The sequence below is a fragment of the Palaemon carinicauda genome, chromosome 7 (genome assembly GCF_036898095.1).
Source record: "Palaemon carinicauda isolate YSFRI2023 chromosome 7, ASM3689809v2, whole genome shotgun sequence".
NCBI lineage: Eukaryota > Metazoa > Arthropoda > Malacostraca > Decapoda > Palaemonidae > Palaemon > Palaemon carinicauda.
In genome coordinates, this window is record NC_090731.1 from 154,001,367 (window position 1) to 154,126,187 (window position 124,821).

The following is a 124,821-nucleotide window of genomic DNA, read 5'->3' on the forward strand; positions in this document are numbered from 1 at the left end:
ATGTACAGGCCTCCACAGACCCCGACGACCCGGAACAACAGAGTCTCCTGTCGGACATTATCACTTCCGGGGGGAAAGCGCTCAAATTTATGGCATACCAGGCACTCTCCCTGACGGCCAACTGGGTCCTCCGGAAGAGGGACACAGTGCTTTCCAGAGTGGCAAGGAAAATCCCAGACAGACAGGCGCGAGTGATTCGCACCCTACCCCTAGGAGGAGAGTCCCTGTTTCCTTTGAAGGAATTGGAAGAACTGATGGAGAAGGTGTCCAAGAGGAGAGAAGTCAACGTCCCTAAGCAATCATCCTCCAGGAGGCCTCCGTATAAGAGGTCAGTCTCGGATAGGACCGTGACCCCTCAAGCTGTTCCCAGCTCTTCAAGGAGGGACGCCCACTCCTCTTCCTGGTCATCATCTCCTCAGCCCTCCCGCAGGGGAACTACAGCTTCTGCCAACTCCTTCAGGTCGGGTTACTCCGCCTCGAAGAGGGGCAGATCAGGCCGCCCCCTAGGAGAAGGTAGAGCGAGAGGCCCCCTACTCCCGCCCAAGCCTCGGGTTGGGGGATGCCTCAGACCCCATTGGCAAGCATGGAAAACGTATGGGGCGGATGCTTGGACGGTGTCCGTCCTGAAAGAAGGCTACAGGATCCCCTTCATAGCGGACTCACCCCCTCTGATTCCAGCCACCCAAACAGAATGGTTACCTCCCAGGGACCCGTTGAAAAGGGCTACCCTGCAAAAAGAAGTTTCCTCCATGTTGGAAAAGGGAGCCATGGAAGAAGTCCTTCTCCCAGGGCCAGGCTTCTACAGCCGCCTGTTCCTGGTGGAGAAAGCAACAGGGGGGTGGAGACCGGTGATAGACCTGTCGGCCCTCAACAGGTTCGTCAAGAAGACGGACTTCAAGATGGACACCCCAAAATCCGTTCCTGATGTCCTTGAGGGAGAAAGATTTTATGATGACGGTCGACCTCAAGGATGCGTACTTCCAAATTCCAGTCCACCCGTCGAGTCGGAAGTTCCTCCGGGTAAAATGGGGCTCCCAGATCCTGCAGTTCCGGACCCTCTGCTTCGGACTGTCGACGGCCCCTCAGGTGTTCACGAGGGTCTTCGCGACAGTCTCAGTATGGGCTCACGAACGAGGTATCCGCCTCATCAGGTACCTGGACGACTGGTTGCTCCTTTCCAGTTCAAAGGCCCTCTTGGAAGAACAAGGAAAGGACCTCCTCCGTTTCTGCAGGAGTCTGGGAGTCATTATCAACCTGGAGAAATCGAACCTAACGCCGTCCAACAAAATGGGGTACTTGGGGATGACGTTGGACACCGTGCAGGGGAAAGCCTTCCCCTCGGAAGACAGGATACAGAACCTCGTCAAGATCATTCAGCCGTTCCTGTCGGGGCTTCCCAGGAAAGCGAAAGACTGGCAGAGGCTGATAGGCCATCTGGTCTCATTAGAGAAGCTAGTCCCCCAAGGGAAGTTACGACTCAGACCCGTACAATGGAACCTCAAGGCTCTATGGTCCCAGACAGGCTCTCAGAAAACATCGATCCCAGTCCTCCCGCACACGAAAACAGCCTTGAAGTGGTGGAGATGCCGGTCGAACTCCCTCAAGGGGATGCCCCTCGGGTCCTGTCCTCCCGAGTTTCTCCTGTTCACGGACGCCTCCAGCCTAGGGTGGGGAGCCCACCTGCGGGAGGAAACAGCAAGCGGGACCTGGTCAGAGACCGAAAAGCATCACCACATCAACGTCCTAGAGCTAAAAGCAGTACAAAAGGCATGTCTGCGCTTTGCAAGTCGGTTGAAGGGAAACACCGTGGCCCTAATGTGCGACAACGCCACGGTGGTAGCCTACATCAAGAAACAAGGGGGCATGAAGTCGAAGAAACTGTGCGACCTCACTGTAGACATCTTGCACTGGGCGGACGAACACCAGGTAACACTGCTAGCAAGGTTCATCCCCGGGAAAAAGAACGTGCTAGCCGACGGCCTCAGCAGGGTAGGTCAGATAGTAGGGACGGAATGGTCCCTACAACCAGCGGTAGCCAGACTCATCCTTCAACGCTGGGGCTCCCCGGTGATAGACCTATTCGCAACAAAGCTCAACGTCAAGTTACCGGTTTATTGCTCCCCGGTACCAGACGAAGGAGCAGCCCTAGAAGACGCCTTCCAGCACAGGTGGGACAACCTGGACGTTTATGCCTTTCCCCCCTTCACGCTGCTAAGACAAGTGCTCAACAGAGTAAGAACCTCCCAAAACCTAAAGATGACTTTGGTAGCGCCCTGGTGGCCGGAGAGAGAGTGGTTCGCGGATCTGAAAGACCTGGCAAGCCATCCGCCATGGCCTCTGCCCCCCAGGTCAGATCTACTGAGTCAACCGCACTTCCTCAGGTTCCACGACAACCCTCTCTCTCTTCGCCTTCACGCCTGGAGACTATCGAGCGACTCCTGAGGAAGGAGGGGTTCTCCACCTCCACAGCAAAGAGGATGTCCCTATATCTAAGAAAATCCTCTACCGTAGTCTACCAGGCGAAGTGGGCCGCCTTTACGAAATGGTGCGCGACAAAACAAATAAGACCTCTCGAAGCCTCGGTCCCTGACATAGCTGATTTTCTAGTGTATCTTAGGGATAAAATAGGAATGTCAATCCCAGCTATTAAAGGAGTGCGAGCAGCCTTAGGCCAAGTCTTTCTTCTGAAAGGCATCGACCTAGGGACCTCAAGACACATAGGGATGCTGATTAGAAGTTTCGAACAATCCTGCCCTCCCCAAGCCAGGAGAGTGCCTAGATGGGACCTGGCCAAGGTCCTGAAAATGTTGTGTCTTCCTCCCTTTGAACCGCTCAGAGATATCGGGGACAAAGATCTCACCCTCAAGACAGTCTTCTTGCTAGCCTTAGCTTCGGCTAAGAGGGTAGGTGAGATCCACGGTCTCTCCTACGACGTGGCACACTCCAAAGGGTGGAAGGAGGTATCTTTCAAGTTCGTACCCTCCTTTGTAGCTAAAACTCAGAACCCAGCAGTCTGGGACCCGAGGTTCGAAGGTTTCTCTGTTCCGGCCATTCCCAAGACAGGTAATACGGACGACCTGAAGTTATGCCCGGTCAGGACGATCAGGAAGTACCTGGAAAGGACGGCCCATCTCCGTCCAGGTGCCAAGAACCTCTTCGTCTCTTCAGGCGTTAATAAGAAGCAAGTGTCCAAGAACACTATTTCCTTCTGGCTGAGACAAGTCATCACTAGGGCTTATGAAGAAGACAAGGTGGCGGTACCAGGCACTCCCCGTCCCCATGACATCAGAGGCCTGAGCACGTCCTTGGCCTTTGAGAGAAATATGGCAGTGGGCCAGATCCTGCAGGCCGGCACTTGGTCACACCAGTCGACCTTCACGGCCCACTACCTCAAAGACTACTCAAGAAAGTCTTTGGATGGATTCTCCATTGGGACAGTCATCGCCGCCCTCCAAGCTGTGTAGTGGCAGGCTGGAAGACGTCCCCAACAAGTGAATAGACTCATCCCTACTTCTTCAGGAGAAGATTCAGTAGAGAACATGTCAAGAGGTAAGCCTTAAATTATAAGCGTAAGTTTTCCACTGCTACCCCCTATCCGCTCTCTGTACCCCCGCATTACGTAGCCCTCCAGGCACCATGTGCCTAACCAAGTGGCAGAATGGCTCTCCCGCCTCCTAAAGTGTAAGTCTCCGAAGAGGTAATTCGAGGTAAAGTATTCGTGTCGGAACAAATGAAAAATTTTAAGTAATTTTTATTTTTCCTAACATACTTACCGAGAATTACCTCTGAGTAATGGCCCTCCCTTCCGTCCCCGAGTGCCATTCTTCCATTGCCGAGTCGGGCTTAACGGAGGACTTAATGATGTCCTGACCCGGGAAAAGCAGTGACCTGCCCTAATCCGGGCCGAAGGAATTATCCTGGCGGCGGGGGTAGAAACTATCGGGAGCGAGATAGGGGGGGTAGCGCGGGAAATCTTGGTCGAGTTTGAGAGAGGATCAAGGACCCTCCGAAGAGGTAATTCTCGGTAAGTATGTTAGGAAAAATAAAAATTACTTAAAATTTTTCATATATATATATATATATATATATATATATATATATATATATATATATATATATATATATATATATATATATATATATATATATATATATATATACCTGTTTATGCTAAAATCTAATAACAGTACAGTATTTCTTTATTTACCAGGCCTACTTATAACAATGAAAGACTAGGGTTGATAACTTTTTATTACTGAAATTACAGAAATAAATTTAGGAATAAAATCTATTGAGCTGAATTATACTGCCTGATGGAGAAAATATAGGATAAAGTAATGTGATAAAAATAACTGTTATTCCACAGAACATGATATTTGTTGCTTAAAATCCATAAACATTTAATTTAATTAAAAAATTAAATGCTAAAGTAGACAAGAGTGAAAGTACTGTACTTACAAATGGGTTAAGGTGAATATATCATGTTTAGAATTTCAACAGGAATTTTTTAAATTGGTCAGTTAATCTAATACTATTTTTTATTACAGGCATTAGAAAAAGATCACAGGATTGCATTATCAGCTTTACAAGCTCAGCATGATGAGGAAGTTTCAAGATTAAGAGAACAAGCTCGCCACGAACCACCAACACGCGATAGCGACGATGAACTGACAGAACTTAAGAGAAGATTATGTCTATTAGAAGAGGGTTATGAAGCCCAGATTACCTCTCTGAAACAGCAATATGAGGATGCCCTTGGAAGTCAACCTGATATGTGTGAAGAGAAAGTTCGTCAAAGATATCAGAAAGAAATAGAACATTTGAGAGTAAGTTTGTTTCTTTAGTCATTTGTTCTTTTAAATGCCCTGTTTATTACTTTGTCTCATTACATTAGCGTGTATTCTTGTTGGTGCAAAATTTCATATCAATCTGCATTATTTATTGATACATTGTTACCTCGCAGAATCTGCAATTTCATTACTTATTCATTGTGTAACAGTTTTTGATGTCTGTGGATTAAAACTTGGAAAATGTCAGAAATTTTATTTACATTTCTGAAACTTCATATACTATAATTGCTATCAACTGCCCTACTGTAAACTGTTCTATTATCTAGCATTATATTTGAGCAACAGTACCATATGTGACATATTATATTCTACGGTAGATGCCCGTATTAGGTTTTGAGGATTAAAGAAACTCTTTAATATTGCTTCCATCAGGGTCTTTGCGAAAAAGGATTAGGTGCTATGGAAAACTCTCACAAGCGTATGCTAGCAGAATTAGAAGAAAAGCATAGGCGAGAATTAGCTGCTCTTCAAGCTGAAAAAGAACAAGCTTTAGCTGAAGAAACCCAAGCAACCCTAGCTGCTCTTGATGCTATGAGAAAAGCTCATGAGGCTGAAGTCCAAAGAGAAATTGGTAAATTTAAAGAAGAGTTCATTAGAAAAATGCAGTCTGGTCACGACATTGGTGCAATTCACAAGGAACATGAGGCAGAGATGGAGGATATAAGGCATGAAATCCTATCTCTTTCTCAGAAGTATTCAATAAAGTGTCTGGAATCTGCTGCATTAGAAGAAAAAGTTGAGGCCCTGAATAAACAACTTACTGATGCCAGTAAGCAGGTGTTTGATTTGGAAGCCCGTAACAAGCAACTTAAAGCCCACTTGTCTGCTCAGGTTTCTCAGTTGCAGGTAATGTCAAAGTTATGTTTCCTAGGTCAGTCAATTGTAAATTCTTATAAAGCTGAAGATGGAGATTTTTCTGGTAAATTTTATTATTAAGCAATTCGGTTTATGGGTAGGCAAAAATGTTACTCTTTTATTGTACCAAATAATTTAATGAAATTCATATTTAATCGAGATAAAAATGTCAGTCATACCTTTGGTATTCAATGAAAAGGTGTACTGTCATTATAATTAGCATCTTACAACTATTTTCCTAACATCTATGTCTTTGTTTTGATATTGACAAAGGGTATTTGATTTCAATGTTCTTAGTTGTGAAAATAGTGTAGATTATTTTAGTTTGTCTTTAATACTTACATGAAATGTTACATGGTACCCTTTTTTCAGTGGTTACAGTATTTTGTACGAGATGCCTTCTTGAATTTATTTGCAATCATATATAGTACTGCACTTGTCTTAGATAACTTCATATTGAAATTTATAGTCTTTTAAGGATAGTTTACAGTCTTCAGTTTTGGGTTCTATTTACTCTGAAGATGAAAAAGACCATGTAAATCAACTTGCTGTATAACACTGATTTTACTCAATTTTTGTGTTGTAAGAGAGAACAAATATTTTCAAAATAAACTTTTAAGTGAAATTTCTTTGAAATAAAATAATTTACTAATTTTATCATTCATATTTAAAAGGATGACTCTGGAAAGGATTCTACAACCCAGTTTCGCTTGCTTGAAAGCGAGTTAGTCCTACGCAATGAAGAAATTGCTAGACTTAGTCAGCAGTTGCAACAGGCTCAGTCGGTAAGCATGAAATCTTGTTATTCTGTGTGGCCAGCAAATGTGGCAATGCCTATTCCAAAATCACATAAAGAGATTTTAAAATGTTTATGCTCACAGCATTCGGTTTAGCTTTGGTTGATAAAATAGTTGGTGTATGACTGTACATGTAGTTACCGATTATTACTGCTGATTTAAAGGCAGGGAAAATCTAATTTTCTCATAACATAAAGGTAATATTCAATACGAATATCTGTTCAGTGAAAGCCAAAATAGCCAACTTATCTCAATGTACTATTGGTGGAAGATACTCTATATTTTGTATTTCATGTCACAGTCTACTTTGTCATGTGTGGGCTGCATATCAATCTTTATGCCTCATACTAGCAATAATCAGCATTGGTAATGCCCCGGTCAAAAGATTGAATGTGGTCGATACTTTATCATTTTATCTCTTTATTTCAAAAGAATTGTCATTGCCATCTTTTTGCTGTCTTTATGAGGTATTAATGTTTCATTTGTAATAGAAATGTAGTGGAGTACAGTGACATATGTCTCAACCTGTCCCTAGATCATTGTTTTCATGTCTAATTACTAGTATTTGTCTGTGCTTTATAATGCACTTACTAGAAGCCCTTAGGAACCTTCTAAAAAGATATTTTTTGTTATGCAGATTAATGGAATGACATGCAGTCTTGTAGTTTGCCAGTCACTAGCATAGACATGTATCATTTCTGTGCTTTCATTCTATTTATAATTTTCATACCAATTTTATTAGCTTATAAAATTTCATTAGTCCATGTTTGCATGCTTTTCTAAACACTAAAGTCACTTTGAGAGTATGTGTATGCATGTGTGCATATTCATTCATTCCTCAACTGTGGCAACTCTTGCCATAAGTAAGATAGAAGTAGGGTGGTTTAGATCTAGTGAGTTGACCCATGTTGCTACAGCACGAGGCTGACCTGGGTGAGCTGTGTCGCCAGTTGGGTCACTTCCTGAAAGCTGAGAGACAATTGAGGACCGACGAGGTATCTTCCCTTAGGGAAAAACTTGAGCGCATCATTCTCACCGCTGCCAATATGCAAGGTAACAACTACACTTTGACATCCTCCCTCACTATCCACGCATGCTTCAACAATGTGCAGGCCAGCATGCAACAGCCACATTTTCTCATCAGCACAATAAAGGATTATTTTTTTAATTTGGTTTGCATGCAAAGTAGGTCTGGAGCACACAACACTCAAGCAAATGGAAACTATTTTTCATGCATCATGTATATTACAAACAAGAATAGAAATGGCAACAAGCTTACCTGGCACTTCTGAAATATGTAAGGTGTTTTAAAGGTGAAGGTATCCTTTTCTTTACAGAAGCTTATAATTTCAAAATGCTTATTGCTTTTGATATGTAGTACTTTTGTATAATTCAGAGTTTAACCACACTTTTTATTTTGACTTGCTCTTTATACTGTTTTGTTTACAGAGTGAAATAGATTCAAGATCATTATACATGTATGTATGTATGTATGTATGTATACCAACAGTAATCTCTTGCTATGTTGCAGTTCATCTATTACTCCCTCAGTACATCATGAAGTCATAAATATACTGTATTACATATGTAAATATAATCTATTTTATATATTTTAGTAATCTTCAAATTAAGTAATTTTTGGTTCTAAAAGCTTAAGTTTGTAGAGATAAAAAAAATGAAAAATTATAAATATAATAAAAAAGAATGAAAAATTATAAATATAATGATAAAAAAAATGAGATTTCAGTTTCTAAGCAGTTTTTCAGCTGGGGGGGGGGGTTGGAGTGAACCACATGTGTTAGCCAAGGAATTACTGTATACAGTATATACATATACAGTATATAAGTATACATACATACATATACTGTATATACAGTTGGCCCTCCTTATTAGCAGGTTGTTTTTCATTTGAGCCCTTTCCCACGTGTAAGGATTTCCCTGAATAATGAGAGACCCTAAAGTGGCTCCTTACTTATCCTTCCCCTTAGTGGATTAGATTGGTTAAGGTCTGTTTGGGGTGCAGATATCTATGGTTATCTTAGGATACGTCCCTGATTATACAGGATATCTTCGGATAGTCGTTTCCGGGGATTGGAACCCCTTGATACCTGACGATAATTCTCTTCTAATATCAATCCCAGAAATATTATACTGTATTAGTTGCCAGAAGGAACTTCCATCAGGACAACATGGCTATCTCACCCAAAAATAGATTTTTCCTATGTCAAAATCCCTTTTTTTTATTTTACATCACTTATAAATATACTGTTAAGTACTGTAACTACACTTCAGATGTAGTTTTTAATACACTACAATAGTTAATGTATAGTACGAAACTAACAATAATATAGTACAATCCCGGCAAAATTGCCGTCAGGCTTATGACTCTCATACTTTTTTTTACGGCGAAAAGCGACATCATGTCAATCTACTTATTTGGTGTTTCAAGGCATAACTAACAAAGAGTAAAGATGAAAATAAAATAAAAATTTCCTAAGCAAAATTAATTTTCTATATAGCTACATGAATGGATGATTCACCAGGTGCGTGATCAGATCCTCAGAGGTTAAATTCCCAATCTATCTCACTCCCATATACAGTGTGTATACTGTATGCCTTTTAATGTGCTGTACTATGCTGAACTGCTCAATTGAAAAATAGTTGTACAGTCTGTGCATTGTATATTGCTTTAGTAATAACATAATACTGTCTAGTGGAATTACTGTATAATAATAATAATAGTAAAACAGTATTTTTACTATTATTGCTAGCTGAGCTACAACGCCAGTTGGAAAAGCAGTGCTACAAGCCCAAAGGCTCGAAGAGGAATAGTAATCCAGTTAGGAAAGAAAATAAGGGTATGTCAAATAAACTATAAATATGTGCAGTGATGAATAAAGAGATATTAAATATATTTAGATCAGTAACAACATAGTAGATCATTCATGTATAAACTATAAAACAATACATGCCAACCTGTTCAGCAGAAAAGAAATTTCATCGATTTAACCACTAGATTAAGAAAATCATTCCACAATTGGGCCACAACTGGAATAAAACTTCAAGAATACTGTGTAGTATTATGCTTTATGATGGAGAAGGCATAACTGTTAGAATTAACTACATACCAAAGACTATGTACAGGATGGTATAGTCTGAGATCTGAATGCAATGGATGACCTAAATTAAACTTGGTTTGGAACGGTAGAATCGGCTATGGTTATCTTTAATTTTATGTAAAGAAATGGCAAACAATTATACTAACTACCTAATAAGTCCCATTGATTGGCCTACATCTTATTTAGTAGCAAAATGCATGATGTGTTGAAACAAATGTTGTGTTTTATGTGTTCTTCTCACCCTTTTATTAGTTTGCACAATTCTTATATTACAAGTTATATTTTATTCTTACTTGAATGGTATTCGGGTAGTTTATTGTAGGACTTTGTGACCCCTGTAACCAGATTTATTTGTTAATTTACAATTTTTGTTATTAATTTCATATGCATGTATATTTATACCATTAAATATTGTGTCCAGATAAGTAGAAGCCCAGTTGCTTCAAATTACCTTATTGCTGGTCTCTGCAGAGAAAATAATCATACTACTTGAAAATAAACCTAAACTGAAATATTGCAGGTAAGACTTTTTTGGTAGGATAAGCTTGATCTCTCATTTAAATCACCATATGCTTGCTTGATTTCCTGTGCATATATCCCACTATGAAATACCAGCCAATTTTTTTTTTTTAGCCATCCTGTATTTCACCATTTGGGGGGCGGGTAATTTTTGTCTATACAGTATATGAATTACTGTAATTATTTTGTGTATTTAAAATATGTATATGTAATTCATGCTTCATGCTTCTTTTGTAGTTCTGTACCTAAGCATTAATTACAGCTGTGGGCTTTACTCACTCGTGTGTTCATATTAAGCAAACCAATGCCTTAGACAGCTTTGCACACGGATTCAAATTTGGAATTTATTACACAGGTAGCATAAAAGGAATGGTCTTCATTATGCAAGTACAGTACCCTAATGATAGTTACTCCTTTAAGTTTGGTATGTCTGTCTACACCTTTCCCCATTGAAACATGTCAGTAACGATGAATTTTGACAAAGAAGAATACGGTAATCAGAAATAAATCGAGACAGAGAAGCAAATAGGGATATTTTACGAGTAAAAGGGTAAATCTAAGCAAGTACCTGATGCCAATGAAAAGAGTATTTTGGAGGGGAATAAAATTCGGAGAAAAGGAGTGGTGAATAAATTTTTATATATGAAAAATGTAAATGGAGAGATACTTTCTGAAGAGAAGGCAGTTTTGTGTCAATGCAGTGTTTTGAAGATATGTCAAATGGGGAGAACAAAAGAGAGGTAGATCTCAAGGAGGGAAATTAATTAGAGGAAATTAGAATATATTTGTGGTGTAACTGTATTAAACGTAAGGACAATTAAGAATTTGAAGACTAGGAGTACATGAGGAATAGAAGTTATAAGAGAGATACAGTACAGCGGTACAATGATAAAAGTATGGTCAAAAGATTGACCAGAGTTTCACCGTTGTCTAAGTAAGGATAAGGTTCCACAAGAATATTTTCTTTTCATAGGAATAATTTTTTTTGTCAAAGGAGTTGAAAGGAATTTATTTTTTGGTCATAAGGGAAACTATGATGATAACTTTTTGGGTACAACGAGCATCTTGATGTTAAGATTTGCCGAGAATCTAAAAGGCTGCACTCTTCTGGCACTAGTCCCTCCAAAGGGTATAAAGGCTACTAGTGAATAACAATATATTTATTTACACATATACATACATTATATATACATGTATACATTATATTATTTGTATTTGATAATCTATAAATACCTCATAGTTTATAAGACTTATTAGAAATAAAAAAATTACTAAAAATCAACACTTGAATAAGCAGCACATTTCACCTCACATATTTTACAGAACAATGCGGGAGCACAGACCCTACCAATGTTACAGAGGATAAAGCTCAATTTCGGCGAGGGTCAAGTTTAAGTGCAACAAGAGGTAAAGGTAATAATTCTGGTTTTGTTTACCTTAAGATAATTTTTTTTTTTTTTTTTTTTTAATTAAATTCATAAAGTACAAATATTTTGAACCATAGTTTATTGTTTATAGTCACTTTTTCTCAGATGATTAAGAATGATTAAATCAATTCTAAGAAAATTATTGCATGCGAAAATTTGATTTTATATGCACATATTTCATGATAAAATCATGACTGTTTTGAACATTAATGTTCTCCCTTGCCTGCACTGAGAAAAGAGAAACCCTTTTCTTTGTCTTAGGAGTAGTTTGTCATTTTAAGAGAATCCACACAGTTCTTTGAGTGTCAGTTTTAGAATTTGGTATAGGAAATTAGTGATGTTTATTAAAGGTATTATGAAATCTGAAAACTAGCCATCTCTCGCATTATATTTTGAGGTGTTGAATTTCGTAAGTCGTGATTTTTAAATTCAAGGTGATGTGAACATCACTCAATCATTTGACCTATCAGTTTCAAAGCTCTGCAGTATCATTTTGCTTGAAATGGGAACACCTTTTCACGACAGCTTCAGGCTTAATACTTTCAGTAATCATATATTAGCACTGCTGTATTTTGAAAATGCAAGGCTGGTAATATAGAAAGTAAGAACTTATTTCTGGAATTGGAATATAAAAGGTGCATCTTGTGGCCTGTTATATACGCAGACTCCTAGGTACTTTAGTAATGAAACTTTTATATAAAAATTAGGTACGTGTGATTAATTTTCCTTTATAGTAATTACTCTTAAGAGCAATTTTCTTGAAGGTATGCCTCTACTGTCGTGGTTTTGACACAGATATTCCAGACATCAACACAGCTCATCAGCTCTATAAATGTTTATATATAGTTTTTTTCATGTGTGATTAGACATGAACTTCTACTCTTCTCTATCCTTATCACTTTCTGTCTGAGTGAGAACTTGGTCCAGGTTTTTATGTAAGTCCTTTCCCCATCATTTCCTAAACCTTTCTAGTGGTCTTTACTGTGTTATAGATATTAATTTCCATATTAACGTCTCCCCTTCTTTTCACACCCAAACCCTCTCATCAGTTCTCCAGCTTTGGGGCACTATACAGCACCTCTCATCAATTTTCTCATCTGTAATGCAAGTTTTTTTTAATGTGCTCCAGCTATGAATATTAGCAATTTAATCTCACTTTTTAAAAACAAAAAACAAAATCTCCATTTCCTTTATAATTACCAATCTTTGCTACAATGAGAAGCATGGAACTAACACACTATTTACTAATGTGGTGCTTACTAATATGGTACTTGATTTACTGGGTAAAATGACAAATTTAGAAATAATTTTTATCTTTAACTATACAAACCTGAAGTTCTCTTTACGTAGGAGATAAATTCAGCCCAAGCTGGTGTTCAGGCCTTAAAAACTTTGACCGAGGTGGCAGCCAAACTCCCAACAGAATATGTAGGGTGGGTGTTAGCGAGGGATACTCCCGCAATGCCCCCCCCCCCCCCCCCACACACACACACACACCTGGCTACGCTTCCTCCTATAGCGCTCTTGTCAGATCATCTTAGAGCGCTACTAGGAGGATCGCCTCCAGGGGTTGGACAACTTTCCCTTCCGAGGGAGAGTTTTCCTCCCCAGGTGTGAGGTTGTACTTCCTGCATCTTCATCACTTCATCGACTCCGACTGCTGTTGCTGTCTTCAACTAGACTACGCTCCCCCCTTGCTGAGTCTCTCTTCCTTTGGGGGCAGAGCATAGTCTTAGACAAGTCTCTCCTGCGAAGTGATCACCTCTCGTTCGCAAGAGGGGCCACTCATAGAGACTCCTCTTTGGAGGATTGCTACTGCTGAAGGTCAACTTGCTGATCCACCGGCCCTCATGGGCGTCATCTGTTCCTGGACCTTCTCCTGACGACGCTGCAGCTATTCCTCGGACTTCGGTCCTTGACTCTTCTGTGGATCGTTCGTGATCTCCATCGGTGGATGTTTGCCCTACAAAGGGCACATCCCAGTTCCTGATCGTCCTAGCAGCTGAGCTGCCGAACTACCAGCACAACCTCGCCACAGAGAGCAATGTTTGCCAGCTCACCAGAGAACCTACGATCGCCGGCGCAACAGAGCTCACCGAACCTCAGTACGCACCCACGCAACTTCGGTCTCCTGCTCGCCCAACGATCTGCTGCACGCCAGCACTCTCCTACGCGCCAATGCTCTCCTGCGCGCCAGCGTTCTCCTGCGCGCCAGCGTTCTCCTGTGCTCCATCACACTCCTGCACGCTTGCACCAACAATCTCTGCGCACCAGCTCTCTCCTGCGCGCCAGCACTCTTCCGCGTGCTCACAACATCGTTATCCTACGCGCCTGCCCTCTTCCGCGTGCTCGCGACATCGTTGTCCTACGCGCCTGCCCTCTTCCGCGTGCATGCAACATCGTTGTCCTACGCGCCTGCCCTCTTCCACGTGCATGCAACATCGTTGTCCTACATGCCAGCCTTCCTCCACGCGCGCCAGCGCTCTCCTACACGCGAGTTCTCGCCCGCAATCGCGTCCTCAAGTACCCACACTTGCGCTACCTGTCACGCGTGCTTCTGAGCATTCTAGGGAGACTGCACAAAACTCTACACAGTGCCTTACTGCGCGCCGACGCTCTCAGATCCAGCACTCTCCTGCTTACTTGCGCTCTCAGATCCAGCGCTTGCCTGCTCGGCAGCACTCTTCTGTGCTCTCAGATCCACCGCTCTCCTGCGCAGTTGCGTTCTCAGATCCAATGCGCCAGCTTTTGCCAAAGAGCCAGCGCTCACCTGCGCACCAGCGCTCTCAGATCCAATGCTCACCAATGCGCCAGCTCTTGCCAAAGAGCCAGCGCTCACCTGCACACCAGTGCTTGCCTACTCTCCAGCGCTCTTTTGCGCATTCATCGAAAACTGCGCTGCAGCAGAAACCAAGCACCAGCATCATCCTGTGTGCTGACGCTCCAGTACTCTCCCACACACTCGCGCAATAGGCGAAAAGAATGAAAACTTTTTGACAGGTCACCATTGCCCCATTCCTCTCCCCGCAAACGCATAACAGCATGGCCGCCGGGAAAAGAGGGAAGAGGCTTCACAGAGGGGTTCAAGATCCCGAAGATTCCATCTACCATCGGTCAAGACTCCTCACAGGGAACCCTTGGTCCCTTTCTCTTCAAGAGTTTATCTTGACAGTACCACCGTCTGCAAACACGATCTGAACGTTGCAAACGGCCTATCATTAGCTCGCAGATCTCTAATTACTAATGAGAAATCATCAACCGACTGATCGCCAGATCACTGTTTGCTGATCGCTAGCTCGCCGATCACCAGATCGCCAATTTCTAGCTCATCTCTCTCTGATCATTGACCTCTAGTTTCTCCAATTTCTAACGATCTTCGATTGTTAGCGTGCCGATCGCTGATTGCTAGTCAATAACCAGTCATCAGCTTGCTGATCACTAGATCGCCGATGGGCAGCTCATCTTTCTTCGATCATCGACCTTAGCTCGCTGATCTCTGACCAGCCAATCGTCGGCTTGCTGATCTTTAGCTCACCGATCCGCGATCAATTGCTGATCATCAATGGCTCACCATCACCAATTGACTATCATTAAACCATTCTGTTGTGTCTCAGTGGTCTCCAAGCAGATTACCAACTCATTAATCGCCAACCTTCCTTGGCTGACTGACCAGACATCCTTCATCTGCCTGTCACTTACCATCTTCGGCTCACAGATCGCTGATTTACCGATCATCGGCAATTTACCGTTCACCAGCAGTTCGTGACTCGGACTTACTAGTCAACCTCTGCCCGTGGTTCCCTAGAACAGAAGGCATACAACACACTTCTCGCTACTCGCCGTTCGCCATCAAACCAATCCACTAAAGTGATCGGCAAACGATCGACAACCCTCATCAGCGGCTTGTCGACAGGTTACTACTTGCGAGCACTTTCCAACTGCACGGTAACCATGATACCCAGCCGTTAACCATTGATTAACATTCGCCAGACTGATGCTGCTCTAAGGAATAGCATCAATCCCATCAGGGCACATGGAAAGGTTAAGCATTGCCTTACTTCTATCAGTTGAAGGAGTTCTCTCCCAGGGAAGAATCCTTACACAGGGTATCGCGTCCCATCCTTTATGCCACAAGTCAAGACCCCAGCGTCAACGATCTCCAATGCGAAAGGATCCGCAAGGAGCTGTCCCATTGGGTCGATGTCCACACCATGTTGGAGTTCGGATAAGGGCTAAGACCACAAGTCTTCATTTGCACGCTGGACCTAAAGGACGTATGCTTCCAGGCCCGAACCATCCATCATCTATTATTATTATTATTATTATTATTATTATTATTATTATTACTAGCCAAGCTACAACCCTAGTTGGAAAAGCAAGATGCTATAAGCCCAAGGGCTCCAACAGGGAAAAATAGCCCAGTGAGGAAAGGAAATAAGGAAATAAATGAATTATGAGAATAAATTAACAATATATCATTCTAAAAACAGTAACAGCGTCAAAACAGATATGTCCTATATAAACTATTAACGTCAAAAGCATATGTTATATATAAACAATAAAAAGACTCATGTCAGCCTGGTCAACATAAAAACATTTGCTCCAACTTTGAACTTTTGAAGTTCTACTGATTCAACTACCCGATTAGGAAGATCATTCCACAACTTGGTAACAGCTGGAATAAAACTTCTAGAATACTGTGTAGTATTGAGCCTCATGATGGAGAAGGCCTGGCTATTAGAATTAACTGCCTGCCTAGTATTACGGACAGGATAGAATTGTCCAGGGAGATCTGAATGTAAAAGATGGTCAGAGTTATGAAAAATCTTATGCAACATGCATAATGAACTAATTGAACGACAGTGCCAAAGATGAATATCTAGATCAGGAATAAGAAATTTAATAGACCGTACGTTTCTATCCAACAAATGAAGATGAGAATCAGCAGCTGAACACCAGACAGGAGAACAATACTCAAAACAAGGTAGAATGAAAGAATTAAAATTCTTCTCCAGAATAGATTGATCACCGAAAATCTAGTAAGACTTTCTCAATAAGCCAATTTTTTGTGCAATTGAAGAAGACAGACCTAATGTGTTTCTCAAAAGTAAATTTGCTGTCGAGAATCACACCTAAAATTTTAAAAGAGTCGTACAAATTTAAGGAAACATTATCAATACTGAGATCCGGATGTTGAGGACCCACCGTCCCCGACCTACTTACAATCATACTTTGAGTTTTGTTAGGATTCAACTTCATACCCCATAATTTGCACCATGCACTAATTTTAGCTAAATCTATATTAAGGGATTCACTAACCTCAGATCTACATTCAGGGGATGGAATTTATGCTAAGAGAGTAGCATCATCTGCATATGCAACAAGCTTGTTTTCTAGGCCAAACCACATGTCATGTGTATATAGTATGAAAAGTAATGGGCCAAGAACACTACCCTGTGGAACACCGGATATCACATTCCTATACTCACTATGGTGCCCATCACCAACAACTCTTTGAGATCTTTTACTTAAAAAATCAATAATAATGCTAAGAAACAACCCACCCACTCACAACTGTTTCAATTTGAAAACAAGGGCCTCAAGATTAACAGTCAAAGGCTGCACTAAAATCAAGGCCAATCATACGAACTTCCTGACCACAATCAAGGGATTTCTGTTCAGCATTGGAGATTGTAAGAAGGGCATCACATGCTCCAAGGCCTGTATGAAAACCAAATTGCAAATTAGGGAGTGGATGATTACCTTCAGCAAACCTATTAAGACGTTTTGCCAGAAGACATTCAAAAACTTTAGATAATATGGGAGTTATGGAAATTGGGCGGTAATCAGTGGGACTTGAGCTACCACAAACACATTCACATAGAGGAGTAACATTACCAATTCTCCAACAAGTGCTAAAAGCTCCTCTTCTTGCTAACTTGTGCAAAATAACAGATAACTTTGGAGCTAAGAAATCTGCTGGCTTTATAAAAAATAAAGGAAAAATTACCATTTGGGTCTACAACTCCATAAGCATCAAGGTCCATCAACAGAGCTTTAATCTCACGAGATCAAAAAGCTAAATTAGTTAGTTTAGCCTCAGGAAAATAGGAATGAGGACGTTCAAGTTTTTCATTACTCTGTTTACTGTCAAAAACATCAGCCAAAAGGGTTACCTTTTCCTTTTGACATTGAGTGACTGAGCCATCTGGTTTAAGTAAAGGAGGAACTGTTGCATCTACTCCAAAGAGTGCAGATTTAAGGGTAGACCACCATTTATGTTCCTAAGTTGTACCAGAAAGGGTTTCTTTTATGGTTAAATTGTACTCCTTTTCAGTTGAGGCATAAACTCTCTGAGCAAACGCTCAAAGCTGAGTATAGTTGTTCCAGGTCAAGTCTGATCTGTTACCCTTCCAAAGGTGATAGGCCTCCTGCTTCTCCAAATAAGCACGTCTACAATCATCATTGAACTACGGTTTGTCCTTCACTCGGTACCTTAGCACATGAGAAGGGATACGCCTATCAAATATGTTGATTGGATTCTCATTCAAAGGGACAACAGGATCTACACTACTATATAATTGTGACCAATTCAAGCACAAAAGATCATGCAAAATCCCATTCCAGTCTGCTTGGGATTTCATATAAATTTTACAAGAGTATGATATATCAGGGACAGGCTGCTCAGTCTTCATTACTAATGAAATCAAGGCATGATCAGATGTCCCGACTGGAGAACCAACCTTACTAGTTATAACGCCAGGGGAGTCGGTGTATGTGAGGTCCAAGCAATTACCAGACCTGTGAGTAGCTTCATGTACGATTTGCTCACAGCCTGATTCAGAGGCAAAGTCTAAAGCTCTTAAGCCATGGCAATCGGTAGGAGAGATAGAACTTAACCACTCCCTATGGTGAGCATTAAAATCACCAACAAAGACAAAAGAAGCCTTTCTATCATCTTGTATCTTAGCCATAATGGTAAGAAGACAATCGAAGATAGAATCATCCATATCTGGATTCCGGTAGATCGAACACAAATAAAAGTAGTCATGCCTGCCACAAACTTTCATTACCTGAATCTCATGACATCCACATTGATAGCAGGACTTATGAGAAGCAGGGTACTCGGTCCTAAAATACACCGCCATTCCTCTGGCCCTAAGGATGGCATCACGTTTCAACATTATTGGCTTCTTAAAACCAGTTATAAGGAGCTCAGATGAGTGCCTCATATTAGAAACCAAAGTTTCTGAGCACAAAAGAATATCATACTGTCTGGACGCAACTGTAAGGTCTTGGATATTTGCATGAAGACCACGAATATTGCAATACAGTAGACGACATTTACGAAATCTAGGACGTACTGGTCCCGGATTTCGCTCAATGTCTCCAGACAGCATAAGAATTAATAGAAATAATAAAAGAGACATCATACTTAAAAACTAGATTAACAAGAATTATAACAAAAACAATATTTACAGAATTATAAATAAAGTGATTGATGATACCCTTAGACTATAGTAAAAAGTTGGAAAAACTGGTCAACATGGAGGAGCCAATACACCATACAAGGCTAAATACCATCCAGGATAGCCACTTCAACTGAAGGGAGGACAGTAAGGATGGTTTTGAGAAGAAAAAGAATCAGAAAAAGGAAAAGACAACCTCTTGATAAACCACCAGGCATCCATGGCCCTTTTATTAAGCCTGCCCAACACACCATTTCAAAAAAACAAGAGGAAGAAAAAAAATAATAAGATAGAATAGTGTGCCCGAGTGTACCCTCAAGCAAGAGAACTCTAACCCAAGACAGTGTTAGACCATGGTACAGAGGCTATGGCACTACCCAAGACTAGAGAACAATGGTTTAATTTTGGAGTTTCCTTCTAGAAGAGCTGCTTACCATAGCTAAAGTGTCTCTTCTACCCTTACCAAGAGTAAAGTACACTGAACAAATTACAGTACAGTAATTAACCTCTTGGTTGAAGAAGTGTTAAGTATCTCATTGTTGTCAGGTGTATGAGGAAAGACGAGAATATGTAAAGAATAGGCCTTACTATTCTGTGCAAGTATAGGCAAAGAAAAAATAAGCCGTGACCAGAGAGAGGGATCCAATGCATTACTGTCTGGCCAGTCAAAGGATCCAATACCTCTCTAGTGGTAGTATCTCAATGGGCGGCTGGTGCCCTGGCCAACCTACTAGGAAGGATTGAAGATTCAGTCTAGACAAACAAGAAACACCAGCACAGGTCACTGTGCTTCAGTCTTTCCACAGCACCCATCTTGGTCTCACAGGATCGGCTTCCGCCTCCTCCGTTTCTGGACGACTGACTGACCTTAGTAGACTCGGTGGCAACTTTGCATTAGCACTGGAACTTCTGAAGTCTTTTTACCAAGATCCGGTGATCAAGGTAAACCTGTGGAAGTCTTCCCTACTTCCCTCTCAGAAGACTGGTGTAACTGGGAATGATTCTAGACACCAATCTCCACAAAACCTTCTCATCAAAGACAGGAGTAGAAAAGCCACAAGACCCTTTCTCAAAACGAGAAGAACTCCCAGCCCAGAGTGACTTGAGTCCGATTGGAATCAGGCCTTCGATTCCCCAGACATTCTGACCCCCATGGGACCAGAAGTTTGGACGAACCTCCAGGGATGGGTGTCGGTTGAGAATCTACGGAGTGATATAACCTTCTCATCCTTCCCCACCCCTCGTACTTGAAGCTGTGCTTAGACACATCAAAAGAAGGGAGGGACCATAGTGCTGCACCACACGGCCTCAGGCCTCTGGACAGAGAACTAAAGTACCTTCACTTAAATCTCTTAAGAGATGAAGACCAACTTTCCGGTCCTTCAGCAGCCTCATCAGTTCCTAACAGGCCACTCAGCTCAGTGATGTGATTAGTAACAAGACCTCAAACCACTGCAGGTAAACCATGCTCCCTTGTGTACCTAATATTAAGCTAATATTGTTGCGTCCCCATACCCTGGCGAGGTGGTATTGGGAAAGTCTTGGTTACAACAGTTTTTCCTACAAAAAGACTCTGAAACTTCACCTAGACAGTCACAGTTCTAAATATCTCAACATACAGCTTGCGTAGGCCACGGACCTTGCGTAACAAGGTTTTAGCGATTAGCAGGGACTTCTTATTTTGAGTATTAACATACTCAGATAAGGAGCCCCCGGGTAAAGCCAAAATGGTATGGATGTCCACCCTTCCTAATCGGTGAGTCACCCCTAAATAAATAGCGTAGGTTTGTATTCCAGTTACGGAACAAGTGACAAATTCGTAGATAATTTGTATTTTTCCTAACGATACAAACCTTAGCTATTTATACAAACTTGCCTGCCAGCCCTATCCCCCTTGAAGTCCTACCTCCAAGCAAAGTGAGCTAAATCACCAGTGTGTGAGTGGGAGTGGTAGCAAGCTACTCCCCCTACTCCCTACCCCCCCCCCCCCCCCAACTAGCGGTGTGGGTAGTTGACCCTCGATTAAATTTAATGGCTCGTCATTTCAGCATCGCAGAAAGTAATACCCATAAATAAATAGCTAAGGTTTGTATCGTTAGGAAAAATACAAATTATCTACAAATGTCATATTTCATTTTTCAACTACTAATACAAACCCTTGTTCTCTATGTAGGAGACTCGCCTATAGCTGGATGGAAGTCCATTCAACTGGCATAAAATTTGCTCCAAGATTACCATACCCAAGATTATGGAAGCATAGGAATGGGGATCCTGACACCTTGTGAACCAGTTGTTATTATTACAATCTAAGCTATAACCCTAGTTGGATAAGCATGCTATAATCCCAAGGGCTCCAATAGGGAAAAAAAGCCCAGTGAGGAAGTGAAACAAGGAAATGAATAAACTAAATAGAAGTACAGTAATGATCAACCAAAATAAATGATTTTAAGAACACTAGCAACATTGAATTAGATCTTTCTTACATAAACTATAGAAACTTAAAAATAATAAACAAGAGGAATAGAAACAAGATAGAATAGTGTGCCCAAGAACCTAAAGCCAGATGTTTGATAATACAGTACCAGAGAGATAAGACGGCCTAGTAATTGTCAGCGAGTGAGGAACTACTCTGCGACTATATTTAGGTTTCTGTATAACCTCAGGTTTGATATTATACACACCGAAACCTATGCCACCCAACTTCCCCTCACCAAGAGAAGGGGGAATTGATGGAACATGTATTTGTGTGAGAACCAAGAAATATCAGGCACGTTGCAAATTGGGACTTGCCTGCAGGGCCTCGGATCCTGTACCCCCAATAGAGGGTAAGATGAAGAAAAGAAAAAGCCAGTCATTCCTTTCACATTCGCCCCAGATAAACTGTAACCTCTGCCTTCGACAGACTGCTAATTTTCCTGCAAGGAGCTAAAGAAGCTAAACCACTTGCTGAGTGGTGACCACAGGGCCTAGATAAAACATGTCTAGGGACATGTGTGTCATGTCTTGCAGGTAGTGGGTGGTGAAAGTCATCTGACGCTTCCACATGCCTGCTTGTAACACCTGCAACACAGAGAAGTTCATTTTGAAAACCAGGAACGTGCTTATGCACAACATCATGAGCTCTGCATCTTGTTGAGGAGGGGCAAGAGTGAGGGCAGAAGCACGGTCAATAACTTGCCTGATCCATGATGAAATAGTGTTTCTCATAACCTTCCTTTTGACCCTGACAATCAGCTGATTGTTGTATAGGTGAGCTCTTCTTGTACACTTGAGATAATGCCTTAGTGCCCTCACAGTACATAGTAACAGTTAGTTGATCCATGTCTACTCGCAATCGGAAAGGGTCTGAATCCAGAGTCTGCTACAGCTAGAGTTTGAGTCTTAGCAATAAAATCAGGGTCTTAGCTGAGAGTAATCTGCCCCCATGTCCCTGAATTGGCAATGTATTAGAGACAATGCAACTCTTGCAGAGGCTAGGGTGAGAAGGAAACCCATTTTGAGGATCAAGTCATGATTTGACGCTCGACTCAACAGTTCACATGGAACTCCTTTCAGGGAACGGAGGACTTTGACCACGTTCCAAGAAGGGGATCTCACTTCTGACTGAGGGCAAGATAACTCAGAGCTCCATATGAGCATAGATAATTCTGCTAAAAAGGAAATAAAGACTCCTTTCAGTCTAAAGATCTAGCTGAAAGCTGAGTGATAGCCTTTTACTTTTGAGACTGAGGAGAGTTTACAAAAACTCAGCAATCAGGGGTATAGTGGCTCTGAGTGGAGAGAGAACTCTTGTACAACATCAACCTCAGAAGATTGCCCACTTTGCTTGATAGACTACAATAGAGGACCTCTTGAAGTATCTAAGCATCCTTTTCTCCAATAATCGTGAAAATCTTATCTTGAGTTAGGAGGAACTGGATACCCTCCAGGCGTGAAGTTAAAGGGATGAGACTAGCCTGTGGTATACAGTATATTCACGTGTGGTTGATGTAGGTCGTGTAAGGGGGGATTAACTCCTTCAGTAGCAGCAGAAAGTCTGGGTACCAATTTTTGTGTTGCCATAGCTAAGCTATCAACGTCATCGATAGGTTGGACGACAATCTCCCCTTGGTGAGGAGTCTCTGGATTAGGCAAAATCTCAACAGCTGGATGGCTGAGCTGTTGCAAGAAGGTACCACTCTCTTTATTTAATTATGACACTAAAGTCATGTTGTCACTCATCAACTACTGAGTGACCTGAAAGGAGATGTTATTAGTGTTGAATGGCTAGAAAGGCTGCCTTCAACTCCAGGAGGTTTATGTGGCATTGCCGATCAGGATGGACCGTAGCCAGGAGGCCATGTGTTGTTGCAGGTGAGCCCCCACCCTTCTTTCGATGAGTCTGTGAAGAGCATCAAATCCAGGTGAGGAGAAAGAAGATCTACATCGCATCCATCAGCCCAAGTCTTTCTTGTGCTCTGATCCTAGTGGAACACATGTTTCCGGAAGATCCCTACACTGAAACTATAGGGTTTTCAGTTGCCACTAGTGACTGAATGTTGAGGTGACAGTTGGGGTTTAAGCATTCTAAGGACCCTAGGTCTCCGAACAGTTGTTGCCACTGATGGGGCTGGCAGCAAACTCTACAGGAGAAAGGGTTAGGCTACTTTCTTGAACCTTTCAATTCTGGTCTGAGATGGAAAGATCTTTCCTAGTTAGGTATCGATATGCATTCCCAGATATACCAGATCTTGTTTGGGCTGCATTGATAACCTCTCAAGATTTAACCCCAGATTGTTACAGTACTTGAGAAGTATGACGATGTAAGAGAAGGGTCTCCGCCAAGTCTGCCAAAATCAGCCAGTCATCCAGATAACAGAGGAAACGGATGCCTTTGGTGTGGCCCTAGGTTGAAACTAGATTGAACACACTTGTGGTGCTGTCGACAGGCAGAAGCACAGCACTTGAAGCTAATACATCTTGTTGTGCAGACAAAATCTTAGGTACTTCTTTGACACAGGATGGATCGTTATCTGGAAATACTCATCTATCAAGTCCACTGTGATCATGAAGTTCCCCGGTCTGATCGCCTGACTGACCATGGTTGTGGTCTCCATCTTCAACAGCATTTGAAGGACAAACTCTTTCAGGGCTAAGAGGTCTATGACTAGTCCCCAGCCTCTAGATGCCTTCTCTACAAGAACAGTCGACTGAGGAAACCTGGGAAAGGGTAATGGCCTTCCCTAATCCATGGGAAAAGAACGATGGACTTGATGGATGATGAAGCAGGAGAGGGGGAGGGTTGATGAACGGGACAACGTACCTTGTCCAAAGGACACTTGCTCTCCAGGGTTTGGCCCTGTGGCACTCTTAACACTACTACCTGCAAATCAGGCATACCCCACCAGTAGTATCACAGGGATGCTCCGTAGCAGGGCCACTGTTCACGTCTGGCAGCTCTACCTTCCCTCCCTACTGCCCTTTTCCCTGAAAGGTTGTCTGGAAGGGTTGTTCTTCGTGGTCGTGGTCTGCCTGGAAGGCTCATGGAAATTCCTATGTGCCATTCTCTGCATACAGAAGCTTTTGTCACAACTGGTGCCAAAGAGGAAGGTGGGAATGTTACAGCCCTAAGCATCAGAGAGTCTTGGCTTGCTTTCCTCCATTTCTCCATAACAGCCTCAATGTCATCCACTGAGAACAAGGACAGGGTGGATAGAGAAGTGTTGCAGAGTAAGGAGGACTTCCCTCTTTGCCACTTGCTCTCAAGAATTTGGAGATGACAGAATCCTGTCTCTTCAAGACCCAGTTGGCCCACTGGTTAGCAGCGTTAAGGGCCAATAACTACCGCCCTGTCACCGGACAGGATGATGTTTTTGAAGACTTGCTTCTCGTCAGGGCTCGAGATCTTCAGTGTCGGCCAGGAACCCGACAGTACCAGACCAGTGGTCCACCTAAGTAGAGGCTTGAAAGGTTGCCTTTGGGAGTCTTTCCATTCCTGAGGTGTATCTGGTGGAAAACACCACAGGTTGTGCCACCAACTTCTCCGCCGACAAGCCCTGGATTAAGGCTAACACTACCGGATATAAAGGCAGGGAGAAGGGTGATCATCCAGGATATCGTAATACTTTCTTTGCCTCACAGAAGGAGAAGGAAGTAATCTGGATGAGTTTCCCACCGTGAGAGTGTCTTCCCTTGCCAAACCAGTTACCAGCTTAGACCAAGGGAGCTCTAGTCTAGGTCTTTTGGGCCTAGGGGCGTGATAGAGCAGATCTAAGGTCGTGTCTCGCCCTTCTGGGGTGGAATAGGAAGGTTTGTCGAGGCCATTGACCATTCAAATGCAGGGCGACCTGTAGGAAGACTGATTCCAACTCACCCTGCTCAGTGGATGGACTTTAGGGCTGGCAGTCCACCTTCTGAATAGTCAGAATTGTCATGTTGTACATCCACCTCCTGGATGAGTTATAGTCATCATAGAATGCTCAGTTAAGAGAATGAGGCCCGAGATGAGCTTCCCAGCAAACAGGAGCCAAAGCAGCAGCAACAGCCTGCTGAATCCTTTGCTGATCCACTTTTTGATGCCCAATTGTTCGGGAGGGAGGTCATATCCTTCTGCCCCCGGGACTTGCCTATGAAGACGACGATGCTATGTTTCTCCTCCTGGGGAGTTCCTCAAACCTTATGAACACCGTGAGGTTGGGAAGATTCTGGAGACTGTGAGATCCGAGAGACCTCCAGGGAGGTGGAATAGTCCCAGGGGGATAACGGAAGAGGTGAGTAGTCTGCCGCAACTGGCGATAGCCTGTAAAACTCCACAAACGATATCTATCGGAGATCTCATTCTCCTACTGGTCTTAAGGGGGAAAGTTATCTCCTGGAGCAGAGTGACCTGCCTCAACTTCTGAAGCCTCGGTTGAGGTTTAACTGGGACTAAGCCAAGCGTTTCCTATATGGGGTCAGGATCAGAGGCCTTGTCCTGGCAGCTCCTATTTCCAGGTATTTCTGGTGCTAGAAACATGTGCAGATGGGGTGTGCTCTAGGCCTAGGTGCAGGCACCGAAGGGGCAGGGGGAGTACAGAATGATGATGATGTGCTCTGTCACCTGTGATCAAAGGGGTTTCCTGGAGATAGTCTTGTCTTTAAAGAGATGGAAACCGGCTTATCGGACTGAACTGATGAAACTGAAGTCACAACCAGAGCAGCTTGGGCAGCTAAGGCTGCTTTGACAATAGCCCAGATCCACACAGACTTGGGTTCCCAAGGGGTAGCAGTCTGGACTCATGCGCGTACTCCTACACGGGGCTCATGCGAGAGGTGTTATTCTTGCTCGCGAGTGTTCACTACATGTGGGCAAGACTTGTCGCGTGTACAAGGAAGAGTTTGGGAATTTGTTTATTCGCATAAGATGGATTCACGAACATACACTGCTACACCGACCCTAAAGGGACGGGGAGCGCTTTGGTGGACGTGCCTGAGGCCTAGGCTGAAAGGGGTGGGGGGGCTGGGAGAATCCCCTGTAGGAGTGGGCACCTTAGATCCGCACTCGGTCCATTAGCGAGCATGTGTCACTGGGATCTTCATATATGCCGTAGTGGTGTGATTAGGAGCCCAATGGGCAACAAGGGGAGGGTCTGCTTACTTAGAAAAGCATGCTTACGAGCAGTTTCTGAGGTGTTCTCTCGAATAAGGACAACCACTTACCCCCGAGGGTGTCCTAAGGGGAAGGAAGGCTTAGCACGCAAGCTCATCCCGCAGGGGATGCAAGTGAGGTTGTTACCCTTGAGAAGGACAACCTGCAGAACCTTAAGGACTGGAAGAGCAGCACAGCAAGAAAATGCTTGGGGCACAGGACCAAAGAGAAGGGACTCCTCTCTCTGTGCATAGGAAGGGTTGAAGCCAACCCCAGCAGTATTAGAAGGGGGCTCCCCCTGTGCACCACACCTCAACATCTTCAGAAGCCGATCCTTCGAGGGAGAACCCAAAAGTCCTAAGGATGGCCACAGCTCACAAAGAGCATCAAGAGAGGACTTATCATAAGATGAAGGCTCTACTGCTCTGTCAGGAGAAGCAACGGGATCTTCCAGATCCGAAAGTCATCCGGAGGTCAAAGGCACATCCCTCATACGTGCTTGTCTTCCAAAGGAGACTGAAGGGGCAGAAGCAGGAGTGGGAGTTAAGTGGAAAAAGAAGAAAGTCTGGGTTTCTTGGCCTTCGAGGCAGAGCTCGAGTCTTCTTCTTCGTTCGGTGGAACCACTCTCACTGGAAGGATGGCAACTTCCAACACTAGCTGTAGGGAGACTCCTCCAGTGCCCTCTACATGAAGAGTAAGCTGGCGAGTCTCAATCTCCTAAGAGAACCAAGACATGCCACAATTACGGCCGGTTGTGCCCGGACAAATCCGCATGCTATGTCTAAGGAAAACAGCGCAGTCACACCTGACATTAGAAAAAGAAAGTCAGTACAGTCACTGAACAGAAAATAGAGGCAGCGGAGTAAGTCTGCTCTCTACGAAGGCCAAATCAAAAGTGACTGAGGTAGTGAGTGTGAAGAGGGAGCTAGATTATGTAAGACACCGTGAACATGCAGAACCCTTACTGAAGGAACATTATGTAAATATAACCAATTAACCAGACTATGGAAGTTAGGTTAGTGTAAGCAACCGGGCAGGCAAGCCAGACTACTGAGTTTGAATATTATGAAACCCATAAAGGATCATAACTAACTTCAATGGTAAGCGAGTACTGTATTGGCGTGTCATCATTTTCAACTCTAGGGAAAAAAAAAAAAAATCTCTCTTTGACGTGTCACAGTGTTATCAAATCCGCTAAAAACTTTTCTTCTCTAATTCCCCTTTAACTAAAGATATTTTCCTAGGATGTTATGAGACAAACGGCAGTTATTTTGTTTGCTATGTAGAAGTTTTACCCTTCCAATGGTTATTTAAAACCTAGTGCTTTCCCTGTGCAGAAATGCTAACTAATTGAGCAGCCATAAAACTTAACACAATCTGGAAGGGGGACATCTTTATGAAGCCATTGTGACTGAGAAACTGAAGAATGGGAAACTCTTAGTGTGTTACTTAGTGCTAATCGCTAGACTGTTAATCGCTAGATTGTCTCATTACTTTACTGGGGGCACATACAGAATCTTCTGAAAGGAAACACAACGGGGAATCTTTTTATATAACTTTTGTGATAAACAACCATAAAACGAGCTTCGGGAGAATAAGCAATATGAACATCAGGCAAGCATAGAAATAAAAAAAATTATTAAACAATATGAACATCAGGTGAGTACAGTATAGAAATAAAAAAAAATAAAATAAAATTTCTGCTTAATGTAAAGATAGTTCTTTCTGCTAAGAAATTTTTGTATTTTTCAGTATTTTTTTTTTTTTTAAATTAAATAAAACTTCTCACTAATGCAGTCAATATACAGTATGTACATAAGTTGTAACATCAGATCATAAGATACATTTTTACTGTTTAATACTGAATCACTTGCAATATGAATGAATAGCAGTACAGTAAGGAATTATAACACTCTATTATAATTGAGTAATGAAAGATGTTATTGATTGATGATGGAATTTACTTCATTTACAGCCAAATCAGTTCTAATACTGTACTCGTTTATTTGCATTTCCAAAAAAATATTTGTGTCTCTAAAACATTAAATACATACCTTCTTTTTTATTTACAGAGCTGATGCGTTCCCCTAGTTGCCCACGTCTCTCTGGATTCTCGTCTTTTTTATCGGTTGGCCCCTCTCTGGGGGGAACGGGGCCACCAGTACAAATGACAACAGACCTCCCCTCCCCCCTAGCAGGGATGGTTGCATCACGGAAGAAAGTTTTCGAAACACCAACTCCTTACATAGAGAATGTTTAAATAAAGAGATGGAGAGATCATGTCCAGATGAAGACCAATATGAAGATAGTCCAAGTTTAGAAGCAGTATGGGAAGAAGCCCAGGAAGAGAGTGAATGTGCGTTAGAAACAGGAGACTTTGGGGCCGACAAAAGTCAAGGTTCAGGTGTTGTACAGAAGATGGTTCGTAGATTTAGTCGGCGTGATTCAAAGGTAATTCCCACTTTTGTGCGACGAAACACAGTTGCTCGTTGCACAGATGTTGTTCATGATATGCAAAAAGGGAAACATAATCGTTTAAATCAGCATGTAATTTGGGATGACAATGTGTCAGGAGCAGATGCTGCTACTGATTGTGAATTTTCATCCTTAATGGATAGAGTTGGTGATTTATATCAAAATGATCTTAACACATACGAAGGTTCTCCATTGGCTAGAGGCTCTTCTTCACGAAAATCTCTTCCTGCCGGGGCGTTGAAGTCATACATGCGAGGAACTAAGGCCTCCATTTTAAAAACAAGAGAGGGAAGTCCTCCTCATTCTGTGGAGGTCTCTTCCACTAAAGGGGCTTCTTCTCCTAAAGCATCTCCTACTCCTGTTGGGAAAGGGAGAGCAACTTCCTGTGTAAATAGCCAAGGAAAAGCAAGCAGTTTTGATAAGACTGACAAACCAAAAAGTCATGGATCTGCTGGAAACACTGTTACTTTGCGCCGAAAAAAAGTAGTCACAGTTAAGCCTAGTATACCTCCAGTGTTACTTAAAGGTGCTAATAAAACTCCTAACCAAGCTGTGGTGCAGAGTATAGAGGAAAATACTAAATCTGAGCATAGAGAAACTACCAATGTAGAGAGGCCATTAAGTGTTCCTGGGAATTCTGAAAACCAAAGCAATAATTTTGAAATTTCCCAACACAGCCAACTCTTTAGCATGCAGTGTCATGATAAATGTAATAGTTGTTCCCTTGTTGATTTATGGTTTACAATTTGGCATGTTGAATTTAACAAAAAGTGAGTCTATATCTGCTTTAATGATAATCAAATCCATATGACTTAAATGGCTTGAAATACCCATCTTTGTTCTGTTTTAATGTAAAATCATAACCTTTTTACTTTCTGTTCATTACTCACAGTTTAATTGTATACATTAATGTATATCAGTTATGTATGTTATTGGTACATATCCAAAAGATATTTACATTACACTGACAGACGATAATTGATTTTAAGCTAATACATAATGTCATGTTAACGTTTTTTTTTTTTGCATTATCGCCATAATATTTTTTAATAAACATTTCCATTTAATATTTTACGTCTGTTATAAAATAAAATAATTTTACATACAAATATATGATCATACAATGTTGAATTAAATCAATTTGTAACTGAAGAAACTTTGGTCTCGCCAGACAGGGGCAAATAATATACCGTATATTCTGAAATGTGAATTTGTTATAAAACTTAAGATTTTGTGCCCAAGTTTGTTATATGGTCTGTAAAACGTCTGCCCTAAGTAAAAATTATTTATTAAATTATTTATATGGGTAGATGCTATGATTTTTTTGAGGGATTGAAATGTTAAGACATTTTTGGTATCATTGTACTGTATGTTGTTGTATAAGACTAATGGGGATGTGTATATTGTTTAAAAAGTATATTGCTTACTAATAACTAGTAATCCAGCATTTTGTACATGTTTTGTACAGCTATCTGGTAGTTATTTAAAAAAGGTTTATGAATGAACAAAATGTTTATATATATATATTTTAAATAAAATAACTGAAGAGATATTACTTTGTTCTGTTGTAATACCCTTTTATGAGAAACGACTTATCGATGAGCATAACACTTACGTGTTATACACGGCACATTGTCTAAGATAGGCAATTGTTGTCTTATCATTAAAATTCAATATTTTCTATTTTCCCTTACATCAATAACCTCCCTCCTAGTATCCTATTTCGCCTTTATAGTGAGGTATGGTGATGATCAAGGCTTGGGTACGGTATTTTCAGTACAGGTAGTTCTCGACTTACGACATATGCCACTTATGACGATTCGACTTTACAACGATTTTTTCAGGGTATTGACTTCACAAGTCTATCGGAAATACTACACATATAGGACAAATATTTACTTGGAAATAATGTATTTTCTTGTATTAAAATAAACTGATTTATCATGGTAAATTATTTTACTTTATTGATAATATACAGTCCATTTTCGGTAAAAGTATATTAAGAAAATTTGTAATATCTGTCAAGTTCATATCGTATGTTTGGTGACGTCATATTACCGGCGGAAAGCAATACAGTGATTTCCTTTCAATAGGCTAACAATTTATATTAGTATTCCCATTATCGAAATATTAAGTAACAATACAAAGTATTTTGTGGGTCTGCATCGGTTGTCATGAGTGCTACGTAACGTAAATTTGAATATACGCTAGTTTCATTTTAAATTTGAATCTACGCTAGTTTTATTTAGCATAATCTCTAATAATAGATCAATACTTATCTAAAGAAAGTACGCTAATAAACTGATTTATCATAGTAAATTATTTTATTTTATTGATAATATACAGTCCATTTTCGGTAAAAGTACATTAAGAAAATTTTTAATATCTGTCAAGTTCATATCATATGGTTGGTGACGTCATATTACCGGCGGAAAGCAATACAGTGATTTCCTTCCAATAGGCTAACAATTTATATTAGTATTCCCATTATCGAAATATTAAGTAACGATACAAAGTATTTTGTGGGTCTGCATCGGTTGTCATGAGTGCTACGTAACGTAAATTTGAATCTACGCTAGTTTTATTTTAAATTTGAATCTACGCTAGTTTTATTTTAAATTTGAATCTACGCTAGTTTTATTTAGCATAATCTCTAATAATAGATCAATACTTATCTAAAGAAAGTACGCTAATAGGACAAATATTTTATTAAAAATAATATATTTCTTTTTACATAATGAAAATGAAATACTTTTTCTTGCACAAAAAACAAAAAATGGATCTTCATATTTTGCAAGTCATTCTTAGTAGAGTTTATGTCACGTGTCTTGTGACGTCCTATTTCTGGCAGAAGCGCGCTGGCGAACAGAATGATTTCCTTTCGGCTTGTTACCGAGTAATCTTATTACAGTATTCCCATCATTGAAACACTGAGTAACGATATCAAGTTTTTAATGGTCTGTATTAGTAGTTATGAGAAAAGTACAACTTATCGTAAATTTAAAAAAGAAAATCTGATGACGTAATTTTTCTGGGGGAAGGCAAGTGGCAAATCAAATGATTTCCTTCCGATACATTACCATTCCCATAATGGAAACATCGAGTAATGATACAAAGAATTTATAATAATGTCCAAAGAAATATGAAGATTTAACAATTAAAAATCAAAATACAGAGAGAGAGAGAGAGGAGTCGTATTCCTTTTATAACTAAAAAATAAGGTCTATAAATGAACTGTATGGAAAATGTGATACCCTGTAATATGTTGGCGCTGATGTAATATTCATTCTGAAGAGATTTTGAATGTTGAAAAAAAAATTATACAACTCCGTGTTATTCGTACTATATGAGAGTATAATCACAATACAGTAACTTGACCTTGAGATCAGCTGATGCCTACCGAAAGTAATTGCTGATTATTGAAATGCTCAAGAAATTGAAAAATAGAATACACACATGCTTTAATAAACCACAATAATGACTAATAAAATATGAAGGCTTAATAATAAATAAAAGATTAAATACTGTATGAAGCTTTTAAAATGAACTACCCGTAACCAGTGCGGGCCCGCACACACAGACAAACACACTCGCTCGCTCGCACAGAGAAATTGGGTGCTATGACCTATTGTCTAAAGCCATCCGCACACGCACGCACGCACGCACAGAGAAAGAGTGACATCGTATTCGCATGAAACATACATACATATACCAAGGCACTTCCCCCAGTTTTGGGGGGTAGCCGACATCAACAAATGAAACTAAACAAAAAAGGGGACCTCTACTCTCTACGTTCCTCCAGCCTAACAAGGGACTCCACAGAGTTCAGCTGGTACTGCTAGAGTGCCACAGCCCACCATCCCACATTATCCACCACAGATGAAGCTTCATAATGCTGAATCCCCTACTGCTGCTACCTCCGCGGTGATCTAAGGCATCGGAAGCAGCAGCAGGGCCTACCGGAACTGCGTCACAATCGCTCGCCGTTCATTCCTATTTCTAGCACGCTCTCTTGCCTCTCTCACATCTATCCTCCTATCACCCAGAGCTTTCTTCACTCCATCCAACCACCCAAACCTTGGCCTTCCTCTTGTACTTCTCCCATCAACTCTTGCATTCATCACCTTCTTTAACAGACAGCCATTTTCCATTCTCTCAACATGGCCAAACCACCTCAACACATTCATATCCACTCTAGCTGCTAACTCATTTTTTACACCCGTTCTCACTCTCACCACTTCGTTCCTAACCCTATCTACTCGAGATACACAAGCCATACTCCTTAGACACTTCATCTCAAACACATTCAATTTCTGTCTCTCCGTCACTTTCATTCCCCACAACTACGATCCATACATCACAGTTGGTACAATCCCTTTCTCATATAGAACTCTTTTTACATTCATGCCCAACCCTCTATTTTTCACTACTCCCTTAACTGCCCCCAACACTTAGCAACCTTCATTCACTCTCTGACGTACATCTGCTTCCACTCCACCATTTGCTGCAACAACAGACCCCAAGTACTTAAACTGATCCACTTCCTCAAGTAACTCTCCATTCAACATGACATTCAACCTTGCACCACCTTCCCTTCTCGTACATCTCATAACCTTACTCTTACCCACATTAACTCTCAACTTCCTTCTCTCACACACTCTTCCAAATTCTGTCAATAATCGGCCAGAGAAAACTAATAATATCTATAAACGAACTGTGTGAAAACTGTGATATCCTGTAACATATTGGTGCTATTCATCATGAGGATATTTCGAATAAATTAAGAAATTATATAAAAAATACACCACTCGAAGTGCAAAATCTTTCGATACGGTAGCTGGACCTTCAGATCAGCTGATCATAACCAAAGGTAAACAAAATATAAAATAATTCTTGATGTTTAAAATTCTTCTGAAATTGAAAAATAAATACAAAAATACTAAAATAGAGCATATGATATCCTACTGAAAAGAAAATGAAATAATGATATACAGTATGAAAATATTGATAAAATTTGATTTAGATGATTGCGGAATCATGACGCATCTTATAATCTATGGAAACTTCACTTTTTGAGTTCGACATACGTCGAAATCTCCCGGTCCCTATCCCTGCTGTAAGTCGAACACTACCTGGATAAAGAGTTGAAACTCACTGAAAAATCTCTTTATTATGGTTATCTTAGGATATGTCCCTGATTATACAGTACACGATATCTTCGGATAGTCGTTTCCAGGGGTTGGAACCCCGTGATACCTGACGGTAATTTTCTTGTAATAACAATCCCAGAAATATTATACTGTAGAAAGTTGCCAGAAGGAACTTCCATCTGGACGACATGGCTCGAGCCCAAAAAAATCACCTTATATCACTATATTACTAATCAGCGGGAGGAATGATATGGACCTCATGCGAGTGTAAAAAATAAATTTTTATGAATCTGAACTGAAGTTCATATGGTCGACTTTCACATTCTCAATAAGGCTAAGTTAAGAAACGAGACTAATGAAACTCTATACTGTACCTTAACCTAAATGCTTACACAAACCACTGCCTGAGACTCCCCCAATCACAAGAAGATTAACATACCACTGAAAGATTAAAAAAAAAAAAATTAACCTATACAGCACACATCCAGATTGAAAAATTCAAAACAAATATCCATGTGGGCATATAAATCAATACAAATTTGAAAAGCATTTTAATAAATATGAATTAACTTGAAATACAATTTACACTACGGAATCACCTGCAGCTACCACAAAACTCAACACAGTAATTCTAATATGATATTTTGATTATAAAATAAATTTTTGAATATACTTACCCGGTGAATATATAATAGCTGACGTCTCCGACGGCTCGAAAGATTCCAAAAAACTCGCGAGCGATCGCCGTGAAGGTTGCGGGTGTGCCCACCAGCGCCGACTATCGGCCAGATACCGCATATACTTGTCAAATTCTCCAGTTCTTCTCAGTCCGCTGGGTCTCTATCGGGGAGGAAGGGAGGGCCTTTAATTTATATATTCACCGGGTAAGTATATTCAAAAATTTATTTTATAATCAAAATATCATTTTTAAATATTAAACTTAGCCGGTGAATAAATAATAGCTGATTCACACCCATGGTGGTGGGTAGAGACCAGTATTAATACAATAAAGGCGTATATGCTCAAGAGTTTTTGACAACTATTCAAAAAACAGACTTAAGTATAGGTACCTGGTAAGGAAGCTGACTCTGATAATTACTCTGCCTCATTAGTCCGCTATCCTCACGAAGCCCAGCGATCCTCTTAGGATCCTGAAAGACTCCCAGGAGCTGCTATATCCAGGGTGAACACCCCTATAACAGGACCTCATCAATACCCTTAATCTGGGCGCTCTCAAGAAACAATATTTTGACCACCCGCCAAATCAAAAAGATTGCGAAAGACTTCTTAGTCTCCCGTACAACCCAAAATAAGATTAAAAATTTCAAGAGTAGATTAAAAGGATATTAGGATTAAGGGAATGTAGTGGTAGAGCCTTCACCCACTACTGCACTCGCTGCTACGAATGGTCCCAGTGTGTAGCAGTCCTCATAAAGAGTCTGGACATCTTTCAAGTAATATGAAGCGAAAACCGACTTGCCTCTCCAAAAGGTCGCGTCCATAATACTTTTAATGGATCTATTTTGCTTAAACGCTACAGAAGTTGCTATCGCTCTAACTTCATGAGCCTTGACTTTAAGTAAATTATGATCCTTCTCACTTAATTGAGAGTGTGCCTCCCGAATCAAAAGTCTAATAAAATAAGACCACGCATTCTTAGACATGGGCAAAGAGGGCTTTTTAACGGAGCACCATAAAGCCTCTGAACAACCTCATCGCGGTTTAGTTCTGGATAAATAAAATTTAAGAGCTCTAACGGGGCACAGCACTCTTTCAACTTCATTCCCCACAATCTCAGAAAGACTGGGGATTTCAAATGATTTAGGCCAAGGACGAGACGGAAGTTCATTCTTGGCCAAAAAACCAAGTTGAAGAGCGCATACTGCTTTATTAGCGGAGAAGCCGATGTTCTTGCTAAAAGCATGTATCTCACTAACCCTTTTAGCCGAAGCCAAGCTCACCAAAAAAAGTGTCTTGAGGGTAAGATCCTTCAGGGAGGCTGAATCTAATGGTTCAAACCTGTCTGACATAAGGAACAGTAGGACCACGTCCAAGTTCCAAGCAGGAGTCGAAATATGACGCTCCTTGGAAGTCTCGAAAGACTTAAGCAGGTCTTGGAGATCTTTGTTATTAGAAAGATCCAAACCCTTATGCCTGAAAACAGAAGCTAACATGCTTCTGTAGCCTTTTATGGTGGATGCAGAGAGGGAGCGACCGTTTCTCAGATAAGGCAGAAAATCCGCAAACTGCGCTACAGAGGCACTTGGAAGAGGAAATAGAGGAGGACTTGCACCAGTCTCTAAATACCTCCCATTTTGACTGATAGATCCTGATGGTAGAGGATCTTCTAGCCCTCGCGATCGCTCTAGCTGCCTCCTTCGAAAACCCTCGAGCTCAAGAGTGTCTTTCGATAGTCTGAAGGCAGTTAGATGAAGCGTGGGGAGGCTTTGATGAAATCTCTTTACGTGAGGCTGTCGCAAGAGATCCATCCGTAAACGGCAGACTTCTTGGAACGTCTACCAGCCATAGAAGTACCTCTGTGAACCACTCTCTCGCGGGCCAGAGTGGAGCAACCAATGTCAACCTGGTCCCTTCGTGAGAGGTGAACTTCTGCAGCACCTTGTTTAGGATCTTGAAAGGTGGAAAGGCATAAACGTCCAGGTGAGACCAGTCCAGCAGGAAAGCGTCTATGTGGGCTGCCTCTGGATCTGGAACTGGAAAGCAGTAAGTCGAGAGCCTCTTTGTCAGTGAAGTCGCAAAAAGATCTATGGTGGGTTGACCCCATGTCATCCATAGCTTCTCGCACACAGTCTTATGCAACGTCCACTCCATGGAGATGACTTGTCCTCTTCTGCTGAGGCAGTCCGCCAAGACATTCATTTTTCCTTGCACAAATCTCGCCAAAGGAGAGATGTTACTTGCCTTAAATGGAGTTCCTTCTGATCCGTGGATCAAAGACCCGAGCATTCCAGACTGTCCAGTGGAGCTCCCTAACCCAAATCCGATGCATCTGAATACAACACATGGTTTGGGTTCTTGATCGCAAGAGAAAGACCTTCTCGAAGTCTGATGTTGCTGTCCCACCAAGTCAGACATGTCTAGACTGAGTTGGAGATTGGGAAAGAGATACTCTCTAAGCCCTTCTCCTTGTTCCAATGGTTTAGGTGAAATTGGAGAGGGCAAAGGTTGAGTCTCCCCAGAGAGATAAACTACTCCAGCGATGAAAGTTCCCACGAGGCTCGTTCAAACTCTTACAAAACAACTGTTTTTCTCTTGCAAGTGAAGGACTTTTAACAGAGCTTGTTCCATTCTTGTGGGAGACAAAAAGGCCTGAAAAAAATCCGACACTGTATCTCCATTCCCAAATAAAGAATAGTCTGGGATGGAGTACTGTAAGTTACGACTTCTCTACGTTCACTATGAGACCTAGCTCCTTGGTTAGGTCTAATGTCCATTAGAGGCCTTCCAGACAGCGATATAATGACGACGCCCTGATTAGCCAGTCGTCAAAATAAAGGGAGGCTCTGAATCCTCCAAAAAAAAAATGTAGAAAGCTTGCTACATTTTGCAGGGGCCTTGTAAAAACAAGAGGAGCAGGAATGAGGCCGAAGCACAGTGCTCGAAATTGGTACATTACTTTCCCGTCCACAAACCTCAGATGTTGTTGAAAGTTTGGATGAATCGGGATGTAGAAGTATGCATCCTGAAGGTCGAGAGAGACCATCCAGTCGCCTTCCCTTACTGCTGCCAAGACAGATTTGGTAGTCTTCATCGTGAACTTTGTCTTGACAACGAACGTATTGAGCGCACTTACATCTTAAGTACTCCTGCAGTGAACGTGGCTGCCAGATCATAGGAGCTGCCAGATCATTGGAGCCATCCCTGATAGCCTTGTTCATGCATGACATAATTGTATAGCAATACATTGACAACTGGAGAGACCTTCTTACTTAAGGCTCCCAGTGACCAATCCAACAAATAAAAAACTTCAAACGCTCGAAAAAAACTCCTAACAGGAGATGGTCTAGCTCTGAAGCAGACCATAAAATCTTGGAGCGTCTCATGGCTTGGAAGAACAAGAGAGAACTGACTTCGTAAATGTAGGAGTCGAAGAAAGTCATGCCAAGAGTAAACTCAGACGGCGGAGCAGCCGTTACAAAACGAGTAGGACAAAATTTCACTAAAGAAATTCATAATTAAAAAACAAGGGATTGTTGGACCACCCTAGGTTACTCCTCTTCTGAATGACTCCCCAAAGGTACATTAGTTGAAAGGGGGTCATCTACTTCTTCAGAAGGCACATCATCTGATAAATCTAAAGTCTTGCGAGAAGGAGATTTATATTCAGAATGACGTGAAGGAAAAGCCTGAAAGGCTACATAAACTTGTATATGAACAAAAGTTAAAGTTGGAGGGTCGATGTCACGTTGTGACTGCAGAGAATGTTATTCTACTACACGTCGTGACAGAAGTAACTGACGTTCAAACGTCCCGTAGTAACAGCGGTGACTGCTGTTCGATGCTATATCGTGACTACGATGACTGACCCTTGACGTCACGTCATGTCTACGGTGTCTACCGCTCAACGTCACGTCGTGTCTGCGGTGTCTGCATGTCAACGTCACGCTGTGACTGCGGTGGCTGACGTTCAAAGCGATCAAAGTTACATCGAGATTTATGCTCCGCATCTCGCTTAACAGCAAAGCTGTCACTAGAGATAACGTCAGCGTGGCGTAACAAAGCTCGTCTAGAAGGTTGAAGACCCGAATCACGTATCCCAGAACCGTGACGTACAAAAGCAAAGGATCCTTTCGCACAGGAACAGGATCGAAAGCTTCTATTGAAGAAGAAAGCTTTAACAGCATATCTAACTTCGGATCAACCTGTGACTGCAGTGTCTGACGTTCAAACGTCACGTAGTAAACAGCAGTGACTGCTGTTCGATGCTATATCGTGACTACGGTGACTGACGCTCGACGTCACGTCGTGTCTACAGTGTCTACCGTTCAACGTCACGTCAAGTCTGCGGTGACTGCAGCTCAACGTCACGCTGCGCACTCTGAATAGATCGTGACGTCGGAAACGTCTGTACATGAACGTCATCGCTATGAACGGGACTCTCATGATGACTACAGCTAGGACGTTGAACTTGTTCTGAAGGAACTAATTAACGTTTCAACCGTCTCGAAACCTTACGCCAAGGTTTTTAAAGAGACGAATCATCGGAAGACGAGGAGAAACTTCGTCTCTCCTGTCTTATGGCAAGGACGTGCTTGCCGAGCAACGTCTGATACCTTTGAGGGAACGTCTGTTCGTTGGTTTACACTCTTCACTCCCTTAGGTCCTACGACATTCCTTCTCCCTGGTGCAGGGGAGCCTGAAAGAGGTCTCGGACTAGGCAAGTGACAAGCACGAACAAACGAACCCTCTGCAACACAGAACATGTTTTTTGCACTTACTTCACTGATATCGTATTTTTCAATTATTTCACATTAAACATGAATAAAACTGATTTCTACCTGAAGCACGCAATTCTCCCTTACATCAAAAGGTTAGAATTGCGAAATGAGTCGTATAATGTAAGCACATTACAGTAGTACAAAATGAAACACCCATGCAAAAATCAATAAACATATACATATACTGTATATCGAATAAAACGGAAATATATAAAGTTAAAAAGATCAGTGACTGGGGAGGAGACTAAACACTAGTTCACTAAGGACTACGTTTTTAATCTCTCACCGTACAGTGCCTTGGGACGAGAATAAAAACTAAAACGTTTTATCCTCTCTCCCCGTACAGAGACTTGGGACGAGAGTAAAAAAAAAAAAAAACTGAATCGAGAACAACGTTACTCGCTCCCAAACTCCTTGTACAGAGACTTGGGACGAGAATAAAGATCGGATCGTTCTCTCTCTCTCTCTCCGTCTCTCTCTCTCTATCTCTTGTCACTCACAAGAGAATGGCCCACTCACCCTTCGTCAATAACAGGTTATTTGACTAAAGGAAAAAACTGAAAGGACTAAGAAATTGAAAATTAACAAGTTCCTTTAAATTAGTATCTAAAACACTTCAGTTTGAAAGAAGAATGAACAAAACGTCAAAATCGATTTACTCTTTCTGCAAAGTGAAACCATGATTCTCTCTTTCTCTATCGTAACGATAGAGCGCAAACTGCGTAGCATAAATAAACCAAACGTTAGTTCATCTTTGAAAAAACAGCACGAAGACTATTCAAAGAATATATTTCTTAAAATATTTTCTAAAAAATATTCATTTCATCACTCTTACAGAGCAACTGTTTTAAACTAAACAAAAATAAAGGTTGAATGGGCTCAACGTTGTTAAACTTCGTTTTCCAAGTTAGGACCGCCTACAAATTATAGGTAAAGGCCGCATATAAACAAAAACATAAAATTTATCTTGATGTTTAGTATAAATGGAAAGCTAATCGAAGAGGCCTAATAAAGGCGGGTGAGATATAAAAAAAAAAAAAAATATATATATAGAGGTAAATCTATAAATATCAACAATAATTTATAAAGTGATAAAATAATTACTAAAAGCCTAAAACACACTTCCGTACACTGAGGGAAGGGTCGGCCATCTTTTCTCTATGGAAAAACCACAGATTAAAAAAAAGCAAGGGCTAAACACTTTTCCTCTCCTTTCAAAAGCATTTCTTTTGAAGATAGTATTGAATAATCCAACACGGCGAAAGCAATAAAACCAAAACCAAGTACTTCACCAATTCGGTCGAAAACTCGAGGTCATAAAGCGAGCGGAACCAACTTGTCGACAAGACCGACAGAGAAGAACTGGAGAATTTGACAAGTATATGCGGTATCTGGCCGATAGTCGGCGCTGGTGGGCACACCCGCAACCTTCACGGCGATCGCTCGCGAGTTTTTTGGAATCTGTCGAGCCGTCGGAGACGTCAGCTATTATATATTCACCGGCTAAGTTTAATATTTAAAAAGGAAAATCAAGCATTACTTAAATAGTGCTTGGCAAAAAATCAGTACGAAACACCATCGAACTGTTGCCAAAACCTTTCTAAATTAAAATTCCTACAGAAATTAAGGGAAGTAGCCACACACCTAAAATCATGAACACTTACTGGAATCCAATTCATTGTGAGCTCAGGTCATTAAAGACGATAAGAAAAGACAATTCTTGGAAATAGGACATCTTGGCACTAACCACACAAAACAAATCAGAAACAATTTCTCTGCCTTCAGATTTGTCTAAAGAAAACTTAGCCGTCCAATCAGACAAAGAAACCTATCCTTTGACCCAACCCAACTTTCTCCCTAATGAGAGAATATGGAAAAAATGTGTTAAGACTTTTTAACTTCAAATAATTTTATCCTGAAAGCTAAGCAATAAAGAGAAACATTTCATCAACACCTGCTATTCACTAACATGCTTAGCTGAAACCAAAGCCAACAGGAAAAGGTTTCTTGGCCATAAGGTCCTTAAAGGAGTGCCTTTCCAAAGGTTCACATTGGGGACATTAAAATTCCACACAACAGATCTGAGAACTGGAGTATTATTAGCAAAAGACCTGAATACATCTGCAATAATACCTGAAGAGGCTAAATCAAACCCAAGATGCCTGACAACGGTATCAAGCATGGACCTATAACCCTTAATAGACAAAAGTTTAACTTCACAAAACAGGAAAATCAAGACTATTATTCAAACTTGTCCTTGTACCCAAAACATGGGGTGTATATATGTACAGTAGTTGATTGGGAAAGGCGTAAACTTTAATAATATTATTATCACTAGCTAAGCTACAACCCTAGTTGGAAAAGCGAGATCCTATATGGCCAAGGGCTTCAACAGGGAAAAATAGCCCAGTGAGGAAAGGAAATAAGGAAATAAATAAATGATATAAGTAATGAAAAATTTAAAAATATTTCAAAAACATTAACAACATTGAAACAGATAATTTATATAAAAACTATGAAAAGACTTATGTAACTGTTCAACCTAGAAACATTTGCTGCGAGTTTGAACTTTTGAAGTTCTACCGATTCAACTACCCGATTAGGAAGTTCATTCCACAACTTGCTCACAGCTGGAATAAAACTTCTAGAGTACTGTGTAATATTGAGCCTCATGATGGAGAAGGCCTGACTATTTGAATTAACTGCATACCTAGTATTACGAACAGGATGGAATTGTCCGGGAAGATCAGAATGTAAAGGATGGTCACAATTATAAAAAATCTTATGCAACATGCATAATGAACTAATTGAACAATGGTGCCAGAGATTAATATCTAGACCAGGAATAAGATATCTAATAGATATTCTTCATTGGGAAAATGTTTGTCTTCGTCTGAAATATGATATCATTTAGTTTTTTTTATGATATACGAAATATTATGAAGCTGGTTGGGAAGCAAATACAGAGTTGGACTTTTTCAAGGTACTAAGGATACAGCAGTCTAAGGGGGCTACCTCAGTAGGTAAGAATACAGGTCCTAGGTTAGGTTAGGTGAGGTGGGGAACTTTTAGTTAGGCAGTGGTCTTGTGTGGTTTATTCCCGGCATTCCATGCATCTCTTTTTCTCTGGTATATTCAGCAATAACTATGCCTTAGAAATGGTGCTAGAGAAGCATTTCACGGAGCGACACAGGTCCCCCGCCCAGAAATAGATTTTTCCTTCGTCAAAATCCCTTTTTTAAGTCATAACTTTTAGAATTTTAATAATTCTAGAATTTGAAAAATACGACTTTCTCCCAATTATTTGCATCAGAACAGTGAAAAGTACATATAAATATACCAGGAACACTTACTATTTTCTTCATTAGGAATATTGTGCTATAGTGAATATTTACCCCAATTTAATTACTGATATGATCTACCCCAACCAACTACAGAGGCTCCTCAAAACATTGCTGGATTTAAGCCACTCAAAATACATATGCAAACTATCTGATACAAGCAATTTGTAGACTGCCTCTTGGAACCTAAGATGGACAATCTAGGACTACAACATTTTTCTCCGAGAATAATGTGGACAGTCTTCATGCAATTAAATGAAGCACATGGGAGCTTGGGTGAATGGCTTGCAAAACCAGTTTATAAGAAGGTTGGTCCTGAAAGGTAACCTCCTTGGACACACTAACAACACAATGAAGGCCACAGATCGGTAAACTACTCCCTCTTAGGCCAAAAGGGAGCTGTTTGAAGATACGCTAACTTGTTTATCACCACCTGAATCATCGAGAACAACAAAACCACACACACATCCAGGTTTGACAAGTCCTGTAACATTACATCCACTTTCCATGCCAAAAGAACCAGAACCAGCAAGCAAAAAACCTCCATCCTCTTGTAGGAGGAGGTCACAATCATGTCTACATTTGGCTTTCCCCACCAACTCCAAATCTCTTAGCACTAAAGGATGGAGCGACCACTCATTAGGCAGTACAGTAACCATCCACCATAGAGACCAGAGGCGCTCATACATTCAAACGCTAAAAATTAATTAGTATAATTTCATTGAAGTTAGACATCTCTCATCATCCCACCTGCATCTCACAACCCTCCACTGTTTTCCATCAGCATATCCTGCAATCGCTTGCTAACTAGACTATGAATATAACAAGAACTGCTAAATTTAGATATCAATTGAATTAGTATTCTATAATCTACTGATTTTCTTCACATTTTACCTGCCAAACATTTCAAGTTCTTATTTTACAAGTTTTCAGTTAGCTCTAACTCGAACGAGAGTCTACACTTACTCATCAATGTAAACAGCAACCATATACTGTAAAAAAGAATCCTACAGATATTTGTTTTTATTTTGTACAATGCTTTTAAAAAGTGATTAATTTGCACTACATTTAATTTCTTTTACTTTTATAAACCAACCATTTAAACTTTCTCACAATATTACACATGCTTGATGCATACGTACATATTTTGATGCGTAGACCAAGCTAAACTACACATTTTTTTCATAATTACACTATTGAACTAATATGTTATCAGTAAAGAATAAAGATAATACTCTATGCACAATCTTTTAAAACCCTACGGGCCAACCAAGGGAAAGGCCCGTGCCAACAACAAGTGTTGGCTATAATACTCCAACAACAATCTTTTAAAAATAAGCAAGAAGTCAAATTGAAGGAAAATGTTAATTATAGTTACAGGCTGGGAGGAATGTATAGTAGAGGTCCCCTTTTTGTTTTGTTTCATTTGTTGATGTCGGCTACCCCCCAAAATTGGGGAAAGTGCCTTGGTATATGTATGAAGTTACAGACAAAATCTTATAACCTTACCTTGTACGGAGAACGGCTGGCATACAGGTCCCACCTTGGGGTTGTGAGACAAAATGAATTACTGGACGAGTATTCTTCTCTTTTTAGAAATAGTTGAAAGCATCAGCACAGATCTCTTCATATGTTCTCTTCTTTCTTCTTGGTTCTTAACTATCATACTGATGGTGGAATTACACATTAAAGGCATGCGTAGTCTAAAATCTTCTCACCTTTTTCTTCTCTGTACTGTATTTCCAATACTTCTTTTAATTACTATCAGTAAACCCAATATATTTGTGGATTCTAGATTTGTGGTTTCAGTTATACGCATATTGATATTTACAAAATGTTTTTATTAATACCGGTAATTGAAAGTTTTCAAGGACTCATGGCGTCATCTCTGTTAAGATTAACGCACACTGCGATGTTCCAATTCCCCCACCTCTTCTCTTTCCTTTTTACCTTTCCTACTGTACCGTAAGCTTTATATTGACAGGGGAATAACATTGACTGTTGACTTTTCAATAACATCCTCTCAAGAGGTAACTTTACCAACTGGAAAATAAGTTTATCAATTTCATGAGAACAAGTTAACAATTAAAAGAACTGGTGGTGTGATCAACAAAGAAATATACCTTGAATACTTGATTGCCCTGAGAAGTATTAGCTATTGGACAAAAAGTCTACCATTTGTTTGAAATCCTACATTCAGCCCAATTTTTTATAGAAGTTCTATCATCTACTATGAAAAAGAAGTTAATTGAACACCCTGATCCTTAATAAAATCTTGATTTCTTAGCTTGTTTGGATTGTAGTAAAGGTATTAAATAGACTCCTGTTGTTTTTAGTAATTTTGCATCAAAAGCAGAGAACAGTTGTATCAGTCATTAATCAAGTTAGTATCTGATACAGTACATACAAAATTCTCCAATATATTTACCAGTCTTACAGTCAGTTTAGATACTCAAATTATAGAGCAAATCCCTTACAGAAAGCATTTTGAAGCCTTGAGATTACTTTCACAATGACTTCTCAATTTGTCCTTGCCTTTGATTGTGCCTTCTTCCTTTGATATTTTTTTCTGGGGATTGTGGTACTGCAAGACCTTTGAGGTTTCATTCAATCATAAGAAGAAACTCATTGACTAGATGGACGCGCGCATATGGCAGGAAATCCAATGAGACTATCCATGATGAAGCATTCTCAGTAGGAAGAGATTAACTAATTTCAGTCAAAATTGGGAATGTCTTCAACCAGAACCTTGGGTTATTTCAGTTGTAAAGGAGGGATATAATATGAAGTACCTCTTCATACATGGCCCCTTTTTCAGCTGTGCCGGTTCCCTTTTCCAAGTTACATCAACAACCCAATGAAATTACAAACTTTGTCAATGGAAGTTTGGAAGATTTAACAAAAACAAGTTATAAGAGTAAGTTATGAATCCGTCCCAAGGTTGTTACTTATGCATGATACAGTGTGGGTCATTCAAGCAAAATTCTTGTCCCACTAGTAGTAAACAAGTTTGATGTTTTTCAAAGTTAAGCTTCTATTAATGGGAATTTTGGATTAATTGCTAGGACTTAGTTAAATTACAAATGGGGTATGCAATGGAAGATGAAATATCATTGGAAAGAGAAAGGATTAATGAGGTAGAATCAGTTAAGTATCTGGGAACTATGACCTCCAATACTGGGTCTTAAGAATTAGAGTTTAGTGAAAAATTGAAAAAAGCAAATCAGACAATGGCTAGGTTAAGTAAAATTTGGAAATCAAATCGCCTGAAATTACATATAAAAATCAGGATTAGAAATGAAACTATAAGAGAGATTACTCGAGTGCCACATGAGGCCGAGATCATGATGAGGGGTAGATGAAGATGGTTTAGGCAGGCTCTTCTCACTCAACAATTGATTAGTTCACCAAACGTTTAGCTGGGCTCCACAAAGCATTAGAAGAGTTGGAAGACCCAGGCCTACATGGCTGAGGACCATGAAGCGTGAATTAGAAGATGATGAATGAAGAAGTATTGAATTAAAAGCTCAAGATAGAGACGACTGGCAAAATCTAACCAAGGCCCTTTGCTTCAATAGGCGTAGGAGGAGATGACAAATTAAATTACACAATAATGATTCTTTTTAATAGGATTGAAACAAAAATATTTTTCAGAAGTTGAGAGAAGTGAATACTAAGGATAGTATTCTCACCTTTCCTTGGATTATTGCAAGTAAAGTCATATCTCGAGTGGGTAAAGGGGATGTCAAACTCCCTATTTTTTATATCTTAAGTACTGAAGGGAGTAGAATGAAATTACCAAGGGCTGGATAAAGAAGCCTTTATAATTAAATGAACCATGAAGAGATATCACAAATTTACTTAGGGACTTCTCATCCATATCTTATAAAAAATATAACTTTGAAACATATAAAGCATTCCCGCAATCATATTCATAAGGCAATATTATGGCCAGAAACACTAATAAAATATAACATTTTAGAGTTCATATATTTACGTAGTAGACCCATATCTTATAAAAAAAATATAACCTTGAAACATATTAAGTATTTCAACAATAATGTTATATGGTAATATGATAGTCAGAAACATTAATGAAGTATAACATTTTAGGGTTCATATATTTACCTAGTAGACCTAATAAAGTGGTTGATGCACACTTGAGATGAGTAGTAGCCGCAAGATCCAAATCTTTTTATCTATTTCATCCTCACAGTAGAAATGTTGAAACATTAAAGTATGTAAAGATGTAAAGCTTTTATCATGAGAAGTCTACATATGATTGGAAAATGGGGCCCACATGCATGAATGAGGAAAGGGGGGAATGATGATTAAATGAACGGAAAGCAAGTTTAATTTCTACATCAATTTCGATGTTAGATGTTGATTAAAAACAAGATAGTGATCCAATATAACAATTGCTTCCACCCATTCTAAAGTAATTCTTTCTTAGATTTACCTATCCATCTATTTATATACTGTAAAAAACAAATTCACAGCTATTTATTTAATCTTATATGTGGGTGAAAAAATGAACGAGTGAGTGGCTTTCGAGTATTAGAGGACAAACTATGTCCACATTTTAGTCACATCACCAGGAATGAATTACTAGAATCGCTCTACTCAACCAGCTACCATCAAACTAAGCTCTTTTACCGACACACATCGACTAGATCTACGGGGACCAATAGTTATCAGCTCTACCCAGTCCCCAGGGAAACCACTGTCTTTATAGCAATATAAGATAGGACAACTATTAGTGCACTAGTGTACAGTACTAAGAGTCAGTATAGTATAAGGAAAATAAGAGAAGTATAAGTTCACGAGGGATTTTAAAGAGTAGATCTCTAGACATGACTAAAACGGTAAATACAGTTGTAATTTTCTTTCATGTTTAGGTTATAAGAATACCAGAAGTCGACTTGCACTGCAAAAAGTAGATACTGTACATGGTATCAAATAAGAAAACTGCAATTAAAACCAAAAGAAAAAAAATTGTTTTTTGATTATCTTTCATAAAAGTCTGCATTACAATTACTGTAAAGCATATGAAAAAGATTAATACAGTGATTAATAAAATGATTGATAACTTACCTAGTAGTCATTGAAGGGGCTTCAATATTTTGTGGAGAATGTCAAACACAATTGCAACAAAACTAGCCAAACAATATAAAAGAATTTTACAGGACTTAAAACAGAATGGTGTCAGTAAATCTATTGCAATTTACTTCATCTAGAGACAGTGAAAGATTTAGATATGTAAACATCAGAACAAGTCAGGTCCAATTTACCTAGGTGCCAACTATCACAGCACTTTAGTATCAACTTTCAACTTCATAATTCAAAACACTTAACACATATTTCTCTGCCTCTTCCCGTTTCCCCAGTCTGTTAACTTTTCCTGTGAAACGCGTTTTGCCTCCTCCTCGGCCTTCAAGAATCTCACATAACCTGAAGTATTAAAAAAATTAAATGCAAACATGTAAATATTCATATTAAAGTTTGAAAATGGTCTTGAAACAGTATCCTAAAGGAAAAGTATGACATTTCTCTCACCTAAATACTATACTCAGTGTTTTTGTCTAACACAGAGTATCCCCTTTTTAATTTCTTTTAAGAATACAGTGATACCTCGGTACTCGACCATAATCCGTTCGAGATCCGTGTTCGACCTCCGATTTGTTCGAGTACCGAATTTTTTTTCCCCATAAGAAATAATGGTATATATTCTATTCCGTTCCCAAGCACTCGAACAGGCCCAAAATATTAATAAAACGTGTACCTAAACAACAATAATTATCTAAATGTGTATGAAATTGGTCAGAAAATCCTATAAAACAATTTTAAACCATTTACTGTACTAAAATAAAACAATTTTAAACCATTTTCTGTACTGTAGTGAACATACCTTTGAGCAGCGGTTCGATGGCATACAGGGATGGATGTGGAGAGGATGGAAGGGGGAGGTTACTGCTTGGAAGGAGAGTCCCCTTCCATGATGTGGCGGGGTAGTTCTCCTTCAGGAGTTGTTTCTCTCTCCAATGAAAGGGTGGGCAGATCTATTTCAGGGGTTTCTTCTCTTCTTTGTCTCTTCTTTGGAGGAGAAACAGGCTTTGATGTAGCAGCTTTCTTTTCTTTTGTGAAAAACTGGTCTATTGTTAATTGTTTCTTCCTCCTCTGCAGTATTCTTCGAAAATGATACATGACACTATCATTAAACATATGCACTGCCCGGTTTGCTACTGCAATTTCTGGGTGGTATTTTTCAGCAAAAGCCTGCACATCTGCCCACTTGGAACAAATTTCATTGATGAGAGAACTTGGAACATCCTCCCTTACCTCATCCTCTTCTGAAGATTCCTGCTCCACAATCAGATCCTGCTGCTGTTGTTGTTGCAGGTGCAACAATTCCTCCACAGTCAACTCGGTAGAATGGCTTTCTACAAGCTCATCAATATCATCCTTGTCGACCTCAAGCCCCAAACTCCTGCCCATGACAACAATTTCCTCAACGACATCAGTGTCATCAGAAATTACAGGGGTAGCAGTGCTTGGACCCGCCTCTGGTTGGAAACCTTCAAACTCCCTCTCTGTGACACATGATGGCCACAGCTTACGCCAGGCAGAGTTCAATGTCCTATAGGTCACACCTCGCCAAGCTTGGTCAATCATGTTAACAGAGTTGAGGATGCTGAAGTGTTCCTTCCAGAATTCCTTTAGGGTCAACTTCGTGTCACTGGTCACTTCAAAACACTTTCTGAAAAGGGCCTTGGTATAGAGTTTTTTGAAGTTTGAAATGACCTGTTGGTCCATGGGCTGGAGTATGGGAGTAGTATTGGGGGGCAAGAATTTGATTTTGATAAAGCTGTATTCTTCTTTCAAGTCATCCTCGAGACCTGGAGGATGTGCAGGAGCATTGTCCATAACCAGAAGACATTTCATTGGCAAGCTCTTTTCAATGAGGTAAGCCTTAACCTGGGGGGCAAACACTTCGTTTATCCACTCAGTAAAGAATTGTCTTGTGACCCAAGATTTAGTGTTCGAGCGCCACATAACTGGTAGTGCACTTTTACAAATATTATTTCGTTTGAACACCCGGGGGTTGTCCGAGTGGTACACTAACAAGGGTTTGATCTTGCAATCGCCACTTGCATTTGCACACAGCAACAATGTTAGCCTATCTTTCATTGGCTTGTGACCTGGCATCTTCGTCTCGTCCTTGGTAATGTACGTATTGGCTGGCATTTTCTTCCAAAATAACCCAGTCTCATCACAATTAAAGACTTGTTGTGCGATCAAATTTTGTTCATTTATGTACCGATCGAATTCCCCCACGTATTTATCGGCTGCAATTTGATCCGAACTAGCTGCCTCCCCATGCCTAGTAACACGATGAATACCTGTTCTATTACGAAACTTTTCAAACCAACCCCTGCTCGCTTTAAATGTAAATGAATCACTTTCACTGGTACTCGGACTTTTCTTCACTAATTCTTCATAGATATGCAACGCTTTTTCACAAATGAACGCTTCACTAACACTTTCCCCGGCCAACTGTTTTTCTTTAATAAATATTAAAAGCAACTTTTCCATCTCCTCAATCACTTGTGGCCTTTGCTTAGTTACCGCCGTAACTCCCGTTGCAACATTCGCCTTCTTAATCATTTCTTTATGCTTTAAAAACGTAGAAATGGTCGACTTCGCCATTCCGTATTCTACCGCTAAATCGGACACTCGTACACCATTCTCATATTTCGCTATAATTTCCTTCTTCAACTCGATCGTTGTTCGCACTGTTTTCCTCTTCTCCTTCCCCTTAACACTCATTACTTTCTTGGGACTCATTATGAAAGCTAAAAAAGCAATTAAAAGCACTGAAAATCACTAAATCACAACGAATGCTGATCGCGCGTTGTCTGAGTGACGCTCTCGAGAGAACTGATGCTTCCCGAACAAGCGAGAGTGGCCGAGATGGCGCGATCATCACAAAGCCCATGCGGTCGTCACGTGTTCGGCTGGTCGAGTACCGAATTTTTGGTCGAGCACCGCAGCAAAAATTTCTCGAAAATTTTGGTCGAACTCCGAATTGTTCGAGTATAGAGTCGTTCGACTACCGAGGTATCACTGTACATTATTTCTACGGCAAAATTACATATTTCAGAGCTTACCATAAAATTCATAGTACAGGTACTATTACCTTGAAGTGAACGCTTCCCTACCTTAGGATTAAAAGCAACCACTTTATCCCACATGCCCCACTAATGGAACCCTCTGTGGCACCCTACGGTGACATAAAACTATTTCCAGAGGAGAATTATTGCTTAGAAATCTACCTGTCATATCTTTGAGTTGCAAAATAAATTTGCTATGATCTAGAACCCCTAGAAGTGGAGAGATGGAAGGATGATCCCAGGAATTTTCAAGTAAGTATTGAGCTAGCAATTTTGTTGTAAAAATTAGGTTTATTTCAATTCATCTTACCTGGAATCTAATAATACGGACTACCACATTGATTTGGATGGAAAGATTGAGGTATAAGTAACTTGTGCATACCTTAAATCACAAAATATAAAAGAAATTCCTTCACAAACAGTTCCAGCTTTGAGTCATTGATCATATGTGGAATGTGACAGACCAACGTTCTCTGAGGATGATCTGACTAGAAGAGACTACAACTAGAGACAACATTATATAAAGACCTACACATTATCATTTACATGCCTTGATCAAGAATGATACCAAATGCAGAAAAGGGAATTTTATCGAGAAATAAAGATCCCAAACTAAGAACATATGACATTTAAACAACCAAAAGACTTTGAATTAACAGCAAATCTAAGGAAAAGTTGTTAACACAAACTATTTAATTAAAATAAAAAATATTAAAGAATCACCACATGCCAAGCCAATGGGATCCAATGACCAGTAAACTTACAAAACTATCTTGAAAATTTACAAAACAAATGCTGACGTACAATGCCATTAAGCTGCTGTTATTAATTAATTTAATTATAATTTCTTGACATTAAGTGATGTGGCAGGTACTTTTAAATCATGTACCTTTACTTTCGATAGACAGAGACAAGATTCATTGATTTTTTTATGTCCATTACAAGTAAAATTGCTCAAGAACAATGAGATTGCATTAGTTTACAAAGGCCTCGAATGACATTGGACATCACTGAAGAAATTTTGACTTTTCTCCGTAAAGGAGCAGCACTTTTTATATACATTTTTAATGCTCTCATAGGACACAAGTAGAGAATATTGAAATAATGTGGGAGTCTCTTAACCTTAAGGCCATTCTTAGTTTAAATCTCAGGTAATACGAAGAGTACTGTACTAATAAGAGAAAACACACAAGACCAAGAAAGCATATAATCAACAATTTTCTTAACCAAGGCATGAACTAAAAGAAAGAAGGCTTTAATTGATAACATATTAAAAGCAATGATATCAATAGATTATTAAATAGATCTTTCAAAAACTTCAATATCAAGTAAAAGTTCTGAGAAGACAATGAAGTCTCCAATCAAGTCACCAAAATCAAATGTCATTTCAAATATACAGGTAAAATATAACCGTACCACTGTTTCAAGAAGTTTTATTCTGCATGGTGATGTGATCAGGACGTCCAAAAGAAGAGGCCACAGAACTGAAAATCACTATCTAAGGCCTATAAGGGAACACTAGAATCATCTAAACTTACTGATCTGAAATAACCTCTCCTTATCAGGGCAGCTACCACACCAGGTTGAGAAGTTTTTCCACTTCCTATGGTCAAAACTTTACATTTAAATGAAGGAATACAACATGGATCTTTGGCAAGATTCATTTAAACGATTTTATTTTCGAGAACTCGCACACAAGTTTCCTGACTCGCACCCTTTAATAGCTCTGGTGTCAGCAGATTAAGTTTTAACACTGCCAGTTTAGGGATACAGATTTTGGGGATTTGTTTTTATCCTCTCCAAAATTCATATTCTCTTGGTTTTCCTATATAGCACAAAACTTACGGGGTAATCATCAGGTATGCATCATTGTATGGATTAAGTGCAAATTCTTCTTGAAAATGTCTACAATAGCTGCCCCTTATTTCACTAACACAGTTCCACTCTATATCATAACCACTTGTTATTCCTCAAAGACTTTGAGATTTTGTCAATTCCCCTACCGCAGAAACTTCTAGCCGTTCCAAGAGGTCCCGTTTCTTTTGAATTGGTTACAACTTAGCAGCCTTCCATTCAAGTTGCTATTCAGGCCATATAAAGGTAATAGATTTGAGGTGAAAAACAATACTTGATCCGGTAAAAATAGAAACCATTGTCCTTTACATTGGGGAGATAACACAAAAACTGGAATACACAGTAGTAGATTTCATAACAAGTTGTAAACAAGTGGTTGGTAGTTACCAACTGGGAGTGGGTAACTTTGTGTTGGGTAGTTGCCACCTCACTTAATGGCTAGTCTACCAGCTTTGCCGATAGATAATCCCTAATAAATAGCTTGGGGTTTGTAGTAGTGTCGGAACAAACACTGTACAGTAATACCCCACCATACCTGTACAGTATATCATTAATTGGTTCCAAGAAACACAATTTAAGCCGATTTTCAAAGTAGGTTGTATCTTCATTAATAAAGTAACTTATACGTTACCTATACGCATAATGAACACAGAAGTATTTATAACCTGCTATCATTTTATAAAAATTAGATAGCAACTTTAATAAATTTTTATGTGAAGTATAGTAGAGCACTTAATCTTTATTTTATGATGTAGAAACTGATGTGGATGTGATGAGGATTTTTTTTTTGCATTTGATACTTGAGGATGAGGGATGTAAAGTCAGAAGTGATGTACTGTTTGATGAAATGACGTACAAAGGGGTATTACTGTACTACAGAATCATAAGTAACGGTGAAAAATACACTAATACAACTTCACTTCACGAGAGATACATCATATCCACGAAATGTTGTAACCTGAGGACCTTTTGTAGTTATGATGTACACTAACTCCCTGAACAGTATAATACAGTAGTACCTCCGTTTACGAGCAATTCTGAATACAAGCAAATTGGTTTATAAGCATAAAAATTCAATTCCGTTAACAAGCATTGTATCGGACTGCAAGTGAAAATTTCTCTTCGTGTTTGCATTTTTTTTGGACTAGTGTTGAGACTAGCACAATATTAGTCACGCAGTACTCATATGCTACACATGCAGTGTCCCTGCCATGTTCAAGGGATTTTTACCCCATTTTCATAACATTTTAAAGAAAGGCCAAAAGCAATCGTCTCTCGATAGGTTCCTTGTTAAAATTGAATGCAATGTTATAGAGTAATATAACGATAACCAAGTACCCATAAAGCATAAATTAAGTAGAATCAGTTAAGAGATAGTAAACATCATTCAAGAGAGAGAACTCCCGATAGTTTACCAGAAATACTTCTGGAAGGAAAATCTTCCAAGCAGAAACCTCCTCCTCCTCCTCCTCCTCGTCTCTCATCTCCTTCGTGTCTGGCATGACTTTCCCTCAAAGGTAAAGTGCAAATTAATTTGTAAATATTTTTTTTATTGCGACTTATTAATTTGTATTCATTTCTGATGTTAGGGGTTATAATCCGTTAACTAAATTCCATTACACACCTTTAAAAATGTGTGCATATGTATATTTATAGACTTGTATGCATCAAATGAATTTCTTTTATTTCTTGTGGGAAAAATTGTTTTAGAATACGAGCACTTAAGATTACGAACTAGCTTCCATGACAAAGTTTACTCTTAAATAGAGGTATTATTGTACTGCATTTTTGAAGAAAAATCATTAAAAATTATCTCAATTGATAATTCAATGAAAACTATCTTATTACTGTATTACATTGATAAAAACCTTTCAAAAGCTTCAACATCACATCAACATTCCTTTCGAAAATAAACTTTAAAAACTTTAAGTACCCAACTGTAATAATCATGGAAATTTAAGAATTTTCCCAAAGGCGTGAAAACTTCAAACAAACAATATAAAAAAAAATCTACACAACCACTACAGTAAAAAAAATTTATAAATGTTTTTAAGGCCAAGCAGAAATATATTTTGGCGGAGAAGATGTGTTCCCTCCTTTACCCCAATGCCAAGATGTCGGTGGCGGTGGCATCGGATGTGGTGGCACCGATCATCGCCAGGATTCGCGAGGAGACTCAAGCCTTCCCTGATGACTTAGTGGGCCTGGGTGATGATGTTCTCGATGACGTGGCTTCGATTAATTTGGATGTAGAACCTATGGTCGTTGATTCGACTGGTACAGGTAGGATGGTAGGTGAGGCCAGTACCGTCCGGTCTAAGGTTCCTTTCCTTGGTCCGGCGCATTCTATTTCTTCTTGTTTCTTCTTTTCAGGGAATTACTGGTAATGTCGTGATGGACAAGTCATGCTCGGTAGTTCCTAAAGTTAAGCATGTCAACAAGACTTTACCTAAGGCTAGCAAGCCTTCCAAAATGCTCAAAACTTTCCCCGTCAGGCCATCCTCGGCTTCTAAACGTCGGTCGGTCTAAGAAAGGATTTCCCCGACGGCTCAGGGCTCGAGAGTGAGGAGCTCAAAGGCTATGTCCCCGAAACTGGCTTTTGATCCGGTGTCCTTTTCGAGCCAGCTCATGGAGAAGATGAAGAGTATTGTGCAATCCCATATTGGTCCTATTGCTGATCGTCAACAGTCGATGGACTCTTTCGCCCAAAGACTGCAGAATTAGGAGACCATGATGGAGAATCTCTTGAGGTCCAGCCTCCCACAGCAACAGCAGTTTGTGGTCCCGGATGCATCAAGGCTCCCGGCGTTTGTGAAGAGCAACCCGTGGAGGTTGGCCCTTCATGCCCCGTTCTCAGAGGGCATGTTGACTATCGAAGGTTGTGGTACCTGTCCGGTTGAGGACTTTTGAGTTCTACCCGCCGGGTTTGCAGTTCCCCTTCCTAGGTTACGCGCGCTTGACAGAGGACACGCTTGTCAGGGTGGATAAAGTGCAGAAGGGGACTTATCTTCCCGAAGGAGCAGGCTCAGTCCGCCTGGGTCCGGACCCTGACTGAATGGGAATGTGTGAATACCAAGTTAACCCCTCATAAGGGCACGTATACCATGTTTGTGGTTGAGGAACAAACTCCTACTCTGTGCACCACCAAAGTGGTGGATCTTACTTTGCAAGCGGCCATGGAGGACAAACATATGCCACAACTTCGGGAGACAGACCTGACTTCTTTGCTGTTCCCAGGTGACCAAGACTGCTGGATTGATGCACCGGCAACCTTCACGGCGGGGAAGTTGGCTCTGGACTGTGCAACCGCACAGTTCAGTGAACGTCTTCCCAGGCTGCCAGACTCATTGATTAGGACGGAGTATGAAGCTCGAGTCAGACTGAGTAGGTCTACTAACTCGGCTCCTATGGCGGAGATGTCTTCTTTGGTTTACGCTGATGTCTCTCTCTTTAAGATCCTAACGAAGTCCTTGCGCTTCACGCGCTTCAGTGGGATGCATATGACTTTGCTGTCACTCGTCGTGTGTGCCGGAAGCACGTCTTAGCGGAGGCTTCCATTCATCATGAGCCTAACAGGTTGATAAAAGCCTCGGTCTGTGGGGCAGATCTTTTCCCATATGATGTGGTGAATGGCATCCTCAGTGAGGCAGCCAGAGTCAATCAGATACTTCGTGTTAGGTGGGGTCTCATTCCTAAGAGGAAATTTGAATCCGCTGGGACGCAGTTACGGGGCAGAAAAAGGCCGCGACGATTTCTCCCTTTCCAGGGTCACAAACCCAACCTGTGGTACAGGCAGTGCCTGTATCCCAGGTGCGACATCCATCCGCCTCTAAACCTCAGCCCCAACAGCAGTTTGTGCTGGTAAGCCAGCCACCTCAGCCTTCGACTTCGTCTGCTTTTAACCCTGTCTTTGAATCTCAAGGCCTGGTCCAAGGGTATAGTAGGCAAACGAGAGGGAGTAGGTCTAGAGGACATTTTCGCTACAGGGGAGGTGGTCGAGTTTCCGGGAAGGGCAGAGGATCCCGAGGGAGCCGTGGTAGCAGACCTTCTGCGACCCAATGAGACTCCTCAGGTAGGGGGGAGGCTACATCCGTTTCGAAGACATTGGACGTTCAACAAATGGGCACACAGCATAGTGTCCAACGGCCTAGGGTGGAGTTGGATTCAAGGGCCCCCCTCCACAGGTCACTTTTTATCAGAGTCAAACGGCGGATCTCACGGATTTCGCCCAAGATCTTCTTCTCAAGAATGCGGTAAAGGAGGTAAAGCGTTTAAAATTTCAAGTTCGCTTATTCAGCGTGCCAAAGAAAGACTCCGACAAACGAAGGGTCATTTTAGACCTGTCTCATTTGAATACATTCATTCAATGCGACAAGTTCCGTATGCTGACCATCTCGCAGGTACGGACCTCACTTCCTCGTGGGGCCGTCACCACCTCTATCAATCTTACAGGCACTAATTCTTATGTTTCAATAGCGCGTCATTTTCATCCCTTTCTGGGGTTCAAGCTTGGCAAACGGGCATACGCCTTTAAGGTGATGCTGTTCAGTCTCAATATCGCCCCCAGGGTATTCACGAAGTTAGCAGAGGCAGTGGTCCAAGAGTTGAGAACTCAAGGAATACAGTTAGTGGCCTATCTAGACGATTGGCTTATTTGGGCCAACAGCGACAGGGAATGTCGCGATGCGACAGACAAGGTCATTAAGTTTCTGGAACGATTAGGGTTCCGAGTGAATTTCAAAAAGTCCCGTCTGATTCCGGCGTCGTGCTTCCAGTGGTTAGGTCTCCAATGGGATCTGACCACCCACAAACTGTCGATTACCCCGCAGAAGAGGAAAGAGATCGCAAAGGGCACGAGGAAATTTCTCAGGGACAAATTTACATTTCGTAGAAACCAAGAAAGGGTCTTAGGTTCACTCCAGTTTGCTTCCGTCACAGACATCCTACTGAAAGCCAAATTGAAGGACATCAATCGAGTTTGGCGATCCAGGCCAAACGACAAATTTCGAGACAAGGTTTCAAGGATTCCATCTATCCTAAGGAAAAGACTTCTCCCATGGACGAAGGTCAGAAACTTGGCGAAGTCGGTACCTCTTCATTTCCCTCTGCCAGCATTAGTAGTCCATACGGACGCCTCCCTAAGCGGTTGGGGGGGTTATTCCTCATTCAAGAAGGTCCAGGGTTTGTGGTCGACAACTTTTCGTCAGATGCACATCAATATTTTAGAGGCCATGGCGGTATTCTTGACTCTGAAACGACTCTCCCCGTCAATGAATCAACATATCAGATTAGTTCTGGACAGCACGGTGATAGTTTACTGCATCAACAGGGGAGGTTCCAAGTCGGGTCACATCAATCAGGTGATGATTGCCATCTTTTCCTTGGCAACAAGGAACCATTGGCATTTGTCAGCAGTTCACCTGGAGGGTGTCAGGAACGTAGTGGCCGATGCACTTTCCTGGACGACTCCCCTGGAGTCGGAATGGTCCCTGGACCAAGCGTCATTCCGTTGGATTTGCTAGCAAGTTCCGAATCTTCAAGTGGATCTCTTCGCCACGGACTCAAACCACAAAATCCAATGTTACGTAGCCCCCAACCTGGACCCTTTGGCCTATGCCACGGACGCCATGTCCCTCGACTGGAACACCTGGCAGAGGATCTACCTGTTTCCTCCTATAAACATGCTGATGAAAGTTCTGGACAGGCTCAGGACTTTCCAAGGACAGATCACTCTCGTGGCTCCCAACTGGCCAAAAAGCAATTGGTTTCCCCTCTTGGCGGAACTGGGTCTCCGTCCTCGCCGGATCCCCAACCCCATGTTGACGCAAACAGTACAAACTCGCAATGTCAGCTTCCTCAAGAATTCTGAGTGCCCTAACTTTATGGACTTCATGAAATTTGCGGCTCAGAAGGATGCTGATATCGATCCCCTTAACAAATTGTTCCTAGAATCGGATAAGAGGGATTCCACCCTTCGGCAATATGATTCTGCTGTTAAGAAGTTAGCGAGGTTTCTGAGGGACTCGGATGTTAAAGACAATGACTGCCAATCTGGCAGTTACCTTTTTCAGAACTTTGTTTGAAGGGGGGCTAGCTGCTAGTACTATTACCACGATTAAGTCCGCCTTGAAGAAAATATTTCAATTCGGGTTCAATATTGATCTTACGGATTCATAATTCTCATCTATTCCCAAAGCTTGTGCTAGACTAAAACCGGCAACCCGTCCACACGCGGTTTCTTGGTTTCTAAATGATGTCCTTAAATTGGCTTCTGACACTGATAATGACTCATGCTCCTACATAATGATTCTTAGGAAAATGTTATTCTTGGTAAGTTTAGCTTCAGGAGCCAGAATATCTGAACTCTCGGCATTATCTAGAGAGCCAGGTCACATTGACTTACTTTCTTCTGACGAGGTCTTGCTCTCTCCAGATAGGCGTTTTTTAGCGAAGAAAGAGGATCCCCAGTCTAGATGGACTTCGTGGAAGAGTATTCTACTCTCTCAGGATCTCTCCCTGTGCCCTGTTAACACTCTGAAAGCTTATTTGAATAGAACTCCTAATACGTCTTCAGGCCCTTTGTTTGTTCGAGAACATGGAGAAACTATTTCCCTGAAGGGGATTAGGCAGCAGATTCTTTACTTTATTAAGCAAGCCAATCCTCATTCAGTCCCACATGCCCATGATAACAGGGCAGTGGCGACCTCAGTTAATTATTTCCATCACATGAATTTTGAAGACTTGAAACGATACACCGGTTGGAAGTCACCAACAGTCTTTAAATGCCACTATTTGAAATCTTTGGAGGCCCTTAAATTTGCAAGAGTGGCAGCAGGGAACGTAGTTCCTCCGGATATAGAAGAACCATTATAATTACGTCCTATCTTTTTACCCCCCTTTTTTCTTTTAGTGCCTTGTTTCCTTATAAGGAGCGGGACGTCACCTGTCTTGCCTACTCTCCCTACTGTCCCTTTGTTATTCATTTGGTTTGCACCCTACCCTCTGATTATGATGTGTATTATGTATTTATGTCTTTCTTTGTTATAATTAATTTTGGTTCTTGAGAGTTTCCCCAGAATATCTGGCTGCTAATTTTGGGAAGACTTCTGTATTCTGTACTTTGCGTATTGCTAGTTTACGTTTTGTTATTAAACTCTCTTAATTCCATATTCTGTTTTTATTTCAGTTCCTTATTTTTATGTGTATTCCCAAGCTTAGGACCATTTCTCTGTTATGATTTCACGGAGCGACACAGGTCGAGCCCAGAAAAGGGATTTTGAAAAAGGAAAAATCTATTTCTGGGCGAGGAACCTGTGTCGCCCAGTGAACCCACCCCTCTCTTTTTCCCTCACCCAAGGCTGGTCCAGGCTTAGGGTACTAGGAGGAATAAGGGAGGGAGCGTGGGGAGGGGTAGGGGTGAGGGGAGGATAGTCGTAGTGGAAGGCAGCAGTCGGGTGTAGACAGGCACTTCATAGTTCCGGGGGATGTTGAAGAAGGAGAGGTCTAACTGGTGAGGGACCTACGGTCGTGGTTCTTACACGCCCCAGTTACTATACCGACACTTATAAGAGCGAGCGAGCTGGGTTTATTCATGGCATTCCATGCATCTTTTTTCTCTGGTATATTTAGCAATATTTATGCCTTAGAAATGGTGCTATAAGGAGCATTTCACTGGGCGACACAGGTTCCTCGCCCAGAAATAGATTTTTCCTTCGTCAAAATCCCTTAAGACATACAAAATTCATAAAATCATACTTACTTAGGTCCAACCTGAGCAACTAAATCCTGGGGTCCATGTACAACTAATGTTCCTGGGCCTTTATCTTCACCTGCTGTTAATATCTTCAACACACTCTGTAGATAAGAAATAAATATGCTTTTCCTTGAATTGTTTAATAATAAATCTGATTCACTACAACACTAAATGAGTCTTAATATTTAGGAACACTAGAGCTACAGGTTACATAAAAATTCTGAATACAACTTGAATACACATGTACTTTTGCAGCTATTCATAATGAATCTATGAACCATTTTGGACTAAAATAGAATAGTAAAAAAATAAATGTATCATTAAAACAAAGAAACACTTGGGCAAATCTACAATAAATCTGATTAAACCTATCATTTATGCCATGAAAACCATAGTACAGTTGTACCTCAGTTTACAAGTACCTCAGAGTACCATCCAATCGGTATTTAGTAAAAGCATAAAAATTCAAATTCGTTTACAAGCATTTCATTGGTCTCCGAGCAAAAATTTCCTTCCATATATGCAATTTTTTGGACAAGTACTAACAGTGTCCATAAGCTACACACCCAGTGTTCACGTTCATGAGATTTTTACTCCATTTTTATACCATTTTAAAGTAAAGGTAGAAACAGTCATCTCTAGATAGGTTCCTTATGAAAATTAATGCAAGTGTAAAAATAGATGACCAGGCAATAACCACCTTCTCTTTCATCTTTCTCACACCAGCCACAACTCTCATCAAAGGTGAAGGGAAAGTTAATTTGTCAGTCTTTTATTGTGAATTATCAATTTGTATTCACTTCCCATGTTAGGGGGATAAAATTTATTCATCAAATTCCATTAAAAAAGTTTTAAAAATAAGTATGTGTGTATTTATGGACTTGTGGAATGCACCGAGTGATTTTTTTTATTTCTTATGTGGAAAATTGTTTCAGAATAAGAGCATTTCATGTTACAAGTTTGCTTCTGGAATTAATAAAAACTCATAAACCAAGGTACTACTGTACGAGTAATTATTTTCACATGATTGGAGTACAATTTCTATGATTACCGTTCTTACATAAAAACTTCATATTTAAGTCACTAAACATTCAGCACTCATCCAAGGGGATTGTTCTTTTATAAAAATTGAAAAACAACAACGTGACCTTCATCTGTGTATAGTTTATGCAATGAACATAATACTGTATTCATCTAAAATGAATTCATACAGAGAATAATTAAAATATTCTTGTTAATTCTTCCCATTATGAATCTAAGACTGGAAATATATCATGCTCTGGTAGATAGATATTTATATTTTTGGAAGTGTGAAATGCACGGAGTGATTATCCCTTATTTCTTAAGGGAAAAATTGTTTTGGTTTACATGCTCTTTGGTTTACAAGCTTACTCTTGGAATGGATTATACTTGTATACTGAGGTAACCACTATGTGTGTATGTGTATATGTATATAGACATACATATACTTAAATATATACATACATACATATATACATACATACATACTGCACGACAAAGGCCTCAGACATGTCCTTCCAATTGCATCTGTTTATGGTCTTTCTATGCCAGTCTATACAGCAAAAAATTTTCTTAGCTCATCAATCCATCACCTTATCTTCCTTCCCTTTGTTTGCAATCGCTAGGGAACTACTCTATTATTCTTTTTGTCCATCTATTATCTGTTATTCTCATTATATGTTCTGCCCATGTCCATTACCTTTTTTTTACTTTTTGTTAGAATAGCCTCTACTTTAGTTTGCTCTCATATCCATGTTGCTTTTTTTCTGTCTCTTAGTGTCAATACCATCATTATTCTTTCCATAGCTCTTTGAGTTGTAACTAGCTTATATTCTAATGCTTTAGCAAGTCTCCAAGTTCCTGATGTGTAAGTTAATACTGGTAGGACCATCTAATTAAATACTATTTTTTAGAGAGTGGCATTTTATTTTTCATATATCATTTTGTTTACAAAATGCTCTCCATTCATTACTTATCCTTTTAATTTTGTTCTCATGTCCAAAGGAAACACTTACTGTCTGTTCATTAGCAATCTCTAGAGATTCGTCCATAATCTTCCTTGTTCTCTCCCAGCTTTTTCATTGAACATTACCTTAGTTTTACTCATATTCATTATCAGTCCTACTTTTCTGCTTTTGCTATTCAAACCTTCTATCATCTTTTGCAATACCTCTCAAGATTCACTAAATAGAACTGTCATCTGCAAATTTTAAGTTGTTAAGGTAAGGTATACATGTGTATATATATACATACACATGCATATACATACCCAAATAAGGCACAAAACGGATTTTGAAGCGAAGCAAAAAATCTGTTTTTGGGTGAGATAGCCATGTCGTCCTGATGGAAGGTTCCTATTGGTAGCTTTCTAAGGGATATTTGACTACAGTGATATTCCCAGAGAATTAACCTTTAGGTCTCCAGAATTCTAACTCCTGGCGCGAATACCCTTAAAATTTCACTTAAGGATATCGCATAATATCAGGGGACGTATAGCTTGATACGACACATAGCAATCTTCCCCCCGAATAGCGTTTTCGTTTCGAGGGGGAAGAGTGGTGAAAATAGAAGGGGAGCCGTTATCAAGGTTACCCTTCCTCCCGCACTACTACGAGTAACCAAGATGGCACTCATTCCTTGTAGCATTGAGCATGGTGCTACAGATACAGTAGTTTTCGGGAGGGATCTTGCCTATGCCTTTCCTATGGAAAAGGAGGGCAGGTCCATCAGAACGAAATGGCTATCTCACCCAAAAATAGATTTTGCTTCGCTTCAAAATCTGTTTTTTGGGCTCAAGCCATGTCGTCCTGATGGAAGTTTACCAGGGAATTACCAGAAAGTACTGTATCTGAGGATTTTCATAGGTGCCTTAACCTTGGGACAAATTTTTTCTACGGTCATCTGGACCATTGAGACATATGACGTTACCGTTATACGTCATTACCACTAATCATAGACAATCTTAGTGCTTCCTGCTCCCTACAGGGAAGAGTCATATTAGACAGTAGAAAAGGGGTCTCAAGGTTTGCATATATTGTATGAACAAACATAAGTATCAACTAGATATACAAAGGTCTCACAGTTTGTATAAGTTGTCAGAACAACTATAGTCAATTTCTTTTAGCGATGCAGATTTGCACCGACTCGCAGCGGTGCCCTTTTAGCTCGGAAAAGTTTCCTGATCGCTGATTGGTTGGACGAGATAATTCTAACCAATCAGCGACCAGGAAACTTTTCCGAGCTAAAAGGGCACCGCTGCGAGTTGGTGCAAATCTGCCTCGATAAAAGAAATGGACTATAAGTATCAACTATATCCATAGTTTGTAAGCATACAATAATATGAGGTTTACTTAATTAAATAAGTAAGAGAACTCTGGCCATATTTATTGTGCTAATTACAGGGCGAAATAAGACGCAATTACACTCTAATAGACATTTATTTTGAATAAATGTCCAAATGGAATAACGAGTGTAGCATATTACGGGAATTATACATACAACGTATACAGAAAACTTTTTCCTCCCTGAGAGGGAAGAAATGATCAGTGCCACTCTGAAATTTGCAAATTTTGATAAAATTTTCTAATATAATTTTCTGTACATGTTGTATACTATCAACACTGTGTACTATGTACACACGGCACAAGTATTATCTGTATAATTCCACACCTGAGATTTTGAACAGTCTTAGTGTCACCATGGTGACACCCACTTAAAAGGTATCGCACCGGAAGTGTCAACACGTTTTCACCCTAATTGATAGTCCCAATCAATTCACTGTTCATCGCAGCACTAGACGACAGGTTTTAATACACTACCTGCCGCCACCACGTAATGCTTCAGCTCATGCATTTGCTTTGCATAGTGTTTGTAGAACACTCTGGATGACTTCCATCCAGTATATGAGAGAAGACGCTCAAACTCCATATACTGAAAGAAGTTCAGTGATGAAGCAATTCTTCTCGGATCATGACCTGCGGGTGTACTGTCAGGATCCGCTCTGCGAATGAAGTAGGTGAGCTTCGCCCTCAGTTGTTTTAGGGATAAGTTTGATCTTGAAGTTCCTCCTTTGAAGAGCTGTCTTCCCCTGAAGTCTGAAGTTCTTCGAAGATAGACCTTTAGAGACACTACTGGACACAGAGAAACATCTTCCTTCAGAGGGCAGATTCTCCAGGGATCCCATCTTTTAGTAGGTAGCTCGTTCTTGGCGAGAAAGGTTGGATCAGGAAAGAGATTGTTCTCCCACTTCTGTGAACTGAATGTGGCCCTCATTTCTTGATAGGGCTACTATTTCACTAACTCTAGCCCCTGAGGCTATAGCGAACAGGAAAATAACCTTTTGGGTTAGATCCTTGAGAGAACAATCTTCATTGTTCACAGATGAAGCATAATGTAGGACCTCATCCAAGGACCATGAAATGGGCTTCAGAGGAGCTGCAGGCCTAAGTCTAGCGCATGCCTTCGGGATCTTGTTAAAGATTTCGTTCATCAAGTCCTCTTGAAAGGCGTATAAAAGAGGTCTAGTCAGGGCTGACTTACACGTAGTTATCATGTTGGCGGCCAGACCTTGTTCATGGAGGTGGATAAAGAAGGACTGACAGAAGTCTATTGAAATTTCTTTCGGTTCTTTTGCTTTAACGAAAGCAACCCACTTTTTCCAAGACGATTCATATTGTCTTCTAATTGACTTAGACGTATTCTTCTAAGAAGTCTATACTGCCTTTTGAGATCCCAAATCTTTTCTTAAACGCTAAGGTGAGAAAATCATGAGATGAAGGTTTTGGGTTCTCTGTGATGAAGCAAAGACAGTCTACTTCTGAACCAGTCGAGATAGTGCTGGGTTCGGTAGAGGGGCTGGCCTCAGCTTCAGTTCCTGCACTAGAGGGAACTAGTTGCTCTTGGGCCACTTGGGGGCCACTAGAGCTGCCGTTCCCTTGAAGGATTTCAGCTCGTTGAGGACCTTCAGCAGGAGGTTGGATGGAAGGAACAGGAAAATCCGGGTCCATTCGTTCCAACCGAGGGACATGGCGTCCGTTGTCTCCGCTAGAGGGTCCTCGTATGGGGCTACATATCGAGGTAGTTTCTTGTTGTCGCTCGTCGCAAAGAGGTTTATCTGCAGTTCCGGGACTTGTTCCAAGATGGAGGAGAATGAGTTTGCGTCTAGGGACCATTCTGACTATCGGCTTGAGCCTGGATAGAGCGTCCGCTGTCACATCGCGGAACCCTTGTAGGTGAACGACTGATAAGTGCCATCTCTCTAGACAAAGGATGGCTAATCTCACATGGTTGATATGGGACGATCTCGAGCCTTGTCGGTTCAGACATCTCATTATCACTTCGCTGTCCAAGATCAGTCTGATGTGGACTGATCTGCGAGGGGAGTTTTCCAATCTTCAAGAGGACTGCAATGGCCTCCAAAATATTGATGTGAAAGGCCTTGAACCGAGATAACCAAGTCCCTTGGACTTTCCTTTGATGGGAGAGAACCCCCCATCCTTCCGTCAAGGCATCAGTGTGGATGGTCACCGACGGCAGAGGTAGTTGCAAGGGCTCGGTCCTTGTTAGGCTCTTGGCCTTCGACCACGGCTTGAGAAGTGAGTGTTTGATGCGTATCTTCTCCAGACTCCTGACGCATCTTTCAGCTGTGCTCTTAGCACTGGGTCTGTTACTGCTGCAAACTGGAGAGAGCCCAGTACTCTTTCCTGTTGGCGTCTTGAAATCCTGTCGGATTTCAGTAGTCTCTTGACAGACCCTGCAATCTCCCTCCTCATCCCTGAGGGAATGGAGAGGCGGTGTGACCTCAGGATCCAATGGATTTCCAGCCATTGAAACTCTTGAGCTGGAGAGAGTCGAGACTTTTTGAAGTTGATCTTGCATCTCGGATGTCCCCGGAACTGGATCACTTCTTTGGATGCTTGCAGACGAGCCGTTTCAGATGCTCCCCATACCAGCTAGTCGTCCAGGTACGCTGCTACCTCTGAATGCCTTCTAGGCGTAGTTGTTGCACAACTGCGTCCGCAAGTTTCGTGAAGATCCTTGGGGCTATATTTAGTCCGAAAGGTATGGCTCTGAGAACATACTTTATCTTCTGTAACTTGAATCCTAGGTAGGAGGAGAGGGGGCGACTGACTAGAATGTGACAATAGGCATCTGCCAGGTCTATCGAGACTGTGAACGCCCCTTTGGGTAACAGGGTCCTTATGTGTTGAAGGATTAACATCCTGAACTTGCTGTTTTCTATGAACTTGTTGAGTGGCGACAAGTCCAGAATGACTCTCAGTTTGTCCGAGTCCTTCATGGGAACACAAAACAGCCTTCCCTGGAATTCGATGGACTTTGCTTTCCTTATAACCCGTTTGCTCAAGAGCTCTAGAGTATATTCTTCTAATGAGGGGGTGGAGTGTTGGAAGAATTAAGGAAATGATGGTGGAGACTTGTTCCGTTTCCATCCTAGTCCAATCTTGATTAGGCTGTGGACCCAAGGATCGAAGGTCCAACGAACCTGAAAATGTTGGAGCCTCACTCCTACCGGAAGCATCTCCTTGCTTCGATTGTCCGGAGGGTTTACCTCCTCGACCGCGTCCTCCCCTACCTCTTGAGGGATGTCTAGAGGAGCCCCGTCTGGATTCTTTACCTTTCAGCCAAAAGGTAGTGGTTTGCCTCTCAAACCCGGGGTTGAATGCTGGTGACTGGGCAACCAACTGTTGAGGCACCACTTGGAAGGTGGTTTGTATTTGGGCCACCACTTGGGGCACCGCGGTCATAGTGACTGTGGGATGTTGTTGAGCAGGCCGAGAGGGAAGTCTAGGCTTCTTCGTCTTCCCTTTAGGTTGGGGACCCGCATCTGGGGAAGACTTCCTCTTTGAAGAGATGCCCCACTTCTGGAGAAGGTTCCTATTCTCCATGGCAGCTTTCTCAACTACCTCTTTGACTACTTCGTTCGGGAAGAGGTCTTTACCCCAGATGTTAGAAGATATCAGCTTCCTGGGTTCATGTTTCACTGTTGCAGCAGCAAACACGAACTCTCTACAGGCTCTCCTAGCCTTCATGAAAGCATATAGGTCCTTTACTAGGGTGGCCATATGCATTTTGGCCAGGACAATGAGCATGTCTGGGGTACTTCTCTGGCCTGCAAACATCTCTAAGCAGTTTTGTAGGGATAAGGATGCAGCAAGTCTCTCTTTCGTCTCTTGTTCCTTGCGCAAGAGAAAGTCAGAAAGTTTAGGGAGATTCTCGCTAAACTCTCGTCCAGCGATGTCTGTGTCCAGTTTCCCTACCGAGAAGGTTAGGTGGACTTCCTTCCATTCCTTCTCTTCCATGGGCAAGGCTAACAACAGAGGCCTGCACTCATCTAGTGCAGGGCATGGTTTGCCTGCCTCCACTGCCTTGGCGACAGTTTTAAATGCCATCGACAAAAAGGGGAAGGCTATTGAAGCAGGAGCAAGAAAGGTAGGGCGTTTCTTACTCAAGGCAGACACTTTCGATAGCCCGCCTTTTTTAGGCTACTCGACAAGAGAGTCTGTGCCTTATCGTGGTCGAAAACCGTGACCTCCTTCGGTTCCGTCTCCTCATTTGACGTTGGTTCATGCTTCAGTCGAATGAAGCAATCCGGGTAAGCGTTAAAGCTTGGCCAAAACTGGATGTCGTCTAAGGGGACGGCTCCCATCTTCTCCGAGATGTAGAGTTTGCCGTTAGTAATCGGCATAAATTCCGCATACCTCCAGGGATTGGTTTTGGAGCAGGTTGGGAGGTCTTGGACTCTGGGTTGCTTGTATGACCCTCGGGAGGCGGTAAGTGGAACTTCACGGAGCTCTCTCTCGAGTCTCGCTTCCCTTGCTTCGCCTTGCTTATGAATGTTCTCCATTAAGGCCGTAAGATGAGCCAGTGCCTGGCTCATGTTGTCCAATTGAGGGGTAGAAGCTGAAGATGTCGAGGGTGACGGCTCCGGTGCCGGCACAGACGGAAGGAACTCCGACTCGACATCATCATCATCTTCCGGAGGTAGAGTAGACTCCTCCTCGGGATCCTCCTTAAGTAGATCCTTTTCAGCGTCCGTAGCCACTTCCGACATCCTTTTCTCCAGGTGGATGTCCATGCTTTGCAACGCCTCACTGACATCCATCTCGTGCTTGGGGTACGACAATTTCACTACCCGCTTTCGGGAACAGCAAGCTACGCATCCTATCGTTAGGTAGGTATGGTCCCAGAGAGTTCTTTTGGAACCCTCGTACCCACTTGCGCAGCTTTTCTCGTGCCGCATCCCTCGACTCCGTTGACTTGGGGTCGTCGAAACCTTTGGTCACCAAGGTCCGACAGATATTGCAGACTTGGGGGTCCCAGTACTGCCGGGTTTCGGTAATGATGGTGCAGGGGGCATGAGACCTGCACGCTTTGTGTCCGTAGAAGATCGCATCACATTTCATCTGGGGTTCCTCCTGTAAAGAAAGGAAAATTAAACGAGTATGCGGTTATTTATCACACATGATAAACAGATTATGCAAAATATTAATATTTTAACCATTATAGCTTAGGATAGTAAGCTAGAAAGAAATTAGGAAAGACACATACTTGTGTATCCTTTCCAGTCAATTGCTATGACCTCCCTTCAATATTAAGGTTATAGAGTTTCCTTGATCAGAGCAAACTCAAAAGAGAAGAGTTCTAACCTCTAAGGATAGAAAAGTGTATATTACCACTGACCCTTCCTAAATTATTTAATATTGTGGGGTAAGTTATTAACTGATTTCTAAGAGTATTGAAGGAATTCTATTCTTTCAATATAGGATTGGTCTCAGCAATAGACTGCAAGGATACACAAGGTATGTTGGAAAATAACTAGTGTATAATATATACTATAGTTTTCTGTCTGCAGTATATGATATACTGCAAATATACTGGCTACAGTATAATCATATACTGTAGTTCAGCCGGAATGTTGCCGGCTAGGCTAGCACCTGGCGGCACGCCGGCTGGGTAGTACTTGGCGGCACCGGTCCATGCCACCGGCTGAGTTAGTACCTGGCGGCACCGGCCCAGCCGGCATGTCGCCGGCTGGGTTAGTACCTGGCAGCACCGGCCCAGCCGGCCTGTCTCCGGCTGGGTTAGTACCTGGCGGCATTAGCTGACAGAGAGAGAGAAAGCATGGAGTGGAGGGCTGCCTTATTAAAATTTATATTTACAATAAATAAGGGTGTAGCTATATGACCTTACTGGCCTCCTGTAGAATGAGGGTTCAAATGGAAGGGGAGAATGCATCATTCAAGCTTCCATCCAGCCACAAGATCCGTTGCCGGCATTGCCGGTTTCAGGAAAGTGGATGGCAGTCCAAGAGAGGAATGAAGAAGACTCAGCAGCGGAGGGGTCTCCCACCAGCAGCCGTCACAGCCGGCACAACCTTTCCCGGAGCCTATGTCCATAAGGGAAAGACTGAGTGACTATACAGCTGCTTATATAGGAGCCCGACCGGCACCACAATCTACCCGGCAAGCGGTGAGATTGCAAGACAACGGCCACAGGATTGCGATAGTTAAGCCACCACTAAAGGACAGAGGGGGGAGGGAAAAGGGTCCTGTATCAAGTGTAGAAGAAGGCGGCAGGATTGCCGCCACTTCCACACAAGGGTGAAACATTGTCTCAGTATCGGCGCCATCCTAGGCGGCAGAAGAATATCTATTCTTAAGCCTAGGGTCTGCCGAAACAGGACTAGTCTTCTAGACCGCAGGGGAGAAGGTGGCGGCATCATACTACCACTTCAAGTGCGGCCTAGGGGGCCTTAGCCTCCTATGCCGGCAGCACTAAGCCAGCAGGGGAGTGACTACTCACCCTGCCGCTCGGCCGCCGGCAGAAAGACTGAATACTCTGAGGTTCTGTCGAAAACCCAAGCCGGCATACCCGCCGGCAAGGGTGGGAGACAGAAAACACTAACCTAGTCAAGCCTGAGTGAACTACTCTAAGGGCAAGACCAAGATAGGGTTGTCGCCTATGGCGGCACTCAGAGGGGAGAAGGGATTACCCTTAAATTTCCACAGGAGACGAGTATCGAGTTATATAATTAATTCTAGGAGATATACTATCTCCTGTTGAATTGATAAAACGATACACGAGGGTAACCGGGGATAATGAAAGTATACTGAAGTGCATAGGCTAGGTAGCTTAGCGCAGGGCGAGATCTCGGTTACCTAAATCGCCGAAACTCTAATGTATACGATCGACATAAGGAAGAGGAAATTTGTATACATAATATATCTTTACTAGTATAATTGTGCATGAATAGCTTTCATAATTTATTAATGCTATTAGCACTGGGAATGTCGTTCTGCTAACTAAATAACACATGCATAACGAACGACAGCGCCTATGGCGCTTCCAGTGACTGGCCAAGCTCCAAAACACATTAAATTAAACTAATTTCACTGTGAAGCAGGAGCCAAAAATTATACAGTACACTGTAAAGATAAAATACTCAACTTTCCAGAGGCAGCAGCAACTGGAGATTGCATATTAAATCCTCTCAATAACTATCAAAAACGTTAGATAACAGGGAAAACCACTGTGCGCAATCGCTACTAAAATAGGAATGAGCGCCATCTTGGATACTCGTAGTAGTGCGGGAGGAAGGGTAACCTTGATAACGGCTCCCCTTCTATTTTCACCACTCTTCCCCCTCGAAACGAAAACGCTATTCAGGGTGAAGATTGCTATGTGTCGTATCAAGATATACGTCCCCCGATATTATATGATATCCTTAAGTGAAATTTTAAGGATATTTGCGCTAGGAGTTAGAATTCTGGAGACTTAAAGGTTAATTCTCTGGGAATATCACTGTAGCCAAATATCCCTTAGAAAGCTACCAATAGGAACCTTCCATCAGGACAACGTAGCTTGAGCCCAAAAATACCTTCTAAAATCAAATTTGCTCTGCCTCAGCATCATAGAGGCCAATGATCTAGTTTTGACTTTGAGACCAAAAAGGTAAAGGAAATATAGAATACCCATGCCTCCATACAGTAGTTACTATCAACTTCCAGATTGACTCAAAACTTGAACTAAAGGAGGAGGCCTTTAGCAAATAAAATAAAAAAGAAAATTTTTAATCTTAAGACTACACATTAGCATTTAAACAGCTTCAGGAGAATCATTATGAACATCAGATGAGTAAAGAAATAAAAATCTATATCATAAACATACCATTATTTTCTTACAGAAAGATAATTCATGCTTACCTCATCATTAATTTCATTAATGATGACAGCAAGGTAATCCATATCACCATCTCTTCTGTGGTGGAAATATACTTTGGGACGAGGATTTTGTGATAAGAATTTTTGACCCTCACAAACTGCAAGATCCTTAAATGCATCCCTCAGTGACTTTAAGCTACCTGGTGAAACAACATGAATTAGCTCCTTAATTACAAGAAAGATAATTTCAAACCAGCCTCTAAAAATCTTTACATATTTATCCAAAATTACTGGCAAATGTTACTATCAATATCTAGATTATATAGGAGAAAAACTAGTAAATCTAGAATACTGTACCAAACTGTAATTTCTATTACTGTTTATAATACTGTAGTACCTCGGTTTGCTAATGACTTAAAGTGAGCAAATTGGTATACAAGCATGGAAATTTAAAATTGGGTTAAGTATTGTATCAGTCTGCAAGCAGAAATTTCCCCCAGTATGCAAAATATTTGGGACAGGTTCTGTATGAACAACACTATCCAGTGATGCACAGAATTTTTCTGGTGTAATGAAATACTGTACTAGGTCTGTAAGTCAAATCAATTTTCTTTAAACCTTTTAAATGAGTTGAGATATGTCAATATAAATTGTATAATGTGTGCAGTATAAATTTTTGTGTAATGTGTGCAATCAGCTTTTCCACTTACTTTTCAAATCTTTCTGCAATTTCTCAATTCTATTAACATGATCTGATGGACAAGTACGAAGCACCGTGTTTAACTCCCGTTCTCTTGTAACACATTCTCCTAGGTACCTAAAATATGCAACAAATGCCGAGGAAAAAATCAAATGACAAGTAATGAACACCTCAGGTTAATAATTAATCTTTCATTCAGTATAACTTTCAATAATCAATTACGTAAATAATTTTGACTTGCTGGTAAAACCTTTAAAAGAATCAAAGAAAAAAAAATCATTAATTCAGTAAAGCATAAATTCATTATTTAGTTTAAAAATATTAAACCATTTATTTCCTCATAAACCCTCAATCAAAATATGCCTACATTTGTGGCTCAAATGTCACCAGAGTAATGTCAGTCTACCCTCACATGTGCCACCTTGAACCTATGGCCTCCATCAATCATTTGCCACACTTTTGAGTCTGCAGATATAACAGCTCGGTTCAAAATTTCCAGGGTTGTTTGTACAATCACTATTTTCCAATCAAGTCATTATCTATTAGCCACTTCACCATTCTTCTCATCATTTTTCACTACTGTCCTCACCAGATATGATAGCCTGGACTAATGACAATATCCAGTTCAGTCATCAGGCCCACTCTTCATCCACGCTGCTTGTTTACACTTTACCATTTGTTACAACTCCTCTCTTCCCTTGGTTCACTGCATGCCAGGACTGCATCACACCTACCCTACCCGCTGAACAATCTTCCTGGTTGTCTCCATCGTGCGTTCAATATAAGCTTACCACACATATAAACACACCCTAATGAATATTCAGGAAATTTGGAGAAATTTTGCACAAACCATGCACAAGGTCCAGTTAATAAAAGCCAATTGGAAAAATAAAGATGAAGAAAAATTAATAACTATGAATAAAATTGTATAAACATTACAGATCTTGAGAGCAAAACAAGACCTTGGCTGCCTAACAGATACACAGGAGTGACTTTGTCGACATTAGAGTCCTGCATTTAGAAAATGTATACCTGGCCATAAGGAAATTTATTATCTTTATGAAGTTTTTAAGTATGCATTACAGCTCAGATATGACTATTGCAAATTGATGGTGTCAGTATTAACAAAAGTCAGTGTTTCTGGCTCATCAATCTTAAAACGATTTCCAGGTTCATGAATCTTGCAGTGCCAATCCCAAACAAAATTATAAGTGAGGTAAGTGACTGATGGATACTTAAGTCCAGGTAGCACATGTTTCTTTATAATATCCTTCTCCTGCCGGCTAGACAAAAGCCTCTAAGTCTGTGGACATTTGAGACCATATTTACAGGTTCATGTGAAAGACAGGCTTAAACAAAGAAAAACTGGTTTTGAGTTAGAAAAAATATAATACTGTACAGCATGTCAAAAATCATAGTTCTTTGTAAAACTCAAAGAGGGTGTAACATAGAAATAAAACATCTCTCTATCTTTTGAAAAGATAATAATAAATATATAAAAAGTAAATACCTTAGGACTCTATTCCCAGCAACAAAATACAATAGCATTTTGTTGGCTTTTCCTTTTTCTGTGTATAGAAGCTTAATTGCTTGAATATCTGCTAAGTTTTGAACATGTGTTCCACAGCACATATTAGAATCTATACCATCCATAGTCACCACTCTCACTGGTCCAACGAGATCTTCTGGTAGGCCTCTGGTATGTGACTGTTGGCATAGTAATTCCAAGATGAAAGTATTATCAAAAAGCACTAATTAACAAGGTATAATGTTACTATATTAGGGAAAATCTGTTCACAAGCTTAGCACCTTACTTGAATAGAATTATGTTGACCCAACTAAACTTATAGAAGGTGTGAAATTCCAAATAAAAAATGTCAAAACTGGACATTTATTCACTTTGCTCATAATTTACTAAATATTGTAACAATAATACTATTTATAATTTCATAGATACCAACCATCAATTCATTTTCAACAAACATTTCAGGAATAGCTTAAATATCAAATAAATAGGACAACCACAATGTAGTTATGATAGAAATCTATTTAAAGAAAATTGTATGTACTTATATGTCACTGGTCACGACAATGTACCTTCTCTCATTTGTCGAAGATTTTCATGTGATTCCTTTACCTCATATTTACTGTAAAAATACACAATCCTTATACTACATAGTTCATTCCCTATTTCAATTCCTCTACTGCCTAGCTATGAACATTTTTCTCCTTAAGTTTCTCACAGATCCTTTCTTCCTTTAGGTGTTATCATCATCATCATCATCTTATTAGCCAAGATACAACCCTAATTGAAAACGTAGAATACTGCAAGCACAAGGGCTCCAATTGGAAAAGCACCCCAGAGTAGAAAGCAACTTAAGAGATAAATATAACAAATTTGGAAGTAATTTGTATTTCAAACAACACGAACTGGCGAACAGTGCATTGTTGGGCGATATTCTAGGGCTGGCAAACAGCAAGCAGGCAAGTGACCATCACAAACTGGCGAAAGGCGATCAGGAGAGTGACAAACATGAGCTGGCAAGTGACAAAAACAAACTAGTGAGTGACGAACACGAGATGGCAAGTGATGATCACGAGCGAGTGAGTCACGATCAGTAGCTAGCAAGTGACGATCACAATCTGGCGAGTGACAGAGATGACGAGTGATGATCACGAGCAGGCCCGTGTCAATCACAAGGAGAGCTCCAATCATGAGCAGGAGAGTGGCGAGAGGATTGTCAATCCTTGGAGTATAAAGTGCTGTTTCCTGACGGAGGGCGATGGCAAACGTCTGGTCGAGCGGAGAGGACTGCGATCCCTTGACAACGAGAACCCGTGATGGCAAGGCCTCTTGTCGTCAACAGTAGGTCGGTGCCGGAGATTCAAGCCTTTTCTGACCAAAACCACATAATTTACAAGATTTTTATAATGCTGTCAAATCCAATTATACCCCTAAGAAAAATAATTACACTTCATGACACAGCCACCCCAAAAGAATGAAACAAGATGCTAAGTCACTGGTCTGATCACGTCCACGTTACAATGAACCACCATAATGTTGATGATGAGTTGGTTATCAATGTTCTTCCCAATTTACTACTCCTTCAGGATCTTGACAAGCATCTAGAATTTCACAAGTTCAGAGTTCAATAAAAAGCATAAAGGCAAAAGCTGAGGCCTTGATAGCATTTCTGGAGAAGCTTTCAGGCTGAGTGTAGTGACTAGCGGACTGCAGCCAAGTATAGCATGCAGATTTACTATCAGGTTGCCAACCCTAATCCCACTACTCTACATTTAAGTAAATGGCTTAGTCGGAACACTGAAGTTATTGGGCAAGGGGACCCAGCAAGCTGTGAGTATTTGTACTTCAGGTGAGATTTTTCTGTGTCGTTATTACAATACTCAAAAAAAAAAACTAAGATCTATTTTATAGCAAGACTGAGAAATGATGGACACATTAATAAGGGAGTAATCTAAGCAAAATATATATTTTAAAAAATTTATCTTAAAGGCAAAATTAGAGAGGAAACTTATTGTCATAATATGAATAAAAAAGTCACAAGTGAATTGAGTCTAATCTATAACTACCATGACAACCTTTTACCTCGAGAAAAAAATATTTGGACATAATTTAATAATTGAAGACTTATAAAAGCTCCTCAACACAGCAACCAAATTATACTATGGGACCCTCTCAAAAATAAGGAAGATGAGAATTGCAAATACAGTAACAAGATTGGGTGAAACACAGCATGGAATGCAAATATACAGTAATTTCACAAATGTAATTGCAAGAACACCTACTTCTGTCATGCGAAAGCAATTCCAATGCCAGTCAATTGAAACCCTCATAACACAAACTATTACACCTTAGGACACCAGGTTCAGTCAATTCAGTCTCCCCATTTTATTCTTTTAAATTTTCTCAAAGATTACAAAAATAGTGTAAATTCGAAGTACACTGAATTCACCTTTAAGACTTCTACAAGTGACACCACTACCTTCACAAAAAGGTTTTTCCTCACATAATGGGTTTAACGGAGTCTATACAATCCCTCAAAACGCTCAAAGACAATGTTCCAGAGCAATAGGACCCTGACAGCCAGTCAGCTATCAGAAAAAACATAGTATATATAAGTTGGGTTGACACTATTTCACTCTATTACCCAGGCCTACTCATTAAAAACCTACTGATTAGTGGATCTATTATGCATGAATTGAGTTTTCATAACAAATTATATCTTCCATACAAACCCATCGATCACATCAGTACTTAATGCTTATGCACAATAATCAGGTGGACAGATAGTCATTCTTGCTGGAGAACATTCTCTTAGCTATCCTTCATCTCTTGCCTAAAAGGTTTCAGAATGCGTGTGATCCCATTTAAACTGTAAATGATAGCTGTGTAATTCAAGTTTGTATGAAAAGTATATCTTATACTTTAAAAATTGTTCTTGACATCTAATCACCTCTGTAACAATTATAACTAGAGGGGCACTCAGTAGAGGGCAGACCTCCACCGCAGCAGCTTATTTCTCAACATTTTGATCAACCTTGACCTTTTACCTTAACATGTATTAATTGGGGTGGATTTTCATACAGTCAAATATGACCCAAATTTGAAGTCTCTGTGACAAAGATGTCCAAACTTATGGCTGATTACGTGAATCGGACATTTTGCTTGACCGTGACCTTAACCTTGACCTTCCAAAATTTAATAATTTCCAGATTTTTATATATCAGTAAATCCCTGAAAGTTTCATTACTCTACGATTAAAATCGTGGTCAGGAAGGTGTTCACTAACACGCACAAACACACAAACAAACGCAAAAACAGGGACGAAAACATAACCTCCTTCCAACTTCGTTGGCGGAGGTAAAAATAGCTCATTTACCAAGACAAACCTCTTTTAATTTGGGGTCAGCAGCATCATACTCCATAACTGTCACAGGTATAGCACTGCGAAGTTTGAAGTTGATGGTGTCTTCTAGGGCAGAAACTTTCTCAGCAGTAAAAGTGGAGGTATTAAATACTATGTAGGATACAGTGTCACCTAAGTACCAAGAGCTGGTCGCATACCCAAACTCGTCTTCGGAGATTGCTGTAAGTGGGAGCTCATCAGTAAATATTGATTAATGCATAAAAAATCTATCACTACTGTATAAATATATAAAATTCTAAAATTTCATAAATATAAGCCTATATTTTACTCATCCAATATTTGAGGTATGCCTAGGCTCTACTATAGCTGAGTCCTTCCTGCCTCTAGACAAAGTCCTTGATCAAACTTGTCACAAATAATATTCAATGCCTTGGTAAGAAAACATAATCATTGCAGCTACTATACTTATTATTATATATCTAAAGTACTATCTTTTTAATGACATGCTGAGGCTCTGTATATTTAGTACTGCTAAATGTGAGCAATGGAAATCAATGTCCTGAATGTGATAGGTGACAAACCAATTAATCAGAATTACAAAATATCACAAGTGCTTTGACATACCAGGATTTAAACCAACCACTTTGGCTATAAGAACTTCCTCTCTCCTAAGGATAAGTCTCCTATTAAAGGACAATAGTTTATGCAGTATTCATGTAAGAACAAATCACAAATCTTTAAAGAAATCACTTTTCCTAACTATAGAAACCTAAATACTTTAACAGGAGTATGACTTCAGCAATGATGGAAAAGACGGTAAAATTAACGAGGCATTTAACTATAGCCAGGCGGAACCCTATCTATCTGTCAGTCAGACACTCACTTTTGACCTAAGGCCTAGGATTTGCAGGGTGGTTGAGGTGGGAGATGTACAATAAAGGACTCAGGTTTGGCAGCATGGCTAAAGCTAACGATCATACCAGCACTACCCTGAACAGACTTCATGCTATGAACAGAGTATAGGGCTCATTGGGAAAGTATCAGTGACCAAGCGTCCACATACAGTTTCAAACAAGGGGTATAAATCTAACTTTATTTTTCACACGATACTATGTTACTTTGAATCTGCATAGTTTAAAATTCAGCATCAACAAGTCCAATCACAAAAAAAATAATTGGTCCCCTCCTAACCCCTCTGATCCTGATATCAAGTCTTTACAACAAAAACAGCGAGTCCAGATGTATGTACGGATAGGCGAAACTGACAGGTTCCTTCTTCTGAAGTGTTTCTGAGTTTTTTACACATACAGTCTAGCTATTATAGAGAAATTAGTTTGCGAAGAAAAAAATAACTCTGCTTATAAAAAACTACACTATATCTCCAACCCATCTATATTAACATTGAATTAATAAACACCCAAATATGATATTTTAATTATAAAATAAATTTTTGAATATACTTACCCGGTGAATATATAATAGCTGCTGCTCCGGCGGCTCGACAGAAAACACACAAAAACTAGCGAGCGATCGCTATGAAGGTTGCGGGTGTGCCCACCAGCGCCAACTATCGGCCAGATACCGCATATGCATGTAAACAAGCCTCAATTCTTCTCATCCCGCTGGGTCTCTATCGGGGAGGAAGGGAGGGCCTTTAATTTATATATTCACCGGGTAAGTATATTCAAAAATTTATTTTATAATTAAAATATCATTTTTAAATATTCAACTTAGCCGGTGAATATATAATAGCTGATTCACACCCATGATGGTGGGTAGAGACCAGAGTTAATTAAGTTTACAGCGTATATGCTTAGAGTTTTTGACAGTTATAACATAACAAAACCCAAATATATAGGTACCTGGTAAGGAAGTTGACTTAGACGATTACTCTGCCTTGTTAGTCTGTCTTCCTCACGAAGCCCAGCGATCCTCTTAGGATGCTGAAAGACTCCCAGGAGCTGAAGTATCAAGGGCTGCAACCCATACAACAGGACCTCATCAAACCCCTAATCTGGGCGCTCTCAAGAAATGACTTTGACCACCCGCCAAATCAACCAGGATGCGAAAGGCTTCTTAGCCTTCCGTACAACCCAAAAACAAGATTAAAAACATTTCAAGAGACAGATTAAAAGGATATTGGAATTAGGGTAATGTAGTGGTAGAACCCTCACCCACTACTGCACTCGCTGCAACGAATGGACCCAGTGTGTAGCAGTCCTCGTTAAGAGTCTGGACATCTTTTAAGTAAAATGACGCGAATACCGACTTGCTTCTCCAAAAGGTCGCGTCCATAATACTTTGCAGAGATCTATTTTGCTTAAAGGCCACGGAAGTTGCTATAGCTCTTACTTTGTGCGTCTTAACCTTAAGCAAACATCGGTCTTTCTCATTCAAGTGAGAATGAGCCTCTCGTATTAAAAATCTGATAAAATATGACAAAGCATTCTTTGACATAGGCAATGATGGTTTCTTAACTGAGCACCATAATGCCTCAGATCCACCTCGTAAGGACTTAGTACGAGCTAAGTAGAACTTAAGAGCTCTAACTGGACACAGCACTCTTTCAAGTTCGTTGCCTACGATCTCTGATAAGCAAGGTATATCAAAAGATTTAGGCCAAGGACGAGAAGGCAGTTCATTTTTGGCCAGGAAACCAAGTTGAAGTGAACATGTGGCTTTTTCTGTAGAAAAGCCGATGTTCTTACTGAAGGCATGAAGTTCACTGACCCTTTTAGCCGAAGCCAAGCACACTAGGAAAAGCGTCTTGAGGGTGAGATCCTTCAGGGAGGCTGAATGTAATGGCTCAAACCTGTCTGACATGAGGAACCTTAGGACCACGTCTAAGTTCCATCCAGGAGTCGCCAAACGACGTTCCTTAGAGGTCTCGAAAGACTTAAGATCTTGGAGATCTTTATTGTTGGAAAGATCTAAGCCTCTATGACGAAAGACCGAAGCCAAGATGCTCCTGTAGCCCTTAATCGTGGGAGCTGAGAGGGAGCGAACATTTCTCAGATGTAAAAGAAAATCTGCGATTTGGGCTACAGAGGTACTGGAAGAGGACACAGATGCTGACTTGCACCAGTCTCGAAAGACTTCCCACTTCAACTGGTATACTCTGATGGTAGAAGCTCTCCTCGCTCTTGCAATCGCACTGGCTGCCTCCTTCGAAAAGCCTCGAGCTCTTGAGAGTCTCTCGATAGTCTGAAGGCAGTCAGACGAAGAGCGGGGAGGCTTTGATGAACATTCTTTACGTGGGGCTGACGTAATAGATCTACCCTTAGAGGAAGACTTCTTGGAATGTCTACCAGCCATTGAAGTACCTCGGTGAACCACTCTCTCGCGGGCCAGAGGGGAGCAACCAACGTCAACCTTGTCCCTTCGTGAGAGGCGAACTTCTGCAGTACCTTGTTGACAATCTTGAATGGTGGAAATGCATATACAGTGATACCTCGGTACTCGACCATAATCCGTTCGAGATCCGTGTTCGACCTCCGATTTGTTCGAGTACCGAATTTTTTTTCCCCATAAGAAATAATGGTATATATTCTATTCCGTTCCCAAGCACTCGAACAGGCCCAAAATATTAATAAAACGTGTACCTAAACAACAATAATTATCTAAATGTGTATGAAATTGGTCAGAAAATCCTATAAAACAATTTTAAACCATTTACTGTACTAAAATAAAACAATTTTAAACCATTTTCTGTACTGTAGTGAACATACCTTTGAGCAGCGGTTCGATGGCATACAGGGATGGATGTGGAGAGGATGGAAGGGGGAGGTTACTGCTTGGAAGGAGAGTCCCCTTCCATGATGTGGCGGGGTAGTTCTCCTTCAGGAGTTGTTTCTCTCTCCAATGAAAGGGTGGGCAGATCTATTTCAGGGGTTTCTTCTCTTCTTTGTCTCTTCTTTGGAGGAGAAACAGGCTTTGATGTAGCAGCTTTCTTTTCTTTTGTGAAAAACTGGTCTATTGTTAATTGTTTCTTCCTCCTCTGCAGTATTCTTCGAAAATGATGAATACCTGTTCTATTACGAATACCTGTTCTATTACGAAACTTTTCAAACCAACCCCTGCTCGCTTTAAATGTAAATGAATCACTTTCACTGGTACTCGGACTTTTCTTCACTAATTCTTCATAGATATGCAACGCTTTTTCACAAATGAACGCTTCACTAACACTTTCCCCGGCCAACTGTTTTTCTTTAATAAATATTAAAAGCAACTTTTCCATCTCCTCAATCACTTGTGGCCTTTGCTTAGTTACCGCCGTAACTCCCGTTGCAACATTCGCCTTCTTAATCATTTCTTTATGCTTTAAAAACGTAGAAATGGTCGACTTCGCCATTCCGTATTCTACCGCTAAATCGGACACTCGTACACCATTCTCATATTTCGCTATAATTTCCTTCTTCAACTCGATCGTTGTTCGCACTGTTTTCCTCTTCTCCTTCCCCTTAACACTCATTACTTTCTTGGGACTCATTATGAAAGCTAAAAAAGCAATTAAAAGCACTGAAAATCACTAAATCACAACGAATGCTGATCGCGCGTTGTCTGAGTGACGCTCTCGAGAGAACTGATGCTTCCCGAACAAGCGAGAGTGGCCGAGATGGCGCGATCATCACAAAGCCCATGCGGTCGTCACGTGTTCGGCTGGTCGAGTACCGAATTTTTGGTCGAGCACCGCAGCAAAAATTTCTCGAAAATTTTGGTCGAACTCCGAATTGTTCGAGTATAGAGTCGTTCGACTACCGAGGTATCACTGTAAGTCCAGATGCGACCAATCCAGTAGAAACGCGTCTATGTGTATTGCTTCTGAATCTGGGACTGGTGAGCAATAGATTGGTAGCCTCTTGGTCATCGAGGTGGCAAAGAGGTCTATGGTGGGTTGACCCCAAGTCGCCCAAAGACTCTTGCACACGTCCTTGTGGAGGGTCCATTCCGTGGGTATCACCTGACCCCTCCGACTGAGACAGTCTGCCAAGACGTTCAAGTCCCCCTGGATAAATCTCGTTAACAGGGAGATGCCTCGATTTCTTGACCAAATGAGCAGGTCCCTTGCGATCTCGTACAGCGTGAGGGAGTGTGTGCCTCCTTGCTTGGAGATGTACGCCAAAGCGGTGGCATTGTCGGAGTTGACCTCTACCACTTTGTTTCGAAGGAGGCTTTCGAATTTCATCAAGGCCAAGTGGACTGCCAATAGCTCCTTGCCGTTGATGTGCATGCTCTTCTGACTTGAGGTCCACAGACCTGAGCATTCCCGACCATCCAGGGTCGCACCCCAACCCAAATCCGACGCGTCTGAGAACAACACGTGGTTTGGGTTCTTGACTGCTAGGGATAGTCCCTCTCTCAGACTGATATTGCTGTTCCACCATTTCAGGCATGCCTTTACTGGTTCGGAGACCGGGATTGATACCGTCTCTAACGTCTTGTCCTTGTTCCAGTGAGAGGCTAGATGGAACTGGAGAGGCCGAAGGTGTAGTCTCCCTAGCGAGACAAACTGCTCCAGGGATGATAGAGTCCCTACGAGACTCATCCAATTCCTGACTGAACACCGTTCTCTCTTTAGCATTAGTTGGACTTTGAGCAGGGCTTGTTCTATTCGGGTGGCAGACGGAAAAGCCCGAAAAACTGGACTGCGAATCTCCATCCCTAAATATAGAATAGTCTGGGATGGGATCAGTTGGGACTTTTCTAGGTTGACCAAAAGTCCCAATTCCTTGGTCAGACCCAACGTCCAATGAAGATCCTGCAGACAGCGATGACTGGACGATGTCCTGAGAAGCCAGTCGTCCAAGTACAGGGAGGCTCGGATTCCCGATAAATGGAGGAATTTTGCCACATTCCTCATGAGCCTCGTAAACACGAGAGGAGCAGGACTGAGGCCAAAGCACAGGGCCCGAAACTGGTATACCACATTCCTGAAAACAAACCTCAGAAACGGTTGGGAATCCGGGTGTATAGGAATGTGGAAGTACGCATCTCGTAGGTCGAGAGAGACCATCCAGTCTCCCTCTCTGACCGCTGCTAAGACGGACTTCGTGGTCTCCATAGTGAACTTTGTTTTCGTAACAAAAACGTTGAGCGCACTGACGTCTAGCACCGGTCTCCAACCTCCTGTATGCTTTGGAACTAGGAAGAGACGATTGTAAAACCCCGGTGATTGAAGGTCCGAGACTTTCACCACCGCTCCCTTCTCTAGCAACAGAGACACTTCTAGGTTTAGGGCTTGTCTCTTTGACTCCTCTCGGTACCTGGGAGAGAGGTCTATGGGAGTTGTCACTAGAGGAGGTTTGCGTACAAACGGTATTTTGTACCCCTCTCTGAGCAACCGAACAGACTCTTGGTCTGCACCCCTCTTCTCCCAGGCCTGCCAGAAGCTCTTCAATCTGGCCCCTACCGCTGTCTGAGGCTGTGGGCAGTCAGACTCTGCCACGTGAGGACTTGGCTCCTCTCTTCTTACCTCTCTTTCCCTCGGCACGAGCGCTTCCCCTGCTGGGAGCTCTGCCACGAAAGGGCGGGATAAATCTGGATGCCAGAGTCTCGATCCTGGGTCTTACAGCAAAGGATGTAGACGGAGCCCCTTTGCGAGCAGAGGACGCCATCAAGTCATGGGTGTCCTTCTGCACAAGCGAAGAAGCTATATCCTTAACCAGTTGTTGCGGAAACAAGGACGCTGATAAGGGAGCAAAGAGCAGTTCTGATCTCTGACAGGGAGTAACTCCTGCCGAAAGAAAAGAGCAAAGGGTGTCTCGCTTCTTTAAGACTCCCGACGTAAAGGTGGAGGCGAGCTCATTGGAGCCATCGCGGATGGCTTTATCCATACATGACATGATAAGTAAGGAAACATCTTGGTCGGCAGACGAGATTTTCCTACTTAAAGCTCCTAATGACCAGTCAAGAAAGTTAAATACTTCAAAGGCCCTGTATACGCCTTTAAGCAGATGGTCAAGGTCCGAGGAGGACCAACTAATCTTCGAGCGTCTCATGGCCAGGCGACGGGGAGAGTCTACGAGGCTTGAGAAGTCACCCTGGGCAGAGGCAGGGACTCCCAAGCCGAGAACTTCTCCCGTGTCATACCAGACGCTCGATCTAGATGCAAGCTTAGAAGGAGGGAAGGCAAAGGCCATCTTCCCCAAACTCCTCCTGGTATCCAACCAGTCGCCTAAAAGTCGTAAAGCCCTCTTGGAAGAGCGAGAAAGCACTAGCTTAGTAAAGGCTGGCTTGGTAGCAGGTAAGCCTAGAGCAAACTCAGACGGTGGCGAACGAGGAGCAACGGCAACAAAGTGATTGGGAAAAAGATCCTTGAAAATCAACATGATCTTCTTAAAGTCCATCGAAGGAGGAACCGTCTTAGGTTCGTCTACATCTGAAGGATGATCATCATGAGGATCAGCAACGTCCTCATCTGAAGGATCTTCGTCCGACAACTGCTGAGTAACAAGCAAAGGGGAGACCTGCCTTGGTGGCAATGCTTGACAAGCAGAGTCCACACGCACTGGTGCAGCAGTAGCAGTCCAGGACACTACGTCATGTAACTGCTTAACAGCCTGACTGTCAACAACAACAGGAGCGGGAGGACGCTCGACGTCAACTCGAGACTGCCTTGACTGCCTAGACTGAGCAGTCAAAACAACTCTTGACTGCGGTGCTTGACGCTCAGCGTCAAAACAAGTCAACTTCGCTGGTTGGCGAACGTCCTGAACGTCAACAAGAGCATTAGGAAGCGGCTGAACGTCCACATGCGGCTGAAAGTCAACACGGGACTGCATCGAGTGAGGCTCTACAAAACGTGACTGACGTGACTTAGTAACGCCAACGTCAACAGGACGAGCAAAGGCTCGTTTGGGCGGCTGACGGCCAGGATCTCGATCAGCTAAGCGGCGAGGATCATCGTGAACCTTTTCAGCAGAATAGTCCTCCATAAGAGAGGCGAGCTTAATCTGCATGTCTTGCAGTACAACCCATTTAGGATCAACGGGAATGGGTGCGGTAAGAGACGAGGGTAACGTCTGTGACTGCAAAACCTTGCCTACACCAAGACTCTCGGAGCCTGTGTTACGTTTCTGCTTAGGCGGCGAGCAGTCTTCCGATGACTGCATAGGGTCAGAGCTGTCCCAATGGCTACAACCAGGACGCTGGACCTGTCCTGAAGGGACTGACTTTCGCTTTAAGGGCCTCGAAACCTTGCTCCACGGTTTCTTACGCGAAAAGCCTTCGGATGACGAGGAGAAAATCGTCTCGCTCGTCTTATGGTAGGGGCGGTCTTGATGAGACACGCCTGAAACCATAGAGGGAACGTCTGTTCGCTGATCAAGGCCTCTCGAACCCATAAGTTGTACGACATTACTTCTCCCTGGGGCTTGGGAGCTTGCAAGAGGTCTCGGACTAGGCGAACGACAGGCACGAACAGACGAACCCTCGGTCGCAACACTGATAACACTTTGCGCACTAATCACTTTCCCACGATTTTCCACTGTGGCACTCTGACACTTTAACTCTTTAACGTCAGCCATGAGTTGATTACGGTCTGTAGCTAACGACTCAACTCTTTCGTCCAAAGCATGAATGGCACGTAACATATCCCGCATTGATGGTTCCTGAGTGCTAGTAGAGGGTTCAGGCACAACTACTACAGGGGAAGGATTAGGTTCAGGGGCATGGGAGGAGGAAAATTCTAACGATCTAGAGGAACTTCTCCTCACCCTATCTCTCTCTAGCTTACGAGAATACTTGTCATATTCAAGCCAATCGAATTCCGAAAGGCCCACGCACTCCTCACACCGATCTCCTAATTGACAGGTTTTACCCCAACAATTAGAACACACAGTATGTGGGTCGAGAGAGGCCTTTGGAAGACGCTTATTGCAATCCCTAGCATTACACTTACGAAATCTAGGAATTGGAGAAGGGTCAGCCATTTTGAAAAAGTCAAAGAAAGTGCAAAAAAACAATCCAAAGTCATCAACAATTAAATCTGTCCAAAAAAGAGTTCAAGAGTTTAAGTTGAAGATAAAACACCTGCACTGCGAAAGGTCAAACCAAAATGAAGTACTTCACCAAGTCTGTTGAAAAACTCCAGGTTAACAGCGAGTAATGGTACGTCTTGTCGATCAGACCGACAGAGAAGAATTGAGGCTTGTTTACATGCATATGCGGTATCTGGCCGATAGTTGGCGCTGGTGGGCACACCCGCAACCTTCATAGCGATCGCTCGCGAGTTTTTGTGTGTTTTCTGTCGAGCCTCCGGAGCAGCAGCTATTATATATTCACCGGCTAAGTTAAATATTTAAAACTACATAATTTATTGGAAGGCAAATTAAGTACTGTATAAAAATAAAAAATTTGTAAGTAATTTGTATTTTTCCTACTATACAAATCTGGAGCTATTTATAGGTTATACTTTCGGCGCAGCTGAAAGACGAGCCATGATAATTTTAGTGAGGGATAATTACCCCATCCGCTAGTTAGCGGGTGGGGGGTAGGGTAAACTGGCTACCTCGCTCACTCACACCTCTAGGCTGAGCAACCTCTTTGCTTTATGGCAGGACTTCTTGGGGGACAGGGTGGCGGACCAATTTATATAAATAGCTCCAGGTTTGTATACTAGGAAAAATACAAATTACTTACAAATTTGTTATTTGTTCCGACGTAGATACAAACCTTCCGCTATTTATAGGGTGACTTACTCTTAGGAGGGAGGAAGTCCTTACCAAATGGCCTTGGTCATGACCCGGGGTCCTCTCTATTTTGATCTGTGATCGATAGTAGATGGGACCCTACCCTCGCTAAAATCAAGTGCTGATATGACGATATGACGTAACCACGCTACTGACGTTACAAGCTCTGGGTCTTAGGATGGAGGAGAGTCTAGATTGAGAGTAACCTCAATTGCCTTCCGATCCCAGAGGGGAAGGAAATACTTGAGGTCCTCCTCTTGAACTTCCCCGTGCTGGTCAACAGTGCCGACACACGGGGGTGAGCTGGTATCGTTCTTTTAAGGTAACCCCATAGACTCCTCACTGGGTAAAACTCCAGTTGATGGGTTTTCGGTTACCGAACGAAGACTCTTTATTCGAAATGGGCTGCACCTAGGGTACAGCACACTCGGATTTTGAGACTTGGCAATCCACTCAGGGACGCCGCTGAGGATTACTTATCCCCGTCTCCTAGGGTAGGAGACATCAGAAGATGGATCATACAACACAATAACTCTCTTAGTCAAAGACAAGCGAGTAGAAAGGCCGTCTTCCATGTAAGGAAGCGATCTGCTGCTGGGCATAAGGTTCGTAGAGAGGGGCCTTCAGAGACTGAAGGACCCGAACCGCGTTCCCAGGAGGAGGTTGAGATCCGACGGGGGACAAGTTATCTCACACTTGTATAAGTAAAGGCATCGATGGGAGGGAATCCCCTTTCCTCGACATCAGTCACAAAGGACCGAACACTTCGCCTGGAAGACCAATGCTGAAAAGTGTCTGAGGAGCCTAGACATCTTTTCCGTAACTTGTTGCGAAAGGCCTCTCTGAGAGGGGTTGTGTAGGATCGTCCCAGGCGTGAGGTCTAAGCAAAGCTACGGCTTAGGAAAGTGTTAGCATGTGGCTGCTTGGAAGATCATGCCGTGGAGGAAGATCCCTTGGAACTCCGTCAGGAGCTGTAGAAAGTCCGGGAACCATTCTGAGGGTTGCCATAGCGAGGCTATTGAAGCTCCATCAGGGGCTGCAGAAGGTCTGGGAACCATTCTGCAGGATGCCATAGCGAAGCTATTGGAGTCTTTGATAAGACCTTGCTTATCCTGACTTAGCTGAGGACTTTTTCACCAGACCAAATGAGGGGGAAAAAAAACCAAGGCACACCTCTAGGCCGCCCCACCGATCTTGGAATACATCTTGTTTGAAGGCCTGGTGTTCCGGGACTGGGGAACAGTCGAGTGGGAGGCTGAAGATCAGGGCCGCTGCAAGCATAACCACAGTCGGGGACCTCACAAAGTTAAGACTTTGCTAGATACAAGATGATTCCAAGACACTAAGAGCCCACTCTCTGGGTGGTTTTGCAAGCACATTCCTGTACCAGGAATGATGCAAGCAGATGGGGGCAACTAGTTGTCATCTGTCCATCTGGGGCTTCGTACTGCTAGATGGTTCTCTAAGAGAGGTGAATGCTGGTACCTTTCAGAATCGGGCCAACGGACGAGGCTGGAATGGTGCGGCATATGCCCCCCCCCCTCTCTTTTGACGCATTAAAGAGAGCATCAGATCCAGATGGAAGACGAGAAGACAGGCCTCTTTGCAGAAGCTCTCCTCTGCCACCCATCACCCACGGATTGTCCAGCGGTGAGGAGGGGGAGTGTATAGCAATAAACACATCTCGAGTTGATGTTGAGACGTGTAACTAACTGCACGTTCTTGCAACGAAGGGGAACAGCCTGTTCTTCCTCCAACTGCCACTAAACCAGTGTGGTTGGCCGAATAAGACCGATACCAAACAGAAAACCAGTTAATCAGTACAGCTTATGTTATACAGTGAGCCCTCGCTACTTCGCGGTTCGACCATCGCGGATTCACCACTTCGCGGATTTTTTTCATAACCCATATATATAAACATATCGCGGATTTCCCAGAAATTTCGAAAATACTGCAATATATGAAGACCCCAAATACGATATTTCGTTACCTGTAATTTCATTAATACTGTACCTGTAATTAGTAATATCTGCTCTTACTGATGGTTCATTGCATTACATATGATATATAATTCAGTACAGAAAGAAATAAAACACGAAAAGAGAATGTGATCATACGATAATTCAGTATACTGTACAGTACGTAGTAAAATTAAATCGAACATGAAACGCAAATCAGATGCAGTCATACCGTATTAGAATGGTGTAAGGCTGCTGATGGCTACTACTGTACTACAAATGTAATGGATGTGCATCTTTTCCATGAATCTTTTGTATGTATACGTACGTAGTACTGCATCCAATAATATTCTTTGTTGCAAAAATCACATCTCGAATAAGCGTACATATCCTACAACAAAACAAGCGTAAAATAGTGTACGTAAAGCTGTATACGTAGGGTACCTTGTATTTGAATTGGTAACTACTACGTAGCATATAAGACGGATTGTGATTGGTTCAAGCGCTGATAGATGATGAATCAGAACCCAAGTTTTGTAATCTAGCCTGTGATTGGTGTTTTGACCGCTTCTCCAACCTCTAGCATCTTTTCGTGGCCACTTTGTTTGCCGCTCTCTCGCCGTGTAGATGCTGCTATGTTATTGTGAACTTTAATCTGTGCTGTACGTGACTGTTTTAAGTTGAACTTTTTGTTGAACTTTCTGTTTAACCCCTACTGTACAATGGCTTCCAAGCGTTCTGCTTCTGCTAAGGCTGGTAGTGAGCCTAAACGCCACCGAAAGATGATGACGATTGCTGAAAAGGTGACGCTTCTCGATATGTTAAAAGAAGGCAGAAGTTACGCGGCCGCAGCCCGCCATTTTGGAGTGAATGAATCCACCGTTCGCTACATCAAGAAGGACGAGGCGAACATTAGAAAGACGGCTACCATCACCTTTAGCAGATCAGCGAAGCGAGTCGTCACCACGCGTAATAAAACTATCGTACGCATGGAAGGTGCTTTAGCAGTCTGGATTGACGACTGCCGGAAGAAGAACATAGCCTTGGATACGAACACCATCCGAACCAAGGCTTTGAGCTTGTATGAGAATTTTGCGGCAAAGGAACCTCAAGACGACGATGGCGACCATGGTGAAGAAGATGATGATGTAGATGAACCTCAACCAGGGACATCCACTGATTCCCAGCCTCAGAAACAACATTTTTCCGCCAGCAAAGGATGGTTCGCGAAGTTTCAGAAACGCTTCGGCCTGAAAAGCGTTTCCCTGCATGGCGAGGCTGCTTCCGCTGACACTGCCGCTGCTGAAACTTACGCGAACGAGACGTTCAAGAACATTATCGCTGAAGGTGGATACAAGCCGGAACAAGTGTTTAATATGGATGAGACCGGCTTGTTTTAGAAGAGAATGCCGTCGTGAACTTTCCTGTTTAAAGAAGAAGCCAAAGCCTCTGGCTTTAAAGCGTTCAAAGATCGCGTAACCCTCGTGATGTGTGGCAATGCTGCTGGATTTTTGCTAAAGCCGGGGCTTATTTACAAGTCGAAAAATCCTCGCTCTTTGAAAAATAAAAATAAGAATCTCCTTCCCGTGTACTGGATGCATAATCAAAAAGCATGGATTACAAAGATGCTGACCTCCAACTGGTTCTACCAGTGTTTTATCCCGCAAGTCAGTAAATATCTCTTAGAGAAGGGCTTGCCATTTAAGATCCTTCTCCTTATGGATAACGCTGGTGGACACGCAACTGACCTGTCGCATGAGGGCATTCAGGTTGAGTTCCTGCCATCCAACACCACGTCATTAATTCAACCGATGGACCAGGGGGTTATCAGGGCCTTCAAGGCCCTCTACACGAAGAATACCTTGGTGGACCTCGTTGCGTGTGTGGATGCTGCCCAAGAAGATGAAGATGAAAATTTTAATTTGAAGGCGTACTGGCAGAAGTACACAATAGCCACGTGCCTGCAGAACATTCAGAAGGCACTGCAAGAAATGAAACCTGCAACCGTTAATGCGAGCTGGAAGAAGTTGTGGCCCCAGATTGTTTACGATGACGAGGGATTTACACCATCTGAAATTCAACACTCTGCAATACGCAAATCTGTGCAGTTGGCTGTGATAATTGGAGCTGACGGGTTTGGTGACATGATGACTGAAGACGTCGACGAGTTGTTGGACTGTCATTCCTAGCCGCTAACTGACGCAGACCTAGAAGACCTGACGAAATCGGCCAGTGAAGAAGACAGTGAAACGCTGGAAGAGACCCAAGAAAATGTTGAAGAAACGGGCTCAACATTAGAACGGCTTGCCAAGCTCTGCAACCATGCGAAGGAGTTGAAAGAAATGTCGCAAGAGTGGGACGAGGATATGGTTCGGTCTATGCAATTCTGCAACAAGATCGATGACGACATGACTCCCTACAGGATACTCTTCGAGCGAAAAAAAAAACAGCGGCAGCAACTTCCGATCACAATGTTTTTCCAGTCTCGCAAAAAAGAGCCAGTTCCTCCTGCTACTACGCCTTCGGAAGAAATTGAAGAAGTGTCCCAGGAAGAAGTTGAAGAGGTGTCCCAGGAAAAGACACCTCCGTCTGAAGAGACGTAAAATACTATCATTGGCTGCACAGTAGAAGACATCATCAGCTTCATCATTATCATTTCTACTGTGCAGCAAATTCATCGCCATCATCATTCAAGTTTTTCTTCAACTTCTTTCGTGGTGAGTACAGTAACAATCTTTATTTTTTACTTTAATATTCTAACATTTTAATATTTGTGTCTGTTTTAGTTTAGTATGCATTAAGTTAAAGGGAAGGTTTTAAAAGTCTGAATATACATGTTATAACCTATCATATTTTTTTGTTTAAAATTTACATTTACGTACGTAAAACAACACACTCACACACTCACACACACTCTCTCTCTCTCTCTCTCTCTCTCTCTCTCTCTCTCTCTCTCTCTCTCTCTCTCTCTCAAATTGTTTTCCTGCTTTGCTACTTATGTACTGTATGATTTTATATAGATACGGTAAATAATATTTGTAATAACATTTTTTCTAAAAGCTTTTACTGTAATATCATTATTTATCACTTTCATCATAAGCGTTAAATGCCTTCGTTTGTTTACTGAGCGTGGTTGTTTACCGAGCGTACTTTGTGACGCCGCCGTTTCAGGCGGCGTCATAAAGAAAAACATTTCATTTGGAAGTCCTAAGAAAAATTAAGTAAAACATTGGTAATAACAAAATCAACATACTGTACTGAATAATCAATATAATCGATGCAAAAACTAACCTATACACAGATGTGTAAATGCGTTTGTTTCTTCATTATGATCAGAGATAGACGTAAACAAAACATTGGTTGCCATTTTTTATCGTGCTTTTTGGCGTGTTTAGGAAACGCATGATATAAAATCGCCTTTAATATTTGTGCCTGTTTTAGTTTAGGGTACTGTAGTACATGCATTAAGTGTTCTGTACATTAAAGGGTAGTTTGTTAACAGTACTACGTACAAGGGAAGGTTTTAAAAGTCTGAATATACATGTTAAATAAATACGTAAATATGGTGTCACTACTTCACGGATTTTCACCTATCGCGGTCGGGTCTGGAACCTATCTACCGCGATAAACGAGGGCTCACTGTAATAGCGAATCTCCATAGAGATCTCTTTCCGGACAAGAATCTGCACGGTAATCACCGAACTCGTCCAACCAAACCCAAGAGGGGATTGAGACGTATCTTTAATCTATTGTTGGGTGGGTAAAGAGCATAAGTCTACTACGGAGTAGTAACACCGAACTGTGAGCATGGCAAGCATACATGCGTAGTTCGACATAAAAGTCGTGTCCGGAACTCAGTTTTCAACGTTCGTAACAGCGGTTTCTCCTACTTAGGACAAAAAAACGTTTGTACTTCTCCGTCTCCGATCAGTAACCTAGCATTTATATTAAATGTTCCCTACTAGGGAACAGATATGCTTATGAGAAGTTTCCAGCCAAAGCCTTTGTAGGAGACTAAGACTTCCGATCAGGGGAAAGGAAAAAATGCCTATAAGGAGGCAGAACGTAAATGCCGTATGTCTGGTTACAGGAAAGGAGCCAAGTAATGTACTGAATAACCTGATTTCAGTAAGGGATATAAATATACAACTTAATAGAACAAAGTTCTAATTGCAAGATGTAAATGGCCCTTATTGGTATAAAGATCGCTTCCACACATATATGTACTTGTCCATTTGCGCTAGCGCATGCGTATTCTCTGCCTCCAGGAAATGTTTGTAACAAATTCAGTTGCGGGAATAATGTATGTGCGACGAATCACAACATTATTGCCGAAAGAATTTTGATCGTTGACTAACTGTAATATTTTCTTGAATGAGAGCGAACATGTTCTCAAACAAAATATACAGTTATAGAGGCGATCATTTCCCCTTTGGTTTACCCCTCCTCTTTATGTGAGGGGCTAACCAGAGTTCATTACACAGAAACAGATGTCTGGTTACCTGTGGGCGGGGTTTGAAACCTTCGTAAATGTAATGAAAAGTTGCACACTCTGTTGCTACCGTTCTTTTAACGTCAGCTAACAATGACCCTTCGGGACTAATTGTTCGAAACAATAACCCTTTAAGGATAGAATAAAAGTCTCGGAAGCCTATCGTGTAAAAGGCAAGGCGTTATACCGACAGCACAATGACGGGGGAGGCTGCCTCCATCATACGGTAGGACCGAGTTTAAGACAATAACCTCACGATTTTGTCTTGGCTAGAGCACATGCTCCGGGACGGCCTACATGAAGTTTTAACAATACTCATTGAAGTTCTGTAAAAACTTCTCAGGAACGAGTCTCCCGAAAAAGGGTGGTCTCGTTTGTCAGGGTTTGCTTCAAGAAGGCCAGACATAATTGCCATCGACCGCTTACCCGAAGGAGTTGCCATCGAACACTTACTTGAAGGGGTTGCCATCGAGCGCTTATCCGAAGGGGTTGCCATCGAACGCTTTCCCGAAGAGGTTGCCATCGAACGCTTTCTCGCTAGTGAGAAACTACGTACCGTCTAAATAAGGCAAAGCCTGTCAGGGGAAATGAACTGGAATGTAAAGAATTTTTCATTCCTCACTCATTTCCGTCTGCTAACCAAACCACCAAATAGAGGGGGAAGACGGAGGAAAGATGACGGTGGTTCACTCGAAAACGAAAGGATCGGTGCTGGCAAAACCAGACCAGCTGATATAATAATCAGCTGGGAGTGCAGAATGACGTATCAAGTCACACCTTTGGAAGACCCATCCCGCAGGGTGTGTGTGTGTGTGTGTCAACCACAGAGTCCCCAGAAAAAACTCTGGATCGTGGAAACCAGGAGATTCAAGTGAGAACCCAGGGGATCAGAATCCATTTGCGAATTCCCCTCTCACGACCTTAAGGGACGTTGTGCCGAGAACCAGCAGGGATTCCGTCTCCAATTCCTGATGGAATTTTCAGGAATCCGTGACCAGGACCCAAAGGAACTGTATCACAGTTAGTTACCTGTATAGAGTTGCAAACCCCCAGGCAGCAGGCATCCCTCTGTCATAAGAGCAAAACTCTTGATGACGATGGGCGCGCGAGAACAATTCACGGGACGAGAGCTCGAAAACTCTGTCATGAGAGCAAAACTCTTGCGTACTCGTGAACACTTCGCGCAACGAGAGTTTGTAAAACTCTGTCATACGAGTTGTTCTCCCACTCCAACTGATTGCCAGCGCCCAGGTGTTCGCGTGCGCGCCAACATGGTCGTGCGCGCGCGTCAATATGGTCGCGCTCCACCATCGGCTGTGGGCGCCAATGCGATCGCGCGCCCCATAGGTCATGAGTACCAATTTGATCGCGTGCATCAATTTGGTCGTGCATGCCAAACCGGTCGTGTGCGCCCGATCGTCCGTGCACGCCAATTTGCGCGCGAGAGCATTCAGTCTGGCGAGAGTACTCATTACTATGTTCACCCGAAGGTTCACGATAGTCTGTGTTGTGTGAGAGCGAACGGTCAACACAACTAGAGTCCCCAAACTCTATCATAAAAGCATGGCTATGATCACGAGAACCCAAAGGTTCGGCGTGAACTGCGTTGTGAGACCCCGAAGGGTCAGCGTAAACGAGAAACGGAAGTTTCTCTGTCACGAGACCCCGAAGAATCAGCGTGATCAAGGGCACGAGAGACCATAGGCGTAACGTAGCCTGTGTTGCGAGACCTCGAAGGGTCAGCGCAACGAGAAACCGAAGTTCCCTGTCACTTAACACTGAAGTGTAGGAGTGACTAAAGTTACGAGAGCCCAAGGGTTCAGCGTAACTAATGTTACGAGACCCCAAAGGGTCAGAGCAACGAGAAACCGAAGTTTCCCTGTCACAAAACACCAAAGTGTCAGTGACTAAAGTTATGAGAGCCCAAGGGTTCAGCGTAACTAATGTTACAAGACCCCGAAGGGTCAGCACAACGAAAAATCGAAGTTTCCCTGTCACAAAACACCGAAGTGACAGAGTGACCGTAACGAGGAACCGAGGTTCTCCTGTCACGAGATGCCGAAAGGTCAGCGTGATTGATGGCACAAGTTCCCGAAGGCTCAACGTTACCATAGTTACGAGAGCCCGAAGGTTCAGCGAAACTGAAACCCAAAGGTTCAGCGTAACTGAAACCCGAAGGTTTCGAGCGGAGTTCCAAAATCAACATGACGAGAGCCTGAAGGCTCAACGATCATGCCAGCCCAAAGGATGATCGTAACGAGACCCCGAAGGACCAAGGAGAACCAGCAGGTTCAAAGATAACACCTCTGCATAAGAGGTTTGCTCTTCCAAAGGAGAATGTCGCTTAACATAAGGCTCTTGCTCCGCCCATGAAGGAGAACCATAAGCATAACCGGGAACCGCCGATGCCCAGAGGCGGTCTTCTCTCGAGGACGAGAGACTCGTTCCTCCAAAGGAATAACCTGCTTCGGAGAAAGCTCTGCCACCGCCCCTGGTGGATCAGCAAGCTCCTACAAGCTATTTCTCGCAAACGAGAGGGAAGTTCGCCCGAAGGACATCGCCAAAGACAAGCTTTCTCCCAGCTCTATGGGAAAAAAGGGTAGGCTTAATAATATCTCTCTCGCGAACGAAAGTGAAGTCCTCCCGAAGAAGGACATCGCCTAAAACAAGCTTTCTCCCAGCTCTATGGGAAAAAAGCGTAGGCGTAAGAGACTCTCTCTCACGAACGAGAGAGAAGTTCTCCTAAAGGAGGACATCGCCTAAGGCAAGCTTTCTCCCAGCTCTATGGGAAAAAAGCGTAGGCGTAAAAATCTCTCGCGAACGAGAGAGAAGTCCTCCCGCGAGAGGACATAGCCTAAGTAAAGCTTTCTCCCAGCTCTATGGGAAAAAAGCATAGGTGTAAAAAAAATCACTCTCTCTCTCTCTCTCTCTCTCTCTCTCTCTCTCTCTCTCTCGCAGAGAGAGAAAAAGTTCCCCTCGAAGGAGGAACATCAAGTTGAAGGTTGACAGCGAATGCTATCTCGTAACGAGGGAAGCTCACGAGCTACCACATGGAGCGCAGGATAACAAACAGGGCGGCCGTAGCACTCGGTCTTGTGTTCTACGTCGCCGCTACCTGTGACAAAAGGAAGCTGTGATCAAGTACAATTCATGTTCCAATGCACAAAATACACTATTCGGGGAATAAGTCACCTTCCTTGTAAGATAATTCCTCGAAAGGGAGCTGAACTGTTATACACTTTAATTCAGTAATGAAACAAACACACGGCAGTGTTAAGAACCTGCAGACCAACAGTCGCAGGGAGGGCGGCAATGACAACTCCCTAACGGCGGAGGCAGTCGGATACGTTGTCAACAGCAAAGTTACAAGTATCTAACAACGTATATTTCCATTTATACATATATACACTCATATGTATGTAAGATAAATGGAAACACACAAGAAAACAAAAAAAAATAAAACAGAAAAACAATCAAGGCAAGTCTTTGCAGGAGAGAAGGGCAGCATGTCCGTCCTCTACCGAGCCATAAAGTAAAATGGTTACTCAGCCGAGAGGTGTGAGTGAGCCAGGTAGCCAGTCTACCCAACCCCCCACCCGCTAACTAGCGGATGGGGTAGTTATCCCTCACTAAAATTGTCATGCGCCGAAAGTATACCCTATAAATAGCGGGGGGGTTTGTATCTACGTCGGAACAACTATTAATAAAGAAATTTCTGGGCTTGACCTGTGTCGCTACGAGAAATGCTCCTTATAGCACCATTTCTAAGGTATAAATACTGCTAAATATACCAGAGAAAAAAGTTGCTTGGAATGCCAGTAATAAACCCAGCTCGCTCACTCTAATTGAGTGTCGGAATAGTAACTGGGGCGTGTTAGAACCACGACCAGAGGTCCCTCACCAGTTAGTCCTCTCCTTCCTCAATATCCCCCGATACTATGAGGTGCCGTTCTACATCAGACTACTGCCCTCTACTATGACTACCCTCCCCCCCCACCCCTACCACTTCCCACACTTCTTCCCCCATTCCTTTCTAGCACCAGTGAGATTCAGACGTGTTGTTTTCATAGCCTTGTGTTTCAGTGTTTTTGAAGATGTCAGACGTTTTGGAGATCCCTGCTCCCAAGTTGAGTATTATAATTGTCTGTTTTGATAATTATAGGTTGCGAAACACGTTAAATTAATAATCTTGTTGATTTTAGTCTCAGCCGCTTTGTATGATGCCTTCCCTTACGGGTATATTGGCGGCCATTTTGGTGTCGCTACCTCCTGATCTCTGTTATGTGCGACTTTCAATTAGTTCCTCGTACTAATTCAAGTCTCATTTAGTTGTTTTTAGACATCTTAAACAGTGTTTTGGCATAGTTATTGACATTTATTTAGGCTATTTGGACGTTCAGTTAGTTAGCTTACCCGACAGAGCAGTACGCGGCTTCGGACGGTAGCCTACCCCGTGAGCTTCCCCTTCAATATATCTATTTTATATCTTAGTTAACTTGTTCATTTTGAGTACAGTATTTCAAAGGGAATCGGAACACGTTTTTACTTTATTTAGGGACTACCTGACCAGGTTGGTATTTTACCCAATTTTGGAGGGCTAGTTAATGATTAGAGTAGTGTGGTTACCTGTCCAGGTCAGCCATTTTGGAGGGTTAGGCTATACATTCATTTTACGCCGTGTTCCTCTCCCTTTTTTACTCAGTTATGTCGTTATAGCCTATTTAATTGTATATCACGTCTGCCACATTATTATTAATGTTGTTATTGTTATCTGCGAGCTTTCGCGGGAAGCCCCATGCCTACCGCCTCATCGGGTCTTTCCTTTGTGTTTTGGAGGGTAGTCCCACCCCCCGACCACAGTGGTCACCTGATTTCAACCCAGTCACTCCCCTTGGGTGCCCTCTCCCCCTATAGGCCTTTCGCCACTCCCTACATCGGGTGGTGGGCTTGGGTCACGTGCTTTTATAGAAAACGGGAAGTCACCCGAGGTAGAGGCTGGATCACACACTCCGTGCATCGACGCGGGTAGCCTTCTCTCCTCGTCTCGTCATGGTGGGCTACCAGGCACACAGGACCGAGTATGCTTTTCGCCTTATACCTCGGGGGCCCCCCCCCTTTTCCCTGGTACTCCATCCTTGTTATCCTTCCGTTCCGGGAGGGCTGGGATAATTTGAGAATCTTATCTATAAAATAGTAGCTATGATTCTTTGATCGGATTCAGATATTCTACTCTGTTCTGATCCATTAATTTTTCCAATATTTGTTTACGAAATTTTATGGACGGTTGTTCCGGGAGAGGGGCTTAGACGGCGCTTATTGTTTACTGGTAAATATACAGTATTTACAATAGCATTTAATTTTTCGCGCCGTATTTACGCATGTATTCCGGCGCTATACTCCTTTTCTGTATTGTCATTAAAGTTTTAGTTCATTTTAGTATGTTTGTATTTTTAATGTAATGAATCATGCATCCCGGATTCTCGATGGTTGTTCCTGTTCCGCTCGTCCCTTACCTTGCTTACACTTCCCACTCCGGTGGGTGTTACGAATGCTGAGAAGGATCATGATAAATTTCTTTCTCCGGGTCTGGCAGACTGGTTCATGGTTAATCCAACCATCGTTCCCAAACGCTCCGAATATTTATGATTACATTTCATCGACTAACATTACATGACGGAAGGATGGAATATATATGAAGTACTATTACATATTTTTATTTAGTCTTTCTAAATTACTCAAATCACTCCCCGCCAGGCCATCCTCGGTTTCTAAGCATCGGACGGCCTCAGCAAAGGTTCCTCCGCCGACCCAGGGCTCGAGAGCGAGGAGCTCAAAGGCGAAGTCGTCAGAACTGGCTTTTGGTCCAGTGACCTTTTCAAGCCAGCTCATGGAGCAGATGGGGAGTATCGTTTAATCGCAGATTGGCCCTATTGCCGATCGTCTACAGTCGATGGACTCTTTCGCCCAAAGACTGCAGAATCAAGAGAACATGTTTGAGAATCTCTTGAGGTCCAGGCTCCCGCAGCAACACCAGTTTGTGGTCCCGGATGCGTCAAAGCTTCCGGCGTTTGTTAAAAGCAACCCGTGGAGGTTGGCCCTTCATGCCCCGTTCTCCGAGAGCATGTTGACTATGACTATTCAGGGCTGTGATACCCGTCCGGTTGAGGACTTTGAGTTCTATCCGCCAGGTTTGCAGTGCCCCTTCCCTGGTTATGCGCGCCTGACAGAGGACGCGCTAGTCAGGGTAGATAAAGTTCCAAAAGAAACTGTCATATTCCAGAAAGACCAGGCTTAGTCCGCCTGGGTCCAGACCCTGACTGAGTGGGAGTGTGTTAATACGAAGTTAACCCCTCATAACGAGGCGTATACTATGTTCGTGGTCGAAGAGCAGACCCCTACTCCATGCACCACCAAGGTAGTGGACCTTACTTTGCAAGTGGCTATGGAGGACAAGCCTATGCCACAACTTAAGGAGACAGGCCTGACTTCTTTGCTGTTCCCAGGGGACCAAGACTGCGGGGTTGATGCCCTGGCTACCTTCACGACGGGAAAGTTGATTCCAGACTGTGCGACCGCACAGTTCAGTGAACGTCTTCCCAGGTTACCGGATTCGCTAATTAGGACGGAGTATGAGGCACGAGTCAGACTGAGTAGGTCTATCAACTAGGCTAAAACGGCTGAGATGTCTTCGTTGGTATACGCCGATGAGCCTCTTTTTTAAGATCTTAACGAAATCCTTGCTTCACGCACTTCAGTGTGATGCATACGACTTTGCAGTAGCTCGTCGTTCGTGCCGGAAGCATGTTTTAGCGGAGGCTTCCATTAGGCATGAGCCTAACAGGCTGATCAAAGCCTCAGTCTGGGGGGCAGATCTTTTCCCAGATGATGTGGTGAACAGCGTCCTCAGTGAAGCATCCAGGGTCAATCAGACCCTCAGAGTTAGGTGGAGTCTCATCCCTAAGAGGAAATTTGAACCCACCGGGACGCAGTTACGAGGCAGGAAAAGACCGAGAAGGTTTCTCGCCTTCCAGGGTTCACAAGCCCAACCTGTGGTGCAGGCATTGCCTGTACCCCAGGTGCGTCATCCTTCCACCTCTAAACCTCAGCCCCAACAACAATTTGTGTTGGTAAGCCAGCCACCTCAACCATCGACTTCGTTCTCTACTTCGCCTACTTATAACCCTGCCTTTGAATCCCAAGGCCTGACTCACGGGTATAATAGGCAGGCGAGAGGGAGTAGGACTAGGGGACCCTTTCGCCACAGAGGAGGCGGTCGGGTTTCCGGGAGGGGCAGAAGATTCCGAGGGAGTCGTGGTAGCAGACCTTCTGTGAACCAATGAGACTCCTCAGGTAGGGGGGGAGGCTATACCTTTTCCGGAGCCGTTGGACGTTCAACAAATGGGCACACAGCATAGTATCAAAGGGCCTAGGGTGGAGTTGGATTCAAGCCACCCCCCCCCACCCGATCAGTTTTTATCAGAGTCCAACGGCAGATCTCATGCTTTTCGCACAATACCTCCTTCTCAAGAATGCAATAAAGGAGGTAAAGCGTTTAAAGTTTCAAGGTCGCTTATTCAGCGTGCCAAAGAAAGACTCCGACAAACGAAGAGTCATCTTAGATCTGTCTTGTTTGAATACATACATTCAATGCGACAAGTTCCATATGCTGACCGTCTCGCAGGTACGAACCTTACTTCCCCGTGGGGCTGTCACCACCTCTATAGATCTTACAGACGCTTACTATCACGTTCCGGTAGCGCGACATTTTCGCCCTTTTCTAGGGTTCAAGCTAGGCAAACAGGCATACACCTTCAAGGTGATGCCGTTCGGTCTCAATATCAATCCCAGAATATTCACAAAGTTAGCGGAGACAGTGGTCCAGGAGCTGAGAACTCAAGGAATACAGTTACTGGCCTATCTAGATGATTGGCTTATTTGGGCCAACAGCGACAAGGAATGTCGCAAGGCAACGGACAAAGTAATAAAGTTTCTGGAACACTTAGGGTTCCGAGTAAATTTAAAAAAGTCCAGCCTGACGCCGGAGTCATGCTTCCAGTGGTTAGGTCTACATTGGAACCTGTCCACCCACAAACTGTCGATTCCTCAAAAAAAGGGGAAAGAGATAGCAAAGAACACAAAAAGATTTTTCAAGGACAAATTAACATCTCGGAGAAACCAAGAAAGGATCTTAAGTTCACTCCAATTTGCTTCCGTAACAGACATTCTACTGAAAGCCAAATTGAAGGACATCAATCGAGTTAGGCGGTCCAGGGCAAACAACCAAAGACGAGAAAAGGTTTCTCGGATTCCATCTATCCTAAGGAAAAGACTTCCCCTATGGACGAAAGTCAGAAACTTGGCAAAGTCGGTACCTCCTCATTTCCCTCCGACGGCGTTAGTAGTCCATACGGACGCCTCCCTAAGCGGTTGGGGTGGTTAATCCCCATTCGTAAAGGTCCAAGGTTTGTGTTCAGTGACTTTTCGTCAGTTGCACATCAATATTCTAAAGGGCATGGCGGTATTCTTGACTCTAAAACGGCTCTCCCCGTCAAAGAATCAACATATCAGATTAATTCTAGACAGCGCAGTGATAGTTCACTGCATCAACAGGGGAGGTTCCAAATCAGGTCACATAAATCAGGTGATGATTGCAATATTTTCACTGGCAACAAAGAATCATTGGCATTTGTCAGCAGTTCACCTGGAGGGCGTAAGGAACGTAGTCGCCGATGCACTTTCACGGACGACCCCGCTGGAGTCGGAATGGTCCCTGGACCAAGAGTTATTCCGTTGGATTTGCCAGCAAGTTCCGGATCTTCAAGTGGATCTATTCGCCACGGAATCAAACCACAAACTACAATGTTATGTAGCCCCCAACTTGGACCCTCTGGCCTCGATTGGAACACCTGGCGGAGGATTTACCTGTTTCCTCCTATAAACATGCTGATGAAAGTTCTGGACAGGCTCAGGACTTTCAAAGGACCGATTGCTCTAGTGGCTCCCAATTGGCCAAAAAGCAACTGGTTTCCTCTCTTGGCGGAACTGGGACTCCCCAACCCGAAGTTAACGCAAACAGTACAAACTCACAATGTGTCAGCTTCCTCAAGAATTCTGAGTGCCCTAACTTTATGGACTTCATGAAATTTGCGGCACAGAAGGATGCTGATATCGATCCTCTTAACACATTGTTCCTGGAGTCGAACAAGAGGGATTCCACCCTTCGGCAATATGATTCTGCTGTTAAGAAGTTAGCGAAGTTTTTGAAAGACTCGGATGTTCAGACAATGACTGCCAATCTGGCAGTTACCTTTTTCAGAACTTTGTTTGAAGGGGGACTAGCTGCTAGTACTACTATCACAATTAAGTCCGCTTTGAAGAAAATATTTCAGTTCGGGTTCAATATTGACCTTATGGATTCGTATTTTTCATCTATCCCCAAAGCTTGTGCTAGGCTAAAACCAGCAACGCATCCACAAGCGGTTTCTTGGTTTCTAAATGATGTCCTTAATTTGGCTTCTGATACTGATAATGACTCATGATCTTATATAACAATTCTTAGAAAAAAGTTATTTTTGGTAAGTTTAGCTTCAGGAGCCAGAATATCTGAACTCTCGGCATTATCTAGAGAGCCAGGTCACATTGACTTTCTTTCTTCTGGTGAGGTCTTACTCTCTCCAGATAGACAATTCTTAGCAAAGAATGAGGATCCCAGAATAGATGGACCCCGTGGAAGATTGTCCCACTTTCTCAGGATCTCTCCATGTGCCCTGTTAACACTCTGAAAGCTTATTTGAATAGAACTACTAATACGCCTTCAGGCCCTTTGTTTATTCGAGAACATGGAGGAACTATTTCCCTGAAAGAAATTAGGCAGCAGATTCTTTATTTTATTACGCAAGCCAATCCTGCTTCAGTCCCACATGCCCATGATATCCGAGCAGTGGCAACATCAGTTAATTATTTCCATCACATGAATTTTGAAGAATTAAAAAGATACACAGGCTGGAAATCACCAACAGTCTTCAAACGCCACTATTTGAAATCTTTGGAGGCCCTTAAATTTGCAACAGTGGCAGCAGGGAACGTAGTTCCTCCGGATATAGCCGAACCATTATAACTAGGTCCAATCTTCTTATCTCTCTTTTCTTTTAGTGCCTTGTCTCCTTATAAGGAGCGGGCCATCACCTGCCTTGTTGACTCTCCCTACCGTACCTTTGTCATTCATTTGTACCCTACCCCATGGTTATGATGTATATAATTTATTTATGTCTTTTCTTGTTATAATTGAACATCTCATGGTCTTTGTTATGAGTTTTCCCAAAATTTTTAACTTTTAATTTTGGGTCTCTGACTGAGTATTGTACTTTAAGAGATAGGTAGTTTAAGATTTGCTATTAAACTCTCTTAATTCAATATTCTATTTTATTTCAGTTCCTTACCTTTGTGTGTGTTCTCAAGCATTAGGACCAATTCTCTGTTATTATTTCACGGAGCAACACAGGTCGAGCCCAGAAAAGGTATTTTGACGAAGAAAAAATCTATTTCTGGGCGAGGAACCTGTGTCGCCCAGTGAACCCACCCCCCTTTTTTCCCTCACCCTAGGCTGGTCCAAGCTTGGGGTGCTAGTAGGAATGGGGGAAGAAGCGTGGGAAGTGGTAGGGGTGGGGGGAGGGTAGTCGTACTAGAGGGCAGTAGTCGGATGTAGAACGGCACCTCGTAATATCGGGGGATATTGAGGAAGGAGAGGACTAACTGGTGAGGGACCTCTGGTTGTGGTTCTAACACGCCCCAGTTACTATACCGACACTCAATTAGAGTGAGCGAGCTGGGTTTATTCCTGGCATTCCATGCAACTTTTTTCTCTGGTATATTTAGCAGTATTTATACCCTAGAAATGGTGCTATAAGGAGCATTTCTCAGAGCGACACAGGTTCCTCGCCCAGAAATAGATTTTTCCTTTGTCAAAATCTCTTTTATCACCAGATATGAGGTGCTGAGCTGAGTGTTGTTGCATGTGATCATGTCTCCGCTGCCAGTCAACCTTCTGAGTAACCTTACTTCCAGCCTCTAGAGAGGATTCTAAATAGTGAATGGCTTCACCTCCTCGACGTATGATGCGCAGCACTGGAATGCCATTGACGGTTCCTCGGTCATCAGGCTGCAAATAAATTTGTAGATTAAAAGTTATCAAATACAATTCAGTGGTCTGTCTTCTTATTCTTTAAACAGGATCATGCAATTTAAGCAACTGACTATGTGGTTCTCAAGTATAAAGGAAACAAGAATGTAGAAGAATAAAGCAAAAAAATGGCTGATATCTATGTGATGAAAAGTATCTATACATTAAAAATTCTTGAACAAATCTTAACCTACTTTTTTATAAGTAAAAAATTACTCTTATAACCTTTAATAAATAATTATTGATGTGATAAGTTTGGTCCCAGAGTTTAGGAAAAATATAGTGTAAATATGTCTTATCAGAATAACAGACAGTAGATAACAGTATTTACCACTGACAAACAAAATATCTGCACCCAGATGATAAAAGATGAATTAAAAAAGCTAGAGTAAAAAGGATATCAGTTTTACAATTAAAATAAAGAAAAATAATATGCTGCGGGAAAATCGCTTAACTTACCTGACCACCACCTTCTGGGAAAAGGATTGTGTCTTCAAAAGTTACTTCATAGCAATCCACTTTTTTCTTCTTTCCATCATGGACAAATTCCTGTTTTGAAGGTTTACAGCTCACCACAGTTGTTTCAAACTGTAAAATTGGACGACATTAATAAACAAATAATTGATGCATTGCTATCCAGTTTTGTAATATACTTTATATAGAATATTTGTTTTACTATCTACAACAATACTTATAATCTAGGACTTTTGTACAATGTATTTATCAAAGACACTTCAGTCCATGTTAAAAGGTTAAGGTGTCTGAAAATTTTACAATATCAGTGTTTAAGGTTAGATTATGATGTACTGTAATATAAGCCCAATTTTCCAGGCCTTTAGATTTTCTTGGGAGGGCTAGGGGGAAGCGCAAACCCCTTTGCCAGGTAGGATTTGATACCCTAAGATAAGTAAGGTTAGCATCCCTATGTTTCATTATGATTCATGGCACTCTAAGTCAGTAGAGTCGGGGTGTGTTTACACTCCATTACATTAGGTTCTTTTTGCATGTGTCCCTGCAATAACCCCACAAATTTCATGATGCCTGAGAAATTTCAATCATCCAATAAGGAAAATGATAAAATTAGAAAGAATTTCTGATGAAATTTCAAAAATATATGTAAAAATTGTTGAATATTACATGAAAGATATCATAACTCTACCTGAGGTTAATTACAATATGTTCAACTTGTTAAGCTTCAAGAAATTGAAGGCTTATCTCCCCTATAAAACAATGGGTGTGTGTGTGTATATATATATTGTATATAAGCCTATATATACTGTATATTGTATACTGTATGTGTATATACAAATATATATATATATATATATATATATATATATATATATATATATATATATATATATATATATATATATATATATATATATATATATATTTATTTATAGCATTGCTAAACGTATGACTACTCAGACTCTCCCATCCCTCAGGTAGGGGGAAAGGGGAGTAATCATACCCTGGTGAGAAGGGGTACCCCTAAAAGGTAGTTAGGAAAGGAGGAGGGGATGGGAAGGGTTAAATCTGTGTGCATGTATATGCATATCCATTTGAATATTTAGCTGTCATTTTTGACGGGTCGCGGACAATAGCATACCATATCAACTGTAAATAGTGGTTTGCACATATGGGCCTAAGTTATTTAACATGTGTTTATTGTACCAATAGTAGCCAATTCAGAAATATAAAAACAATATTGTTTGGCTGTTTAGCAAGAAAATGGTGTTTCAAGCTATATTTTTTCCCAATACAGAATTTGTTGTGAGAAACAGTCAAGTGCTGATCACCAAGGCATTTTCCTTTCAAAATCAATAAAGGCAATCATATAATAAATTATGTGTAAAGCAACAAAAATGTGAACAGCATGGCAGTGTTTCGAGCAGTTCGTTCATGTATGGGAAGGTAATGGTGACATATTGCGTATGCACTAGTGTATTGTTAAACACTTTCAGGACTTTTTTCTGGCAATCATTACTTGATGTTTTAAAACAATTAAAACTTAAGAAAGTTTTACGAGTGTTCCAAGATGTTTTCATATTTCAACCATTTTTTATGACATACTCTTTAGTTCCTAGATGGATACAATGCGAACAAAGTGATACAGGGGAGATCGATCTACTTGGGTAATTTTAATAACTACAACATTCTCCACTTACTGATTGGCTGTAATGTCTGTAAATATTAGAATACAATCCATTTACAAAGGTATTTGAAACAAGTACAGTAGAAGTCATCATTTCACCGTGTACGATCAGGAAAAATTGCACGAAACCACAGGCAACTATGATAACACCTCTGGTTTTCCCATGGTCACGGGTAAAATCCCTTTGACCTGCCCCACTGTTTTCTGCGTACACTATGTTTGATATTAACTCATTTGACCTTCGATGTGTACACGCTACCTGCACCCAATATGCTCTGTACACGAATAACAAGCAATCTACCTGCGTCTTTCCAATCGACCTGCTCAATCGATCTGTGACACAGTGTCAATCTCTTGGCAACAGTGGGACAACGGTAGATCTTGCTAATCTTGATCAATGTGATTTAGATGTATATAAATGCTCTAGCCTCGCTCTATACATTCAATCCTCTATCTTTTATCAACAGATTCTCACCCGAGCTACACGCAAATTTGTCAAGGTCGCCTGGATTTGCACACGACCTACTGCAGGTGCATAAAAAGGCACTGCGATCAGTGGCTGACCATCAGTTTTTAACCAGCCTCTGAAACAACAAAATGGATCCACATTGGATGACAGCAAAGTAAGTTTTATCTGGGCGAGGTCATAAAGAAGAATGCTATTTGTCGCTGTTGAGAGCAGAGCATGTAATGCTTGATGCTTGGTTTTGCGCAATATTTATATTGTTTTCAGAAGGGGTGAATTAGGCAAAGGTAGGTCGTAACTGAAGTGATGGTTGATCTTTATTAATTGAAGCATAAGAGCACATAAGTTGCACATTAAACCCATCTTAATCCAGGGAGCATACAAGTCTAGGACAGGTCATGTGGAACGAGGCTTGATCACAAAAGAGCGAAGCTAGATCACACAGATCGAGTGAGTGTCGAGGAGCATGACCATTTCTGCAATTGGTTCTCATTCAAGAGGACTGAGCCTGGCTCATCCTTGCTCTAGCTTAGATCTTCCCTCGACTAATACATCCTTTCCTTGATTTTGCTCCTTCTTCCGATGTTTCCTGTGTGACATTTAGGTCGAGGCTCGGATTTTTACTGACATGACAAAAAACTGAGCTATGATCTTTTTTTGAGATGACCACTCCTCAATCATGTGTAACTATGGGAGACCAAGGCAAGACCAACCATCGACTACACGTGACCTGTGGCAACTAAGGCACACTGAGATAGTAGCTCAGACTTCCGGGAAGATTTCTTGGTGAAATGACTCCTTTAGTAATATACTGTCATAGGTCATATATTATCATGAAAGTGGCCCTCACTGGGTGGGAAATACCTATCGCCATGGTAAGTAAAGAGGATGACCCGGCCCCTTGGTTAGGTTAGGTCTGTATACCCTGTATTTTACCTACCTAATAACCCTACTTTCCTAAAATGACAAATTCGAAGATAATTTGTATTTTTCCTAACCATACAAACCTTAGCTATTTACATTGGGTTTACCTTTTAGCGCAGCTGAAATGGCGAGCCATTAGAATTTAACGAGGGTGTATTACCCCCGCGCTAGTTAGCGGGGGGGTAGGGGAGTGGTAGCTAGCTACCCCTTCCCCCCCTCACACACAGATGAATGCTCACTTTCACTTAGAGATAGGACTTGTCTTGGGGGACAGGGCTGGCGGGCAAATATGTGTAAATAGCTAAGGTTTGTATGGTTAGGAAAAATACAAATTATCTTCGAATTTGTCATTTGTTCCGTAACCGAAATACAAACCACGCTATTTACATTGGGTGACTTACCCATTAGGTAGGGTGGAAAGTCCCCAGGCATCCTGGCTTTGGCTTTACCCGGGGACTCAGAATCCGAGTGAGTCGCACTCGAGAAAGGGAGTCCCTGCACCTCACAAGTTACTTGCTCTGCAAGGAACCGTGTGGCCTACATAAGCTTGTGTGTGAAGGAAGAAGTGTGACCCGTCCTAGGCAGTTGACCTGGAGTTCCAGAAGGAACTCTGGGTTAGGACGTTCCCAATACCACCTCGTCAGGGTATGGGGGACGCAACAGTATTGACTCAATACTCGGAACACAAGGAAGCATGGTTTACCTGCAGAGGTTCGAGGTCAGCTATGCAGAGACCAGGATGCTGCTTCCCCGTAGAGGGGGATGATGAAGAAAGAAATAAGGGCCAGACATAATTCTTTCGTTCATGCAGACTAAAACCTGATAACAATGCCCTCAACCTTCTGCTACCTGTCCAAAAAGGAGCCTGAGGTTAGACCAGCTGTTGTGTAGCCACCACAGAGCGATAGAAAACGTATCGAGACTCCTGTGGGTCACGCCCTGCAGGAAGCGGGCTGCGAAGGTCATTAGACGCTTCCAGACTCCAGCTTGTAGCACCTGCGTCACAGAGTAGTATTACTCGAAGGCAAGGGACGTTGCGATGTATCCAACATCGTGCTGTAGGGCGATGTGACGGGGGAGGGTCTGGAGACAGGTCGAGATGAATGTCCTTGAGTCCGAGCTGAAGAGGTATACTGGTGACTCTCCCCCGTGTCCTCCTTGTGCTCCCAAAACGGCTGCAACTGAGGACAAACTGCAGCTGTTCCCAAAGCTAACCTCTCGATTCCTTTACTGGCAAGAAAGAGAAGGTCTTGGGACATCAGATACAGAATGGAGACTCAAAATCTTGAAGGAATTGGACCGAAGGGCCGGGACCCCCAGATTCTGAGTCTAGCCAACAACTCAGGAGCGAACCTGAATGTTGCCTTCCCCTCTTCCTTAGAAAGGGCGGAGTCGTACGAGACCAAGAAGATTGCTTACACACTGGCCGTGGCCAGAGTGAGCAGGAGACCCAAGGCGGAATACAATCCGAGGACTGTCGTAAAGGGTCTTGAGAAGATATCTTAAAGGACTAAAAGTCCGAGCCATGCTCCAAGTTGGAGGTCTTCCTCCGACTAGGGCAGGGACGATCGTAGCTTCGCATGAGCGAGGAAAGATCCAGCGGGCAGGAAAAAGTTATTCCTTTAAGCCTGAAGGTCAGGGAAAGGCTGAGCGACAGGCTTCATTGCCGAGAGCGGAAAGGAGTTTCCTCCCGCCGAAAGGCAATAAGACCGTTATTGCTGGAGAAGAGGCCTCAAGGGAAGAGGTATATCTCCCACGGCACCAACCACCGAAGACTCTTCACTTTGCCTGGAAGACCCCTGCGGATGACTATCGCAGATGACGCGACCTCCGTACCGCGACTGTAGCGGGTTGTCTCTTCTAGAGGAGGAGGCGTAGTGTCTCCAGGCATGAAGCCGAAGCGACGCCCCGGTTCGGGAGAGATGTCGCAGTGTGGTTGTTTGAGTAGTCTGTGCCGTGGGAGAAGCTCTCCCGGTAGTTCCGTCAGGGGAAGCAGAGGGTCCAGAAACCGTTCTGCGCATAGTCCCAGTGGAGCTCTCCCATTGAAAGGTTGACAGACAACCTGGTCTTGTTGAGACCCATTCTCCACAGACAAAAAGGAGGGAAGACGCAGGCGTCGAAGTTGTCCCACCATCACCGGAATGCATCTTGCCAGAATCTCGGGGTCTGAGACTGGGGGGAAGAACAGCGGAAGCTTGAGGTTCCAAGCTGTCGCGATCAGGTCCCCCAGACCAGAACTTGCTGGTTACTCAAGGTCAAAGACCCCCAGGTACACTCTTTCTACGAGGCTCTGCTCGGATAGTCGGAGAGAACATTCCTCTGCCTGGAATGAGAGAGCCGATGGTGGTATTGAGATAATCTCAATCATCCCGGTATCTCTACTGCAAGATGTGAAGGTGTGAAAAAGCGTCCGCTGCTGGTTAGAACGCGCCAGAATCATGAAGTCGACGCGCACGGGGCGACTCTGCAGGAGCTGTAGGATCTGTAGAGGGGCCAGACTACGGCCCCAAAGCCTGACTGAATGATGGAGAGGTATCATTCAGGTCTTGACCATAGGCCTGGACCGGAACATGCCCCCCCCCCTTTACTTTGACGAGTCCGAGAACAGCATCAAGAATGTGGGGAAAGGACGAGAATATCCACTACCATCAAGAGGTTCCATAGGTCAACACCCATTGCAGGTCTAATAGTTCCGCTGGTCCCATAGGGGCCAGGAAGTCCGGTTAAACGTTGCCTGAAACCACCGGAACTTGGACCGCCCCACATGGAACTTATCCTGAGGCGACCGTTCGGACTATAGAAGGGTCAATGAGGAAAGGAGAACTAGGAAACGTTCCAAGGTAGGGCTGAAAGCTCTGCTTGACTGAGAACAGGTACTGCGACTCTCCTCAGTCTTGCCACAGTCAACTGAAAGGAAGGCTCGGAGGATGTGGCAACAGAATCTGGCGTCCCCAGGTGGTCACCCATCCAAGTACCGACCAGAACCGACGTTGCTTACCCTCGCTGGACGGACGAGAAGCGGGGTTTCCAACGTGGTAAGGCTGTTGACTCAATATCATGGCCAGATACTCTAGATGTTGAGGCAGAAGAAGAAAAGGCTCCAAGCAAAGTACCATGAACCCACACTCATGGTAAGCATCCGGAAGCTTGTCCCGGCGCTGAAGAAGGTCAAACCCGAGCCTACCGGAGTTGACCAGCCCTCCAAAAAGCAGAGGAGGCGGAAGCCTGCACCTGAGCGGCCATGAGGAAAGCAGGGAGAGTTCTCTGGGGAAAAATACCTGCTATGCCACGGCGGGATAGCCACACTGCATCATAAGCAGGAATACTTGCAGTCTAGGCTGAATTCCACGAGCTCCCTGGAAGATGGATGGAATGCAAACTGAAAGTACCCGTCCTTCCGAACCAGGGTTTAAGGAGTCCTGTCGCCTCGTTACCAGTCTGATCGATTCTGCTGTTCTACGCTGGCCGAAGTTTGTTCGACAAACTACGGAACTCCCCTCTCAGATCCTTCCCTACAAGAAAGGATCGACTGAAGAGGCTGGGGGTGAAGCCGTTGATGATCCTATGGAGGACCTTCGCCTAAGGTATGGATCATTCTGCCCAACCGGGCAACTCTTGCCGACGCTATGGCATAGAGGTTCAGAGACACTGAATTCGCTGACAGAGACGGCAGGCGCGATATCCTTGGCTGATCACAGAGATTGTGCGGGAATGGGCATCGGGAAGCTGTCATCCGGATGAGTAACCTTAAGCATCCTCCCAGCGAGAAACCTGCAATCCTAGAGTTCGTGAACTCTGCCGCTCCTTTTGGGATTATGCCCCCCCGGGGGAGCCTCCCGTGCCATCTGTTCCTGACAGGAGGAAACTGCAATTGGACACCTTGTCCCAGTTGTCGTAGCCGATAACTTAGGCCGACGTGGTTGAAAGAAAAGGGCGCTGGAGCCCTGCAGAGTCTTGGGCACAAACAAACTCTTCTCAAGGATGGAAAGGTGTCTGAGGTCGTCGACCTCCACAGATGAGACACCCGAAGGAAGCCCTCAGTCAGCGCGTCCAGATGGTACAACATCAAGCTTGTCCGCAAGTTAGATACTTAACGACGAAAGGCCAAGATGCCTGAGCTCGAGAGGAGGAAAGTACCCATGATCTTCCTGTAGCTTCCTTGAACCAAACCTCGGGCCGTAACCGAGGAGGGAAAGGACCTGGTAAGCCCCCAGAGGAAGGGGTAAGCAGTCACCCCTTGTCCGATGGAGAAATCTCGAACGGAAAGCCCCCCCGCCAAAAATCCTTCCAGGGAATGACGGGGAAGGGCTAACCCAGGTTCTGGAAAGAGGAGTGTTGCTCAGACCTCCCTGAAGTTTCTTCCTATTCTTGCAAGTGCCATGCTCTGCGTTTACGGGGTGAGGCCGTGTTCTGGAAATACGCTCCAGAAGAACTCGCCAGGCTGGCCATGCTGCGAAAACCCCAACCCAATGGGAATCGTGGTCGCAATCGCACTGGAGCTCACGCGATGGTAATTCAAAGATTTGCGCGTGGGCGAACGTGGAAGCGCCCATGCGCGGTAACGCAGGAACACAAACGAAGGTGAGCGAAGGAGCGCAGAAGGAGGGCGAGCGTGGTAGGAAGGGCGAGAGCTGGTGGTCGGCGAGCGATAACCCATAGACGAGCAATGGATACTGCAAGAATTAAGCCGTCGGTCCGCGCGACGGAACGCCGTCGGTCCGCGCGACGGAACGCCGTCGGTCCGCGCGACGGAACGCCGTCGGTCCGCGCGACGGAACGCCGTCGGGCCGCGCGACGGAACGCCGTCGGTCCGCGCGACGGAACGCCGTCGGTCCGCGCGACGGAACGCCGTCGGTCCGCGCGACGGAACGCCGTCGGTCCGCGCGACGGAACGCCGTCGGTCCGCGCGACGGAACGCCGTCGGTCCGCGCGACGGAACGCCGTCGGTCCGCGCGACGGAACGCCGTCGGTCCGCGCGACGGAACGCCGTCGGTCCGCGCGACGGAACGCCGTCGGTCCGCGCGACGGAACGCCGTCGGTCCGCGCGACGGAACGCCGTCGGTCCGCGCGACGGAACGCCGTCGGTCCGCGCGACGGAACGCCGTCGGTCCGCGCGACGGAACGCCGTCGGTCCGCGCGACGGAACGCCGTCGGTCCGCGCGACGGAACGCCGTCGGTCCGCGCGACGGAACGCCGTCGGTCCGCGCGACGGAACGCCGTCGGTCCGCGCGACGGAACGCCGTCGGTCCGCGCGACGGAACGCCGTCGGTCCGCGCGACGGAACGCCGTCGGTCCGCGCGACGGAACGCCGTCGGTCCGCGCGACGGAACGCCGTCGGTCCGCGCGACGGAACGCCGTCGGTCCGCGCGACGGAACGCCGTCGGTCCGCGCGACGGAACGCCGTCCGTCCGCGCGACGGAACGCCGTCGGTCCGCGCGACGGAACGCCGTCGGTCCGCGCGACGGAACGCCGTCCGTCCGCGCGACGGAACGCCGTCCGTCCGCGCGACGGAACGCCGTCGGTCCGCGCGACGGAACACCGTCGGTCCGCGCGACGGAACACCGCTGGCGATATGGATCAACAGCCGATCGGTGGTGAGCTGGTGAGCGCTAACGCTCAGGTTGGCGATGGCGCGTTGTGGCATGTCGACGTGTTGGCGAGCGATGGCGAGCAGCATGCGCAGGTGAGCGATCGCGCGATGGCGAGCAGCATGCGCAGGTGGGCGATCGCGCGATGGCGATCAGCAAGCGCAGGTGGGCGGTCGCGCGATGGCGATCAGCATGCGCAGGTGGGCGGTCGCGCGATGGCGATCAGCATGCGCAGGTGGGCGGTCGCGCGATGGCGATCAGCATGCGCAGGTGGGCGGTCGCGCGATGGCGATCAGCATGCGCAGGTGGGCGGTCGCGCGATGGCGATCAGCATGCGCAGGTGGGCGGTCGCGCGATGGCGATCAGCATGCGCAGGTGGGCGGTCGCGCAATGGCGATCAGCATGCGCAGGTGGGCGGTCGCGCAATGGCGAGCAGCATCTGCAGGTGGGCGATCGCGCGATGGCGAGCAGCATGCGCAGGTGAGCTAGTAGCTGGCGAACCATGTTCCTTCAGAAGTGTTGGAGAACGCTGGCGTGCCGGCTGTAACACACGCGGGCGATCTCCGGTCGCCGAGAGACAGGGGATCGCTGGCGAGCTGATGATCGCTGACGAGCAGAAGGCAACGCGTGGAAGCCTGCGCATAGAAGAAGAGTCCTTGACCCAGACCTGAACCGAAGTTCTAGATCGCGAGGGCGAACGTGGGCGCGTAACAGGAACCAACAGGAACAGCAGGGATGATCATCATGAGAGCGCTGACGAACAGGAGAGCGCTGATGAGCAGGAGAGCGCCTGTGCGCTAACACTGAGCAGGAGCAGGAGAGAACACAGCAGAAGGGCGCGCAGGGGAACCCTGACACGCAAGGGAAGAACCCCCGTGGGAGGCAACCCTTTGCCCCGAAGGGATCGTTGTCCGTCGGGAGACTGATGTCCGTCGGAAAACCGTTGTCTGTCCGCCGGGAGACTGATGTCCGTCGGAAGACCGTTGTCCGTCGGGAAGACCGTTGCCCGTCGGAAGACGAGATCAGACTGCTGTCCATCTGCACCAATGCGGAAGATCAAGAAAAAGAAGTTGTAGGCTGCAAACGGAGATTCAAAAAGGCGCCTCTTAGCACCCTTATAGGGAGATGAGAGGCCCTTACGACGAGGCGGACGGTGGGCCTTACGGCGAGGGAGGCCAACAGCAACAGCAGCAGAAGAATCCTCCGAAGAGGAGTCTCTATGAGTGTACTCTCTCGCGAACGAAAGAGAAACACTTCGTAGAAGAGACTGGTCAGCCAGTGACCTAAAAGGAGCAATCCTCCGAAGAGGAGCTCCTGCAGTTGCCCAGCCCCTTGAGCGAAACTGCAGGTGTGACCGCTCAGCACCAAGAGCATAGTCGCACGAATAAAAGGCAAGAGAAGAACCCCCCAAAAGGGGAAAAACTCAAGCCTGGACAGGAAAAACTTCCCTCGGAAGGAAAGTTACCCGCCCAAGGAGGCAAGCCTCCAGAGAGTTCTAAAATGAACTGGAGAGCTGTCCGTCGTCACGGGAGTACTTCCAGTAGAAGGAGACACGCCCCTGACGAAAATACAAGGGGGGAGGCAACAACAGCCAAATCCCCAGGCCTCAACAAGACAGCTCACACCGTTGCCATATTACAGAAACGAACTAGATCGGTAACTGTAAAAAAATAACACAAAAATCATTAGTACACATTCATTCCCCCGGGAAGGCTCCGAAGAGGAATTCCGAGGGAAAGGAAACAAGAATTACACAACAGGCACGTGCCCTCACAACCACTTACACTCACGGAAGGAGAGCTGTAACCAAAACAGAATTATAACAATTATAATTATGTAACTATGTAATTATGTAATTTAAAAATGAATGAACACTAAAGAAAGAACGAAAACCCCGAAAGGAATTGTTCTACAAGCTGAAAAAAACCACTACAATTAGATTCATAAACTAATTGAGACAAACGTACGGCGTAGCAACCTCCCACACGGAAAGGAAGCTACAAGGGCGTAGTAACACGTAGTAAAAGGGTGAACGACCTCAAGAGAGAGAGAGAGAAAAATACCGAAGTCAAACTCGATCGACACCCATAAAATACGCCGTGGTGGCCAAACTGCCGTACACTACACACACAAATCTGAAAAGGAAACTTACTGATTTCTATACTCAAATATATATACAAACATGAAAACATGTTTACATATATATTGAGTAAAAGAAAAGTAAGCGATTAAGTAAAGACAAAACAAACAATGGCTGCCAAGAGAGGACCAAGACAGAGACGTCTGTCACAGTCCGAGCCAAAAGTGAAAGTGAGCATTCATCTGTGTGTGAGGGGAGGGAGGGGTAGCTAGCTACCACTCCCCTACCCCCCGCTAACTAGCGCGGGGGTAATACACCCTTGTTAAATTCTAATGGCTCGCCATTTCAGCTGCGCTAAAAGGTAAACCCAATGTAAATAGCGTGGTTTGTATTTCAGTTACGGAACAAATACAAGACATGTATTTTTTCCAACTAGTTACGGCGTGATTTACCCATATCTACCGTTAATGAAGTGTATTACATTAATTTTTCAGGTTTCCCTACCCAATTGGAAAGTATTCCTTTCAGGATTTAAACCCCCATTATTGGTTTTCATGTGGGAGCCTTTGGGTATTATTTTACTGTATTACAGGGCAATGTAACCTAGGAAAAAAACTACTTTTTTCTATAGAAAAAATTCCGCTCTTTGAAAACGACACTCGTTCCCGTCGCAAATGAATAGTTTCAGAAATATACATATACTGTATCTATATCCTACGATAATGGGGGACCCCGAGTGAGAACTCGGGGTTTTGGGTGGGGAAAACATACTGGAGAAACGATATACAGTATAATGGTAAAAGAAGCCTTTTCTTCTCTATGCATTACCTTCTTGGAAGTATAATTAAAGGAGGAAAAGACAAAACAGTATAAGAGGATAAACTTTGGAGGCGCCATTGCAAAGGCTATGTCTCATGAAAAAATATGGTAATATTGAGCTGCGGCAATGTTAGCGTAACATGCTAACATTAGCAGTGTTTTTCATTTATTTTTTTGTCATTTCTACTTGTCGGTTGTAGTCGCTCTCGTTCGTTCGTACATAGCAGGTTTCGACTTTCTGCGCAAAAACCCCGCCTCCCTGCGTTTAGACTTCTCCTCCACCAATAGGATTTCTTCTTCTCTAGCCGTGAAATGTAACTATTCGACTTCACCCGGTTTATTCAAGTATTTGTCTTGATCCAGTACAACTATACCATTCCTTATATGTAATACCCTCGTATACATATTACGCTTGACCCAAGAACTAAGTTTTATTATCAGATATCTTATAAAATCACCTCATTTTATATTCCCATTAAATATTATTTATCATACACTCCATTTTATCTTGCTATATTACTTTATTACCTTGTCACCCCCAGATTTCACAAATAATAGCTCTGGACAAGTTTCCCATTCTAGTTCACTCATGTTTACTCTCTAGACTCCGTTGCTTTTCCGTTAACCAATCACGAACACATACGTATGGAAAGTTTGCACAGGGTGGGGGTTAATATTTCCCAACCCCTGCCTTCCAACAAACCGTTTTCCGTGGAAACCTTTGTCCAAGTCAGGTCTTTGTTAGTTCAAGTGACATCTTTTTGCGTATTTTACGATGGAGGTTTTAGAAAACGACAACAGTAATCCATACTTGAAAGTATTTTGGTGAATTCCAATGTTGATAATTTTCTTAAATCTCGTAATGTAATAGCCCAATATTTACAGTGTTCCAAGTGCAATACTAAACTAAGAGAGAAAGAAGTTAAGACGTCAAAGACTCACAGTCACAACACCCCAGTGACCCACAAGTTCCGTCGTCGCGGTCATAAAAGTAAATCATTAATTTCTTTAATTTCAATGTGTTAGTTTTACTATTTTATTAGCGTGCGCAGCTCAACATTCCCGCTTACCAGTGCATATGAGCTTGATGTTTAATTTTCCTGCGAGTGTAAGCGAGCCGATGCCAGAACCATTATATTTAGAGTTGCTAATGTTATCGTAACATTGCACGTTAGAGTAACATTGCTAATGTTAGCGTGCGCAGCTCAACATTACCGCTTGCCAGTACATACGAGCTTGATGTTTTATTTTCCCGCGATCGTAAGAGAGCCAGTGGCAGAACAATATCCATTATATATATAGTGTTGCTAATGTTATGAACTTCTAGGTTAGGTTAGGTGGGTTTGTTAAGTTCTGTACCCTTTTATATATTGTGTAAAGGGTATATGGAAAAATGCTTTAAAATACACATGCTAATATTACCGTACCATTGCTAACGTTAACAATGACATTGTAATATTGTTAACGCTGTGTAACATTGGTAACGTTGCTAATATTATCGTTCACAGTACATACGTGAGTGAAGTGACACAGAATTTGAAAAAGTCATTATATCTAAACATTTCAACACAACATATATGGCAAAAGACATTATATTTAATCATTTTAACAGAAAATATATGTTTTCCTGGAGAAAATAACGTGATTTAACCGGTTTTCACCTTCATTTCATCTGTAATAACAGCAACCAGTTCGGCTACTAAAAGTTAGTCGAATTGGTTGTTCCGTTTGTTGGCGGTCAAATTACATTATTTATTTCAGGAAAACATATTTTCTGTTATAAAAACAGAATCAGTAATACAGTAAAACTTTACCAGCCCCCACCCCTTGCACTGCTGTATTCCAAGTTAGCCATAATAATACATAAAGGTGGCCCTTATCATACATACACCCCGGTAAATTATAAGCCTTATGGGTAGTTGTAATTTTTTCTGTAAGAAAAAGTAGTATTTTTCCTAGGTTACATTGCCCTGTAATACACTACAATAATACCGGCTTATGTAATGACGAGAAACAATGTAAAGCATTTACATTCAACAATTAGCATACATCGGCCACTACCACATTCGACAAATTTTTCTTACTTCGACCGGCGCCGGAACACATCATATATCAGTTAAAAATTATGAAATTTTTATTCCCTATGGTACAATACTGCCTTAACATGATGGTTAATCAATTTAAGCAATTCTCACCTCTTTCTGATAGCTGTCTCTTTGACACTGAAACACCATACTGAATATTTAACGAGAGATAAATTAACAAACAAGTACAACACCCGGCACTGTCACTGTAGAATTATGTCAACAAAATGATAACAAACGCCGATAAGACGATGGAACTGACACTTAACTCCTGGGAGTTGGATTGCAAGTACTCAAAAGGCCTGTTAATTACTTTGTATTGAACTCGTTAATAAAAAGCGGCAAGATATTTTTCATAGCTGTTACAATCTACTGCAAAAAATACTTGAGAACCTGCAAAACATAATAAACAGAGCAGCAAGATTGATAAAAGGTGTCTCAGTTAAAGCAAGGATTACCCTTATAACAATTGAATTACATTGGCTGCCTATTACAGCTAGAACAAATTTTGAAATATGTGCAATAACTCATCAAGTTATTAGAACCGGACGCATCAGTGTGTGATATAACAAGGAAAACAACCCTCAAAGTAAAGTAAGTTTAGTAATGCCTCGGGATATCTCGTATTAAATACTCCAGCATTTACGCATTTTGTTCTTTGGTGTTAAAGATAAGAACTTCATATCAGATATCACACGTAGGTGTCTTACTTTTGCTTATAAAGTAACGTACACTGACATTTTTTTTATTCAAGGGGGGGGGGGGCGGCAGTTAGTTGAACATGTTCTCAAACTTTGTCCAGGACAGCTCTAAAACGTATCAAGCTATTTCAGTTTATAAATGGTGTAACATCATAAATATCTGTTTGCCTCTGTATGTTTAATTCCATTTGGTCAGAAGTTTTCGTTGAGTAATAATTGTCATCTGTGAGTTTATGTATGTATATATATATGTATATATATATATATATATATATATATATATATATAATATATATATATATATATATATATATATATATATATATATTATTATTATTAAATGCTAAGCTACAACCCTAGTTGGAAAAGCAGGATGCTATAAGCCCAGGGGCCCCAACAGGGAAAATAGCTCAGTGAGGAAAGGAAACATGGAAAAATAAAATATTTTAAGAATAGTAACAACATTTAAATAAATATTTCCTATATAAACAATAAAAACTTCAACAAAACAAGAGAAAGAGAAACTAGATACAACAGTGTGCCTGAGTGTACCCTCAAGCAAGAGAACTCTAACCCAAGACAGTGGAAGGCCATGGTACAGAGGCTATAGCACTACCCAAGACTAGAGAACAATGGTTTGATTTTGGAGTGTCCTTCTCCTAGAAGAGCTGCTTACCATAGCTAAAGAGTCTCTTCTACCCTTACCAAGAGGAAAGTAGCCACTGAACAATTACATTGCCGTAGTTAACCCCTGGGGTGAAGAAGAATTGTTTAGTAATCTCAGTGTTGTCAGGTGTATGAGGACAGAGGAGAATCTGTAAAGAATAGGCCAGACTATTCGATGTCTGTGTAGGCAAAGGGAAAGAACCGTAACCAGAGAGAAGGATCCAATATGGTACTGTCTGGCCAGTCAAAGGACCCCCTAACTTTCTAGCGGTAGTATCTATCTATATATATATATATATATATATATATATATATATATATATATATATATATATATATATATATCAATATATATATATATATATATATATATATATATATATATATATATATATATATATATATATATATATATATATATATATCACACTTCCCAATTATACCTTTCAAGCTGGGTCTCTCTCTCTCTCTCTCTCTCTCTCTCTCTCTCTCTCTCTCTCTCTCTCTCTCTCTCTCTCTCTCTCTCTCAAAAATTCATGGATTGGGAAAATATCGGTCCCATGAATTCAATAGTAGAATATTTATTCACTCAGTAAGGTTACTTGGTATTTGAACACTAAAAACAAAACAAGGAATTATCATATAAAATAAGATTTATCATTAAACTTATTGAATGAAATGCATAAGCTTGAGATTAATTTTCTGAAGTATTTATTTCATTATATCGTTGAATAGACAAATTGCCCTATGGTAATGTTTCTCATCGGAAGTTGAAAAATGACATCTATTTAACGGACAAGTTCTTATGAAAAAAGAAGATGACTTAACTTATTTATCTACTCCAAAGTCAACATAATAGTTCTGAGAAGGCTAATAAAAAACCCGAATTCTACACTAAATAAATAAAAGGAAAGGTAAAAGAAAATATGGAGGAATCAATTACGGAAGATCAGTTTTTTAGAAACTTGATCCCTGGCGCCACCGTTTTCCTCAAGTCAAATATTATCTATGGAGCGCCGTTGCAAAGACCACCCCTCGACCTGGATCTAATGACAATTTTGGGAGCTGCAATTGTGAATTTTGTGAGCACACTAAACGCTGAGGGTTCATGATTGATTACAGACAAACATCATTTTATGGTCATTGCTCTCTCTCTCTCTCTCTCTCTCTCTCTCTCTCTCTCTCTCTCTCTCTCTCTCTCTCTCTCTCTCTCTCTCTCTCTCTCTCTTCTTGCAGGGGTAATCTCGGTGCAGAATAGAGAAATAGATATTAATCCCAAAACGATGAAATGATATAAGGGAGGTTCTAAAAAATGTGGATAAGTACCTAGCTGTCAATCAGTTGTTGTAAATCAGAATTGAAGAGAAGGGAAGGGAGAGACCAAGGAAGAATAAAAAAGTAATGACATGATAAAAAACGTGAGGGACTCGATAAGGGTAGGCTAATCATATGCTCCCTGGTATGGAAACCATCGTTAGCTCCCCCCTCTCTCTCTCTCTCTCTCTCTCTCTCTCTCTCTCTCTCTCTCTCTCTCTCTCTCTCTCTCTCTCTCTCTCTCTCTCTCACTAACTAACAAGCAGGAAAGTGTTATTAACATCGAGGTAAATCCAAGTATTGTAGCTGACCATGAACATATTTCATTTATCATAGATATTAAGAAATCAAAGCGTAAACCAGTCACGGTAACCTCTATGTGTTTAAAATATTATTCTGCAGATTTGTTGTGCAATACATTGCTAGACCAAAAACTAATTCTAGATACAATCACGCACACTGATGACACAGATATTCAAACAGGAATTTTCAATGAAGTATATAATAGTGCCTTAAATAAATGTGCCCCAATAACCACGAGGGAAATAAGGAGACCCAGTGCCCCTTGGATAGACGATGATCTCAAAAACAGTATGATTGAAAGGGACAAAATGCAAGAAAGGCTTAAACAAAATAGACATGATGAAAATCTGAACAATGCGTATGAGGAAATGAAAAAACTCATCAATTCTAAGATGCGTACTGCCAAAGCTTATTATAATAAAGACAAAATCAAGAAAAGTAAATCTCGTAAAGAAACATGGAAAATTATGAATAATATTGTATCTACTAAAACAAATAAAAAGATTGAATACGACAACCCAAAAGCTAGAGCAGATCAATTTAACCAATACTTTGCTAATGTAGGAAGAATAACTTATGGTAAAACGCAGGAAATTCTACAAAAGTACGAAAATTAAGATATTAGAACCACTCAAACTAATTTTGGTAATAATATAAGATTGTTTAGACCTCAACCAGTTACAGTAGAAACAATAATATTAACAGTTAAGAGTTTGAATAATAGTAATGCTTACGGGACGGATGGTATTCCTACTAGTTTTCTAAAAGATTCCCTTGCAGTTATTGCATATTATATCACGGTTATCATATATACATCGATTGTAACTGGGAAATATCCTTCTATTTGGAAACAACCCCTCGTAGACCCTCTTCACAAGAAAGGAGACAAGGACGATCCTGGTAATTATAGACCTGTTTCTATCCTTCCAGTAATATCGAAAGTAATAGGAAAGATTGTATGTAATCAGTTAATGGAACATCTAGAAAAAAATAATTTGATTTCTAACACTCAGCATAGATTCCGTAAAGGTTTATCAACAGAGACAGCTTTGATGAAATTAACAGATGAAATTTATAAAAATATTGATGGAAAAAAGTTTCCATATTAATTTTATGCGATCTATCAAAGGCATTTGATAGTGTCAACCATGATGAATTGTGTAAATCTCTTAAGGAACATTACATTGATACTTTCTGGTTTCAGGATTACTTGAAGGATAGAAGTCAGGTAGTTAGATTAGGAGACGTAAATTCTTGTATTGAAAAGGTTGAATTTGGGGTCCCATAGGGATCTGTCCTATGCCCAATTCTGTTTTTAGTCTACGTTAATGATATGATTAAATACATAGAAAACTGCCTGCTAATTCAATATGCTGATGACACCCAAGTTCTTTTGGCTGATCAAATAGAAAATCTAGATGCCTTGATTAAAAGGGCTGAACTATTATTGCTCAAAATTAAGAAATATTTTCTAAGAAAAGGGCTATTATTAAATGCCACCAAAACACAGTGCATGTTTGTGGGTAGCTCACAGTATATTAGCAAAATTCCAGATGGCATTGTAATAAAATGCGATGGAAATGAAGTAAAGATAAGTCAACATGTGAAAAATCTAGGTCTACACATGGACAGGTATATGTCATTCAGTACTCACATTGACGAGCTGAGTAGAAAAGTTAGTGGCATTCTAATGTATCTAAGTAGAGTAAAAGATTACTTTGATGATACTACTTGAGCTTTAATTGTGGAAAGTCTGGTCTTGAGTGTAATAAACTACTGTATTAAGATATGGGGGGTAACTAATGATATGCACGTGGAAAAAGCTCAAAAAATCCAAAACTTTGCAGGTAGAGTAGCCGTTATTGGAGTGAAAAAAAACACGATCACATCACCCCAACCCTCCAGCAATTAAAGTGGATAAAATTAAAAGAAAAGTGTATGTACGATGTTTGTGTTTTTGTTTTTAAAAGTTTGAGAAAAGAATATCCCAATTGGCCATACACATTTCCTACAGTAGGTAATTGTAAGAAAGCATTAACAAGACAAAATGAAAATCTATATGTAGACAGCTATCGAACGGATTTGGGTTCACGCTCAATGGCAACAAAGGGCCCAGCTTGCTGGAACAAACTACCTCTGGAAATAAGAAAATGTATAAATGTTAGTTCTGATTTATTCAAAAGGAAACTTGAGCAAAATTTTTTAAATTTTGCTTGAATGTATATATATCCTAGATTTTTACAATCCAATTATTGTGAATTTTATGTAAATAATTTATATTGTTATGCAGTAGAATAACCATTTTATAATGGAATAAAGGATTTTGACTTTGATTTTGACTCTCTCTCTCTCTCTCTCTCTCTCTCTCTCTCTCTCTCTCTCTCTCTCTCTCTCTCTCTCTCTCTCTCTCTCTCTCTCTCTCTCTCTCTCGTATGTATACAGTCATAGACAGTCCTAAACGCACAGACGTAAAACCTAACTTGCCTTAATTCTATTTTACTCATTCAGGAATTGTCATTAAACGAATCTTTTATTTTTAATTGGTGAATTAGATTTTCGTAATAGGTCACAAAAACTGAGTTTGGTAAAATATGTTTAAGCAAACGTGATTTCTTTAATTGGATTTCTCAATGGGCCTATAGACAATGGTATTAATTTCTTAGGGCAGGCCAAAGAGAGTATCATTATCACATATGATCATCAATGAGTAATAATTTGTAAATTTTGGGCTTTTGAATATGCAGACGTTTTGGTACTTTTGAAAC

At 42.2% G+C, this 124,821-nt stretch overlaps 2 protein-coding genes and 1 pseudogene across 26 annotated transcripts in view; 1 reads left to right on the forward strand and 2 right to left on the reverse strand.

Annotated features, from left to right (window-relative positions):
* The window catches only part of osp (outspread), a 305,916-nt gene extending 275,247 nt beyond the window's left edge, over window positions 1-30,669 (forward strand). For 22 of the 25 annotated variants that reach the window (XM_068376993.1, XM_068376998.1, XM_068376990.1 and 19 more), the window contains 6 exons: window positions 4,548-4,826; window positions 5,223-5,696; window positions 6,380-6,490; window positions 7,420-7,555; window positions 11,464-11,553; window positions 28,715-30,669. In XM_068376993.1, coding sequence (XP_068233094.1) covers window positions 4,548-4,826; window positions 5,223-5,696; window positions 6,380-6,490; window positions 7,420-7,555; window positions 11,464-11,553; window positions 28,715-28,902 — 1,278 coding nt within the window. In that variant the 3' untranslated portion in view covers window positions 28,903-30,669. The remainder of the gene's footprint in view (window positions 1-4,547; window positions 4,827-5,222; window positions 5,697-6,379; window positions 6,491-7,419; window positions 7,556-11,463; window positions 11,554-28,714) is intronic. The other 3 variants (XM_068376991.1, XM_068377009.1, XM_068377008.1) reach the window with 3 other exon arrangements.
* Window positions 30,670-46,871: 16,202 nt separating this feature from the next.
* On the reverse strand, window positions 46,872-119,316 carry LOC137644078 (alanyl-tRNA editing protein Aarsd1-like). The gene is made up of 9 exons (XM_068377016.1): window positions 119,184-119,316; window positions 105,413-105,541; window positions 104,755-104,932; window positions 77,658-77,854; window positions 74,257-74,453; window positions 72,757-72,863; window positions 72,089-72,246; window positions 60,852-60,946; window positions 46,872-48,518 (listed from the first exon to the last, which is right to left on the reverse strand). The coding sequence occupies exons 1-9, from the start codon at window positions 119,220-119,222 to the stop codon at window positions 48,389-48,391; spliced, it is 1,230 nt and encodes a 409-aa protein (XP_068233117.1). The 5' UTR covers window positions 119,223-119,316; the 3' UTR covers window positions 46,872-48,388.
* LOC137644725 (5S ribosomal RNA) lies at window positions 111,432-111,550 on the reverse strand (annotated as a pseudogene).
* Window positions 119,317-124,821: the final 5,505 nt, after the last annotated feature.

Excerpts from the sequence above, each read along its gene's own strand:
- LOC137644078 (XM_068377016.1), bottom strand. The coding sequence starts at position 119,222 with ATGGTGTTTCAGTGTCAAAGAGACAGCTATCAGAAAGAG. Across the intron at positions 77,855-104,754 it reads AGCTCAGCACCTCATATCTG|CAATCTCCGAAGACGAGTTT; the intron begins GTGATAAAAGAG and ends TCCCACTTACAG. Across the intron at positions 60,947-72,088 it reads TTAATGAAATTAATGATGAG|AGTGTGTTGAAGATATTAAC; the intron begins GTAAGCATGAAT and ends TCTTATCTACAG.